This window comes from Equus quagga, chromosome 1 (assembly GCF_021613505.1).
Source record: "Equus quagga isolate Etosha38 chromosome 1, UCLA_HA_Equagga_1.0, whole genome shotgun sequence".
NCBI lineage: Eukaryota > Metazoa > Chordata > Mammalia > Perissodactyla > Equidae > Equus > Equus quagga.
Genome location: NC_060267.1, coordinates 16,606,031 through 16,746,665, shown reverse-complemented (window position 1 = coordinate 16,746,665; position 140,635 = coordinate 16,606,031). Strand labels below are relative to the sequence as shown.

At 51.7% G+C, this 140,635-nt stretch overlaps 4 protein-coding genes across 7 annotated transcripts in view; 3 read left to right on the top strand and 1 right to left on the bottom strand.

The window, feature by feature from the left end:
* The window catches only part of FIGNL2 (fidgetin like 2), a 28,453-nt gene extending 17,175 nt beyond the window's left edge, over window positions 1–11,278 (bottom strand). The window contains exon 1 of the mRNA XM_046653930.1: window positions 10,998–11,278. The gene's annotated coding sequence lies outside the window, so the exon portion shown is untranslated. The remainder of the gene's footprint in view (window positions 1–10,997) is intronic.
* Window positions 11,279–45,894: 34,616 nt separating this feature from the next.
* On the top strand, window positions 45,895–49,750 carry ANKRD33 (ankyrin repeat domain 33). Of its 3 annotated transcripts, none has more exons than XM_046654359.1 (5): window positions 45,895–46,017; window positions 46,355–46,604; window positions 46,888–46,930; window positions 47,108–47,248; window positions 48,515–49,750. In XM_046654359.1, the coding sequence occupies exons 2-5, from the start codon at window positions 46,440–46,442 to the stop codon at window positions 49,255–49,257; spliced, it is 1,092 nt and encodes a 363-aa protein (XP_046510315.1). In that variant the 5' UTR covers window positions 45,895–46,017; window positions 46,355–46,439; the 3' UTR covers window positions 49,258–49,750. The 3 variants fall into 3 exon arrangements, with proteins under 3 accessions (XP_046510315.1, XP_046510308.1, XP_046510324.1); XM_046654352.1 differs by having other exon boundaries at window positions 46,801–46,930; XM_046654368.1 differs by lacking the exon at window positions 45,895–46,017 and having other exon boundaries at window positions 46,494–46,604; window positions 46,805–46,930.
* Window positions 49,751–60,303: 10,553 nt separating this feature from the next.
* On the top strand, window positions 60,304–74,103 carry ACVRL1 (activin A receptor like type 1). The gene is made up of 10 exons (XM_046685463.1): window positions 60,304–60,688; window positions 65,092–65,159; window positions 65,730–65,981; window positions 66,164–66,372; window positions 66,618–66,717; window positions 67,071–67,217; window positions 67,500–67,775; window positions 68,441–68,638; window positions 71,233–71,363; window positions 73,079–74,103. Exons 2-10 carry the CDS (start codon window positions 65,096–65,098, stop codon window positions 73,211–73,213), a joined length of 1,512 nt encoding a protein of 503 aa, XP_046541419.1. The 5' UTR covers window positions 60,304–60,688; window positions 65,092–65,095; the 3' UTR covers window positions 73,214–74,103.
* A 25,447-nt stretch (window positions 74,104–99,550) lies between these two features.
* ACVR1B (activin A receptor type 1B) lies at window positions 99,551–133,227 on the top strand. 2 transcript variants are annotated; one of them, XM_046658101.1, is made up of 9 exons: window positions 99,551–99,728; window positions 115,998–116,237; window positions 117,035–117,283; window positions 120,164–120,394; window positions 123,300–123,467; window positions 124,456–124,612; window positions 125,766–125,890; window positions 128,511–128,641; window positions 130,163–133,227. In XM_046658101.1, exons 1-9 carry the CDS (start codon window positions 99,638–99,640, stop codon window positions 130,286–130,288), a joined length of 1,518 nt encoding a protein of 505 aa, XP_046514057.1. In that variant the 5' UTR covers window positions 99,551–99,637; the 3' UTR covers window positions 130,289–133,227. The 2 variants fall into 2 exon arrangements, with proteins under 2 accessions (XP_046514057.1, XP_046514065.1); XM_046658109.1 differs by lacking the exon at window positions 99,551–99,728 and adding an exon at window positions 100,210–100,229.
* Window positions 133,228–140,635: the final 7,408 nt, after the last annotated feature.

The following is a 140,635-nucleotide window of genomic DNA, read 5'->3' as shown; positions in this document are numbered from 1 at the left end:
CCCGGGCTTCCCCACTCTTGCAGAGGGTCTTAGGGAGCCCGGAGCTGGATCCCCGACACAGATCCCATGCTTTATCTGCAGACTCAGTCCCATCCCAATCCCCAGGAGGGGCTTCCGTCCCCAGGGCCTGGCCACCTGCCTGTACAGGCTGTGATCTGGCTGTCTTTGGGGCTGGCTGGCCCGGTGGCCATCTTCGCCCGCTCTCTGTGAATAACTGCTCTTCCCCTCGCCTGTGCTGCCCCGGGGCTGCCAGGGCTGACTTCAGCCTCCTCAAAGCTGCTAATCACTTTTCCAGCTCTGAAGCCCCCTCTCCTCCCGCCCCTTTCTTTCCAACAGCCCCTCCATGTTTTCTCTTGACCCTCCTCTTGATCCCCTCCCAGCTGGAGCTGCTGGGATGCTCTGAGCCCTTTCCCTCCACCGCCGGTCTCCCCTACCCCAGGCTACATGGGAGCGGGTACCGGCTCTCCATCCCCCAGCCGTCCCCCTGGGGACACCAGGTAGGGACAACTAGCCGAGTTATGACCCTTGCCCCTTCCCCAAAAGAACAGTTTGTCTTCACCTGCCTAAATTTTGTTTGCTTCACTTAGTTAGGCTGTCTGAAATTTCCGCAACAGAAAATCATCCTGGTTAACAAGCATCCACTTTCAAACCAAGTGTGCCTTTGGGAGGGTCCAGGCCATCAGCGCCTGCCTCTCAGTGAAGGCCAGCAAGGCTGAATGCCTCTCCCTGATGCCTGCACGAGGTGAGCTGTGCTGAGCAAGTGGAAGTTGCACCAGGAAGCAGGGGCAGCAAGCCTGGGGGGCCGGGAACTGCTTAAAGGGCAGCACAGCGCCCACCCTGCCACGGCCTCTTACCACTACTTTCTCTTTCTTCTCCCCAAAGCCCCAGTACATAGTTGTATATTCTAGTTGTAGGTCCTTCTAGTTCTTCTATGTGAGCTGCCACCACAGCATGGCTACTGACAGACCAGTGGTGTGGTTCCACGCCCGGGAACTGAACCCAGGCCGCTGAAGTGGAGCATGCTGAACTTTAACCACTAGGCCACCAGCGCTGGCTCACTCTGCTCACTACCTGAGCTAAGTTGGAGCCAGTTAGGGATGGACTTCAACTCTGGGCCCTGAGGACAGGACAGAAGGGGAGGGACAGCTCACAAGTCAGGCTGCTATCTCCCCGAGGCCACTGCCTGCTGGGCTGGGGGCCTGATCTCCTTGATCTCCTTCAGTCCCCACAGCAGGCTGCGCGGTGGGGAGTGTGGTGGCTTGTGGTGGAGTCCATTCTACAGAGGACAGGCTCCTCCCTTCTTCTCCCTTCCCTCACCTTCACTGGCTGCTTCCAAGGACCCTTGAACGCAGCCGGGATCTATTAGCAACTTGAGTGAGGCAGGTGTCTGAAGCCCAGCCTGAAAGACTGACCAAGGCTGGGGGTCTCTGAGGCCAGCCCAGCAAGCCCAGGGGTCCCTCTGCAGGTCACCGTCCCACCCCCTTCCTGTGAGTCAGCCTCTGAGAGTGGGACGAGTGTCTCGATCTCTGTTTCCTCCAGTGTGACATGGGAGGACCCAGCATCTCCCACAGGCTGCTGTGAGGGCAATGAAGGAAGGGTGGTCTTCCAAGACGCCTGGAGCAGGGCCAAGGGTGGGGCAGGGCACCAGCGCAGGCTCTGACTCGGCTCCTGAGAGGGCTCGCTAGGTGCTCCGGCCTGGGAGCGGGGGGAGCGAAGGAGGACCCACTGAGCTAGAGGGACTCCAAGGAAAAAAATACAGCTCCCAAGCTACCCACTGGGCCCCAGAGTGGGCAGCGCTGCCCTGCAGGAGTGACGTCCCCGTCCTGCCCCGACTGTCGGGTGGGTCTGCAGAGGCTGTGAGGGAACTGAGCTCACCATCACCGGAAATGCAGTCTGAGGCCCAAACCACAGCTTCCCAGAACAGCCTAGGCTGACCCCTGGCTCCTCCCACCTGTGACCTAGGGCAGCTCTCACCAGCTCCTCCTCTGCCAATCGAGGGAGGAGCCCCAGGGCCTGGCCGAGGCCCCCCTTCTGCCATTTAGAAACTGCCCAGGCAAGATCACATGCCCCGTCAGGTCCCTTGTGAGAGCCCACCGTGCCAGACCCCACTTCCTCCCGAGCCACCCTTTTCACCATCCCTGGGAACCTTACGGGGAGGGTTAGGGATGTAGAGGGGACTCTTCAGGGCTCCCTGGGTGCCCACCAAGACCTCAGACTCACACACCTGGGGAAAACACCCCCACCTTCTCTCTCCAGAGTCCACCCAGGCACCCAGGCTGGAAACCCTGGAGGCCTCGGCTCTCCAGCTCTTGCAGCCTCTGCCGTCCAGCTGGACACTGGGTCCTCTTGACACTTTCTGAAACGACCCCCAGCTCTCATGTCCGCTATGACGCCTGGCCCACATGTGGACCCACTGCCTCTCCCTCCTGATCCTTCTTCTGCCCACCTGCCAGGGTAGTCCTTCTGTCTAAAACACACACCCAAACCCTACTGACCACAGAGTGGACGCCAAACGCCTCAGCCTGCCACCAAAGGCCAATCAGTTTGTCATTCCAGCCTCAGACCCTGCCACTCTGGCCCCTTCTAGCCCCTCCAGCCATGGAGTCCATTCTCTGGGCCAGACACGGTCACACTTCCAGGCCTTGGCGCCATCTGGTCCCTCTGCCCAGAAGGCCGTCTCCCCCATTCTGCAGCCGTGGCGCTCCCATGCTATTATGTCACTTTGACTCTGATGCTGTTGCTGGCTCCCTCGGGGGTACGCCGCACAAGTGCCCTGCCCCTCGGTCCTGCCACCTAAAGGCCTTCTTTAGAGTCGGTGGCACCCGTTCCCTCCCTGCTTGGCCAGCCCTGCCCCTGGGCCTTTGCACAACAGTGCTCTGGCCAAGCAGCCCCCATCTGTTCCTTTTCCACTCTGTACTTTCCATCCCAAAGTCCCCTCCCCAGAAAACCTTCCCTGATACAATGGCAGTGGGCCTTTGGGTTTCTTTCTATAGTAAGTACTTGTTCTAATTCCTCTTTTTGAAGATTATTCACTTTTTCATTGAGGGACAAAGATTTGCAGTTGAGGGCCAGCCCCAGTGGCCTAATGGTTCAGTTCAGTGTGCTCTCATTTGGCAGTCAGGGTTCGGTTCCTGGGTGTGGACCTACACTGCTCTGTTAGTGGCCATGGTATGCTGGCAGCCCATACACTAAAAAATAGAGGAAGATTGGCACGGATGTTAGCTCAGGGTGAATCTTCCTCAGCAAAAAAAAAAAAGAAAGAAAGAAAGAAAAGATTTGCAGTTGAACCCTGTGCTTTGCCCCAGCTAGAGTCGACCCCTCCCTGAGGCGCTCAGCTTCTCACCACAGTCTGGAGACAGGAACAGCTACGCACAAGGCTTTCGGGGGCCTCAATGCCTGGGGTGTTGATGAGCATCCAGTTGGCAGTCAGTGGAGGGGGCTGTGGCTACTGCCCAGCTCAGGCACACGGCTATCCAGGGCTGGAAAAGACCCTCCCAGTGCCTGTCTCCTCGTCCCAGGACTTGGCCCTGCGTGGGTGTGAGGTGGAGGATGAGGTCAGGGCTCCTGACCATTTCTAGTCACAGCCACCTCATGCACTCGGTAAATGGGTAGCTTGTCCTCAAAAATACTTTTTAATGCATAAGATAAAAATACATGGACTGCTTTATTTGTCCATTATACCTCAATAAAGCTGGAGGGGGAAGTAAAATTTAAAGAATACATGGGATTACAAAGGGAATTAATAACATTGGGATATGGTTCTATCTATGAACTCCTCAGGGCTCATGGACCACAGCTCTCAGCCCAGAAGACTGGAGCCCCCCTCAGGCCCCACGCCCTCCCCTCAGCCAGGTTTAGGACTCAAAGTCGACCTGCATCAGTGTGGGTGGCATGTGACCTCCAAAAAGCTTAAGCTTTAAGGTCTAAGTGATCCTATGTTCCCTGGCCCCAAAAACGCCCCGTCCTTGTGCGTCCCTGTGCTTGGGGTGGTGAGAGACCCGCCCCCCCCATGGCGGGCCAGGCCTGCGCTGAGGGAAGGAAGCATGTCCAGGCAGCCCACCTGGGCTCCCCCAGTAGCTGCCCCCACCCCCAGGCAGCCCACCTGGGCTTCCCCAGTAGCTCCCCCGCCCCCTCCTGTGTCTTTCCCAGCCCTGGGGGTGGTGGGCTGAGTAACTCCAGCTATGCAGCCTGGCCGGTCTACCTGGGTGTGAGTGGGCAGGGCTGTCCTCAAGGGGGTGGCCCCCACACCTGCAGGGTCACAGGAACAGAGAGAGAAAGAGAAATTGGGGGGAGGGTGTTAGGCAAAGACAGAGCAACCACAGCAATTCCTTCTGTCTGTCTGCTCCTGTATGGCACCCCAGCACCCCGCCAAGCTCCGCTCTAAGTTCATTTAACCCTGGGAAGCAGGTACAACTGCTGGTCTCATGTTACAGAGGAGGAAACTGAGGCACAGTTAACTCATCTAAGTCACCAAGCTCTCGGAGGTGGTGCCACTCGCCTGGGCAGTCTGGGGCCAGATGCTTTTCTGCCTCTCAAGTAAGATGTTGTCCCCATTTATCAGCTAAGAAAACAGAGGTGTCAGTTGATTCCTACCATCCTCCCCTGACCCCCTTAACTGTCTTCCTTCAACCCCCACACCCCCACACACACACACACACTCGGTCGCAAACCCTGGAGCTTAGCACATTTCAAAGTGGTTCTCATGGGACCAAACAAGTCCTTGCAGGTCTGAGACCCCACCCCTGGTTACAGTCACGACCACACCTGCGGAGAGTGAAGAGAGAGGCAGGGCAGCGCGCAGCCTGCAGACAGTGCAGAAAGACTCCTGAGCACTGAATTTCTCCAAGTAGCTGAAGGACCATCGGATGGCGGACTGTGCAGCCCTGCGCAGCCCCTTGACTGTCTCTACAAGTGATGAGCTCCCATCACGGGGAGAGAAGAGGCTGTCTTTACTGGGAGGGGTACTCCCGGGTAGGCTGAAGGGGTCTTCCTGCCCCCGCCCCCTGCCCCCGGCAGTTTCCCTGGGTCATCCCCACTGCAACTCCAGCCAGCTGCCCTTCCCACCCTGCTGAGGCAGCGCCTTCGTTCCCAACAAGGGGCTCAGACCCTAAAACTCCAGCCGGAAGAGGGCTACAGTACGGAAGGTAATAACATAAAGCATGGCCATCCCACGCAGGACACAGTCCATCTGGAAAAGGAGCCCCTTCCTAGAGGAGGGAGGGTCCAGCGTCTAATGAACGCCGTGGTGGAAGGAGCACTTCTCTGAGGAGCTGGGTGGAAGGGCCATCTCCCCTGGTGGCAGGAGAGTTCCTAGGGGGGCCCCCTGCCCCAACAGAAACCGCAAGCAGACTGGGGAGAGGCGGAGCCACATGACACAGGTAGGGGAGGCCTTCCCCTAGTATAACCTGAATCCCAGTTTTCTTTCCCCACTGGCCTGGAAAGAAGAACAAACACCCCCAGACTCTGGAGCACCCAAGGGCCAAATAGGCCAGTCAGCAGCAGGGGGTTTTCCTGGTCTCTCACTCATTCCCACTGCGTTAGGGCCTCTGACACCTACGACTCAGCTTCCTCCAGGGAAACTCAGTCTCCTTGGACTCTGCCAATGATGCTGGCCCTGCTGTCAAGCAAGCAGTCTTTTCCCTGACTCTCCCCTCTCCAGCCCATCCCGTGCCCTCTCCACAGCTCTGAGCGTGCTACTCCCCGCTCCCATGCCTTCAGTGGCTCCCCACTGCACAGGGAGCACAAGGTGAGCGGTCCTGAATGTGTAGCCTGTCCCTTTGCCTCTTCACTGGTCCCCAATTGTCTTGTCAGCTCCTTGAACATGGGACCACATGCTAAAGTAACGGCTGCTGGATGCCTGGCTGCCTGGATAAAACACCAGGGCCTGGCACAGGGCCCTGCCAAGTGTACAGCGAGCGTGGTCACCCTTGACATCAGGTGCCTGTGGCAAAGCACACAATGCCAGGGCCGGGGACGTGCTCTGGTCCTTCCTGGCCACATGGGAAGCGGAGGGTTGGCATGGGAGATATGAGATGTGAACGCCCACTCGGGGCCTGATGGGTAGGTGCCCAGTGAGTGCGGAGGGTCTCAGGGGCCCAGGAAGCCCGACCCTGGCTGGTCGCCCTCTGGAGCCTGCAGTGCTGGTTGCAGGTGCTCAATACGGGTGTGTGAGAGAAAAATCCAGCCTCCTTGTCACATCTTCCCATCCTCCCCTGCTCCATCCCAGCAGCAGGCTGGGGAGCAGGTGGCCTGAGTGTGCCCAGGCGGTGAAGGGACATAGAGAAAGGTACACTTCCACCTCCCAGGTTCCTGAGGAGCCAAGCTGGCTATCCCCCTCGCCTGCCTCCTGAGCCCCCTCTCTGCCCTGACTCTACTTTGGAGAGAGTTTCAAAGATGGCTGGGCAAGCCCTGCCACGGGCCAGAACGTTCACACACGTGTCTGCTTTTTCTCCTTGCTCCCACATGGGGAGGTGGTTCTCTGAGCCCCTGGGTTCCACGTCACTGAGCAGGTCATCAGAGTAGGCATCTATGTCAGAGACAAAGGGGCACACTATTTGAAACCAGGGCTCAGTCACCTGTGGGCTCACTCACTAGTGCTTTTATTCCCATTCTGGAGATGAAGACATTGAGCCCCAACAGAGTAAGTAAGTGACGTGTCCAGGGTGATTATGCCTGACTAGTGGCAGGGTCATAGCCACGCAGGGGTTGGCACCTAGTGTGGGGGCCATGATTAGTCATCATAAAATGGGGTCAGGGCCACAGTCCCATGGAGGCTGGCCCATGGCCACTGCCTAACACTCCCATTCACTGAGAACTACTCCTGGCTTCAGTCCCCAAGATGAATTGCAAAGGTGGACACTGTCCACACCCTGGTACTAACGGAGAGGAGAACAAGGTTCCCATTGCAGGCCCGTCTCCTTGGCTGGGCCGGGCCAAGTAGGGAAATGGCAGCATCAACAGCAATTATAGCCCTGAGCACTGTCACCTGCGTTTCTGACCAGGCCCTCATAGGCCCACAGTCATTCAAGAGAGGATCTCAGGGCTCCCAGCTCCCACCTCACTTCATCCTCACAATAACGCTTACGAGGTGGGCACCGTTCCTAGTCCCCTTCCCAGATGAGATAGAGAGGATTTACTAAGTGCTCCGTAAGTGTTCACTGTGATTCATCAAGACGCTTATGGAATTGCTCAGAGAAGAGCTAGACTTTCCTGCCACTCATCCTTGTTCCCCGGGGACAAGTGGCTCCTAAAGCAAAATAACCCCTGGACACCCTCTCTCTAGGTGACACACTCAGAGAGGAGATGACCAGCCCACTCCCCGACCCAGGCAGTGTAAACCTGTCCCACTCAAGGGCTGGCCCAGCACCTCCATCTGCTACCCCTGGGCCCTTGGCTCATCCTGCCCCCGCCCCATGATCAGGCCAGGCAGACAGGGCGGGGTGTGGAGGTCAGGAGTGCTGAGCGACAGGCCCGATTCTGCCCTCAGCACTTCAGAGGGGGCTGGACTAGGGTGAGGGCTTCTTGATGTAGGGACCCCCTGGGCTTCAGGGGGTCCAAGAACCCTCCACAGCAGAATGCAAGGTCTGGGTCAATTGATGGAACCACATTTTTCTGGGGACAGCTTTCATCGGTCCCTCTAAGGGATCTGTAAATCAAAAGAAGTTATGGACCCCCAGACTGGGGGATCGTGAAGGCTCCTTCCATCTCTAGTAGTCTTGGGCTATATGCATTCAAACATAAAGGCCAACTCAGCTGCCACTCCAGGAAATTCTGGTTTCTTGCTTCTTTGACTGCAGCACAAGGCCTGGGGCCCGGTGCCGTGCAAGGTCTCTCCTGCCTTGATCTCCCTCACCAGCCCACCAGCTCCCAGAAGGGAGCAGGGCCAGCCCAGGCCTGAGATGGCAGAAGACACCAGGATGCCCCATGGTCGGCCTCGTGCGGCTCATCCCTGTCCACAGCCTCTGTCCTCTGGAAGGCAGGGGCTCAGGGTGTTGGGGACTCCCGGGCCTTGGGCCCACCTCTCCTGCTGCAGCCCTGGAACCTCACCAAGCCGTGCTCCTGCCGGGAGCCTGGTTTTCATTAAATCGGTAAAGAAGTCATTAACAGCCAGCCAAGTCAAGAAGAACCAAAGTTCTGCTGGAAGGCACAAGGAGGGTGAGGAGACCGGGGGCCGGCCCCTGCCCTCCCCGGCTGACCCATGGGGGAGGGGGAGACGGGGAGGCTGGGCTCCTAAGGGTCCAACGACAGCAGCAGTAGAGATGGGGGTGGAGAGTGGGGGCAGTCTTGGTCCAGATAATAAGCAATTGTTAATGTGATCCATATGGATCCTGACTGGCCTCTCTGTTTAACAGGATGATAATGGCAGGGAAAGAATGCCGGTCTGTGGGGAAAGGAAGGGGCAAAGTCCTCCCCAGACTTGGGGGGTGGGGGAGGGTCAGCAACAAGAAGGAGGAGACCCACCCAGGGGTCTCCACCCACCCAGGAGCGCAGAGCTATTTGCTATTTGCCCAAACGTGTCCAGATTCAGTGCTTTACAGGCTGCCCTTACGAAACCCCTTTTATTCCACCAAGAAATATCTACGGGGCACCCACAAGATGCCAAGCCCGGTGCCAGGCCCAGTGCGGGCAGGGAACTCCAGGCCCCACCACTGTCCTGCAGGAGGCAAAGCCTAGTGTGGACAGAGCCACAAAGGCTGAAGGGAGGCACAGGTGCAGAGCTGGGGGAGCACGGAGGGAGGAGGAGCCAGTGACAAGAGCTGGGGACTCTGGGGAGGCTGCATGGAGGAAGTGTGGCATCTGAGCTGGGCCTTGAGGAATGAGGAGGTTGGGGAAAGACAAGGACAATGGGGAAGGCATTTGGCTGAGGGGACACCAAGAGCAAAGGCAAAGAGGCGTGAAATTGCGTGGAGGGAGTCTGAGATCTCGCAATAAAGCTGGAGCCCAGGCAGCGAGCGGGGGATTCTTGCTCCATAAAAAGCTGCGGCCATCCCATGGATGACGACGAGGAATGCAGGAAAGGGCCCTGGGAACAACACAGCCAAGCTGCTGCCTCCCCCTGCCCCCTCCAGTCTGTGTACTGGAATTGTCCCCTCAGGGGGTCCTCAGCCCAGCCCAGCCCACCCTTACACCACAGCCAGAAAACCCCGCAGGGCCTCGGAGGCCAACCTCATCCGTGTGTTTCTCAGTCCCTTTTTCTTCTCCTGGAGACATCGGGGTCCCCCTAAGGAATGGGGGTTATCTGGGCTTCACCAGGAGCCACTCCACTGCCCCAATCCCTTTGCCCCAAGAGGACTTTGCCCCAGAAAATGCCCCAGCGAGGGCATGAAGGTCGCTCCTTACAGGGGTGGCTGCTACGGACACCAATGGAATCAAGTGGAAATAAACGAAATGGCGTTAAATGTGGGAAAGGGGGATTTACGAGGCCTGTCACCCGCTCGGGCACGGCCGGCCAGCAAGCCCCGCCCCTTTCTCGCCCACCCCAGGAAGTCCCGCTCCGCCCCCTGCCCCGCAGCCCGCGGGCGCCGGGTCCCCGCGCGGCGGCACCCAGGCGCCCGGCGCGTCCGTCCTGGGCGGGCGCAGGCTCCGCGGAGACCGGCGCGTGCTCCGGCTAGGGGTCGGGGAGCGAAGCCCAGCCCGGCCGGTCCAGGAGGCACGGGGCTTTCGGGGTGGAGTCTGGGAGGGTCTGGAGCTCCCTCCGCAAGGTCAGAGTTCTTTGGACCACGGCACCCCCGGGTCCACTCCAAAGACGCCACAAGGAAGGCTCTGGGGACCGAGAAGTCCCCCTCCCCGCGGAAGCCCAGAGTGGGTTGGAACCGGATCCCCACTGCTCGCTGCCTGGCCCAGGGCAGGAGCCCGCTCGGCCGCGGCAGCCCGTGCGGACGACAACACAAACATTCTTCCGTCCTCTATTCTCCTCCAAATTAGGTATCCATGGAGACAGGGCCAGGCAGCCTGACAGCCCCACGGCCTAATCCTGATTTAGTGACCGTCCCTTTAACAGCCCACCCACCCGTCCACCCACCCCTGCGCGCCGGGCTGCCGCTGGGCGCAGGCTCCAGGCCGCTCACACGCTCCCCGCGCAGCAACCCCCAGGCCGCCTCCCTCCGGGAGGGACTCGGGGCCTGGAGGGGCCAGGGAGGGGGGCCTGCATTTGCTGAGCACCTACTGTGTGCCGACCCTCTGCGGAGGACCCTCTACAGAGCGGGTTCCTAGCAAGGGAATTTCTGTGTAGACCAAGAGAGGGCTCTTGGAGTGGGAAGTTTAAGGGGCTCTCTCCAGAGAGCTGGGAGCTCAGAGGGTCTCCCGTGCGGCCTGTAGCCCACGGGTGAAGGTAAGTGCTGCTTCCTGCAGCCCCCTGACTCTGAGATGGGGGCTATGCTCTCCCGGGCCAAAGAGAAGAAAGGACGGGGTTGGCAGCAGGGGCGCAGGGCCCGAGGTGGCCTCAGTCTCCTGTCACTGCCCCGTCACCATGCTGGGGAATCTCCGGGCCAGGAACCCAGCCCCCACCCCCTCCCACACACACAGGGGCCGCTGGACAAAGACCTGACGGAGTGGGAGGGGCCTGCGGGCCGGCCCTCGGGCTCCGGACACAGGATCCTTCTGGGACCCGAACCCACAAATCCTGGCTCCCCAACCCCCAACCCCGCAGGCTCCCCCCAGAGCCGGCGGCTCGCTATTGCTGCAGCCTCCACACCAAAGGGGGCGGCGAAAAGGGTGCCCGTCGGCAGCGGGGAGGGGATCCCCTTCTTTGCCCGCCCCCTCCCCCCGGGAAGTGACCCTCGGCTCCCACGCACCCGCCCGGGTCTCTCGCTGGCCTTGCCCTTCGACCCCCGCCTAGTCGAGGCCCGCGCCCCGCAGCCCCCGCCCTCTCCGGCCCTCGCACTGCCCCGCGCCCGCGGACAAAGCTCCGGACACCCCGACCGAACGGTCACCACCCCCTGACCCCGGGCCGCCCGGGCGCCCCCGTGCCTGCCCTCGCCGGGCCCGCGGTCCCGTACCTCGGCATCCCGGCCGGGTCCTAGGTGAGTGTGCGCGGCCTGGGGGGGCGTCCGGCCCCGGGGCCGGGGCGCGGGCAGGGGGCGACAGGCCGGGGCTGGGGGGCAGCGGCGCTCACCATCCTGGAGCCGCTACTGCTGCGGCTGCTGCGGCCGCCGCGGCCGGGAGCGGGACTGGGCAGTGGGGGTGGCCGGACAAGGGCCGCCCCGGCTCCCCCCGCAGGCAGGACCCCCACCCCCACCCCCGCCTCCCCTTGCCCGCCCCCAGCGCCCTCCCTCGCAGGCCTTTGCTCCCCTCCCCTTTCCCTGCTCCTCCCCTCCCTGGGCGCCCCTCCCCTCCCCAACTCCCGCCCCCTCTCGGGCCCTCTCCACCCCGGCTCCCTCCCGCCTCCCCCGCCGCGCCCCGCCCCGCCCCCACTCCCCTGGGCCCGCCCGGCCCCTCCTCTCCACGCTCCGGGCCCGGCCCCGCCCTCTCCCTCCCCTAGCTCTAAAATAAATTAGCCACAGAGGGGGAAAAAAGAGCAAATGACCCTTGGTGTAGAGAGTGTCCTTGCGCCACTCTCAGGCCCGCCCCCGCCTCTCCCGGGCCGTCGGAGTGGGAAGTGGGGGTGGGGGTGGGGACCGGGCCGGCCGGTGAGGGTGGGGGCCGGGTCGCCGAGCGGGGAGGTCGGGATTGAGCGGCGGCCCCCGAGCGTGTCCGCGGGGTGTGAGCGGCTTCCTGGGTCGGAGGGCAAAGGGGACGGCAGCCGCCCGGCCCGCCCCGTCAGCTAGCCGCCCTAGACCCCTCTCCTGGGACTGACTGCCTCGGCCCCTCGGCCAAAGGCTGATGGACTCTTGCTTTCCTCCCCCGCCCCCCGGTGAACTGAGCACCTACTCGGACCGACCCCCGGGATGCGGAGGGGTGGGACACACACGGCCCAGCAAGTCCACGGCTCTGCCCTAACGCCACTCCGAGTGGGGGTGGGTGCAGGGGAGGAGGGCGAGCCCTGCTCCGCTGAGGGTGGGAATGGGGCCGGCTTCTCCGGAGGGCTTCCCCGAGAAGGCGGCATTCCCTCTGGGCCAAGCAGGATGAATCCCAGACCAGTGTCCGAAGGCGTTCAGTGATTGGTGCACTCATTCAACAGATGCAGAGTGAGCGTCTAGGCTGTGCCAAGCATTGGGCTAGGGGCTGGCGACACCTGAGAGAGTCTCAAAGGCACAGCCCTGTCCTGGTGGAGCTCCCAGTCCACGAGTAGACAGAATTCTATCAGAAGCATAGACGCAAGGCTCCAGGGGTGATCCAGGCCGGAAAGGGATCTGCAGGGCCAGCAGCCCACAGCAGAACCCGCTTTGCCCCAGGAGATTGTAGGAGATGGGGCTGACCTTGGGTTGGAGGGTCCAGACACATTTCTTCCGTCTCAAGTGGAGGAGATGTTGAGCGCTCAGAGGATCCCCAGACTGACTGTGGTCTCACCCAAGGGCAGTGCTTGAGGGTCCTGCGGTCAGAGATGTTTTTGTCCATGTGGGCGCTGCAGCCTCTTTGAATGCCAGCAGGACAAGGTTGTCCCTGTGCCCCTCCCCCCAGCCTGAGGTCAGCGCTCTGTCCTGTGGGCTTTGCAGAATTCTGAACACTCACCTTCCCTTCTCCGAGGATGCTTCCTCCAGAGCCTCTGGGGTCTCACTGGCCCCCTCTGGAGGCTCTGGGTTCTGACCTCCCAGGGCACCCCTGTAGGTGCACCTCAGGGAAAGGGAAGGGCCAGGCCCTCAGTGGCTCCCATGATTTCCCAACCCACATATGGAAGCAAGACCAGCACCCAAGCAGGTTCTGGAACTCACCAAGGTCCATCTTCTCCACTCCCAGAATCCTCTCTTCCTCTCCACTCCACAGCCCCAGGACCACATCCTGGCACAGGGGAGAGATGTGTCCAGGCCCAGAACGCTAGTGCAGCCCCCTCTTTCAGAATCAGAAAGGCAGGGGCCAGCCAGTGGCATAATGGTTAAAGCATGCTTGCTTTGGCTGCCCGAGTTCACTGGCCTGGATCCCAGGCACAGACCTACACTGCCCGTCAGCCACGCTGTGACAGTGACCCACATACAAAATAGAGGAAGATTGACACAGATGTTAGCTCAGGGTGAATCTTCTTCAAGAAAAAAAAAATAACATCATTATAAATTCATTAAAAAAATAGACTTTTTTTAAAAAAAAGAAAAACAAGGCAAGATACAGGGAGCAACAGGCACCACCTTAAGAGCTGTCCCTTGCTGAAGAGACAATCGCAGCATAGCAGTGGTAGAAGGAACTTGCTGATATTTCCTTACTTATGGGGCATCTGAGGCCCAGAGAGAAGTGACACACTTGGGGTCACACAGCAAAGCTGGATCTAGAGTCCACTGTACTCTTTCTGCTCCACCTGTCAGGCTCCCCAAATTCAGAAGCAGAGTTAAGGGAGAGGTCAATGTCCACATGAGCTGAGTGACCTCAGCCAGTAGGACTAGTCCCAGAAGGCCAAGCCTGGCATCACCAGGGCATTGTGGTTGGATGTCACTGGGGCCACACTCCACCAGGCTCCAGGGTGGGGGTGGATGACAGGAATGAGGCTGGAGGAAGGAATTCATACTGTGCTCCCCTGGAGCATGGGTCCAGGTCTTCCTCATCCCCCAGGACCCTCCAGTGCTGGTGGGAAGGATGGGTTAGGCCTCAGGAAAGCCATCCGTGTGAGCCGGTAGGCCGGGTCAGGGTCTCAGGCCCTGGCCGGACTCTGCGAGGGAAGGCTCTGCGTCTTGGAGGTGCTGAATTGGTTCTGATGGGCAAAGTAGCGTGGGTTATGTTCAGGGGTTTAGTTAGCAGGTGGGGGTGATGTTGGGCTCTTCACCCCTCTGCCCCCCATCCTGCGCCAGTGCTCAGGCAATGAAGTGTGGCTCCCCTCCCAAGCTCATTAAAGTCCTGTTAATACATCATCCAGCCTCCTGGGCTGACATACTCCATCCTGGCAAATGGCCCTTCATCCTGTCTCTCCATCTGCCCTTCTGGGGGGGGGGGGGGGGGGGGGGGTCTGTTCTCTGAAGGCTGCCTGTTGACCCCTCTCCTGGCTGTCCCCAGTCTAGGGATCTGTGCCCTGGGAGGCCCCCGCTGAGGACAGGCGGCAGGCTGGGCTTGTGATCATCCCGGGCTAGGTCAAGTGCCCAGCAATGGATTGGATAATAATGGTGGTGATGACGGCGTATTGCCATCATTCTTTCCTAGTTCTTTTCCTTGTATCACACTGAAGGTGGAGAATCCCGCCCCCCACCCTGCTCCCAGGGGAGGCAGGTGCTCTGCGTGGCTGGGTCGCTGAGTGCCGGGTGTGCATGTGGGGTGTGGGGCATGTGTATATGTGCAGGGGTGTGTGACCTGCCTGGTCCAGAGACTTGCAATAAGGTCTTTCTGAAAACATCAAGAAAATAACCTAGCTGGCCCAGGGAGAATCAGCACACAGGGTTTTGAAAGGAGAGGAGAGTTAGAGGAAAGATGTGGAAGCCAGAGGGGGTGGGAGGGAGGAGCAGGTGGGGGGAGGAGGAAGGAAAGAAAAGGGCCCAGGGAAGGATGGGGGTGGGGGGAGGAAGGGAGAAAGAAATGGAAGAGAGGAAGAGGAAAGGGCGGGGGGACCTCTCTTTGTGGTCCTCTGGATCAGCCACGCAGGAGTCATTAAGAAGCAGGAAAGGAAGGAAATGTGTCGCCACTGGGGAATTGGGGTGCGCGCCCAGAGGACACCACACCCCACCGGCTGCTACACTCTCCCCCTGCTTGCCCTGGGCTCAGGCTGCTCCCCCAACAAAGGGAAACCTTCGCTTTCTGGCTGTTTGGCCTTTAAGGCCCAGTTCCCAGTGCCTCCCCACTCCTACTGTTTGTGTGCTTACAGTCCAATCCCCACCCCACAGCCAGCCAGGGGCTCTTAAGAGCCTCCCTGAGAATTACAAAAAGGTTCCCTTCCTCTGGGCAGACACAGCTCTGCACCAGACCACACAAGACTTGGGAAGACGCGCTGTAGCTGTTTATCAGTTCCCTCCTTTCTCTCTGGGGCCCAACACTTGGGGACCCTAGTATCCACTTCCCAAATCCTTACCCCACATCTGCGTCTGCCTTTTGGTCTGTGAGCAGAAGCACACCCACTTCACCCTAATCCTGTAGCACAGCTTTTGGGCCAGGACCCCAAACTGCACTGTCATCCCCACATGTACCTTTATCATACAGCCTCACAGAACCTCTCACTAAGCACTCACACCGTTTTAATACCTCAGAGTCTCTCCCTGGATCATCAGTTCCCCTAGTCTGCCTGGGGAGCTCCTATTCATCCCTCAGAACCCAACTCAGATATGCCTTCTTCTGTAAAGCCTTCCCTAGCTATCCCCCAGCCCCTACAGAGCTGATAGCTCCTACCCCAGAGCTCTCTGAATCCTTTTATCTAGGTTTCAGGGATTCAGCACAATACCCTGCTTCCTAGAGGAACCGGTCCCTTCCTATACCCTGTCCAATGGCAGAAGACTCCACTCAGGCCTGCCTGGCTCACTCGCTCACACACGCCAGCTCCTCTGGACCCCCACTGGACTTCTCCCTTCCCTTAAGCTTACAGCCCCGGGGCAGAATGGGGAACTGGAAATCCAAGTTGCCCAGAGGTCTCCCTGCCCCCACTCTGCCCTCTCTGGGGCTGGCCTGACAGGAGATTCCCAGCACATCTGGTTGTACTTAAATCATCCAGCGCCCAACTGCCCAGGCATGTTCCCCGCTTTGCTTCCCCCCTGCCATGGCCTCTTCCCCTTCCAAAACCAGCCTCCCAGTTCTCTCCTCAGGGATGCCTTCTCTGATTGGCTCAGCCTCTGCGACTGCAGCACACCCTTGAAACTCCCCCTCTCAGGATCTGGGGTCTGGGCCGGTGTGTACCTCGCATGGTTCAGTGTGGAACCCCATCCTTTCTGAGCTTTGCTCCTGCATAGAAACCCTCCCCCAGGCAGGGAGGGGAGCTGAGCAAGGGCCTCTGCTCTGCACCCTCAGCCTCCAGAGTGGCTGCCTCCAGTTTCCGGGGTGTGCGGTGGGAGTGGCAGTATTCCTGCCTTTTTAAAGCTTTGGTTCAGATCAGACAGAGAGCTCTTCCTGCTGTCAGCCATTATCCAAAAGCCTTGCTAATATTCAAGAACAAAAGGGAGAGAAATACAGAGAATACCACAAGTACAAAAAGACGCAGGCTACAAAGAACAGATTTGTGACCTACTACAACCTGCTTCCCCAGCAGGGCCGAATTTTCCTTCCTTCCTTCATTCCTTCAATAGCATGAACTGATGCCCAAGTGGACTAAGCTCTGAAAATAGAGACTTGAATAAGATCCCAATGCTTCCTAGAGAACCCACAGTCAGCAGAGAAGAGGACAGGTGGACGAACAGATGCAAAAGGCTGTGATGGACGTGAGTGGGGAGGCAGTGGGGTGCAGTGGTTGAAGGTCAGAGACCCTGGGGTGGATCCCGGCTCCCCTACTTTCCTGCTGCAGGCTCCCATACCCCGGGGCAGGGCACTAACCTGCTGGAGCCTGCCTCCTCACCTGTAAGGGGAATGAGTGACCTGAGAGGGAGGTGGGTTCAAATAAGATGATGTGTGTGGAAGCGCTTTGTGAAATGCTGCATGAGTCGTTGCTATTATTATTAGGCTCAATCACTGCCTGTCTGACGCTCATCGCTCATTCTTCTGAAGTCTGAACAGCTGTCTTTGCCTACCTTCTGGGGGCAGGACCCACAGTGGAGAAACTTCTGTGGGGGACACCCCGCCCAGAGCAGCGGGCAGTTAGGGACCACGCACATACACGTACTTTTGTCATACAAGTTAGACACCTGTTTACAAAAATTAGAAAATATAGATAAGTACAAAACAAACAAAGAAACAAACAAAAATCAAACACCCTTAATCCCACCATGCAGAGATAACCACTGGTAAGACTTTGGAGGAGCCAGATGTTATTCTAGATGGTGGCCCAGAGAGAGAGATCTCCACACCATTTTGTAATCTGCTTTTCTCAACAGACAAATATTGTTAATATCTTTTCCTGTCTATAAATATATTTATACTACATAATTTTTATTTACAGCTTAATATTCCATCCTGTGGATATGTAAGAATTAATTTAACATTTCCTTTGTTGTCGATTTTTGTTTTTTTGAGAAATAAAAACTCGGGGCCCCGGGGCCAAGTGGTTAAGTTCGCGCACTCTACTTCGGTGGCCCAGGGTTTCGCTGGTTTGGATCCTGGGTGCAGACATGACACCACCCATCAGGCCACGCTGAGGTGGCGTCCCACATGCCACAACTGGAGGCGCCCAAAACTAAAAAATATATACAACTATGTACTGGAGGGATTTGGGGAGAAAAAGGAAAAATAAAATCTTTAAAAAAAAAAACGATGAACAGACTTGTAACATCCACCTCTGTGCATGTGTCTGATTAGGATAAATTCTGAGTAATGAGAGGCTGGGAATGCATTCCTTTAGCTTTGAGGAGCCACTAGCCCAGGCCTCCAGGCAGTGCTCGCACATCTCCTCCAGGCAGCCCTCCCAGACTGACCTTCCAAGACCCGGTGCGTCTCGCAAGGCTCAAGTCTTTCCCGGTAGCTTCATCCCATAGCGACCTGGCCTGGAAACCCTGAAAGATGCTCGTAAGGCCTGGCTGGTGAAGGCCTGAGGGGCCGGGGTGGAGAGCACAAAGCAGACTTGTCTGGGGCACGGAAGGAGGCCCCGCCCCCTCGGGGCTACTGGTCGAACATTCCTCCCAGGACAATGGCTGCCTCGGGAATCCCGAGAATGGAGGAGGCCCGCTGGCTTCCCGAAGCCACCCTCCCCTCCACCCTCCACCAAGTGGTCCCGTTCCCAAAATGGAAAGACGAGGCACTTTGCATTGGGGGCGGGGTGGGGAGGGGCAGTGCCTCTGTGCCTACTGCCACCGCCCCCTCCCTTTACCAACTCGAATCCACAGTCGGCCTGGCCACCGAGGCCCTGTGGATCTAGGCAAGTCCTGCTCCCTCTGGGGGCCCCTGCTTCCTCAACTGTAGCATCTGGGGCTTGGGTTAAGTAGTTGCTAAATTCCCACAGATCTAAAATGCCATAAGGCAGTGGCGAAGACAGGCACAGGCTTTGCAGCCAGATTGCCTGAGTTCAAATCCTGGTCTGCCCTTTACCCTGTCAACTTAACACCCTGGCCTCAGCTTCCGCATCTGTAAAGTGGGTTGATGACAGATGCCCATCCGTCCTGAGGCTGTCTGGGGAGAACGAGAATGCTCAGGAGGCAAATTGCGGATTCGTCTAAACCTATGAATTGTGATTTACACAACTCCAGTGCTGACTGGATCCCCCATCCCTGTCCTCTCCTGCGCCCAGCCTAGATTTTGGCCCCTGGACATTTGCCAACAACTGGCCACATCCCTGGGAGATGAGGGGCAACTGGTGTCCCAAAGACGATTTCCTCTTGCGTGTTTCCAGATGCCCTTGGATGAGCCATAAAGCCGTAAAGCTGTAAAACTGGAAAGGCAGTGGGGGCAAATAAAATTTAAAATATAGGAAAACTTCTGTGTCAGGTCACACGTCTTCATTTTTGTTTGGGAAATGCAAGCATTTCCAGCGCAGCCAGCAATTGCTAGGCACGTGGGCTACATAGGACTCCCAGCTCTTAATGACCCATTGGAAGATAAGGACTAACACACTTAAATAGTGAATATGGGTTTCCTACAAATATTTTTGAGCCCAACCTCCTTCCACTCTCCCTCAGACACTTGTTCTCTCCTTCTCCTTACTCACCTTCTCAGCCCTACTCCTATAACCCCCCTGAAGTAAGGCCCTTGGCTGCAAGGACCAGAACACTCTCCTCACGATGGCTTGTCCAATACGGAAATGCATGGTCATATTTCATCCAATTTAAATGCCACTGATGTTAAGAAGCACTGTTACTTTATGTACCATTAGAAAGAAAAAACACTGCCAATTAAACTGACACAAGGATTTCCATCACTTAGAATTTTTATTTTACATTTATTTTCAAAGCTCTTTTAGACTTACATGGAAATATATATATTTTAATATAAATTACTCTTGTACAGATGTAACAAGGAAAATATGAGTGAAATAAATTGGTTAAGGTTTTCTTTAAACTTTGTCACATTCAGAGTCTGATTTTAGGGAATCAGTTTTCAACTTTGAGCTGTTTATGTGTTTTTCCACACAGACTCGTTATGTGGGCCATCAGGAGCACCGCATTTCTTAAAAGACCGCTCTACTGAATTCATGACCTGTGGCTGGTAAAGACTTACCCCAAATCTTAGCAGCTTAAAGCAACAAACATGTGTTGTCTTACAGTCTCTGTGGGTCGGGAATCCGGGGGTGGTTTGGCTAGGTGACTCCAGCTCAGGGTCTCTTAGGACAGAGCACTCCAGCTGCTGTCTGGGGCTGCAGCCATGGGGGCTGGAGAACTCACTTTCAAGTTCACTGTCAGGGCTGTCGGCAGACCTCAGTTCCTAGCCCGGTACTGGCTGGATACCTCAGTTCTTCAGCATGCTAGTGGGCCTCCCCAGAGGCCACCTGATGATCATCATGAGGAGGCCACTGGCCTCCCCGACAACAAATGACCCAAGAGAGAGCAGAAGAGAGCATTCAAGACAGAAGCCGCAGTCCTTTTGTAACCTAACACTGGAAGTGGCATATCATGATTTCTGCCCTTTACTACTGCTCCCAGAGACCAACCCCGCACGATGTGGGAATGGGCCACACAGGGGGTGACTAGCAGGAGGTGAGGACTGTGGGGGGCCATACTGCAGGCTGCCTACCACATCCACTGTTACCTCTGGAGTTTCCTGCCAGGCCGCTGACATCCACTCTGGAAGTTTTGACGCCGGCAGATGATCTTGCCACACAGTCGATAAAAGTATCGACTAGTTGGACTAGTTGATAGTAAGTACTAGTCAGGACTCAGAATCCTTACATGGTTTGTGGCCTGAAAGCTCCTAGGGTTGTAGTTGTCCTGTCATGACACCAGGAAAGTCATCAAGTTTGCACAGGTGCAGGAAGGACAGCGGAGCATGAGTGCTGTGTGGCTGACAGCACATTAAGATGCTGTTGATTGCAAGAAGTATGCAGATTTCAGAAATGTTCAAACGTGTCCAAATGTGCATTTTAGAATTGATCAAACATAATATTTTACATAAGAATGAGAAATGGTGGCTCCAGAGCTGATTAATTCAGAGGCTCAACACCTTCTTTAGGGACCCAGGTTTCTTCCAAATTTGCATCTAACACCCTCAGCACATTTACTGTGCCCCAGGATGGTTCCCCTCAGGTCACAAAATGCTGATGCAGCTCCAATCATCCCATGTGGGCCTAACAAACCCTCGCAGGTGCCTCCTTTTAAGAGCAAGGACACCTTTCCCAGAGACTTCCAGAAAATTTTCCTTTTTTTCTCATTGACCAGATATTGTTACTGCCTGTAGGTTCAGCTAGTTAGGACCAGGTTCAGTTAGGACTAGGTTCAGTTGCATATGTTAGCAAAACTCAGAGGGATTTAAACAAGATTGAAGTTTCTTCTTTCTCATATAAAAGAAGTCAAGGTAGGCAGTGCTGGTGTGGTGGCTCCATAGTTTCAGTGTCATCAGGGACCCAGGCACCATCCATCGCATGTCATTTCATTCTCAAATTCACCTCGTGTTCCAAAACGGCTGCTGGAGGTCCAGCCATCAGATCCATGTTGTCGCCCAGAATGAGCAAAAGCGGAAGGGCAAAAGGTTGTTCCTCAGAAGAGTCAGCTCCCTTAAGCAACCTTCTCAGGTGTCTCCCGGAACATTCCTATTTACATCTTATTGGTCAGGACTTGGTCCCGTGGCCACACCAACCTGCAAGAAAAGCTAGAAACATTTTTTAGCTGGGCACTGGGTCACCCTAAATAAAACCTGACTCTTTATTACTAAGGAAGAAGAGAGGATAATGGATGTTGGGTGGCCACAATCAGTGTCTTCCACTGTCCTCATTCTTGAACCAATCCCTGGGCAGGGGACAGGATTACTAGGATTGTTTAGATGCACTGGGATTTGCTCCTGGGTTAGACATGGGGTTACAGTCCTTGAGAGGTGGATCTCTGAACAAAGTCTGAATTCTGTGAACAAGGAGGCAGCCGATGAAGCAGTCACCATGGGTTATTTACCAACAACCATTGTCCTCCTTTCTGGGTAAAAGAACCTTCATTTTGCTCAGGACCAGACTGAGCCCCTCCAGAGCCCTAGGGGTGAAACTCGCTTAGTCTGAGACACCTGTGGGAATTCCATTCCCTCCGCCAATGCTTGGTTGGAGAATGGAAATGTAATATGACTATGAGACATGAGGAGATGTTCCTCGGGAGACTTCTGGAAAGATTTCTCAGAAGCCAAAAGAGAAATAGCTTCTCTTGGCCTCTAAAGGTTGTTCTCTGCATGTGAGGTGTGGAACCGAAGCAGCCATCCTGTGACTTTAAGAGAAGTCAGGGCACAAGGAGGAAAACCAAGATGATAAGGATAAGTTCGCACGTTCTGCTTCTCTGCAGCCCGGGGTTCGCTGGTTCAGATCCCGGGTGTGGACATGGCACCGCTTGGCAAGACTCATGCTGTGGTAGGCATCCCATATATAAAAAAAGTAGAGGATGATGGGCATGGATGTTAGCTCAGGGCCAGTCTTCCTCAGCAAAAAGAGGAGGATTGGCAGCAGTTAGCTCAGGGCTAACCTTCCTCCAAAAAAAAAAAAAAATGGATATCAGAAAAAAAGAAAGGTTCATAGAATAGAATCCTACTTAGCAATAAAAATGAACTACTGAGCCACACAACAAAATGGGTGCATCTCAAACACACTGTCGGAAACAAAAGAGCACACCTAATTTGATTCCATTCACAGGAAGGTCTAGAACAGGCCAGGCTGATCTCCAGAGGTAGAAATCAGATCAGCGGCTCCCTGCGGCAGGGGATGACGGAGGGCTCGACCACATGTGGACACAAGGGAACTTTCTGGTATGGTATCTTCATTGGAATGGTGGCGACCAGGAAGCCACATGTCCAAACTCATCAAACTGTACTTTTAAAATCTGTGCATTCTATAACATGTAAATTATATTTTAATAAAGTTGATAAAAGAAGGAAAGAAAGAAACAAAGAAGGAAGGAAGGAACGTAGGCCCTTGATAACACAGTTGAGTCACCGAATTAACCAACAGCCCCAGCCGGGGACTTCTTGTTTGGCGACACAATAAATACCGTTCTTACTCTTTAGGCTGTTGTTAAGTGGGGTCCTCTGTAACTTGAAGCCCAAAGCATCCTGATGAATACAACCATTCTTGTCAAAAGCGGGGAGAGGCACCCGGAGCTCCGAGCACAGAGCCAGCATGGGAAACTCTGGGCTTGAGGACCAGCTGAAAAGGGAAGAGACTGCGGCTCCACATGATCCAGAGGGCTCTGCTCCCTGAGCCCCATCACAGCCGGTCCAGGACAGCTGGGGGCTTCTCCCCACCATTCCTGACCTGCTCTGCCTCCATCTGTGAAATGGTGACCCCAGCAATCAAAGCACCCACTCCCAGGCTTCTGGTGAGGGATAGTTAGGAGAAAACACAGGAGAGCTCTTAGCACAGTGCCCGGGACATGGTAAGGGCTCCAGAAGGCTCCCGTCTTACCTCACCTGGCCCTGGTGAGGATGACCTGGATCTGAACCAAGCAGGGGGAGAGGGAGAGGAGGGAACAGAATTCAGAAACGCTTAGGAAGCAGATCTCAGGACTGTAAATGATTGATGACACCAAAGACTCCGGCGTGGGTGACAACGTGGACAGGATTGCTTCTCCAGTTTTTGGCAAAGATTAGGTGCAGTATCTGTTTTTATCACCGGATAGACGCTGGTAAAGGGAGGTACGAGACATGGGAGGAGGAGCAGATTTTGAGAGTAAAAACAAGAGTGTAAGTTGAGTTGGAGGTGCCTGTGAGCAGTATGGAGCAGTGGCGGACAAGAGCAAGGGCTCTGCCACCAAATAGCTGTGCCATCTTGGGCAAGTCACCGCCTCTCTGTTCTCACCTATAAAATGGGAATTCTAAGAGTACTTCTCACATTAGTGTGCTATAAAGACTGGACGTAACAGTACACTTAAAGTGCTTCGTACAGTGTCTGGCACACAGTAGGTGCTCATTAAACAGTGGTAATAACTGTCACCAATCCTCCACACCCTGCCTCGTCCACCTAGGCAGGCAGCCTCATGCTGACTACTGCTACTACCGCATTAACCACAGCTGACATGTATGGAGCACTCAGAGCTTACACTTCACCTTCTCCTGCCTCCATCAGGATGCTCCCCTGCAGAGATCTCCTCACCTTTTCTTTTCCTTTGACCCTCTCCCTTCCTTCCTTCCAGTCTCTGCTCTCCCTCTTCCAGGAAGCCTTCCTTGATTAATGCCCCCCCTCTTCCTGGCCAGCATCTCCACAAGCCTCCCCAGCTCTATCCACTCTCCTCCACTGCCCATCCCCCAGTAGAGACTGCTCCAGCTCAGATAAGGCCTGAACCTACGGGGATGCTGGCCTGGTAAGGCAAGGATGCCCACTCTCCACCACATCCCCACCACATCCTCTGGGAGATGAGGGCTCGGAAGGGGTGGCGGCTGGTGAGGAGGAGGCCACCTGCCAGAGTGGCAGCAGACAGGCCAGCTAAATCCTTGACCTGCGATTTAAGGGGTCGGGCATAGTTCAATAGAGCACTCCAGGCTGAGTCCCAGCTCATTCACACAGGTCAGGGGGATGAGGGGCAGGGAGGGGAGGAGGGCCATCTCCTCCAAGAGCCCCTTGGCTCGATTCCCAGCCCTCTGAGGCATAATCCTGCACCCTGAAAACCCACAACCCCCATCCCCATCATTGCAGAACCTCCTCTGAGAGGGAAGGGAGAGTGGGAGAGGGGAGGGGAGGCGGAGCAGGGAGGTGGGAGAGCCAGGGAACGCATGGAATCACAGTAACCGGCACACAGTGAGGGCTCCGTGAGGCTCTTGTCTGAAGTAATCGCAGAGCCCTTTGTTAAGTCCTGAGACCCAGCAGCTTTGCCCCGAGTTCCCAGGTGGGCCCTAGTCTCTGCTCCCCTCCTCCTCCTTTGGAACGTCCCTTCAGAACCGGGATATGGGGGGCCCCTCAAACAGCGGCAGAGTACGACGGATTCCCACGTGCAACACAGAGAGACTTTCCTAACCAAAAATGCCAGCCAGGCCCCGGGAGGAGGGCCAAGCCCGGTCCCTTTCCTCCCGCTCGCTCACAGCCCTGCGCCCGCCTCCGCCTCCCTCGGTCACCCCGCACGCCACAGCCCAGCTTTGCCCACGGGGAGTGCTATGCAAATGAGATGCAAAGCAAGCCCAGGCAGCCGTCGGGATTGGCTGACGAGGGAGCCTCTGTCCGCCCAGCGCGGGCCTCCCGGCAGCTCTGGCTCCCCGCGCGGGGCCTGGTCCCGCCCATAAATCAGCGCCGTCAGCGTTAATGGCTCCTGACTAATTGCCTCGACTGGGCTCCGGGCTCGGGTCGCCCGCATTAAAATTCAATCAGGCCCAGCGCGGGGCTATTAAATATTCATTGGGCGAGCTTCCCGAAACCAGGCTGGGGGATGGGGGCGGATGGGTTGGAGGGACTACCCGAATCCCCAGCTTGAGAAGGCCCGGCTCCTTCCCAGCACTCCCTCATCGCCTGCAACTGCTGCCCCCGATTTCCATTCTGCTAGGCCTGATTTCTCTCTGGAAGTCCCTAAGCCCTCCCCAGAGACTTCTCGGAGATTGAGGTGCCCTGCAGGAGTGTTGTTATGCCAAGGGGCTGCCCGAGAACTCTGCCCTGCATCCCCTCCTTGCCTGGTCTCCTCACCCACCGATCTGGTACCCAGTGCCCACTCTGGGCCCCTATCAATGCTAGAGCCCTAGGTCCCTCCAGGAGTGGAATGGCTCCAAGGCACTGATGGCTTCCTCCTCAGCAGAGGCCAGGAGAGGCCCCCAGGTCCCTGGCCCTACTGCTTTTGCCAGGGGCTTTGTGGGCACTACACTGGCCATCGTCAGCAGGCTAGAACTAGCTGCAGGCCAGGCAGCATGGGGTCTGCACGGGAAGGCAGGAGGGGGCTCTGTGCAGTCCTCCTCTCTCCTCCCCTGCCCCCAGGAATGCAGCCTGTCCAAGATCCTGGGCCCCTGGCCTGATGCTGAGCAGGCTGCCTGGAAGTTCTTAAGGAGGGCACCCAGGGAGAGGGGGCTGGGCCTGAGGGCCTGGAGGGGGCCACTGGCAGTGCCCAGGACTTAAGCAGGAAGTGCATCCCCCACACACACATACACACTACAGTTGGCGGGTGCTGGAGAGGGTTTAGCAGGTGTGATGACAGCCACGGCCCAAAGGCTGGAGTGAGCTACTCACATAAAGACTGGGAGTTTTCCTAGGCCCTCCGTGTTGTATTGAGACATCTTGTGACACAGACCCAGTCCCTAGGCCAGGAGGTGTTTGAGTTAGGGGAAGAGAAAGCACCAGGAAATATGCCAGCAGAGACCAGTTCCCCTCCCCTTTTGTTACAGCCAATCCTCAGGAGCAAAGCACCTGCTCTTCCCCAGGGTTCTTCCCCTGCCCTTTGGACTGCTCCCTGCTCCTGGTGCCTCAGATCCTGCAAGAAATTAACCCTGTGGGGCAAGGAGGAGGCTAAGACTGCCACAGCCATGGAGCATACGTACGGCCGCTGCAGGCTGGAGGCCGAAGGCGCCAATTTCTACAAGGTCAGAAGCACCTCAGGGTTCCAGGAAGGGTGTGAAGTTCAGAGGACACTTTTGGGGAACAGTGGTAAGGACTTCTTGTTCTGCTGTTCTGAGAGCAACAAGCATTGGCCCAGCAGGAAGCTTAGAATTCTTGTCTGACAACCCCTACTCCCCCAGAGCTTAGGTGCTCTCCTAGCAGGAAAGGAGGGGAGAAGCACCCTCTCTCCAGGACCCAGGCAGGCCCCAGAGCTGGGTGTAGAGCAGAGTGTGTATGGCAGCGATTAGGAAGGGAGCCCGGGGCTGGGAGGCCTCAGACTTCAGCGGGTCAGGAGTGACCTGAGCCAAGTGTCTGATTCCAAAGCCAAACGTCACAGGCAATCCCGGATTCCAGCTCACCCCACGTGTGGTTCCCATTAGGGCTGGCTGGGGTCTTCCTGAAGGCCAGGCAGATTCCTGAGCCCCTCCCCCAACACGGCCCCTCCCTCTTAGGGCTGTTTGGAATGTCTTACCCAGTTCTTTGGGGTGGCCTGCCTGAGTGCAACCTTGGGGATTTTCAGGGACATCCCACTCCAAATAGGTCTCCCCACCCACTAGATGATGTTTTTGCAATCCCTTAAGGGGACAAAGGGATAGGAGACCTAACCCTTTAACCCCCTAGAAGGGCTAATCCCTGAAGAGCCCTCCGCTGTGCTGGGGAGGCTGCCCTCCCCTCCAGGTCAGCTGCCTTTGTTTAGGCCTCAGCCCTCTGGTCTGGACACTTGTAACTGCCCCCACCCAGCAGGCCAGTCCTCCACCCTGCCCCTGAGTGGGCGTCCTAAACCCAGGCCACTTATTCAGGTCATTTCCCTCCTTATGAAACTTCCAGTAGCTTTCCAGCTACTCAAAGCAGTGGCTGTTTGCGTCCCCAGATATGTTTGTGTTGTGTGTGATTTGGGAACTCCTACCATTTTAAAGTTTTAAAAAATAGTTGTCAACATTTGAAAACCAGGAGGCAGCACATAAAAATCAACGTTTCTAATTTTTCTTGAAAATAACTCACAACCCTAAGCTCACAGTCCGGTCTGGCAACAACTGGCTGAAGCTGCCTAACAACTGTGGCCTTCAGAGGGGATCCCCGGGGTGGACATCAGCACCACAGCCCCCACTAGTTCCTACTGTGTCCCAGGTGTGAGGCCCAGAGAAGTGAATGACCTTTTTCTCACTGGGCTGGCATGACCTTTATATCTTACTTCCTGTCAGCTTCACTCTTCCAGTCATTTACGCCCTGTCTGCCCCTCCCCGTGCAGACACTCCAGTTCGCTACAATAAGCCCAGGTCTAAAGGCCTTGCTCGGGTGTGTCACATCAGCCTCCCTTCACACCCCCACCTCCTCCTCGTCTGGGTCACCTCCTCCCCTCCAGCACTCTTGCTCCGGTGACATCAAACTTCTCCCTCTTCCCCATTGCCGACTTTCACACTCCCAAGGCTTTGCACACGCTGTTCCTTCTGCTCGGAACACCACACCTCCTCTTCTGCCGCTACAGTTTCCCCTTCAAGCCCCAACCTGGAAGCCACTGACTCTGTGGCATTGTCCTGACCCCTCCAGAGGGCAGTACCCTCAGGTTGTTGAGGGCTCCCTAGGATTCCAGAACGTCTCACACTGCATCCCCACCCTGTGGTGAGAGGCCCTCCAGGGCTGGGAGCAGGCCTGCGGGGCATCCCCTGGGCTGAGCTGTGTTGAGGAATCAGGCCATCAGGTTGGTGGTGGGGATGGTTGTGGGCAAACACAGGCTCCTTGGAGCTGGCAAGGTTGCAGGAGGGAGAGGCAGTAGGCATTCTGTGCCACAGAAGGAGGTCCTGGGTCCTAGGCGGGAAGGATGCCTGTGTCAGCCAGCGACCTTGGCATGAGGAGGTGGGGTGGGGCCTTGGTGTGTCTGGGAGCCTAATTTCACTCAGGATCACCTGTGTTTCTGCACTTCGGAGATTGTTTAGATCCCTGGGGTGGGGGTGTGTGTGTGAAGATGTGTAAGCATTTGGGCGAGTGGCTCCCTGCACCAGGGCAGTGGGGTGCTCTCCTCTGTGCCCCCAGAGCTGCCTCAGTGCTAGGATGGAGACGTAAGACAGACCACATCCTCACCTCCTGAAGCTGATGGTGCAGAAGCCCTAGGAGATGGGCCTGAGACCAGTGAGGCTGCTTCCATGCTGTCCCCTGGCCTCCTGTCCCTCACCCACCCTCCCTCTTCCCCAGCACAGTCCCTGCCTCCTCTGGGCTCCCATTTATGACAGCACCTTCCACAGAGCCCAGTCAACCCCTGTCATCACTCCCCCTGCCCCAGGGGCTCCCCAAGGCCAGGGACAGCCCTGATGTCCCTGGTCATCCCAGAACTAGCAACTCGCCCTCTGTGGAGTCACCCAAGGAAGGAGGGACTGGAGGATCCCCATGTTGCAGATGAGGAAACTGGCTCTGGGCCGTGAAGGAACATACTCAAGATCTTCACCCGTGTGTGCGCGTAGTAACCGGTGGGAATTTCAGCCCAGCCGAAGGGCACTGAGAGCCAAGTTCCGTCCCCAGCGGCCCTGCCTCCTCCCCTGGGTTCCAGGCTCCGGCCTTGGGTTCGCCCCTCCTTCCCACACACACCAGTCACATCCGTCCTGTGCAGAGATCGATGCGTCAATATCCCAAAGCAAGCGTTCACCATGGACCAGTGCGTGCGTCTGCGTGCGCGAGTGGAGGACGGACAGCCCCCAGCATCCTTCAAAGGTCTCCCCGAGAAGCAGAACGTGAACCTTGGGATTCTGTGTCTGGCAAAGCTGCGTGACTCCAAAGGGGAGCACCCACCCCCGCCAAAGAAAGGCGGGCTCGCCCGTCACCCCTGAACTGCTGGCCCGGGGGCCGGGGATGCGCGTAAGGCCGGGGCTGGCGCGCCTCGGCCCCTCCCCCAGGCTGGAGGTGGAGGAGGCGGGAGGAGGGAGCAGATGGCAGCAATTACCGCTCGGACCCTCCCCCGCCCGTAGCCCGAGGCCGGAAGATCGGCTCCGTGCCCTTTTGTGGGCGGGAGGGGCGGCGGCCTTGCAGCCCACAAACCGACGGGGGCGGGGTGCCAGCGCAGCTCCTAGAGGGGACTTCCTTCCCCAGGAACGTGGCTGGGAAATTCCCTTAGGAAAGACCAAGCCCCCTCTTCCCACTCCCGCCCCCAGCGTTGCTTCAGGCCTGGGTCCCAACAAGCCCCGCGTGCAGGTCTCAAAGCTCGGAGGATTTTCAGGTTGGGCCTGAGGTCCAGGCTGCGAAGACGGGAGCTGTATGGTTGTGCAGGTTGTGATCTAAACAGGGCCAGGCAGAGGCGGGTGAATGGGGTCTGAAATCCAAGCCTTGGGCCTTGGCGGGGGCTGACTTTTTCTGGAGGAAGGCAGGGGGCACTTTTTCTCACAAACGGCCCCAGGAGCAAGCCTGGACTGCCCCTGAGTTAGGGCTCCTGACTGTGGAGAGGTGCAGGGCAAATGGCTAGAGCTGGCCTCTGGGGGTCAGGGGCAGGTGGACCCTCATGGCCTAGGACAGAGACAGCTCTCCAGCTTCTCTTCCCTGGCCCTTCCTCTCTTCCCGAGTGCCTCTCCCATCCTTCCCCGGTGGTCCAACCGTTAGCCAATCTTGTCCTTTCTGTCTCTAAGCTGTATCTTGGACCAGCCCCTGCTCCCCAGCCCACACCCGTGTCCAGGCCCCTATTACCCCCTCCACAACTCCAAAAGCTCCTGAACCCCAGCAGTCAATGCACACAGCTGCCAGGAGGACCATTAAAAATACAAATCAGAAAAACAACCAGAGCATGTCTCTCCCTGCTAAGCAGCCTCCCGCGGCTTCCCTTGGAAGAGAGCGCCAGCTTCTTACCCTGGCGCCTGCCTACGCGGCCTCTCCTCCATCGTTCTCCCCTCTGCCCAGACGCGGCCCCCACTGGCAGCCTTTCTGTTCCTTGAACTTGACAAGCTTTTCCCCACCTCTGGCCATGGCTTTGCTGGTCCCTTTGTCCGGAATGTTCTGCCCAGATCCTTCACAGGGATGTCACCTCCTGTCAACCCTGAGCACAGTGCTAAAGCAGCCCCACACCCATCTGCCTGATCTCCTGTGTCCCTTAACCTGATCTGTGTCTTCTGCAGGGCTTACCGCTTGCTGTAATTATCTTCCCTATTCCCTTAGTCTGTGGTCTTTTCCACTTACCAGAATGCCAGCTTCGTGAGCGCGAGTGTCTTTCTCGTTCTCTGCTAGCACAGAGCTGGCACAAACCTAGGAGGTGCTCACATACTCCGCACATTTAAGGAACGCAGGAGTCCCTGGGGAACGAACTGCACACCAGTCCGTCTGGTCACCTTGAAGGGGGCTGCTCCCTGGGAGGGGCCCGCTGCAACCCCCATATTCTCCTGTGTTCACCCAAATGCCTCATATATCTGGGCAGGCCTGTGGTTTCCAATAACACTGATCTTAGCAGATTACCAACACCTACTGAGCCTTTGCTGTGTGCCAGGCATTATGCTAAGGGCTTTACATGGCTTAACTAGTTTAATCTGTACAACGAGGGAGATACTAATGTCCTCAGTTTACAAGCAGAGACACGCCAGGACACACAGGCGAATGTGTGGTCGTTCCCCAAACACACACATGCATCGTAAGCATTGAATTCTCTGATTACCATCATATAACAGAGAGGTGGGTGAGGTGAGTAAATACAGGGGCGAGGCTGGGGCGTTTAATAACTCCTGCAGGAAGGTGGAACAGAACAGAACACCAGGGAAAGGTCCGCATGTGGGGGGAGCGGAATGAGGGGCACAGGGCAGTTTGAACAAGTGAGTAGAAGAGAAAGTTTAGGCCACAGCATATGCCCACGCTCTGGGTCCCCACCGCACCCACGCAGGCGTGCCGCTGTGGTGCAGGGCAAGGGCCTGGGTCCTGGTGTTTCACCACCAATCAGAAAGGTGACCTGGGGCGACCACTACCTTCCCGGGGCCACATTAGCAAGATGCTGGGGGAGGCTCACAGAATCCCCAACTCACAGAGCCAGCGCCAGGATTAAATTCAAACTGCTCTTGACGGTGTCTCCTCAGCAGCAGAGGACTTGTGATGGAAGGGACCAGGGAGAGGGTGCAGGATGCTAGCCTGAAAAGCTGGCATTAGGGCTATGCTGTGGCCCCTCTGGAGTCACAACCCACTGCCATGTGCCTCTCCAGGGCCGGCCAGGGTCTGCCAATTGTCGTGTCCTCTGTACTTGACCTGGCACAGAGTTAATATTCAGTGGGTGTTCGTTGAGTGAATACATGTGTTTGTGGAGTGAATGCCTGAATTAGGGGATGACCAAGGGATGAGTAAGAGAGGGAGAATAAATACATGAGTGAAAGACAGAGTGAATGAAGCAGGGACTAGAGACATCCTCTGTCTCTGAGCCTTAGTTTCTTCATCTGTAAAAGACAGTGGGAAGGCTTGGCCCGCCTTTCTCCCTGGGCTCCAGCGTGGATCAGATGAGAGGCGGCAGGTCCACGGAGGCCACCGGGTTGCTATCCATGCAGAGCTGAAGTGACCGGTGCTCCCCTCCCCCACATCCTTGTCCCCCGGAATTTATAGATTCCTCATTGTCCTGCACAAAGGCCTTCTTGGGGAGGAGGCGGGGTGGGTGAGGAGACTGGGGAATTAAAAAGTCAGAGGCTGAGTAACAGCCCGCCACACCCGAGGCCCCATAAATCTGCCCTGCTTGCTCCCTGTGAGATGGACTGACTTTGCCCTCACCCCGAGTGAGTGGCTGCTGGCATTAGCTCATCCTCCTCGCAGCTCTGGAGCCTCACCAAGGTGGAGGTGAGAGGGGTGTGGAGACAAGACCCTAGAGTGGGGAGGGGTGAATCCTATTGTTTTATCCCTCTGAGGTCCGAAAGTCCTTCCTCCCATCTCGCTCCGCTCCCTTCCATGCCTCTGTCATTCTAGTCCACTGCTCTTGGTTCGGAGCCGAAAAATGAGCTTTCTGTGAGTTTTCTGCGTCCCTTGGTGAGGAGTCCTGGAGGTCTAGCTCCAGGAGAGCAGCCTCCACCCCGGCTCTGGCCTCTCCCAGAGAGGGTGGGGGCTGACAGCGGAATTGGCAGATGGTGCAGTGTTAACAGATGACGTGGAGAACAGAATTACTCAGCTGCTCTGGCCCTCCATCTTCCCCCTGGAAGGGCATGGCCTTCACACTGGAAAGAGACAATGATATCAACTGGGAGGGTTGGGGAGGAGAGGAGCTGCAGGGCACAGAGGACCGCAAACCAGCACAGGAAAGACCCGTCTCTGCCACCCACCAGCTGGGCGACCTCGAGCAGGTCCGCTAACCTCTCCGAGTCTCTGTTTCCTCATCTATAAAATGGGTCCATGAAAAACCCTGCCTGACCTCACTGGCTTTTATGAGGATAATGTGGCTTTACAACTTGTCAAGGTGTAAAAATGTCAGTGGTTACTTCTCAACTGTAACTGCCAGCCCCTTAGTTGTTTGTAAAATCATTTTTCAAACCTTTTCTTTCTTACAACAAAATAGCATAGAGTCGAAAACATCACAGAGCATCACAAAGCTTCGTAAAACTTTGCCTTTAGTTGTAAGTGTGTTCACATGTCCTGGGGCCAGAGGGAGATGTATTTACTGGAGGTGATGGTCAGAAAAGTTTGAAACATTCCAAGGAGAGGAGGATCTTTAGTGATATCTCCAGAAGGGAATGGTGGATGGATGGAAACCAACAACATGAAACGCACCAGGTGAAAGGGAAATGTAATGCACGGTGGACTGGGGAACCCCAGACTCCTGAGACCTGGCTCTGTGCATGGGTGGAGGGGCTTCCTTAGGACCGACCTGACTGCCCTCTTGGTGGGTAACAAGGCTCTCTCTGCTTTGTGAGATGCCTTGGGGCTGAATCCAGAGGATGCTGTTCCTGAATGCCCACTAGGCCATGGATGCTGCTCCCTCAGCATGGCCCTGAGCTGAGCCAGACAAAATGAGCTGGCCAGTGAGAACCTGGAACTCCTGTGCTGGACTCCTGCCCCTGCAAGTCCACTCAGAGTACAACAGGTGTGATGCAGTGGCAGTCAGGACCCCCTGCCTGAACTTCACCCATGACCCTCATCCCCACCCTCACCCCAGGGGCTGTAGTCCAGAGAGGGTGAACTGGGCAGAAAGGGCCCTAAATCAGTCCCAGACTTCCCTGGCTGGCATTGAGTTACGAGCTGGGGGTTTTGTGATGTAGATCATGGTTGGGGAGGAAGGGGCATGACCTATGGCAGGTCACACGGAACCCCCAGAAGGGGCCAGAGCTGGGGTCAGAGGCCACCTCCTCCATTCTCCACCCCACCCCACTGGGTCCCATCCGTGTCTAGTCCTTAAGCTGGGTTGCGCCATTTCCCCACTGACTGCTGGCCCCAGCTGTACCCGCCACCAGGCCTGTAGGGTTGGAGTAGGGAAGCTTGTGCTGGAAAAAGATCCCAAAGAAAGCGAGAGGATGAGATGACAGTACATTTGGTTCCCTAAAGGTGACTGGTCTGTGCTCCAAACCAGACTCAAGAATTTGCTGAGCTCTTTCTCTGCAGATTTGCCACTGTGCTCTCCCCAAACCTCTTTGTGGATTGAATTCCACAAGTCAAGACTCCTGCAGACCCCAGCCCAAAGGATCAGATGGGGGGAGATATGGCATGACAGTCAGAGGGCAAGATAGAGAGCATCAAGCTGGTGCTCCAGACATTGTATGTTATCAGGGCTTCAGAGTGAGGTGGAGACATAGAGAAACGGAAAGATCCAGACAGTGAGATGAGAAAGATCAGAGGTTGAAAAAATGGAGAAAAGGTGACGTCAGACAGACAGCAAGAAGACAGAAAGCAGTGAAGAGAGCAGGGTGAAGAGAAATTGGAGTGGCCAGAACAGAGCATCCTGGTGAACCCCTGGCAGACCCCGGCAGCTAAGCGATCAAGAGGAGAATAACCAGTGCAATTCCTTTACTGTTAATCCTTAAGGCCTCCTCACTGAGACTCCTCACAGCCCTCACTGGTGAACCTGTATCACCCAGGATGTCATCCAGTATTTTACACATGAACCAGCAACTGCCACTCCCCACTACCACAATCATCTTTATCAGCAAAGACATACACTGGGAGGGTCAAGACCCAACCTGGGGAACAGGCCAGGGGGTGGGAAGGGACCAGCACAGAGTACCCCGGAGGACCAAGACCTGGATAGGGCACCTTGGAACAGGGCATTGCTGCAGGCAGAAGGCAAAAGAAACCTCACAAACCTTCTGGGTACCTAGCCAGCTTGGCTAAAACTGATCTACAGAAATAACTCCCCTGTCCTTTGGGCCCAAAATGGGACCCCACCATCCTCCACCTGTGCACCTGCCCTGCCAAGACCCTGCCTTTGCATCCACCCCGAAACCCTCTACTATACACTCAACTCTGCGGGGTGGGGATGCTCTCCAACTCCTGCCCAGGGCTGCCACCTGCTGGCTGAGAGTGGCCTTGCAGAACAGGAGCCTTGCACAGGCTGGGAGTGGTCTGTACGGGAGCAGCGGTAGCTTCTCCAGGCTTGGGGGAAGAGGATTCGAAAAGCAAAATGTGAAATTGCCTTTTACCTAGCTAGATATCCTTGGGACCTCTCAGCACAGGTTAAAGCCTCCTCTCCCTCCACAGTCATTGCTGAATGGTGCTGCGGGACCCTCCAGGCCAGCGGAGGGTCAGGGAATTCACATTTCCTGAGCAGCCGACACTGTGCCAGATGCAGGAGATAGAGATGACCAAAGTGGGGGAGGCAGTCGAGAACGAAATTAATGATAACTCATGTGAAAAGCACAGAGCCGAAATACGTGCCTGACACAGTAGGTTTCAATGCATAGTTATTAAAGGAGTGAGAGACAGCACTGAGGAGCGATGAATTCCGTGTACAGGAGAGGTTGGGGAGGGACAGGAGGAAACGCTCAGCGGAGTCTTCCTGATTCTCTTCTGTTTTGCTTTTGTTATCAAGTAGTGATTATCTTGGTGGAAGATTCAAACATTACACAAGTTTAAAAAGCAAAATAGGAGGGTCCCCTTTCCCCTCACGCCTGTTCTCCTTCCTTAACCACTGCCAATGTTTTAATGAGCATCCTTCTTTATAATAGTCCTCAATCTTGCTGCACATTACAATTACACAGGTAGATTTAAAAACTCCTTTTGCCCAAGTTATGCCCCAGATCAATTACCTCAGGATTTCTGGGGTGGGTTCCAGGCATAGCTATTTTTAAAAAGTCCCTGGGGCCGGCCGTGGCCGAGTGGTTAAGTTCGCACGCTCCGCTTCGGTGGCACGGGGTTTTGGTGGTTCGGATCCTGGGCACGGACATGGCACTGCTCATCAAGCCACGCTGAGGCGGCGTCCCACATGTTACAACTAGAAGGACCCACAACTAAAATATACAACTATATACCGGGAGGCTTTGGGGAGAAAAAGGGAAAATTAAAATTAAAGTCCCTGAGTAATTACACTGTGCAGTCAATGTTGAGAACTACTGTTCCAGCCCTTTCTATGCATTTACAAATATGTAAGCAGGCAATCACACACATACGCACACATACCATAAATATATATTTATTACTTTGGGCTTTTTTCTCCTCAATTAACAACATGTCTTGGAGATATTTTCAGAGCAGACCATATGGATCTATCTTAATTTTTAATGGAGGCATAATCTGCATGCGTATATTTTTAAGCCCTTCCTCTAGTGAACATTTAAGTTGTTTCTAACTTTCTTTTGCTGTTATAAACAATGCTGCCAAGTATATACAGTATACCTTTGTTCACATATGCAAATACTATCTTGGGAAAGATTTCTAAAAGAATTTTTGGGTTAATGTGTATGTACATTTGTTATTTTGAAAGACACTGTCAAAATGCTTTCCAAAAATACTTCACTTTAATTTACATTCCCCCAATGGTGTAAACACTTAATATTATTACTGTGTAATTTTTGCTAAACTGATGGGCCAAAAGTAAGATTTCATTATTGTTTTAATTTGCCTTTTCCTGCTTACTTGTGAGATTAAGCATCTTTTCATATATTTATTGGCCATTTGTTTCTTCTATGAATTAATTACCACATCTTTTGCCTATTTTCCTATTAGGTTTTTTTTGAGGAAGATTAGCCCTGAGCTAACTGCTGCTAACCCTCCTCTTTTTGCTGAGGAAGACTGGCCCTGAGCTAACATCTGTGCCCTGCCCATCTTCCTCTACTTTATACGTGGGATGCCTACCAGAGCATGGTGTACCAAGCGGTGCCATGTCTGCACCCAGGATGCGAACTGGCGAACCCCAGGCCACCAAGAAGCAGAACGTGTGAACTTAACCGCTGTGCCACTGGGCTGGCCCCTAGGTTGTTTTTTAATTAATTAGCATTAGAGAAAATTCTATTTCCAATGATGTGACTGGCTGGACTGTGGACTGACCTTTCTGAGTAAAACATTAAAAATGCTCGTTAAAATACAAATGCAAATCATTTTAAAAGCAGGGAAGAGTTGGCCAGGTAGCCAGAGTTTATTAGGTTAAAATCTAAGGGAAAGTAGGAACTCAGGAAAACAACAGGGGATCTGCTTTGGTCTGAGGACATTTGTTGAATCAGGCAAACTTGAGCTTCAATGTCAACAGCCTGTATCTTTGACAGAACCAAGGTGAGGAATTTAATAGATTTCTTTAAAAAGCTATGACTCCAAAGGGTACACCCTTAATGTAAGATTGAACTTGAAATAAATCCACCCCACTGTCACCCCCAGGGGACTTTAAGGAGAGCTGCCCCAGTGCTATACTGATGGAAAGGCTCTATCCCTGAGCTGTAACCACTGGCCGATCCTTAAGCTGATCTGCAGCCCAAGTTTACTTTACCTCAAGTGACCCCAAACTCTGCAGGTCAGAAATACTTGAAAGTCGTTCATGACTGGCAGTATCTCTAAGTACCTGGCAGAAGCAAACGCATATCCTCTGAAAGAAGACCTTTTCATCCTCAGCCTCAAGGAATTTCCAACAAAATTTTCCAGGGAAAATAAATAGCTCACAGTTACAAAAGGAAAAAAACCCACTAAACACAAAAAGGAAAAAAGACTATCGGCGACATCCTTTTGCCATGTAAGGTAACATATTCACAGGTTTTGGGGATGAGGATGTGACCATCTTTTGGGAGACTATTATTCCTGCCATTGCAATGGTAGTTCGTTTCCGAATGCTGGAAATTATAGAACTTTAAAAAAATTAAATGGACAGAATTAACAGCAAATTTGATACAGCTGAAGAGAGAATTGGTAAACTGGAGAACAAGTCAAAAGAAATTATCCAGAATGCCTCATAGGGAGAAAAAAAGAGATGAAAAGTTTAAAAAGATGTTAAGAGATATGGATAACAGAGTGAGCAAGATAACCTATGTTTAACTGGAGTTCCAGAAAGAGAGAAAAGAAAGAATGAGACAGTGGCAGTATTGAAGAGAATTTTCCAGAATTGATGAAGGACAACAATTTATAGATCCAAAGCAGGATGAATAAAAATCCAAAGAAAGATAAACAATAAGAAATCCGTACCTACACAACAGAGTAAAACTTTAGAACACGAAACACAAAGAGAAGATTTTAAAGACAGCAAGAGAAAAAAACACAAGCTTTAAAGGAAATAAACTGAGCTCACAACAGCACAAAGAAAGTCAGAAACCAGTGGGGTATTTTCAGTGTATCACTGCACCCAGAAATTGCAAAATACACATTCTTTTCAAGTACACATGAGATATCTGGCAGAATTCGACCATACACTAGACCACAAAGCAAGTCTCAACTGATTTTAACTATTTAAAATTATGCTCTATGACCACAGTGCTAGAAATCAGCAACAAAAATATAATCTCCATGTATTTGGAAGTTAATAAATGTACTTCTAAATAATTCATTGGTCTAAGAGGATATAATAATAGAAAAACTAAAACAGTAATTAGTGGGAATTTAAAGTCTTAAATGCTGATATTTAAAGAGGAGAAAGGATGAAAATCAATTAGCTATTTGTATGTCTAAAAATCAGAAAAATTCTAGCAAACTAAACCAAAGAAGGGGATGGCCCCGTGGCCGAGTGGTTAAGTTCGCGTGCTCCACTGCAGGTGGCCCAGTGTTTCGTTGGTTCGACTCCTGGGTACAGACATGGCACTGCTCATCAAACCACGCTGAGGCAGCGTCCCACATGCCACAACCAGAAGGACCCACAACGAAGAATATACAACTATGTACCGGGGGACTTTGGGGAGAAAAAGGAAAAAAAATAAAATCTTTAAAAAAAATAAAAATAAAAATAAAATAAACCAAAGAAAGTAAAAGAAAATACATTTTATTTACTTATTTATTTTTAGGAAGATTAGCCCTGAGCTAACATCTGTGACCATCTTCCTGTTTTATATGTGGGACGCCTGCCACAGCATGTCTTGACAAGCAGTGTATAGGTCCATGCCCAGGATCCGAGCTGGCAACCTCTGTGCTGCCAAAGCACAGCACACGAACTTAACCGCTATGCCACCAGGCTGGCCCCCCTAAAAAATACATTATGCTAGATAAGAGTGGAGGGCCGGCCCTGTGGCCAAGTGGTTAAGTTCTTGCGCTCAGCTTCAGCGGCCCAGGGTTTCGCCAGTTCACATCCTGGGTGCGGACATGGCACCACTCATCAAGCCATGCTGTGGTGGCATCCCACATGCCACAGCTAGAAAGACCCACACTAGAATATACAACTATGTACTGGCGGGCTTTGGGGAGAAGAAGAAGAAGAAAAAGGAAAAAAAAAGAAGATTGGCAACAGATGTTAGCTCAGGTGCCAATCTTAAAAAAAAAAAAAAAGATGAGTGGAAACCAATGAACTAGAAAACAGATAAGCAACAGTGAAGCTCAAACATTCCTTGAAAAGACTGATAAAATTGTCACATTTTGGTGAGCTTGTTCAAGAAAAATAAGAGGAGGAGGCACAAATTACTGACATAAGAATAAAAATGGGGACTTACCTATATATGTCACAGATATAAAAAGGCTGTAAGAAGATATGAGCAACTGTATGCCAATATGTTTAAAAATTTATATGAAATGGATGAATTCCTAGAAAAATATAACTTACCAAAAATGACTTGAGAAAGAGAAAATAACAAATAGCCCTATTACCATTAAAGATAGTGAGTTGGTGGTCAAAAAATCTTCCCATTCATAAAACTGCAGCCCAGTTGACTTCACTAGAAAGATGTAACGAATATTAGGAATAAATATTCCTAATTCCCTCGCAAACTTTTCCAGAAAAGAGAGAATAAGAGAACACCTCAATTTATTTTGTGAGGCTTTTTTGTGAATTATTTTATGATATCAAAACTTGACAAGGATAATAAAAAGTAAAAATTATAGGTCAATCTCATTCATGAATATAGATGCAAAAATCCAAAAGCATTTATAGATAAATGATCAAAATTAGTAAGAAAGCAGCCGGCCTAGTGGTGTAGTGGTTGGGTTTGCACGGTCTGCTTTGGTGGCCTGGGGTTCGTGGGTTTGGATCCTGGGCGCAGACCTACACACCGCTCATCAAGCCATGCTGTGGTGGCATCCCACATACAAAGTAGAGGAAGATAGGCATAGATGTTAGCTCAGCAACAATCTTCCTCAAGCCAAACGAGGAAGATGGGCAACAGATGTTAGCTCAGGGCCAATCTTCCTCACCCAAAAAAACAAAACATCAGTAAGAAAGTTTACAAAGATTGTTTGAAACAAAATCAATATGCAAAAACATATATTCTATTAGAATACAATATAAAATATAAAGTAGAATATAGAAATATCTGGTTTTTATATTCCAGGAACAAGCACTTAGGAACTATTAATAAAAATTAATAAAAGGCTACTATTTACTTACTATCAAACATGTATTTAGGAATAAATCTTTCAAAATATATATAATAGTCTGTTAGTCAATCCCATATCAGTATTTGAACACACTGAAAAACGCTGACTTCTTACTCTCATTCACTGAAAATCTGCCAGGTGTCTGGGGGATTACCAACGGGGCAACTTAGTGACTCAGGTTGTTTTCATCCTGTGGCTCCACCATCTTGATGGGAGGCATCCTCCCCCATCACCAAGGCAGGAAAAGAGTTTGCTGGAGAGCCTGACACCAGCAAGAGAATGCACTGGTTCACAAGGGACACGTGTCAATTTCACTCACAACCTATTAGCCAAAATTAGCCACACAGCTCTGCCTAGTTGCAAGAGAGATGGGGAAATATAATCCTCCCGTGTGTCTGGAAGAAAACAGAAGAACTGGACAAGGGTGGGCACAATAAGCCTCGAGCACAGACTTTTCGGGAGAAAATTATAAAACAGAGAGGCATTAAAGAACATCTAAATAAACAGAAGATATACCATGTTAAGGATTCAAAGATTCAATATTATAAAGGTGTCAGTTTTCTTCAAATCGATCTACAGATTCAATGGCATCTTGATCAAATCTCAACACTTTTTTTTTAGTAGAATTTGATAATCTGGTTATCTATTGCTGCATAACAAACTACCCCCAAACTTAGTGGCTTAAAAATCATTTTATTTTGCTCACAATTTTGTGGGTTAGGAATCCAGGAAGGGGTCAGCTGGATAATCCTTTCTTAGAGCGTCTAATGTGGTTGCAGACAGGTGTTGACTACAGGACTGGAGTCATCTGAAGGCTGGCTGTCTAAGATGGCGCCCTCACATGATGCTGTTGAATCTGGCTGGAGGCTAGAAACACAGCTGGAGCTGTCAATTATAGCGTCTACAAATGGCCTGTCTATGTGACCTGGACATCTCACAGGATGGTGAGGGAGTAACCCGAGAGGGAGTCATTTGAGAGAGTGTCTGGAGAGTGAGCTTTCCAAGAGACCAAGGTGGAAGCTGAAAGGCATCTTCTGACCCAGTTTCAGAAGTCACACAGCACCGCTTCCACCATAAGTCACTAAGACCAGCCAGATTCAAGGGAAAGGCAAATAGACCACCTCTCAATAGGAGGAGTGTCAGAGAATTTATGACCATCTTCACTTTACCACAGTTGACAGATTTAAAATTCCAGTAGTTCAAAGGACCAAGAGTAGCCCAGACACTGTTAAAGGAGGAAAATAAAATGGGAATACTTGCCCTAGCAGCTATCGTGGTTTATTTTAAAGCGACAGTAATTAGGATAGTGTCCTTTTAGCCTGGGTATAGACAAATAAACCAGGTGCCTTCTCTGTGGTTTCTTCATCTTCAGTGCATGGCTTCTACCTCATGGTCCAAGATGACTGCTCTAGCACCAGACATAACTTCTGCAGCCAGCAGGAAAGATGGTGGAAGATGAGAAGTGCACACTCCTGCCTAATTAAGGATACTCCTGGAAACTGAACACACCCCCTGCACTTACTTGGAGTTAGTTCAGGCCAGAGCTTAGTCACATGGTCATACTTACTTCAAAGATGGCTGGAAAATGTACTCTCTAGCTGGGTAGCCTGTGCCCTGCTAGAACTCAAGAGGGCCTATTACATATAGCCCACAACACATGAAGAGATCCAGCACTATCAGTTATTAAGGAAATGCAAATCAAGACCATGACGAGATACCACTCTACAGCCTTCTAATTGGTAAAACTAAAAAGTCTGACCATGCAAGTGTGCAAGAAGATATAGCCCCACAGGATCTCTTTTACATTACTGGTTGGAGTATAAGTGGCACAAACAATTTGGAAAACAGTTTTGCATTATCTCCTAAAATTGTATAATTAAATGATTTTTGACTCAGCAATTCCACTCCTAGGTATATGCTCAACGAATATACACGATTGCATAGACAGTCTTGCAAGAGTGTTCACAGCAGCACAATTCATAGTAGCAGAAACTGGGGAACAACTCAAATATCCACCAATAGGGCAGGTGATAACTGTGGTATATTCACACAATGGAGTATTACAAAGCAACCAAGAGGAATGGACTACAGCAACACACGGCAATGTGAATGAATCTTAGCGATATGGTATTCAGTGATAAAAGCAGACAGCAAAAGACTACACAAGGCATTGTAATCTTTTAAATAAAATAACTCAAATTACAGAGGGAGAGAGAGAGAGGGCCCCTGACGATGGTTTGACTTACCATTTTTCAACTTAACGATGGTGCAAAAGCAATACGCATTTAGTAGAAACCATACTTCGTATTTTGAATTTTGACGTTTTCTTGGGCTGGCGATATGCAGTCTGATCCTCTCGCGTGACGCTGGGCAGCGGCAGCCGCAGCTCCTAGGCAGCCCCGTGATTACGAGGGTAAGCAACAGATACACTTACAACCATCTGCACCCCTCCAACCATTCTGTTTTTCACTTTCAGTGAGTATTCAATAAATTACATGAGCTATTCAACACTTTATTATAAAATAGGCTTTGTGTTAGATGATTTTGCCCAACCGTAAGCAAGTGTTTTGAGCACATTTAAGACAGGCTAGGCTAAGCTATGATGTTTGGTAGGTTAGGTGTATTAAATGCTTTTGTGTGTGTGTGTGTGTGTGTGTGTGGAAGATTAGCCCTGAGCTAACTACTGCCAATCCTCCTCTTTTTGCTGAGGAAGACTGGCCCTGAGCCAACATCCGTGCCCATCTTCCTCTACTTTATATGTGGAATGCCTACCACAGCATGGCTTTTGCCAAGTGGTGCCATGTCCGCACCTGGGATCCAAACCGGTGAACCCCAGGCCGCCAAGAAGTGGAACGTGCAAACTTAACCACTGCACCACCAGGCCGGCCCCTTAAATGCATTTTCAACTTTCAATATTTTCAACTTATGATGGGTTTATCAGGATGTAACCCCGTCATAAGTCAAGGAGGATTGTATATAGGTAATATATACACTTTGAAGGAATACCTAAAGATGGAATAAAGCAATCTATAAAGGAAAGCAACAAAACAATGGACATGAGATTCAGGATTCTAGCTGCCTCGGGTGGAGACAGACGGAATAAACTGGGGAAATCGTGTTAAGATGTGGTGTATTGTCAAGTTCTAGCTTTTGTTTTGGGGGGAGGTATTATAGGTTCTTATTGCTTTATTAAAAATAATTAACTAACTAATAAACTAAAAAAAAGCAGACTATACAGGGACCAAAATGAGAATATGTCATGAACTGGGGATTATGATTAATCTGATTCATATAGGTCTAAGAAAGAGAGAAAAAGAAATGCATCTATATCAACAATAAGCAAAAAAAAATATGAGACTTGAGCTACCATAGCAGGACAAACTATAAAGAATCTAGAAATCAACCTAACAGTGAATGTATAAGACCATTCTGGAGAAAAAAGTTTAACACTTTTTTTTTTGAGGAAGATTAGCCCTGAGCTAACATCTGCTGCCAATCCTCCTCTTTTTGCTGAGGAAGGCTGGCTCTGAGCTAACATCCGTGCCCATCTTCCTCTACTTTTTTTTTTTTTTTAATATGTGGGACGCCTACCACAGCATGGTTTGTCAAGCAGTGCCATGTCCATACCCAGGATCTGAACCAGAGAACCCTGGGCCGCTGAAGCGGAACAGGTGCACTTAACTGCTGCGCCACCGGGCTGGCCCTGGAAATTCTTCTTAAACAAGACCCAAAAGCACAAAGTATAAGGAGAAATTTTGATGACTTTAACCACACCAAAATTCAAGATTTCTTTCAATGAAGTTCACCACAGATAAAGCTAACAGAAAGGTTTATAACATTGCCATTTCTAAAACCTATCTGACAATGGGTTGATTATCTAGATTTTTAAGAGGAACTCCTGAAAAATCAGTAAGAAAAAGACAGCAAAGTCCAACAGAACATTGGACAAAGGCTATGAACAGGCGATTCGAAGTCAGGGAAACAAGAATGGCTATCAGGTATGCGGAGAGATGCTCACCTTGTTGATAATTAGAGAAATCCAGTGTAAAATCGTAATATCACTTTATAGTTCTGCACCATCAGATTGACAAAAATTAGAAGGCTGAATAATTACAAGTGTCGACAGGATGGAGGGAGACTTTTAAGAACTGCTGGTGGGAGTAACCCGACAGTACCTGGTCAAAGAGCATGTACGTGCCCTATGACCCAGCAGCCTCAGAGACGCTCTCTCGCAGGTCCACGACTAGCCATGAACAAGGACGTTCAGCGCAGTGTTATTTGTAGCAGCAGGAAGTTGGAGGCAACCTAGATACCTATCACCAGAAGAATAGATAAGTAAAAGGTGATGGATGCACACTATGGAATTCTACGCAGCAGGAAGAAGGGCAAAGAAAGAGGTAAAAAGGTACGCCCCACATCTTTTATCAAGAGAGCAAAGACTTTTCCAGGAGTCTCACTCATCAGACTACGGCTTTCATTTCATTGGCCAAAACTGTATCACATGGTCATACCTAACTGAAAGGTGACTGGAGACAAGCGGGGTTATAGATAGGGATTGTGTCATCTAACCAGCGATGTCTGACACACAATCTAGTAGATTTCTTCTAATTGCTGCATAGAATTCCGTATGTGCATTCACCACATTTTACTGTGATAGCTAGAGGTTCAGCATCCATCTTGTGACCATGGGGAAAAGTGGAGAGACTCCCAGAGAAGGCCCTGACGTCATCAAGTTACATCAACACCAACAGCTTCTTATCCCTGACCGTGTTATCTTGTGTGAAGAATAAACTTCTATTTGTTTAAGCCACATGTATCAGTCAGGGTTCAATTGCAGACAACAGAAATAAGTCTGGCTAGTTTAAACACAACGAGATGGCTGGTTAGTTTAAGCATACAGAGATGGAGAAGCAGGCTCTAGGTCCGGGAAGAACTCCCAGCTTTGAGAGGCACATGACCTCTGCCGTGATTGGGAAAACAACAGTCACTCCTACAGGAAGCTGATGAATCAGGAAGCTGCTCCCCAGAGCTCCCCCCGTCCCCCGCATCTGTCCTGATCTGTGACAGCAAAACGGATGTCCCGTGCTATTTAGCTCTGTTCCAAATTTATATCTTGCACAAGAACAGAGCCTAAATCACAGATTCCTAGCTCAAGGGGATCTGGGAAGTGTCATTTTAGCTTTCCAGCTTCTGCCGTTCAGAAAAAACACTAAAAGAAGCTTTGGGTTGAAGCTTGGCAGTGGGTCCAGCCCAGCAGCCAACCATGAGCTCGGCTTCTGGTTACTTACAACCAAAGGCACTCCTAGTTGATCCACGTCCTATGCACAGAAAGCAACAAGGACAGACCTGCAAAACACTGCACCGAGTGAAAAAAAACACACAGATGAGCTCTGTAACGCAGTTTACAGGTGTTAGTGAAAACATACACAAATCAACACTACCTTTTACAATGAAATGTGTATTTTCAAGGATACATAAGTGCGGAATTTACCGTAAAGAAAAAGAGAAGAACAGCTGTAGAGATCAGGGATGAAAGAGATAAATTAAATAAAGTAAAATAAAACAAGAGAGAGAGCTTGTACAGTCTGATGGTGGGAGTGATATAAACAGCAATTTGATTGGCTCAATTTTCTACACCTGAGATCCAAAACAATCCATTAAATTTAATATTAATTTAAAGACTAGCTTCAAATAATTTATTATTAATTTAATAATAAATTTAATTTATTTAAATTAAATTATTTATAATTATTAAATTATTAAATATTGATGCAATTTAAATATTTCATATTTAATTCACCACACCAAAGCTAGCCCATTGAACTTAATATGTCATCATTTCTGTACTCCTACTTAGGCAATGTTTTATGTTTTAATTTCCCCGGAATTTCAAAAAACAGGTCCAGGTAACCCATAGAGACCCACCCGCCCCGAGGGCTCTGTAGTCCCGGCCCCCAAGAAGCGAGATGCCTGCGCTGGCGCCCTCTGCCACCCCCGCCCCTCACCAAGCTCCGCTCCGCCAAAGGGGAAGGGACCTCCGGCTTTCGGGGCTGGGTCCCGAGACCTCACGATCCTCTCGTCCTCCAAGGCTCTGTTTCTGGCGCAGCGGGTCTTCCTAGAAGACGGAAGGTGGGCGCGTCTGGGGGAGAGGAGGGTCTTACTCTCAGAGCCGCCCCCGCGGGGCGGAGCCGCCGGGCAGTGCCCAGCCCGCTCTGGGCAGGATCCTGGGGCGGGACTCGGGCGGCTCCAAGAGAAGAGCCCCCGCCCTCCCGGCCCCTCATCCTTGCTAACCCGTCTTGATCCAGCTCAGCCCTGGGTGTTTGCAGTGGCTGTTTCCGTAAGTCGGGCCATCTGTTACCTGCGTTCTTCCTGGGAAGAGGCAGTCCCCGTCGGGCCGCTCTGGAGACCCGGTGAGTGTGCTCTCAGGAGGCTGGGGGATACTGTGGGCTCAGGCGGGGCCCCAGCAACAACTGCCTCCTAGGGCCCCTCCGAAGCCAGGTGAGGTCCCGTGGCCAGGAGAAGACCACCCTCTCCTTGAATCTCACTGGACCCCTTCAGTAAACCCCTTCTGCCTTCTTAGGGCTCATGCCACTCGCGTCCCTCCACCGGGCGTCCTCTCTCAAAGGCGGATGGGGCGGGACACCCAGGAAAAGGCTCTCCCTGGGGCAAGGGTTGGGCGAATTGCAGCTGTTGGGACCCCTCTCTGGGATCCAGGGAGACACTGCCCCCCTCCGTTCTGTGTTATAGATGCCAGCGGTGTGAGGAGGAGGGACTCGCCTTCTTGCCCCCAGGTGGAAAAGGAAAAGCTGCCTTTGCGAGGGGAGGGCTGGACATGTCTGAGGCGCTGTCCTGCCCCAGCAATGAGACCCCTGCCCCAGGCTGCAGACTGGGGGCCCTGTACTGGGCCTGTGTCCGCAATGACCCTGCCCAGCTCCAAGCCAGGCTGGATGATGGGGTCTCCCCAGAAGAGGCCACCCAGGTGGACGGCAACGGGAGGGTGAGCAACCCCGGATGCTTCCCAGGCCTGCTGGGGCAGCTCTGCGTCCCCACCACGCCATCCTGGTCTGACTCCCTGCGAGAGTTTCGCACTCAACACCCACTACCTGGGTCCTCAGGAAGAAGGGAGGGGGTGGGACATCTCTGGGACCTATGTGGGTTTAGAGGGCACAGGGGCTGAGCTGCCCCACCCCCAGACAGGCCTCATGGTCGCATGCTACCACGGCTTCGGGAGTGTCGTGGCCCTGCTCAGCCGCTGCCCTTTCCTCGATGTGAACCAGCAGGACAAAGAAGGAGACACAGCCCTCATGCTGGCTGCCCAAGCAGGTGTGAGGCTGTGACCCCAACTTCTGCCGGTTCCCCCCTTTCAGACAGGGCCACAGCCCGCTACTTTTTGCATGATCTCCTTGCACCCCAGGCTCTGCCATGTTGGGTGGAGGGTGGGTTTGGGGCTTCATCACCCCCTTTCCTGATGAGCCACGCTCTACCGTTGGTGCCCTGCAGGCCACGCGCCTCTGGTGAGTCTCCTGCTGAACTACTATGCGGGCCTGGACCTGGAGCGCCGGGACCAGCGGGGGCTGACTGCGCTGATGAAGGCTGCCATGCGGGACCGCTCGGAATGCGTGGCTGCCCTCCTCATGGCAGGTGCATAGGGCCTGGACTGGCATGCGTGGCCTCCAGTCCCTCCGCTAATCCTCCTCGCCAGACACTAAATCAGCTGTCATAGTTGCAGAGCGGAGAGAGGTGGCAGTGGAGGATCAATCTAGGCCAACCTCCTGGAGGAGGGGAGTGTGCTTAGGCCTCTCACAGTCAACAAAGTCCGGCTATGGATAGTTCTATTTACATGGTGAATGGCAGTCCCAGAAGAGAAAGCTCGGGAGAATAACCTAGATGAAATGAAAAACCTAAAACAAAAAAGGCTGGGATCTGGAACCAGAGTCTCGGGTTCTAGTCCTGGCTCTGCCACCAGCCGAGTGACCCTGGGCAGATGGCTTCCCTCTTTGGGCCTCATCAGTATAAGGAGGGTGGTGGCCTTCTCTGGGATGACTTCCAGCTCTGACAGGCCAGGGTTCCAGGGACACAGTGATGTGTAGTTGAGGTATGTGGAGTTGTTCCGAGGTGAAGTCCATGCTGTCCATGGAGTCGTGGGTCCTCATTGTTCCCCGAGGTGGGGCTGCCCTCTGTGGGTCCCTCTGGGTGATCCTGGCCTCCGGATTTTCCCTTCCCCATCCTATCAGACTAGGATTGGGGAGCTCCGTACCCCCTCTTTTGTCTCAGTGACTGCTCCTCCCCGCCCCCCAGGATTAGAGGGGCATAGTGATGAAGAGAAGAACCAGGAGTGGGAACCAGCAGGACCGCCCCTCCACCTCCCCAGAGTGGGCAGCTCAGGTGTCTCCCTGCCCTGGGCAACCTGCACACCACCCCTCTGCTCAGTTCCTTGGTTCAGTCTTAAACAGGAGATTGGGATGTGGGGCTGGTCCTGTCCCTGGGCTGTAGCCACTGAGGGCTCCCAGATTCCAGCTGCAAGAGGATGGGACTCTATGGTTTTTTTTGTTTTGTTTTGTTTTTGTTTTTTTTTTAAAGATTTTATTTTTTTTCCCTTTTTCTCCCCAAAGCCCCTCTGGTACATAGTTGTGTATTCTTCGTTGTGGGTCCTTCTAGTTGTGGCATGTGGGACGCTGCCTCAGCGTGGCCTGATGAGCAGTGCCATGTCTGCGCCCAGGATTCGAACCAACGAAACACTGGGCTGCCAGCTGCGGAGCCCACGGACTTAACCACTCGGCCACGGGGCCAGCCCCTCTATGGTTTTGAATCTAACCCAAATCAGTCCTGCTGCTAAAGAACCTGCCCTTCTGCAAGTCACCAATCCTGTCCCACCCCACGTCCCCCTTGTAACCTCCCCCCACCCAGGTGCTGACCTGACAGCGGTGGATCCCGTTCGAGGCAAGACGGCCCTGGAGTGGGCACTGCTGACCGACAGCTTCGACACGGTGTGCAGGATCCGGCAGCTGCTGCGCCGGCCCCAGGTGGAGCAGCTCAGCCAGCATTACCAGCCCGAGTGGCCAGCCTTGCCCGGGCTCGTGGCCCAGGCCCAGGCCCAGGCCCAGGCCCAGGCCGCCCCATCTCTCCTGGAGCGACTACAGACCACCTTGAGCCTGCCCTTTGCCCAGTCTCCTCAGGAGGGGGGTGTCCTGGACCACCTCGTGACCATCACGACCAGCCTGGCGAGTCCCTTCCTTACCACGGCCTGCCAGACCCTGTGCCCTGACCACCCACCTGCACTGGGCACCCGAAGCAAGTCTGTGCCAGAGCTGCTAGGCAGTGCCCCGCCCCCTCCCCCAGTGCCCCAGCCCCCTCAGGTGGTCCCCGGCTCCCGGGTCTTCGTCCCCTACCAGAGCCCTCAGGGCATGTTGAGCATGTGCCCTCAGTGGCTACAGCCCAGGGACAGTACCAGCCCCAGGCCCCAAGCTCCCAAGATCCTCCTCTCCAAGGCACCCTCATCTCCCTGGCAGTGCAAGCTGAAGCCCCGGCCGTCAGGGCATCGAATGCTGGCCCTTCCTCTCTGGAGATACCAAGAGCTCAGGATGGAGAGGAGGAGGCAGGAGGAGGAGGAGGAGGCCAGGTTGTCACAGAGCCAGGGGAAGATGGGCTAGGCTGGGCTGGGAGCAGGTAATAGGCCCCTTGCTGAGGCCCCTTTGCCCTCTAGAGGCCCTTCAGCCTTCCCATCCTTCTCTGTGAATAACCGCTGGACGAGGTTATTCACACGGCATTGCTCGCCACAGTAAGAGAGTAGAAACAACCTAAGTATCCATCAGTAGGGGACTGGCTAAATCAATTATGGGTGTAATTACTGTACACCCATGTGATATATTCTATATAGTGGTAAAACAAGAGTAAGAGAGCTCTTTATGTTCTGATATGAAACTATCTTCAAGATGTATTAGGTGAAAATAACCAAGGAGTGGAACAGTGTGTCTGGCATGCTACTATTTGTCAAAGTGAAATGTGCACCAAGATAAACTTGACTAATACAAATAAATAGTGGTACCAAGATTTATTTAACTACTTAATGAGTGAACCAGCAGGATGGATCAAAGGAAGAAATGAGGGCCGGCCCTGTGGCCAAGTGGTTAAGTTGGCGCGCTCCGCTTGGGTGGCCTGGGGTTTCATTGGTTCGCATCCTGGGAGCAGACATGGCACCGCTCATCAGGCCATGCTGAGGCGGCGTCTCACATAGCACAGCCAGAAGGACCTGCAACTAGAATATAGAACTATGTACTGGGGGGCTTTGGGAAGAAGAAAATAAAAAATGTTTCAACAGATGTTAGCTCAGGGCCAATCCTTAAAAGAAAAAAAAGGAAAAACCATTATTGACAGTCAGTGGAAAAAGGAATGCTGGAATAAGATTGCAAAGTTAGATACAAAAATGTTAATCCCTGCCTGGCAATAAAACTATAACTGGTTGTTGGTTTTTTTTTTACCAGACAAAAATAATTTGCTATGTATCAATCTACAGTTTAACCTCTTAACTTTATAGAGTCTGGGCCCTAATCAATAGTAACTAGTATGTCAGCAAAGTTACTTCCCCTAGATGACCCGTAGGTGGGGTTATTAGCCAGTGATCTAAAATATCTTTGAAAGGGCACAGTAATTTTTACAAGTGCCTTATTTACAGGTTTTGGATATTCTTTCTTAACACATTGTGACATAAATATATTTGCTTGTTTACTCATAATAATAAAGGCAACCACTTATAAGGTGCTTACTATATACATTAATACATTCAACACTCAAAATAATCCTATGAGGATCTTTGAGGACATGCAGCACAGAGAGGGTAAGGAATTGCACAGGGTCTCACAGCTAGAAATAGGCAGAGATCAAGAGTGAGAGCCAGCCATCCAGTTGTGGAGGCCAGACTCTTAACACTAAGCCACACAGCCTCCCTGGCACCTCCCTGGAGAGGAGCATGGAGGTCTTCTCTGGAAGATGACCGCACAGCGGGTCACGGCCGGAAGGGAAACTTCTCACTGAATATCTTTTTGGACCTTTTGAATTTTTAAAAAATAAACTTTAGTTTTTAGAACAGTTTTAGATTTACAGAAAAGTTGTGAATATGGTGCAGAGAGTTCCCATACACCCCACACCTAGTTTCCTCTATTATTAACATGAGTATAGAACATTTGTTACAATTAATGAACCCATATTAATACGTTATTATGAATAAAGTTCATGCTTTCTTCAGATTTCCTTAGTTTTTACCTAATGTCCTTTTTCTGTGCAGAGCTCCAACTAGGGTACCAAATTACATTAATCGTCACGCCTCCCTACGTTCCTGTTGACTGTGACAGCTTCTCAGATTTTCCTTGTTTCAGATGGCCTCCACAGTTCTGAGGAAACTGGTCGGGTATTTTGTAGCGTGTCCCTCATGGGATTTCTCTTTTGTTTTGCTCATGATTGGCCAGGGTTTATGGGGTTTCAGGAGGAAGACCACAGAGGTGACACGCCATTCTCCTCACGTCTTAACAAGGGTACATACGATGAACGTGACCCACCACGGTTGAGCCGACCTTGAGCACCTGGCGGAGGTCGTGTTTGTCAGGTCCCTTCACTGTAAGTGACCCTTTTCCTCCCCGTTTCTATGCTGTACTCTTTGGAAGGAAGTCATCCTATGAAGTCCACGCCGGGGGGGTACACTCCATCTCCTTGGGGGGAGTATCTATGTACATTATTTGGAATTCTGCACAGAACGTTTCAACCTTTTAGTCATAGATTACCAAATTTTGAAAAATTAAAAAATAAATCTGATCTTTGAATAGGGGATCTCACACACACACACACACACACACACACACACACACAGAGGCGGCAACGACTAATAGGGTTGACAGAGTGCCCTTTCTCTCAGAGGGTTCTGAAGGCAACTATGGTGGACTGGAGTGGGTTCAAGGTTAACTGCCATTTCCCACCTCTGCGGTCCTGAACCAGGCACTTAACTTTCTCTTGCTTCCATTTTCTCATCTGTTAAACGGGGGAAAGATTTGTCAGATAATATGGGTAAACTGTAAAGTGCTACCAAGAGTTGGGGTGCTGTGGAAGGGCCCTGGGGAATCGAGCTTGACTGAGCTGCTTCAGGGCCTCCAGGGTGGGGCTAGAGTTCCTCGCTTCCCGCCCGGCGCTGGCATCGGGCATGGCAGACAGGGAAAGAAACGACATCTGCATGTTCCAAGAAACAGCATGCGAGGCACAGCCCGCTGGTTACATGCTTTGACCCGGGAGTTGGCCTGCGACCTTGGGCAAGTTCCTTAACCTTTCTGAGCCTCAAGGCTCTCCTTCAGAGAAGGGAGGTAATGACAACGTGCGCACATAGGGCTGCCGTGAGAATTCAGTGAGACACTGCTGCTGTTCGCACTGTGCCTGGCTGTGTGAATATCATCACCATCCTATTCCATCCTCACAACCTTCCTATTTTACAGTTGAGGAAACTGGGGCTAGGAAGGTTAAGCGACTTGCCCAAAGTCACCAGCTGCAAAGTGGCCAATGACGCTTGGAGCCCAAGTCTGTGATCCTCCGAAGGCTGTGTCCTTTGCACTGCAGCTAGTGACCTCTGCCCCCAGCCCGGGTCCCCTGGTCCTCTGAACCTCTCCCTCCCACTTCCAATGGCTCGAGTTTTCCAAGGGTGCAGGGGTGACCACAGCATCTTCAGGGCCAGAGAACCAGCCTTCTGTGGCGCTCTCCCTGCCGGCTGGCGTGGGGTCGACCTGGGACGGGAGGCTCAATGGGCAGGTAACGCCTGGGCTCTGGTTCAGACAACATTTTCCAGCAGAGGGAGCCTCTCCACCTTGGAGGAGACCCCCACCTCCATCCCTGGTCTTCTCCAGGGCAGCTAGAGTCCCAGGCCTGCAGTCCAGTAATTCCTGCTCCCAGGCCGATCCATCCCCCGCTAATCCTCTAACAGCGCCTGACAGCCTTTCAGGCACCAGAGGGGAGGGATCCTAGGACGGCCGCTCTGCCTGCACTGCCCCAAGTCAACCTCTCGACCGACATCCCAGCTGCTCCCCACTCCACACAGCTCCAGAGACTTCCAAACCGAGTCCTTGTCAGCAGAGGCCAGAGAACCCAGGACAAGGCCCCTGAATGTGCAGAACACAGGCCACCGAGAAGCTGCCCTGCTACGTCGGACAGACCTGGGTCTGAATCCTGGCCCTGCCTCTTCCCATCTCTGCGACCAGGGACCTCTCCCAGCCTCGGTCTGCCCATTTGTAACATCGAATGGTGATAACATATAATCACTACTTTCCAGGGTTGTTGTGCAGCCTCAACAGTGAGAGGTGTCCGAGGCACTGAGCGGCCTGGCACACGGTCAGCGCCGGGAAACAGCAGCCTTTGTGACGGTGCCGAGCAGCAACAGGGAGGAAACTGCCAAGGGGCCAGCTCTGTGGAGGAGGCCAGCGGACGTGTCCTTGAAAGCCCACGGTCTCCCCTGTGATTCTAGGATCCTATCCTGGTGGCCCTGAAGTGAAAACACACACTTATCCCAGGCAGCCTTCTCAGACCAGCTCCTGCACAGCTCTGCACCCCCATCCCCGCGCACCCCCGGCCCGCTCCCCATCACTGCAGCACCGACGGCCGGCCGACCTGTCCCTTGTGTGTGCATGTGTCCACCCTACACCCTGGCAGACAGGGGGCTCCTACAGAAGGGACTGCCAGGTTGGCTCTCCTGACGCACACTGGATGTCAGCCAGGCTGGTGGGGACTCCTGGGGAACCCCCCTGACTCCTGCGTGGGCAGAAACCATGTCTGTCTCCCTCCATGCTGGCCGATATAGGCTCAATAAATGCGTATAGAAGAGAAGTGAGTTCAGGCTCCACCAAGGTCCAGAATGCTTAGAGGGGCCTTTATCATCTCCCTCCTCCTCTCAGGGGCTGCCCTGGTTCCTGGAGTGGCAGTGTCCTCAATTATTCCAGGGCATGCCCCAGGAAACCCCTGTCAGGTCAAGAGAAGGCAAAGGAGTACATATCTGGGGGAGGACAGAAGGACAAGTGGGGACTCATTGGTTCGTGTCCCCTTTTCCCCACACGGGGCGCCTGGACAAGAGTCCCTTCTCTCCAGCACTCATGCTTTCCACATGGTTGAAAACATCCACACGTCTTCCACCACACCCACCACCGGCCAGCCGTGTCCCTCCCCACGTTGCCGTCCATCCCCCAGTCCGCTCCTCACCCTGACCCCTCAGACCTTTCTCCTGTCAGCGCTCAGCGGGCCACATTGAGAACCCATCTGGCCAGGGTTCATGCAGACATTCAGACCTGCTCGCCTCTCTCCCTTGCCTCAGAAGGACTGTGGTTTTTCACGGTTAAGGAAGACACCACATCTGAAGCCAGGACTGGAGGGCAAGGCATGAGGTTGGATGGTCTCTGAAACTTCGAACACATGCAGGCAATGTCACGTGCAGACACACGGTCAGCCAGGGTCCTACCGGGACCCGCAGGGTCACAGGTACAGAAGTGCACACAGGTCCACTGGCCCACAAACTGCTAGTGGCAGTTTGAGAGGCCCCACACGCTAGCATGCATAAAAACACCCCACCACAGAGGGACACAAACACACAGTCTCACTGACAAAGGAAAAAACAAAGATTGGGACCCCCCCCCCTCCCTGGGGTTCCTGGCCCCTCTGCTCTGCCCCCAACACTTGGCATTCCCCCAGCCATCCAGCTCCATACTTTGCCTGTGTGACTGGGGTCAAAGTTGTGGAGTCTGTCTGACTGCTTGGAGCAGGAGGTGGGGGGCTGAGGGAGGGCCAAACCTCACTCTCAAGTCCTCCCTTTAGACCCAGCTGTCCTCCTTAACTGTGAAAAGCCATGGTCCCTCCAAGGGAAAGGAGAGAGGTGAGCAGGTGGAAACCTACACTCTGCTCTTGGGCTATTTACTCCAGACCAGCCTTGGACACCCCCGCCCCGACCCCCTACATCCGCGCCAGGGGTCCACCTTGGAGATCAAGGGGCAGAGGCCTGCGGATGAGGGGGTCCTGGAGACCAGGGCTCCCCGAGGGCTCTCAGTACCAGGCCCTCCGGTGCTGGAAAGGGCAGAGCCTGGGCACGGATGCTGGAGAGGCGGGAAAGGGGCAGGATTTATGGCATTTCCCCTCCAGCTGGAAACAAAGGCAGATTCCTGTGTCCAGCTCCAGCAATCCGGTCCCACCCACCCGAGTGGCTGGAGCCGAAGGAAATCCCACTGGCCTCTGGCCTCGCCCAGCCACTCAGCCCCTCTTTCAAACAATCCCTCTCCCAGAGGGGGCCATTACCCACTCTCAGATCCTGGGGACCCCTTCTTTGTCCAAATACCAAGCCTTCTCCATCAGGGATGGTGCTCTTGGTCCCTCAGACTCTCTCCCCAGGCAGCAAGAGTCCCTTTAGCACCACCCAAGAGCCTGCGGGCCCCCTACCCCCTTGCCGGCCAACTCTGCCCACCTTCACCCCAGCAAACGCAGGCCCTGATTTCTTTACAGTGGGCGTGAGTCTGGATGCCTCTAGGAACTGCTGTGCCATCCAAAATGCTCAGCAAGGCCCTCAAGGCGTCTCCCCCGTCCTGAGTCTCAGTTGAACGTCCCCGAGTACCAAGATGGTTCACCTCAGCTAATTGACACCGCATCCTTTATCGTAGCAAAACTGCAGCTCCAGCAAAGGGGGAAAGGGGGGCTCGTCAGCTGGTGAAAACTCAGAGACACTGTGTGATACTGACAGAACAGGAGCCAAAGGGATACAATTTAAACTTACAGAATAATAACATCACCATCACCAATTAAGAGGGAGAAAGAAGGGAGAGAATCTAAATCTAAATTCTGGAGCTTTTAAATAATGCCTGAAACTTTTTTTTTTAAACCATAGGCTATTTAAAAAAAATTTTTTTTTCAAAGTTTGGCACCTGAGCTAACAACTGTTGCCAATCTTCTTTTTTTTTTTCCCCAAGCCCCCCCCCACCCCGCCCCACCAGTACATAGATCGATATTCTAGTTGTGAGTTTGTGAGTGCCTCTGGTTGTGCTACGTAGGATGCCGCCTCAGCATGGCCTGATGAGTGGTGCCATGTCCCACGCCCAGGATGCGAACCGGTGAAACCCTGAGCTGCCAAAGTGGAGCGTGTGAACTTAACCACTTGGCCACGGGGCTGGCCCCTGCTTGAAGATTTTAAGTCTAGAGATAGCAGAAAGACAATACCGCCTGGCATCACTTACACGTGGAGTCTAAAAAAAAGTCAAACTCACAGGAGCAGAGTAGAAAAGTGGGTGCCAGGGGCCGGGGGGCGAGGGAAATATGGAGAGGTTGGTAAAGGGCACAAACTTTTAGCTATAAGATGAATAAGGTCTCAGAGTCTACGGTAAAACATGGCGGCTACAGTTGATAACACGGTATTGTATCATCGAAATTCCCTAAGAAAGTAGAACTTAAATGTTCTCACCAAAAAAACAAAGAGATAACTATGTGAGGCGATGGATGTGTTAGTTAACTAGATGGAGGGATCCTCTCACAACGTGTATGTGTATCAAACCATCACGACGTACACTTTAAATAGCTTACGATTTTATTTGTCAATTATACTCAATAAAGCTGAAAAATATGGAGGTAGCAGTATAAACGTATCATTTAGAGTTGTCGAAGTAAACGTCAGAGGAACAAACAGCCGACACTTTGAGAAGGGGCTGGCCCCAGCATGGGGGGTGCAGTCCAGTCCCCTCTCATTGTAAACTCTTCTGCAGAATCTTATTTATTGATTTTACCCCACGCTGATTCGGGATTTCTTTAATATTTTCCAGAATGGCTGTCTCATGCTTCGAAGGCCCTGTAGTAGCTATGCCTTCATCTGTATCACGACCCCTCTGGTGGCTATTAGAACAGTCACCATTTAGCACCCAGTAAGGAAAGAGACCCCTGTCCCTTGGCCAAGACTCCGCTCTCCTGGCACTCACTTTGTGCTTTTTCCTACCCCACAGCTCAGCCTCCCTTCCTTAAAACAAACCGGTCGTCTGCATGGTCTTACAGCTGCTAGAGAACTCTCACAGATACTCGCTTTTATTCTGAGAGTGTGGTAGAGAAGGCATTACCAGCCCCTCCTTACAGGTGTGGAAACTGAGGCTCACACACAGGGGCTCCGACTCCAAGCTTGGGCTGTTCCCACTCTCTCTCCTCTTCCTCCAGTGGCGGGGCCTGTTGGGTGCAGGAGAGTCACAGAGCCTCAAGGAGGCAAGAGGGGAGGGCCATCCAGAGGTCGCAGGACTGCCGGGCAGGAGGCCTTACTGAAGCAGCTCCTCCTCAGGGCCCAGGTTGCGCGCCAACCTACCCCGAGGCATTGTGTGGGCACCGTCTAATGTGGCTCCTGCCCTGACATGCCATCCCTTCCTCAAGAGGTTCCATCCTGAGATGAGTCATCCTGAGGGCTGAGGGTTGGGCAAGGAGTGGATGAACTCATCCAGGGGACATCCTGGAGGAGCCGGCGAGAAACAGGAAGGTGACTCGGTGGCTGGTTCCTCTTCTGCCAGCCTCTTCCTGAGGTGCTGGGCAGAGCTATGGCTGCCCCCAACCTCCCCAACCCTCGGTACCAGCCAAACTGCCCTTTTACCTGAGCTGTGGTGACAGGGCCAGGGACCAGATAGTTTCCTGAATCTTAGAGCCAAAGAAGATCATATAAGGCTGAGAAGGACCTTCGGGAGTATCAGGTCTGACCCTCTGAGTGTACAGAGGAGGAAACTGAGGCCCAGAAAGGTGATCTAAGCCTGGAACCCAGGCCCCATGGCCCTTGGTTGACTGTTCTCTTCGGGACACCAGGGTGCCTTCTGCCCTGAGCTGAGGGAGACCTAAAGAAGTCACTTCCTCTCCCTCTTCCTCCAGGCAAGACTCAGGCTGCATCTAGCCCACCAAGCTGAGACTCTGTGTAGAACAGATGGATAAATGAAATTCACAAGTATCTGCCCTTCTGCCCACAGTTCCTTCTCCTCGGGCACCCTGTTCTCCTGTCTTCATGGTTCTCATGTTTGAAAAAGCCCTAGGTTGTCTGATCTAAATCTCCACTCTGCAATTTGAGTGGAGCAAAGCCCAGCTCACCCTCTGCTAATTTCCCTCCCTTGCTTTTTCCTCCTCCTTATCCTGATGCAGAACCAGCTGTGCAATTCGCCAGGCCCCCGTGCAAAATGAAAATGCTGGGCCCTTTGTTCAAACATTATTGAGAATTTCAGGATGGCAACAGCAGAGCATTAAACCAAGCAGAGGCGTCTGCACAGGTTGAACACCCACAAAGCTGGCCCCGCCCTCATGTCAAGAGTAATGCTTCAACGCAATATTCATATCTGGTCCTGAAAGGGCCACTCCCCTGCCTTCATGCAGACTCTGTGTCACCTCCCTGCCCCAGCTGAGAATCTCCCTGCAGGTTCACTCCACACACCCTTCCCAGGGGCTCCAGGCCTCTGCTTCTTACGCTGCTGGGAAATCCTTCTGAATATCTAAATCTAAATCTCAGTCCTCTGGGCCTGTTTCCTCTTGTCCTGTCCTCACCGATTATGGGGAACAGCTGGTTCTTCTGAGTAATTAATTCTTGCAGACTTGGACACAGTCTGTAATTCCTTCTCCCTTTCCTCATTGGGCTCTGTCTCCACTGGGCTTTCTCCAACTGTGTCCCTCCTCTGAGGCCTTCCCAAGATTTCTGCACGTTCCCAAGATTCTCTGCGTGCTGTGGAAGGCACCAGGTTCAAGAAGCCCCAAAGAGCACGGGTCAGGGTCCAGAGGGCTCAGCACTCTGGGAACCGGGGCAGGGGGTTGGGGGGTGTGGGACGCACTACCCAGCATTGAAGAACAGCCCATCCCCTACTGGGCCCTGTCTTCCTCCTCCAAACCCTACTCTTGTATCTGTTTCATGAGCCCTTCCCAGATAAAGTCCCCCATCCCCACTGATGCTCAGCTTTTGTCCATCTCCATGTTTCTGTTCTCAGTGTGTGTCTCAGACTGAATGCTTCCCTTGGGGAAGCCCCCACTTCTGCCTCCCAGGACAGAGGTCCACTGGCTGCAGTTGGGAAAGGTTTATCAGAAGCCATAGTAGGGCCGGGGTGAGCATGGGTCTGGACGATGGACAGGCAGCCACACTGCTAGTTCTCCAGCTAATCGAGTGCCGAAGTGGCCGCTATAATCTGCAAGAGCAGATACTGTAATCCCATAGTACTTCCTATTGGCTGCAGGACACAGCTCCGTCCTGACACTGAAATTCGGGTGTGCCTCGGTTCTGGGATTCACAATGCTCACGAGTTGTGAAGCAGCTGCAGGGTGGGGGCTGGGGAGGGTTTCTGCAGAGGAAGTGAGGTCAGTCAACAATTGATGCCTGTTTGAGCCTTTACCCATTGTCTCCCCCAGCCTCTATTCCCGGCAACGGGTGGGGGTCCCTGGCCCATCTCACAGAATCCCCATATTAGAGCAAGACACTGTAGAGGTCTGCTCCTGCTCCTAATACCCTGGTCTTTCCACTCGGCTCTGAGGCCACCTCCTCCCAGCCTTGTCATTTATTAATTTAATTAAACACTTTCCGGAAGGGCCTACACTGTGTCAGGCTCAGCAGACAGCATTTTTGCTTTGAACCGAGCATGCAACATTTCCCTTCATTTTCACAGCCCTGTGAGGCTGGCTGTTTATCACACCCTTTTAGCAGATGGGGAACTGAGGCATGGAGAGGTGTCGCTTATCTAAGGCAACTAGTCTGGATTCCCAGACTCCAGGGTCTTTGTGGATAACCAGGAGGCCAGGAATAAAACCATAAAGCCGGGAGTCCTGCCTCCAGGCTGCTTACGGTGGTCATAAAGAAGGACAAGGATGTCAGAGCTCAGAGCCTGAGGAAGGGTGTCAGGAGGAAGAGTCTGTTTCTCCCTGGGGGAGAAGCCATTCTGCACCCCCCACCACAGCACCTTGTCCCAGTGGTGTCCCACAGGAGGTTCGGTCCCCAGCTCTAAGACTCCATTTGGTGGGGTGAGAGGTCTGCCTCGAAGGGGGCAGTCCAAGGCGGTTCCAAGCCTCTCCCTCCGTTCTGGTCGCCCACGGTGGGGAGAGGCGTCCTTGTCACCGAGCTGAGCTGTGCTGCGGCTGACCGATGGGGCTGAGCCGTCCTCACCATTGACCCAGAGCCGCCCCATCTGGGCCTGTTTACCCTGCGCTGAGCTGAACGCAGAGAGGCTGTGGAAGAGGGTAGGGGACAAGAGTGGGTGAAGGGGCCCGAGGGAGGAGACTGAAGGATTCGGACCGAATGGAGAGTCCCCAAGTGGAGAGACAGTCCCCGCCGGGGGTTGGGGGAGGGGGGAAGCCAAAATATTTGAGACCCTGCCAGCCCCAAACTCTGCCCTTGCTGCTCTGAGCTTCTAGGCCCAGGACCGCGGGCTGAGGGTGCCAGAAGGGCAGGTGACTTCCTTTCCCTTCCTCCTCCCCGCATGTCCATCCCTTGGTGCCCCCCCTCCCATCCCAGGGTTCCAGGTCGCCCCCTCAGCAGCTCTGAACGGGAGGGACGCCCCCAACCCTACCCCGGCCGTCAGATGGTGCCTCCTGTCCCTGCTCTGGTCCCCATGGCTCCGGCCCCGGACCCCACAGGACCCCCCGCGGCCCGAGTCCAAGGCCCGCCCCCTCGGGGAGGCGGATGTGGGAGGCTCGGGCGGGGGCGGCGATCCCAGCGCTGGGGGGTGGGGGACGGCCGCCCCCAGGGTCTGGGAGCCTCGCGGGGGAGGGTCCAGCCTCGCAGCCCCAGCGAGGGGCGAGCGGGCGGCCGTCGGCGAGCTGGGCAATAGGAAACGGTTTATTAGGAGGGAGTGGTGGAGTCGGGCCAGGCAGGAAGACGCTGGAATAAGAAACATTTTTGCTCCGGCCCCTTTCCCAGTCCCGGGAGGCCGCCGCGCCAGCCGCGCCGAGCGAGCCCCTCCCCGGCTCGGCTCCAGCCCCGCGCGGGCCGCGTCCGGACCCCGGCCCGCCGGCCAGCGCTCGTCGTGCCACCGCGGCCGCCGCCGGCACGGGAGGCGCCCCGCCCGCTGCACGCCCGCGCCCCAGCGCCCGAGCGCAGGCCCGGAGGTGAGTCGGGGTCCTCGGGCGCGGCGGGGGAGGGGGGCCGCCCGACCCTCGCCCCGAATGGGCCCTTCCTTCGGGCGGATCCCAGAGACCCCCTCAGAGTGGTCGCCGCAGCCTCTGCCCCAGCTCATCCCGAGAGCAAGCTGCCCTCGCCCTCCGTGCACATCTGCCTTTTATCCCACCCAGACTGGGAGGGGGCTGGGCTGACCCGGCTAAAGGATCAGAAAACGGTGCTCCTGGGGCCAGTCACTTAACTTCTCCGTTCTCCCGCCCTCATCCATAAAATGGGCTCATGGCCCTCCAGGCGGCTGGCCGTGACCTGGGAGGGAGGGTCCGCTTCCAGCGCTGTCGAGCTTCCCCTTGACGCCCACCTTTTCCAGACCAGCCCCTGCAGCTCAGGCTTCAGGAATCTGACCCTGAAACTCTATCCCGCAAACCTCACCTGGAACCCTGCGTGGTCAGATGATCCCCTGCCTGGCCTTCCTTCAGGATCCAGGCCAGAGGGCATCCCCGTCTCCCTCTAGGCTGGGACCCCAGGTTTTCAGTCTGCCAGGAGGCCGGTGGTGTTGAGCCCATCTCTGGGCTGGCCGCAGCCACTCTCTATTCTTCTCCAGGGATGTGCATAGTGGACAATAGCTCCCACTCTCTATGGGCAGCTTCTGGCTGAGTCAGAGTCTGTCCCCTCTGATCCCGCACTGCCCCATTTGTCCTAGTATCTGTGCTCCCATCTCATGGGGTGGTTAAAAATAGCTACCATTTATTGACTACTATGTAGACACTTAGATTTATTTTTCTCATGTAATCCTGGCGACAACCTAGCAGAAGAGGTGTTATTATGCCCATCCTACAGAAGAGGAAACAGATTCAGACTTGAATCACTTGTCCAGAGCTCCATGGATGGTGTAAATGGCGGGTTGCCCTTTTGGTCACATTTGTTAAGTGCTTACTGTGTACCACTTAGTACCCTGCTAAATGATTTTACTACATTATGCCTGTGAAATGAGTGGTATTATTATTGCCATTTTTCACAGGAGAAGCCTAAGCCTCAAAATGATTAACTAACTTGCCCCAAATCTCACCACTCTACGTGCAGAGGCAGGATTTGAACCCAGGTCTACACAGTCCAGAGCCCACGTCCCAGCTTTTGTGCTAACCTGTGCTGCCTCTGCAGTCTGTCTGAGACCGTGAAATCCAGGCTTGATGCTACATCACTCTGCTGTGACAGGCTAAGGCAGTGATGCAGATGAAAGGGCTTGGTGTATGATAAGGGGCAACCCAGATCGAGAGGCTCAGTCTGGTCCTCTCTGTTTGGGTGAGAGCTGCTGACGGGCAGAGCGGGCACCTCCAGCCCCTTCATAATCACCCCTGTGCGGAGCCACTGCTGCTGATGGGAGCAGGTTTTCTCAATCCCTCAAGTGGGCTGGGAAGAAAAAGATTGACAACCACCTTCCAAACACAGCCCCACCTAAGACTAAGCCTTCGGCAAACAGATAACTTCTGTCTTCACATCTAAACAAACCCGCATCAGGCACCTGCTGATGACGACAGCAGCAGGCACTCTGTTAATGCCTGAGAGACCTATTCTTTCTTTCTGCTCCGAGAGACTCACCTAACACCAAACGTCCGTAGGAATAAAATGAGCAAACGAAGATTTCTTGCCAGCAATTTAAGTTGATCAAGACACATGGAGTGATTATGGGCAAGAAACTTAACATCCCCGAGCCTCAGTTTCCCCATTGGGTGGTTGTGAGGATGAAATGAGATCCGTTAAAGCTCAGTAGTTAGCACATAAGTAGTGCTCAGAGGAAGTTCTCTTCTTATTGAGGGTTTCACAGTGGTAGGTTAATGTTTAAAATTAGTCTAGCATTTGTGATTTCTGGCCAACAACAGTGATGCTTCTGTCAGCAGGAGGTCTTTCACGGAGTTTTGCTTAGAAGTGAAAGGATGCCGCCAGTCCCCAGGAGTCCATCTGTGCTCGAGTCAGATCTCAGAGCGAATCTTGCAGGGTCAGCTCTGAGTTTGGACTAGACAGGACTCAGCACCCTCCTGTACTTAGCCCTACACTGGGCCCAGGTAAAAACTGGACAGTCACGATCTACTCCACTAGATCCCCAGGATTAGACCAGAAGTGAGTTCTGCAAATGCTGCCTGGCCCTCCCTGCCCTGCACTCCCAGGCTTAAGATGTCGAGAAGAAGCCCTCACCCTCGCCCCGCCCACCCTCTGCAGTCCTCCAGTACAGGGGGAGGCCCCCGGGGGGAGGAGTGAGAGCACCCCACATCCACTCATCCAGGAGGCCCTGCACAGTGAAATGAAAGCAAGGGGACCCGTCTTAGCATGGTGACATTTCTCAAAGTGGGATACCCACACAAACTGATCAGAATTACCTGGGGAACTTTTACAAAACGCATGTTTCTTGCTGGGCCCAGATAGACTGCATCCGAATCTGGAGTGGGAGAGAGACCAAAGAATGTGCATTGCTAACGAAGCACTTCAGGTGATTGATGCACGAGAAATTGGTGAGAGGGTGGCCTGGGGCCTGGCCAGAGAAGAGGAAGCATGGGTGGAGGATCCTAGAAGGAAGCCGGATTTCATCCTTATTGTTACCCACTTTTTCCTTCCTGCCGTGTACCCTCTCCTGAGCTGCTTTCTGAGCAAGCAAAGGCTGCCAAGGATGGCTTCCCGCCTGTACCCTAGTGGACAAATTCGGCTTGTCTGGGGCTCACTCCCCCTCCAGCCTCCAGTTCTCCTGCGAGTCCTCACTGTCTGCCAGGAGAGGCAAGAGACAGGAGGTCAGGCAGAGGCTGGGGACACAGCTGCAGCAGCCCAGGGCTCCGTTTCCTCCCCCAGCCCTGGGCCTCTGGGGCAGAGGAAGCCCGTGCAGGAAGGCCAGAGCTGCCACCAGCCAGAGAGGCCCATGAAGCTCCCCCAACAGCCGTCCTGCCCTCAGAGCCTCAGCATCATGCATCTTCATTTGGCACCTTCTTAGACTATGGGCCTTCTGCAGCTTATGTGGCCATATGTCCAGCCCTACCAGCCTCACCATGTGATGTCAGAAGACACTCTCCCTCGTGTTAGCTGCCCCTGCCTGGGGATTTGGTCCCCAGGCACATAGTTGGACACTCTCCACCATTTAGAAAGTTCTTCTTGCTGTCAGACCTCAGTCCTTCTTGCTGCAGCCTCAGCTCTTATCTTCTTGTTCTAAACCTTTGAGAAATGAAGAAGGGGGTGGCTTCTGAAGCACTAGTTCTGGATTGGGGACTACCATAGATCAGAATTACTTCCCTTAACTAACTCTTCACCAAACTTCTGGAACAGTTCAACCTCAGCCAGCCATGGAAGGTCAAACATTTAGTATCTAAGTGTGTTTCGCTTCCTCTCCCACATCAGTGGCCCTCCCCCCATGCTTTCTCATGACAGCAAGGAGAGAGAAGGGGGCCAGGGAATGGCTCAGAGGGCATCTTGTACTCTAGTGAGGTGGCAGAGAGATTCCTGCACAGCTGGCATGACCCAGCACTGTCAAAGCTTTGTATGGCTGTTATAATCCTGAGGGCTCAGACCTGGCTGCCCCCCTGGATTGGGAGACAGAGTAGAAGGAGCACTGGACCGGGAGTCTGGACACCGGGGTTGTACTCCTCGTACTGCCACTGAATCCTGTCTGACCTTGGACAAGTCTCCTCCTCTGTCTGAACCTTCAGCCCATCTGCTCTAAAATGAGGAGCTGGGCTTGTGACCCACAAGGTGTCCCCCAAGAATTCGGTCATGAGGGTGTTCCAGCCCCACGTGGCTCCTGCAGACCCTGTGGCTGCTCCAGCCTGCCCTGAGAATGTGCCCTGAAGTCCCCGCCGTGCGTGACTCCGGTCTGTTCTATCCGGACCTCAATCTAAACAATCTTGATTCCTGTTCCCAGCTTGGCGGGACCCTGAATGGCAGGAAGTGAAGAGAGGAGCCTGTTTATGTTCGAGGCAGCCAGGGCTGGGGGGGGCACTGGGGAAAGGGTGGGCAGGGGTGGAGGCTGGGAGGGGGTGGGCAAGAGGATAGAAGGGTGGAGGGCTGCTCAAGAGATGCCCCTGCCACCCTAGCCCCGTGCCCTCTGCGCCCTCCGGCCTGAGCTCAGCAGCAGAGGGCACGGCTGGGAGTCCCCCAAGCTCTCAGTCACTTAAACGTGGCTCCCCACCCCTCACCCCTAACAGGATGGTTTCCATGGGGAAGTGAACCAGGACTTCCCCTGCAGGCCCCGCCCCAAGGCCAGACGCAGGGAGTAGGGAGGAGGCCTCCCTGCCCCCCCCCCCAAAAACTCCCAGTGATTTCCTCTGAGTGGGAGGGACCTGTGGTCAGTGGCTGAGAACACGGAGGGGATCACATTTCACAGATCTTAGTGCATCCTCTCTCCTGCTCCTCTCTTCAGGATCATGACCTTGGACCCCCCCAGGAGAGGCCTTCTGATGCTACTGATGGCCTTGGGCCTGACCCAGAGTGAGTACTGGGGGAGCAGGTAGGGAACAGGGGCCTGGATGGAGAAAGGTCTATCTGGGCTCAGCTCAGCTCTTGCTGGGGCTGAGTTTGAGGAGCTGGGGAGAAGGGATTTAGGAGCTTGGCTGGAGCGTGGGAGACAAGCTCAGTTAGGCTAAGCTCCCAGCTGCCCCAGCCCTCTGCTGTCCTCTTGATTCAAACCTGCAGTCTGGTGCTCTGTCGGTCTCCAGGGTGGAACTACTCTCTGGAGGTGCAGAGAGTGGGGACGTTGGCAGGGAGGGCCTGAGAGGGCCCTCAGAGTTGAGGCTGGGGGCCAGGGCTGGGCCTGGAACTGGGAGGGGAGGTCCTAGGATCAGGGAGGCAACAGAGGCCTGGTTCTCATAGTCTCAGCTGCCCCTAGTTGGGGGTAAGGCTGGGGAGGGAAGGAGAGTCTGAGGATGGAACTAAGGGACCAAGGCCTCAAGGGGTTTGTTTGAGAGGTCAGAAGGGAGAGGGCTGTGGGACAGACATGGGTAATGGTTTCAGCCTGGGGAGTTGGGCCCAGAGTGGCTGAGCTTCTGGTGTATCTCCCAGGCGACCCCGTGAAGCCCTCTCGGGGCCCACTGCTGACCTGCACATGTGACAGCCCACACTGCAGCAGGCCTACCTGCCAGGGGGCCTGGTGCACGGTAGTGCTGGTGCGGGAGGAGGGCAGCCACCCCCAGGAATATCGGGGCTGCGGGAACCTGCACCAGGAGCTTTGCAGGGGGCGCCCCACCGAGTTCGTCAACCACTACTGCTGCTACAGCCCCCTCTGCAACCAGAACGTGTCCCTGGTGCTGGAGGGTATGTCCAGCTGCCCTCCAACCCCTCCCCATCTCCTCAGACCTTGCCCTCCCTGTCTTGCTCTCCTCTCATGCTCTGGCCAGGAGGGTGGGGGTGGCAGGACCCTGGAACTGATGGCAGAGTGGCAAGGTAGGGGGATCTGGCCTGGTGGAAGCTGGGCCTCAGTTTCCCCCCTCTGGCAGCCACCCCAACTCCGGAGCAGCCGCAAGTAGATGGCCAGCTGCCTCTGATCCTGGGCCCTGTGCTGGCCTTCCTGGCCCTGGTGGCCCTGGGTACCCTGGGCCTGTGGCATGTCCGGCGGAGGCAGGAGAAACAGCGGGGCCTGCACAGCGAGCTGGGCGAGTCCAGCCTCATCCTGAAGGCATCCGAGCAGGGGGACAGCATGTTGGGGGTATGGGCATGGGGGAACCTGGGACACAGGGTGGTGGGAGGTAGACAGGAGCCACAGAATCAGAGGGGATGCAGAGTGACAGGCAGCTGAGAAAGGCACAATCACAGACACTCAGAGATTCGAGTGGGCGGGGAGCTGGGCGAGGAAGGAGCATCAGAGACACAGTAGGAGGACCTAGGTTGAGGATGGAGAAAGGGGCTAGGGTGGGTGGGGGCGGCCTCTCAGCGGCCTCTCGGTACTCCTAGGACCTCTTGGACAGTGACTGTACCACGGGCAGTGGCTCGGGGCTCCCCTTCCTGGTGCAGAGGACAGTGGCACGGCAGGTTGCCCTGGTGGAGTGTGTGGGTGAGCAGTGGGTGAGCCGAGGGGATGGGGACTAAGGGCTCCCATGAGCTTGGAGGGCTGAGGGAGCTCTTGGCTTCTGGAGTGATAGGCAGGGCCAGGCCTGAGTCAGAATGGGCATTCTGCTGAGCCAGGAGTGGCTGGAGATGGGCACGGCTAGATCCTTCTGTAGGAGCCGGGGTGGAACAAGAGGCAGATGGGGATGGCCTGCCAGCTGGGTTTGGGTCTGGATTAAGTTAAACATAAGTGTCAGAGGTTCTGCAGATGGGTTCAGTGCAGCATCAACATGGAGCACTCTTCTGGGGATTACTGTGCCCAGGGCCTTGGTGTGACCCTCTCCCTCCCCTCTGGCCCAGGAAAGGGCCGCTATGGTGAGGTATGGCGGGGCCTGTGGCATGGCGAGAGTGTGGCCGTCAAGATCTTCTCCTCGAGGGATGAACAGTCCTGGTTCCGGGAGACGGAGATCTACAACACAGTGTTGCTCAGACATGACAACATCCTAGGCAAGCAGGGGGTTGCTATGCCAAGCCTGGGGCTCTCATCCCTCTGCACTCAGGGCTGGAGTTGCCAGGCCTCTGGACATTGACCTAACCCTGACCCTAATCTCTGTCTCCAGCTTCCTCTTTGACCTAAGCCAGACCAGCCTCAGCTGGTCTCAGCCCTAGCCCCAGCTTTGCCCTGACCCAGCTTCTTCCCCTGACCCTAGCCCCAGCCGGGATCCTGACCAGTCCAGCTTCCCTCATCCCTAGGCCCCTCGGCTGAGGCATCTGACCCTCTGCCCACAGGCTTTATTGCCTCAGACATGACTTCCCGCAACTCGAGCACACAGCTGTGGCTCATCACACACTACCACGAGCATGGCTCGCTCTACGACTTTCTGCAGAGGCAGACGCTGGAGCCCCAGCTGGCTCTGAGGCTAGCTGTGTCCGCGGCCTGCGGCCTGGCGCACCTGCACGTAGAGATCTTCGGCACGCAGGGCAAACCGGCCATCGCCCACCGCGACCTCAAGAGCCGCAACGTGCTGGTCAAGAGCAACCTGCAGTGCTGCATCGCCGACCTGGGTGAGCGGGGCGGGGCAGGGGTGGGGCAGGGGCGGGCCTTCCGCAGGGGGCGGGGCAGGGGCGGGGCCTCCGCAGGGGGGTGGGGGGGGGGGGGCCCCTCCGGGGGGGGGGGGGGGGGCGTGCCCTTCGCAGGGGGCGGGGCGAGGCGTCCGCAGGAGGCGGGGTCGCGCACTCTTCCTCTCCGCTTGGTTCCATCCCTGCTGGTTTGGGTGCGTGGCGACGACGACGATCCTGATTGGCTCTTTAAAACTTAGAGATGTTTGCTGTCTCATTTCACCTCCGCAAGAGCCCCACTAGTTGCCTAAACGCTCTTTTCAAGCCCAGCCTCTTTCCATCACACCACCCTGGCTCCAGGAGTTGGGTTGAAGGGGCGGGAAGCCAGGAACCTGGGGTCTTAGTCTGGCTCAACTGTCTACATTGCGCCCGCCTCACTAGGCCTTGGGGCTCTGCTCTGCGAAATGGGCATAACATGCCTGCCTTAGACAGCGGCAGTTGTTCCTGTGGCTGCTGTCTCCCAGGCCACCTCAGGGCAGTCTCCATTTGCCTGTTCCTCTGTGTCCCACCGCCTTGCTCCATCCCCACCTTGCCCCCTGGACCCCTGCCTCCCAGAGCTGCCCTGTCTGGGCTCGAGTGAGCAGCAGGAGTGACAGACCCGGTACCCACAGGCCTGGCTGTGATGCACTCCCAGGGTAGCGATTACCTGGACATCGGCAACAACCCGCGAGTGGGCACCAAGCGGTACATGGCCCCTGAGGTGCTGGATGAGCAGATCCGCACCGACTGCTTTGAGTCCTACAAGTGGACAGACATCTGGGCCTTTGGCCTGGTGCTGTGGGAGATAACCCGACGGACCACTGTCAATGGTGAGGACCCACCTTGCGCAGGATGGGCAAAGGGGAGTGGGGCAGGTGCATAGAGAGGCAGACAGGCAGGAGATGGGGGCCTCCTGCCATGGTTAGTGCCTGTGGCCTGAGGGGTTTGTGACCAGACCTCCTGGATTCCCTCCATTGTCACTCACGAGCCGGTTCAGCTGAGTGACCTATCAAGGTTCATCTGAGTCTGCCAGTCTGCGATTCTGACCGTAAAATCTTGGGTAAGTGATAATAATAGAAATGTTAATAGCAGCTAACATTTATTGAGTTTAAATGTGTGCCAGGTGCCGTGCTGCATATATGTGTCATCTTATTTAATCATCCTGTGCTGGCAGGGAGGTGGTATCGCTCAGTGGTTAAGAGCATAGGCTGGGAATCTGATGGCCTAGGTTCAGTTCCTGATTTCACCACTGACCATGGGCAGGTTACTTAACCTCGTTGTGCCTCAGTTTCCACATTTGTAAAATGAGAATGAAAATAGTTTCTAGTTGTTGAGATAATTCAAATAAAGTTTTCAGGACACTATCTGGAGCTGTTTTGGAGCTCAGGAAATGTTAGTGGCAATTCCTGTTGTAATAATGAGTGCCTGACACAGTATCATGCCCATTTTACATCTGAGGGGACTGAGGCACAGAATTACAGCCAGCTAGAGGCAGCACTGGCGTCTGAACCCAGGCAATCTGACTCTGGGGCCGGTGTTCTTTATCACTGTGCTCACTTAAACCTCTCTGGTCCTTGGTTTCCTTGTCCACGAAAATGCCTGCACTGTCTGCTTATTGCTACCTCATTATTCCTGAGGGTGCTACAGGAGACTCAGCTTAGGAGGGGCTGGGAGCAGGCAGAGGGACTTCATTCCCGCTGGCCCCGTAGAGGGGGCAGCCCTATGGCTGGTGCCCTCCCAGCCTGGGGTAGATGGATGACGGTTGGTGGTCTGGACTGGGTGGAGAGGCTTGTCGGTCTTTGTGGAAACTGTCCGTGGGGAGGGGCTGCCTGGAGTCCTGACAGGTTGGGGACAACCCTCAGGATATGACTGGAGCTCTGCTCCTTGGGGACAGGGCCACTCTCATTTCCTGAGCATCTGCCAGGAGCCAACCCTATGCCAGGCTTCATTTGCCCTCAGTGGTCATCGACTGGTGGAGGCTGAGGGGTAACCAGTCCCTCTGAGAGACTCTCGAGGGGCTCAGATTCCTGCCCCTTCGGGCGTGGACTCCCAGAGTGGGCTCTAGAAGCTGGGGTCAGGGAAAGGGGGTGCCTGGAGGGAGCCGAGCCCCCCAGGACCAGGCTGCAGGCAGGCAGGAGAGGAAGGCTGGCCTGCCCGGGGCCGAGGGAGGCTGACTGAAGCTCCTGAGGCCGAGGGAAGCTCCTCCAGCCCACACAGATTTGTGGCGCATTATAAACACTGTAATCTGGTGTCAGCCCCGGCGCTGATTAAAGGCCCATTAGACACGCTCAGGCCTCTGCGCAGCACTGATTAGGGCGCAAGTGACACTGGGCTGGCCTGGACGCTGGCCATGGGGAGAACAGCTGGACCAGGCTCGACTTGGGTTGGGCTGTGCGGCCGGGCCCCCCACCTCAGGCTGGGAAGCAGGGTGGGGCCTGGGGCGCTTTCTCCGGGGCTGCCTCTTCTGCCCAAGCTGTTTGCAGCTCCACAGGCATCGTTTTCAGAAAGCTCCTGCTAAGGACTGTGCACCTGGGACAATGTTGCGGGGCGGAGCGCCCTGCTGGCTGAGAGGGTCAGCAGAGGCCTGTGCTGTCCCTGAAGGTGGGTGGATGTTATCTGGACCAGGGTGAAAAATCCCTTTCTCTTAGGAGAGCTGTTTTTTTCCCCTTCTCTTTGTTCCACATCCTCACCCGGCAATCAGCCAGCTACCCTCCCTTAAGGTAGCTTGGAGATCAAGGGCATGGGCTTTGGTTAGACTTTCTGGGCTTAAATCCTGGCTCTGTTCTTTACTCCCTGTGTGACCTTGGACAAGTTTCTTAACCTCTCTGGCCTTAATTTCCTTGCTTATCCGGTGGAGCTAACAGTATTACCTCATAGAGCCGCTGTGAGGATTTACGCAGTACACTTAGGACATACCTGCACAGAGTCAGTGCTCAGTACACTTGAGGTATCACTGGGTGTCTGTGATAGTTGGGACCTGGGAGCAGTACCCAGGCCCAGGGCGAGAGGCAGTGGGAAAGACTGGAACAAGATCTGGCCTAGGAATCCAATTAGATGAGTTTAAACCTTGACTCTGCCATTACTAGCTGTGTAACCCTGGGCTCAACTTCCCTGAGCATCAGTTTCTTCATCTGTCAAATGCAGGTAATAATAGTACCCACCTCACGGGGTTGTTGTGAAGACTAACAGGATAATGCATGTAAAGTGTTTATAGCACAATGTCTGGCGCATGGTAAGTGAAAAATAAATGGCAGTAATTATTATTATTATTTGTGAATGTATTTACTATATTATAGTATCCCTCTCAGGAGTAGTGTAGCCAGGCACTCTTTCCTGGCCCTGGACAGAGGGTGGGCAATGCTCTCCTCTAGGTGGTATTGGGCCTTCTTGTCCTGAGTGATTGTCCCACCCCCTCTCTCCCCAGGCATCGTGGAGGACTACAGGCCACCCTTCTATGATGTGGTGCCCAATGATCCCAGCTTTGAGGACATGAAGAAGGTGGTGTGTGTTGACCAGCAGACCCCCACCATCCCCAACCGGCTGGCTGCAGACCCGGTGAGAGCTCCACTGGGCTGGGATGGATGGTACGGTGGCTCACAGCTGGGACTTCTGGCCAAGGAGCTTGTATCTGAGGCCTCTGCTTCACCTTGGATAGAGTCTGGGGGATGGATTGCAGGGACCCCCCAGATGCTCCCTCCCACGTCCCCGGCCTGTGCGCCCCCAGGGACCGTCTGGGTGTTCGGGATTTTCAGGACCCTTCACCTGGCCTGAAAGCCAGAGGCACTCTGCTGCACTTCCTGCTGTGAAAGCTCTGCTGTTTGTTTTCTCTCAGAACACTCCACGTGCTCTGACAGGGTACATCCACACGTGGATATAAACACAGGCACGCAATGCTCCTACAAACACACACTCACAGGTGCACACACACACTCTGCACACGTGCACAGATACACACGTGTGCATATACATGATCACAGATACACATGTATGCATACACACAGATACACACACTCTGCACACGTGCACAGATACGCTCACATATACACACTCAAAGATACACACGTGTGCATATGCACACCCACAGATACACACATACGCATATACGCACTCACAGATACGTGTGCGCATATGCACAGATACACATGTATGCATATACACACGCACAGATACACATGTGCACATACACACAGATACACACGCATATACATACACACAGATACACACATGCGCATGTACACATACAGATACACACATGGGCATACACAGTCATAGGTACACACATACACACTCATGGATATACGTGTCTACATATACACACTCTCACTGATACACATGTGCACATATACACACCCTCACAGGTATACATGTACACATATACACACCCTCATGGATGCACACGTGCACATATACACACACTCACAGATGCACATGTGCGCATATACACACAGTCGCAGACACACACCCATGCACATGTATACCAGAGTGTTGGCCCCTGAAGCCACGGAGCAGTCTCCTTTGCTGACCCTTATTTCCCTGTTACCTCTCACAGTGCATACATTAGGTGCTCAATGAATGTTTACTGAAAGAATGAATAAATGTACACATGTGTAACATATATGTGTACGTAGACACACGTACAGTTCTATGCAACACACAATCCACAGAAAGCCACACATGCACTCCCTCTGAGGAACAAGCTTGAGTGCTGAGGCAGAGCTGGGCTGGCTCACCCTGGGACCACTGAGCTTCCAGGCTTTTTCAGGGCAGTGTCCACCACCCATTCTTCCACTGTCTCCTGGGCCCAGCCAGGGCTGGCGGAGGGCTGGGGAACCTGCCCTCTGCACTGGGGTCTGGCTGCACATGGGGATGCGGGAGCCCCGTGGCTTGCACATCTCCCCTTTCTTGGATCTTGGTGGAGGTGGGGGTGGGGTGAGGTGTTCCCCAAGGGGGGACCTGAGTGCTCCTGAAGATCGGAGTTCTCTCTCTGCCCTGTCTGACTCTCTCCATCCTCCTTCTCACTCCACAATCTTCCTCTTCCGTTTTTTATCTTTCCCTTCTCAACCTTGCCTGGTCCTCCATTCTCCCTCTTACCGCTTCTGTCTTTGCCCTCCCCTTCCTTTCAGCACTCTCGTGTTCCTCTTCTTGTCCTTTCTGTCTTGCTTGTGTCTCCCTATTACTGGGACATCCTCCATCCTCCTGGGTCCTCCTTTCTGTCTCTGCTGACCCATGCCTTTGCTTCCTCTCCTCTGCCTCTCTCTCCTGTCTCCCAGGTCCTCTCAGGCCTGGCTCAGATGATGCGCGAGTGCTGGTACCCCAACCCCTCTGCCCGCCTCACCGCGCTTAGGATCAAGAAGACGCTACAGAAACTCAGCAACAGTCTGGAGAAAGCCAAAGTGATTCACTAGCCATGGGCACCTGACGTCTTCAGCGGGGCTGAAGGGGGGCAGTGGTGGTGGCCTGTCTGGGTAGAGGTAGTGTGACTGTGTGTGCTAGGGAGGGGAGTGCCCCTCTGTGCCTGCCTGGCTCTGGCTCGCCCCCAGCCCATCCAGCCAAAAATACAGCTGGGCTGAAACACGATCCCCCCCTGTCTGGCCTGCTCAAAGCAGCAGGCTCCCTGACGCCTGGCTCCCTCCCCACCCCCACGCCCTGGCGCACCCCTACCGCCCCCAAGACAGGATGCAAAAGAGGCCCCAGAGCCAGGGTGGCCGAACTGGGGAAGCCCAGGCCTAGAGCCTGGTCCTGCCCTTACCCCCTGCCCTCCATCAACCCCACCGCCCCGCCAAAGCTACCAGGGTAGCACAGGGCCCTGTCCGCCCTTCAGTAGACACCCTGCCCTGCCAGGCCTCAGCCTCTGGCACAAGCCTCAGACACCCAGGGACCATCAGTTTATCTCCATGGGTTTGTGTCTCAGCTCCACGACGCCATGGGACTCTCTTTCCCTGATGAGACCCCAGCTTGTTGAATGCCAGCCTCCTGGGAGAGCTGGGGCCTGACCCTGGGCCCCTCCCTGCACCCCCATCCTAGCTGACTTATTAGGGCATTAAACCCAAAGAGTTCTGCTGAGGGTGTGGCAGGGTCATAGGCCAGTGGAGAGGTGGCAGGTCAGATGGGTGAGGCCCAGGACTTGCAGAATAACTGAGAGGACACAGGCCGAGCATGGCAGGGGAAAGCCTCAGCTGGTTGTCAGGACACCCAGGTGCTGGTCCTGGGTGCTTGCTCTATGTGACAAGAAGGAAGCCTTCACTGTCCCAGGACCTTTGTGTCTTCACCTACATGGTAAAGGATTTGATCCTGATGTCCTTTGAGGTCTTTTCAGCTCTAATTTTCTTTGAAATGTCAGCCTGTGTCAGAGCTCAGCTCATCAGTCCAACTCCTTAGGCCCCAGCCCCTGGCAATTTGCCTCAAGATGTTGGGGATTTGAAAATAACTTTGTCTGAGTCCAGGAGTGTCTGAAACGCCTCCTAGTCTAATTCTACAGGCTCCAGTTCTTGCCTTGACCCCTGCCAGTGACCATCCTTGGGCTCAGACAGCCCTGGGCCTTCTGGCCGGCAAGCCAGCTGCTCACCCCCTCTGTGGCTTAGCCTTCTCTGCCAGGGCTGAGAAGGGGGCTGAGGACCGGCTTCCTGCAGGGCCTCTGAGCTCCGAAAGAACTCTGGCTGCAACCGACAAGCCTCCAGCACCAGGTTCCTGCTCCCCCCGGCCCCCCCCCCCCCCCCCCCCCCCCCCCCCCGCCCCAGGCTCACACTCTTGGCCAGGCCCCAGAGAGTCTGTATCTAGGAAGAACCTCGTGGCTCTAGGGAAACACACAGAAAGTTCGGCACTTGCAAATGTCAAGGGCATAAGTCCATGCACGGAGGAGGTTATCCTGAAGACTGGTGCATGGATGGGCAGGAGATAGAGCTGAGGTGAGGGCTGGGCACGGGGGTGGGGGGGGGGACGGGGACACGACGAGGCGGAGGCACACTCTAGGGACAATGCCAGCCCCAAGCTTTGGAAGAACCTAGCCTCACAGCCCTCAGCCCCTGGAGCAGGATGGGGAGGGACCCTCCAATCTCCAGAGGAGGTGAAGCAAACAGCGTCCTCCCCTCCTGCTGTCAATGACCCAGCACAACCCCCCAGGCTGGCTCATGGGTGTTTCTTCCACCATGGCGTGGCACTTTCCCAGGCCTGGCTCCCAGCATTGTGCAAGGCCCGGAGGAGAACCAGGAAGTGAAACTGGGTGAACACAGAAAGCTGGATGGACCTGCCGGGCTCCCAGATCATCCTGGGACAGCTTGTTTCCCAGCAGTTTCACATCTTCTGGTCACTGGAACCCACCCAGGCCAGGAATCAGTCTGCCCCCGAAGGATTTTATTTCTACAGGATTTGGGGGCAAAATGTCTCCTCTGAAGACTCCACAGCCAGAAACTGAAAGCAGCAGTTCCCCCAAGGCTGGAAAATCCCTAAGAGAACGTCTCAGGCAGGAGGTGCAGTGCAAGGGGAGAGGGGAGCCAGCGTGGGTAGGACAGCCAGCGGCCAGGGAAGCACTGGTGAGAGCAGTCTGCATACTGCTCCTGTCCGACTGCAGGAAGGTGTCCAGGTTGGAAATCACACCTCTCCTACCTGGAGATACTGTTTGTGGGGGCAATTATCACGTGCATAGCACATAGTAGGTCCTCAATAAACTGGTTGAATCCTGAGCTCCTGCTGAATATTCCTAGGCCTGTGCCTCTGCGGTGGCCTGTGGCAGAAGGAACCTGTAGGGGACAGGGTATCACGCCCCGGCTCAGCCCTTAGACAAGTCAGGTTCGCGCAGCCCCTGCTTACGCCCGCGCAGTGGCCCATGTCTCAGTTCCGACCCTGGACTGGGAGCAGTCTGCTGGCGGCGCCGGCCACATCGCCCTCTGCTGGCTGAAGGGCTGCCCCGCGGCCGCCTCTGTCCTGCCCTGCGCGGGGACCCGCGGGCCTTGCTCGAGCAATCAGGTCACCCAGCCCCTGCGCGAGTGTGCGGACGCCCCCCCGTGCTCCTGTCTGCTGGGGCTGTCCCCCGAAAGCCGCACCTAGAAAGGAGCTTTCAGTGTCTTCGCTCAGAGGTGGCTTGGACCCTCCTGCCTCCATTCCCTGTTCTCAATTCCCTTCTCGACTGGGGTCCCCACCTGGCCTGGAGTCAGTCCTCATCCCCACTTTGGAGTCCTGGGCTCAGAAAATAGCCTCGCCAATCCCGCGGGAAATCGGAGGCGGGGACATGCCGTGGGCGAGGCAGGTATTAAAAGAAACAGAGAGGAGACTTGTCTGTCTGATGCCCAACCTAGAAAAATCTGTGCCTTGGTATCAGAGGCCCTCTTAGGGAGGCACGGAAAGGGTACCCGAATCCCTTTTACCACAGAGGACCTCTCCTACTCCCTCCAACCCCCGAGTCTGCCTCATGCCTGGAGCCTCCTGCAGTCAATGCTCTCCTTCCCAGGGGACCTTTCAGACCAGCTTTGGGGAAATAAGAGCGTCTGGGCATCCGACGAAAGCAGCCTGTCCCCTCCCTCTGTGCCTGCCAGACCCTGGTCCTTACATCCCCACCCTGATGCCCACACTATGCACGGAGAATGGGTAAAATGGCAGTTGGAAAACTGCAGAAAAGGAGCTACCAGGAGCCTGGCTGGGGTCTGGGAAAGGAGAATTGGCTCCTTCGCCTCCAGAGTGAGAAGAGTCCATGGGAGGTGACCATCTCCAAGCCCCCCGTCCACAGAGAACCTACCTGCCTTTGAAAGAGAAAGACCCATCGACTTCTTTGCAGCTTTGCCCTGCTTTCCTTACCAATTTCCTTACCTGTACAGAGGGAGAGGGTCGTCTGTGTGGTAGGGACCCTCCCTGAGGGGTGATAAGTGTCTATCACATGCCCAAGTGGGTGAAGGTGGTCCCTGGAGCATGAACTTTGATGTTGAGCCCTGCCAAGGCCTTGTGGTACCCAGACCCTCCAGGGCGTTATCTCTACCCTCCCAGTCACCATTCTCCCTCAGTCCTGCCTCATATCAGCCTTCAAGGAGGGTGCCTGCTTCCTCCGTATCCTCACTGACATCAAGATCAACAGACCAAGAGATGGCCAAGTCCTCAAGCCTAAAAGACCCAGCCCTGGGGGCGGAGTGGAGGGGTGCGCGTCCTGAGTCCGGTCTCCCAGGGCGGCGACCGATGCTAACTGTGCCGTCGTCACTCTGGGTGGGCGACTCTTGGAATGAGCTGCTTCCACCAGGGCCACATTCAGTTTGCTAGAAATAGAGCCAGAGGGCTTCTTGACTTTGCATATGATTTGCATAATGTCATAGACACACAGTCTATTTTCAGGCAGTTTCCAGGTTAAAGTGTTGTCGCTGCTGCCCTGCGGGGTGTCACGTCTGGATGAGTCTCCTCTCTGTTCTTTCTCACCCACCCACTCTTACTGACCTAGATCCCCCACTGCAAGAGCAAATGGTGCGGTGGGGAGAGAGTGGGGTTGTCCAGGGAGCCTCGGGGGCAGGGCAGGAGGCACACTGGAATTTCCTTTATTATCGCCGCCACCAAGAGCAGAGTGTTGCTGCTCAAGGGCAACCGACAGGCAGAAGGCAAGGAATGGGGAGCAAGGTGGCCCCTACCCTGTTCTACACCAAGCTTTCCACCTCTCCTACCAGGAGGACAGCCAGTTCCCTACTCTTGATTCAGTCTTCTGCCAGTTTGAAGAAAGAACGTCTAGATAAACCTGTTCCTCTCAGCCACCCATAGAGCCTTCCTTGGCCCAGAATCCCTCTTGGGCATTTTATTTTCAGCACTAAGATTTGATCTTAGCATCCTGTGAAATCTGACCCTGAGTCCATCCTCTCCCGGGAGCCCCATGTGAGAGACCAGTATCCTAGTCCAATGATCAATGTTTTTAAAGCACCTGGCACATAGTAGGAGGTCAGTCAGTGCTAGAGTCCCCTCCTCCCCTTCATCTACACGTCTGTGCCAAGCACCTGATTGTCCCAGGCCTGGAAGCCCACCACAGGGACCATCCTCTAAGGGCTCGAGGCAAACACAGTAGGACCAGTCGGGGGTGATTGTTGCTAAGTTGTCTGTGACCTTGGCAGGTCACTCGGCCTCTCCTCAGCTGGAAAGGAGGGGGTTTGGTGGACTTTAGGGGCAAAAGCAATTCTCATTTTATAGTTTAAGCTGTTTGGTAACCCATCCTTGGTCACAGAGGGCCAGGGCTGGAGCCCCACCAGGGCTCCCTCCTGCAGACCCTTCGGCCTCAGGGCTGTCTGGTGTGCTGTCTTACTGTATAGACCTAAAGATTCACCAGCTGCCAAGGCAAAGAGCCTGGGAGCCTTACTGGGTCCTGGGAGTCATGAGGCCACTCGGTTAGGCTGGACAGCAGCAACGCACTACCCAGAATTCCCGGTCCCTGGCGTCGAGTCCCCCTGGACCTGCCTCGTCCCCTTAGGCAGGCGTTTCCTGTTGATAAGAAGCTCAGTCATAAACACTGATAAAGAGATGAAAAAAGGAAATTGACGGGTTTGGGCATAATGGGCATTTTGTCTGCTTTTTCTACCCTTCTTCCTTCTCCGGGCAACCCTCCCTCACTGCTTCCCAGAACTGAGAAGAAAACATGCCCCCCACCTACACTGTCGGCCCGATTTTGTAGTTTCCAGGAATTTAGCCTCACAGAGCCCTTAGAAGCAGGGCCTAGCTTGCCCTGGGGGGGCGGGGAGAAGGTGGTAGCTCAGAGGCAGGAAGCACTGGGTGCTCTGAGGTCGCCAAGCCCAGGGAAAAGGGCAGTGGCGGCAGGAAGGAAGGACAGTCAGGCATAGGTTACATCTCTGACCTTCTCTCTTCACCCTGCCCCCCAGAGGCCTGAATCCAAGTCGTGGTTAGGTGGCTGCGTAGGCTATAATTAGTGGATTTTCCGTAATTTTAGTCCCAGGCTCATTGCTGGAAAATCTCATTAATTTTGACTCTACTAATTTGGAACCTATGATCCTTCAAGACAAGAAGCTGGACTGATGTTTAGAAAAATAAACAAGTTAGCAATGCACGCCCCGCTGCCCTTCTCGGGTTTGGGTTTGTAAGCTCAGCTCCACGAAGGTGGTTTTTCTCGAGTCCTCGGCCTGCAGCGAAGATAACCTGCCATCAGGTGGGTGAGGAGGTTTCACCGGCCTCTTGGGCTTCGAGCAGGCATCACTCACGGACAGAGGGGTTTTAAAGATTTATATTCCATAATTCTTTTTCTCTCTTCCCCGGAGATGTAGTTCCTTAATAAAACAGTTAGGCAAACATAAAGGAGTGGAATAGCTGGTTCTAAATAGCCAGTGTTTAAAAGAAAACCAACCGCCGTATACAACTTTGGAGACTTTCTCCTGAATTCTTATCTGTTTCCAGGCCTGGTTACCACTGACCAGGGCCTTCTCCTGGCTTCAGGCCCTCATAGCTTTCATTGCACTTCTGACACCTGATGGAAGGAGCAGAGTAGTGAAGAGCAAAGGGTTTTATCCTACTTAAGATTCCAGTTGGATTTTTTTTTTAAGTAATTCAACAAATTGATTCTAAATTTTATTTTATTTATTTTTTTGAGGAAGATTAGCCCTGAGCTAACATCTGCTGCCAATCCTCCTCTTTTTGCTGAGGAAGCCTAGCCCTGAGCTAATATCCATGCCCATCTTCCTTTACTTTATGTGTGGGACGCCTACCACAGCATGGCTTGCCAAGCGGTGCCGTGTGCACACCCGGGATGCGAACCGATGAACCCCGGGCCGCCAAAGCAGAATATGCGCACTTAACCACTGCGCTGCTGGGCCAGCCCCTCAGGTTAATTTTTGAATAGGTTATACATTCACATAATTACAAAAAGCAAAAGCATCAAAAAGCAGACGGTGAGATGTCTCCCTCTCGTCTGCCCAAGTCCCCTGACCCCCAAAGAAACCGCTAGTCTTAGTTTCTTATGCTTCTCTCCTTTCAGAGTTTCTTTATATGTGAATTTGAATATGGATCCTTGTCCCTCCCCACCTTTTATACAAAAGTAGCAGATTATATACATTATTCTACGCCTGACTTTTTTCACTTGATAAAATATCTTGGAGAACTTTCCATATCAGCAGAAAGAGAGCTTTCACATCCTTTCTTTCTTACAACAGCATGGTATTCCACTGTTTGAATGTACCATGATCACACCCACCCCCTATTTTTAGAAGTTTTGATTCTTTCCAATTCTTGGCTATTACAAACAGTGCTGCAATGACTAAACCTGTATGTACCTTATTTTGTTTCATTCAAGTATATCTATAGGATAAATTCTAAAAAATGGAAGTCTGAGGTCAAAGGATATGTGAATTTGGCGAAGTCAGTTTTGAAGAAGTGCAAAGAGGGGAGACTTGCCCTAGCGGATAATAAGACATAAGACAAGCCATAGTGATGGAGATAGAATACCAGACAGGTGCACAGTAGACAAATGGACAGGGGAACATAACAAAGAGCTCAGAAACAGATCCACACCCACCTGAGAACTGATATGTGACAAAGATGGCAACAAAAATTAGTGAAGATGATGCCTAAAGGGTACAGTGGTTGTTTTTAGGGGGGAAGTGATGAAAACGTTCTAAATTAATTGTGATAATGGTTATACAATTCTGTGAATATACTAAAAGCCACTTTAATGGGTGAATTCTACGGTATATGAATTATATCTTAATAAAACTGCTTAAATATTGGTGAAGAAAGGCCAGGTTGTTCAGATAGCGATGGGAACATTGGATCGCTGTTTTGAGGACAAATGCAGTTGGGTCTCTATCTTACATCATCCACAAAGATGGACTCCAAATGGATGAAGGACCAAAATGCGAAAAGGAAAACCATAAGGCTAATAAAAGAAAATGTAAGAGAACATCTTTGTGACCTAGGAGTGGGAAAGACTTAAAAAATACCCTTAAAATAGAAACAGAGAAATATGTGGATATGACAATATCAGTTCACTCTTCAACTATACACCGTAAATACATTTAACATAAATAAGTTAATAAAATTAATAAATAGATTATAGACCAAAAAAAGACATTTGCAATCCCCCAAATTGTTAAGGCATTACTATCTACAATATATGAGAAACTCTTGCAAGGCAACAAGACCCAATAAAAAAATGAGTAAAAGATATGAAGAGTCAAGTCGCAAAAAAAGGAAGCGCAAATGACTAACGAGTATAGAAAAGAAGGCTCAAACTCACTAGTGGTCAGAGAAATGCACATTTAAATGACTTAACGACTAACACCCAGCAAAAAGGCAGAACTAGAAAAGTGAGTAATGCCAAGTGTTGGCAAGGACATGGGGAAATAGGAACCCTTGTGCTGTTCTTGTAGAAGGATAAACTGGTGTAGCCTTTTTAGCATTACTTAGTGAAAGTGGGAGTACCTATGCCATTTGACCTCATGATACCATTTCCGAGTCCATATCTCAGAGAAATTCTCATACAAATCCACAAGGGGATACGCATAAGGAAGTTCAACACAGTGCTGCCTGTGGTAGCAGGGAGCTAGTGCCCACCTTGGTGTCCCTCTCTGGGGGAACGGATAAGTAAAATGGTGTGGATGAATATTCCACAATACTACGTCATCCATCAGAAGCAATGAACCAGACATACATACGGCAACATGGATAGATCTTAGAAATACAGAACTGATCGATGAAAAGAGAATGAGGGTTATAGTACAATGCCTTTTATTTCAGTTTAGAATGCATAATAAAACTACCCCATGATCCAGCAATGCCACTTCTGGGTGTACATCCAAAGGAATTGAAATCAGGATCCCAAAGAGACACGTGCACTCTCATGTTCATTGCAGCTTTATTCACGATGGCCAAGCCATGGAAGCAGACTCAGTGTTCGTCAACAGAAAAACGGATAAAGAAAATGTGGTATGTACATACAAGGGAATATTATCCAGCCATTAATATTAATATTAATATTAATATTTAAAAACAAGAAATCCTGTCATTTGCAACAACATAGATAAACCTGGAAGATATTATGCTAAGTGAAATAAGCCAGATACAGAAGGATAAAAACTATATGATACCACTTATATGAGGAATCTAATCAAACTTTAGAAGCAGAGAGTAGAGTGCTGGTTACCAGGGGCAGTGGGGAGGGGGAAACGGGGAGGTAGTAGTCAAAGGGTACGAGGCTTCAGTTATACAAGAAGAAGTCCTAGAGAGCTACTGTATGCCATAGGGCCTATAGTTAACAATACTGTATTGGATTTTATGCATTGTATAAAATTGCATTGTATAAATGTATTGTATAATATATATATAATATATATAGATGCATTGTATAAAAATATGCTAAGAGGGGAGAACTTATGTCAAGTGTTCTTACCACATACACACTCACAAAATAATAATAGAATGCATCCATATTCTAAACAACACTTCATTCTTCACGAAGATGTGCATTGTTAAGGAAACAAGCAAGCTCTCTAGAGTGCATGTAGGGGAGGGGGCAAAGTGGATGGAGACTGAAAAGGGGATTGGAGAAAGAGCCAGGAAATAAAAGCTGCAGCCCAGCACAGGCCAGTGACAGTAGCATGCCACCAGGAGATTAACCTGAGGCCCACACAGCGGGAAAAGAAAACAAAACCAGTGACCCAGAGTTTGAGTCCTGACTCAGCCACTCACGAGCTTGTGACCCTGGGCATGAAACAGCACAGAACACTCAGCTTCCTCATCTTTTTTTTTTTGTAAAGATTTTATTTTTCCTTTTTCTCCCCAAAGCCCCCCGGTTCATAGTTGTATATTTCTCGTTGTGGATTCTTCCAGCTGTGGCACGTGGGATGCCACCTCAGCGTGGCCCGACAAGCAGTGCAATGTCCGCGCCCAGGATCCAAAACAGTGAAACCCCAGGCCTCCGAAACAGAAGCACGTGAACATAACCACTCGGCCAGGGGGGCGGCCCCTTCCTCACCTTGAAGCGGGGAAAATACATAAGGTGGTTGGGAGGACTTGGGATCATGCTGCACAAAGGGCTCGGCCAGAATTGTTGTTCAATAAATAATAATAATAACACCAATGATGGTTTACTATCCTCACTGGTAGTGTTCATGGCTTCAGTTCTGCAGAGCCACAGGCCGGCTTGGTGTCAATATCTCTCCCTTTGTTCCTCTCTCAAGTGGGAGGAGAGAAAGGCAGAACCCGTCCCCAGCCCCTGGCTCTCTAATGTCCCTGGCCTCCTCATCTGGGCAGCAGCTAAAGGACAGACCTGCAGGGCAAGGTGAAGGCCTATGATTGCATATATACATATGTACGTGTATACATGTGTTTATTTCAACTAACAAAAGGCTTCTCATCCTGTCCTCACTGGCTGCTCCCTTTGGATCAATACTTTAGTTAGATCTTTTGTGAAATGAAATTTATATTCACGCCCCACGGTTCCCTTAGTAACAATCTCCGGCAATCAGATCTGCTCTCTGGTGGAAATGGCCTTTGGAAACCGCCCGTGCAGCGCACGGTTGCACAATCTTACCTTTGCCAGAAACTGTTTTCTGATGTAGCCGGTATCTTTTCCAGAAAAAAAAAAAAATTAACTACATTTAAGCAGACTTAACAAGGCCTTGAAATAGATATAAAGTGGTTTTACCCCACAAGGGGAATTCTTAAAATACTAAAGTACTGTTTTTAAGCATAGTCAAGTACTTCAGAAAAACTAATTTACATTCCAAACAATTTCTATGCTAATTACAAATGATTCTTTCCCAACCACTAGGTAATATTTTGTGTTACTGTATGTACCTGAAACGGATAAAATTACTTCTCTTTCTTTCTCTTTTTTTTTTAACCAATATTCACTCATTCAGACTGGCCTTTCCACAATTCTTCCAGATTTCCACTTTTATTGTATTTCCGGTATGAATTTGAGAATTTGATCCTATGGTATTGAGGTGAAAACATAAAAACAGATTTATCACAGTTGCGTGATAAATGGGAGGGTTGTGACTCTCAGATCTCAACTGATTTTGTCTTTTACTGCAAAAAAAAATGGAAGCCCCTGGATGCTGTCAACTGCTGACACCAGACCTGGCTGACACGGGCTGGCCTGCAGCCACGTCTCGCCCTCCTCGGGTCTCCGTTTCAGCTTCCTTGCTCTTCATGACCCTTCACTCTTCTGGATGAGTCCTCACCTTGACCTTCTCTCTCCCGTCCTTCCCACCAGGGTGTAAACTTGCTGCAAACACAAAACTCTCAACCCCACGCCTCCCACCACCCCAATCTCTCTCCCCTCTCCTCATGGTCACATCTATTGGAGAAGTCTCTGCTTCCTCACCTCCCACTCCTCAGCCCACCACCTTCTGGCTCTACGGTGGAAACTGATGTCTTGGAGGTTACCACTGGCCTCCTCGTTGCTAAATCCAATGGACCCTTATCAGTCCTTCCTTATTTAACTGGGCAACATTTGACTGCTGACCAGTCCTCCCTCTTGGCTTTCCTGCCACAGCTGCTGGTCTCCCTCCTGCCTCTTCTCAGACTTCTTTGCAGGCTTCTCTTTGCCTCTCCCGTAAATGCTGGTGTTCCTGGCGTTCCATCCCAAGGCCTCCTCTCCATCTACACATGCCTCCTGGGGGAATTCATCACACCTCGGCTTTAATGCTCGCTGAGGACATTCAGATCTGTGTCTCCAGCCCACACGTCCCTCCTGAGCTCCAGACCTCAAGCCCCAGCTGCTTCTGGACGGCTCCTTGGATGTCTCCCAGGCATCTCAGATTCATCATGTCCAAGACAGAACTCAGTATCTGTCACACCCAGACCGGCTCCGTCTCTGATGTTCAGAGAATGGTATTGCTAGCCAAGCAAACTCATGAGTTTTGTTCATGACTCCTTCTCTCTATCGCCCAACCCCCTTAAATCAATCAATCACACGCAAAGTCTTGTCCATTCCACCTCCCAGTTATTTCTCCAACTCCATCCACCTCTCTCCATCCCTCCTCTGGTCCCAGCTACCAGCAGCTCTCACGTCGGTTAGTGAAGTCTCCTCCTGCATCCATCGAGCCTCTCCGGTTCATCCTTCACACTGAAGCTGGAGAAGTTCCTCTAAAATGCAAATTGATGTTCCATAATGCTCTTCATGGAATGTCACTGCCCTCAGGTTAAATTGTAAACTGCTTGTTTTAACAGGTCCTTATTGCTTGATCTGACTCAGCCCACAACTCTGGCCACATCTCTCTCCATGGCTCTCCTCCCTTTTTATGCTCCAGCCACACTAGACTTCTTCCTTTCAGCTCCTTAGACCTGCAGTTTCTTTTTGCCTCCAGGCCTTTGTACATACTGTCCCCTCTGTCTAGGACACTCTTGGTCTGACTAACTTGCATTTATCAGTAAATGTGTGTGGTGGTGTGATGGAATGGACTCCGGAGGGAGGCAGACCTGGGTTTGAATTCCAGCTCTGTTGGTTTTGTACCGTATGTATGACCTTAATACTGTCAACTAATCTCTCTGAGCCTCGGTGTCCTCATCTGCTGAAAGAGGAATAATAATACCTGCTATATCTGACATAGATTGATTTTTCCTTTCAACTACCTGATCCACCTTCTCCTGTCCACTCTCACATACTTTTTCTGGGAATTGCCTCTCTCTCCCCTATTTGTATAAGAACAGCGGTGGTTCCTAGCAGCCATGTTCACACAGCATGGTGAAGCACTCTCCCTCCAGATGATTGGGCCAGATGTTCGCACCTGGCCTACGTTGAACCATCAGTCCCTACCTCCTGAATGAGGAGCTGGGACCCAGAGGGAGTCACACTGGAGTCTTTCCTGTGCGGCTGGACTGAGCGTAGACCCAACGGCTGTCAGGAGCCATATGTTCCTGTGTGGTTGGAAGCAGAGAAAGTGATTGGCAACAAAGAGGATGGAAGTGGATGTACAGATGAAGCAAAGGCCCAAAGAGGAAGAGAACATGGAAATAGAGAGTCTTTCTCTGATGTGCGTTTGACATCCTGGTCACCGTGACTGACTGAGACCAGCTGCACTGAGCCTGGGAGAAACCCCCGCATCCTTAAACTAAAAAAGGAAAAAAAAATTTTTTTCTTAAATAGCTAGACTAGATTTCTGTTAGTTGGCACCAACAAAGTCCTAAGTAATTTACCTGTCTTAGAGAGTTCTTGTGAAAGTTAGAAATGAGATATGTACACATATGGTAAGTATTCAATATGTAATAACAATAATATTATTACTAATATATTCAAGGGATGAATGAGGTGAGGACTACGAAGGGATGTCAGAACTCTCTGCCCCCATTTCTCTAGAATAGTTTCAGAAATAGCGCCCAGTGCTTAGCACTATATCATCCCATGAGTATTTTTTGTTAATTGAAAAGGCAAAGTATCATATTTTGGTAATTTTGAAAGAAAGGAAAAAAATTACACATAATCTTGCCCTACCACATTGAAGCAAATATATTCATTTTTGAAAGCATACATACTTTACATACTTATAACCATGAAGCACATTCCATTTTGTGCCCGGTATTTTTCACTTAAGATATCATAAACATTTTGATATTTCTGCACAGACTTCATAATCATTTTAATGATCGCATAATATTTAATGTGGTATATTATGTAATTTATTAAGCCATTCTGTGTGTGTGTGTATATATATATATATTCTGGGATTTTTTTATTATAAATCATGCTGCAATGTATATGTTTGTGGATAAGCTATTTTAAATTAGCTTATGTTGATTGTTTTAATTACAAAAGTAATATATAGTCATCTTTGATGATAGAGATAATCAAGAGGAAAATATTTGTAATTTCACCATCCAGAGATAACTCTTGTAAACATTTTGCTAAATATCCTTCTAACTCTTTTATATGCATAATTTAAAATAAATATTATACTACACATATTTTATAACCTGCTTTTCCCCATTTTAACTATATATCATACACATCTTTTTGTATCATTAAATACTGTTCTACAACCTTTTGTATAGATGTACCTTACATGAGCAACTCTCTATTTTTGAATATTCATTTGTTACCATATTTTACTCTTTCAGCTGAACCTGTGATGGCGTTCCTGAGTCTGATCTTTATGCGTGTGTCCGATTACAGTATATTTTTGGGATGAATTCCTACAACTGGGGTTGTAGAGTTAAGAAGTATGTGGATATGCTCAGGATAATGTCTGGGAGTGGAATTATGAGGTCCAAGTTTAGAATTTTTTTTTTTTTTTTAAAGATTGGCACCTGCGCTAACATCTGTTGCCAATCTTTTTTTTTCCCTTCTTCTTCTTCTCCCCAAAGCCCCCTGGGTACACAGTTGTATATTCTAGCTGTGAATGCCTCTGGTTGTGCTATGTAGGACTCTGCCTCAGCGTGGCCTGATGAGCGGTGCCGTGTCTGCGTCCAGAATCCCAACCAGCAAAACCCTGGGTCACTGAAGCGGAGCACGTGAACTTGGCCACGGGCTGGCCCCCGAGTTTAGAAATTCCTTAAGGCTCTTGATCTGTTGCTCTTTTCCTCTTAAAAAAAGGCTGCCTTAATTTTCGAGGGTGGAATTTTAGTAGGGGAGGAGAGGAGAATGCTTTTTTGTGCTCTCAGAATCACCTCCCAGAGGAGACACAGATGGTGTGCACTGGGTTATGGGGATCAGCTTTTGCCCTCTTCCCTCCCTCCCTGTCCTGCACCCCCCCAGGGCAAGCTGCCCTGTGGTCCCAGGCATTTCAGGGTAATGGCAAAGACCAAAAGACTTGGGTTCCACCTGCTGGTTCCAGATTTTACTGGCTAAATGACTCAGGCAGGTCACTTAGGTGTTCTGAAGCCTCAGCTTCCAGATTTGTTAGGTGAGAGCAATTATCCTTACTCTGGAGTTGTGCAGTTTGTCTCAAAGGTGAAGAGGAGTAATCAATCACTTATGAATCCCTATTCGAAGCCGTGCATTTGGTCAGCCCCACAGGGAAGCAACAGTGTTCAGTTCCAGGCTCTGTTTCTGACAGGATGATGAGGACATGGTGGCAGAGCGCTGAATCATGGAAGTCACCCACCTGGCCAGTGGTGGGGCAAGAGGGGAGTGAGCGCCATACACTCCTCCCTCCGGCCCCCCACCGTCTGGATGGAGCCTGGGGGCACGAATGGCGGCCAGCCCACTGTCGTAGCAGCTGCAAAAGCAGCGGTGGGATTCTTTAGCTTTAATCCACAATCCCTTCCCCCGCCCAGACACAGGCGGGTCCCTGTAGGTTCCCATGACAACAGCACGCCTGAGAAGGACCAGCTTGGGGAAAAACCAGATTTCACTGTAAGAAAAACTGGCCAGAAGCCACGGGCAGGGCAAGCTGGGACACGGGCTGTGGTGGGGCTGGGTCCTGAGACAAAGACCACAGAGGGGTGAGCACAGGCTCTGGGCTAGGTGAACTGTAGGACAACACCTGACATGTTTTGAGCACGTCCACGGCCAGACGCCAACAAACGTGCTGTATACGTATTGATTTGTTTGATCCTCATGACAAACCTATGAGCTAGGACCATTACTATCCCTCTTTTACAGGCAAGGAGACCAGTGTGGTGGGGTTAAATGCCAGCAGTCTGATTTCAGTGCCTGCAATATGGACCCCTAGAAAGTCCTAACTCTCCTTTCTACAGGCTTGGGCAACTGATAAAGGACAGTTTCATTCTATCCTCACCAAAATTTTGCAAGATAAAAATTATTATTCCCATATTACAGATGAGGAACCCAAAGGTCAGAAAGATTAAGTGATGGGCCACGAATCACACAGCTAGTAATAACAGAGCTGGGGTTTAAATTCAGATCTGTCTGAACCCAAAGCCCACGGTCTTTCGTCTACTAAGGTGCCTGGAGATAGATCTGGGTGTTCATATCTTCACATGGGTACATTTGCCCATCAGCTTAGAGGGGCAGCTCATGATTGCTTAGTATAGTGGTAGGCGGCGGGGGGCATGTTTCTGTGCCTTTAGCACCCTACCAACCCTCTCCCAACCCACACACACATGCGCACACACATATGCACGCATGCACATGCACGCACACACGCCCTGGCCTGCTGACGCGGTCCTCCTCCCAGCCAGGAATGGGCCCGCCTACTCACAACAGGCTTCCCAGGCAGGCGAGCCTGCCCACACCTGCTTGCCTCACCTGGGAGAGGCTGCTAGAAGGCACATCTCCCCACCCCAACTCGTTGTGTGAGGCCAGCCTGGGGCTTCACAAGGGAGGGAGAGACTTCGGAGGTCTGTGAGGCCGCTGGGACTTTTGGTTTTTTTTTTTTTTCCCTAAACAGAGTCAGGAGCCTAAACTTCAGAGCTTGGTGCCTAGGCTGCTCTAGGTTAGAGAAGATTCTGTGGTCCCTAAAGAACGCTGTCCCTATTGTTCTTCCAGCGTCCATTTTTTGACTTAATATATTTAATTACCTGTCCCCTGATTTGATTATTCTCTGGATGGTGGCCTTTGGTTTTTGAAAGTCCTACAATCCCTGCGGTAAATGCAGTGGCCTCTGTCTAACTATCTGTCATTCTGTTGCATCTCTGACAGACTGTTCCATCTTTTCAACCGGGAGCTTACCTCTAAGGTCTTGAAGTAAAATCGTGACATTTGCATAAGATCAGTCATTGCACAGATATTGATCCTGTGCCTTCCCTCTAAAGGCAGGGTAGACATGGGAATCTAAAGACACATTTAGACCCGCCCTTTCCCATCTCCACAGAGTCAAGGGAGGCAAGTCCTGCCAAGTCGCCTCTCAGATGCTGAGCTAGATAAGGGCTAGGGACCTGGAGGCCAGTCCTGAAGCAGAAAGCTTCCACCCGCTTGTCCACTGAACGCAGAGTTAGCCTGACCTTCAGCCTGACCATCTGCCTCCATCTAGTTCCCCTCCAAAGCACCCAAAGTCCATCCTTGGGGAAACTTAGAAACCATCCTAAGAGGCCAGGACACTCCAGCTTTCTCCAGCAGCTGACAGGTCCTGCCATGCCCGGGCATAAACCCTATTTCTGTCCCGTGCCAATCTGCCGAGGATCAGGTAGGTTTAGCACACTACAGCCAGTTCCCAGTTTCTCAGTTGTGTAGAAACTAGCCATGAAGCCTTTCTTTTTTTTTTTTCTGCTTTCTCTCTCCAACCCCACCCCCACCCCCGCCCCGGTACACAGTTGTATATCTTAGTTGCACGTCCTTCTAGTTGTGGGATGTGGGACGCCGCCTCAACGTGGCCTGACGAGCAGTGCCATGTCTGCGCCCAGGATCCGAACCCTGGGCCGTCGCAGCGGAGCGCGCAACCCCCTGAAGCCTTTCTTTAGGGGACCCAGATGTCCATCCACAGGACAGCATGGACTCCAGAGCAGAGTGGGCAAGGGGGAGAGAGGCTGCAGGCTCAGGCAGAAGGACAGCGGGAAAGCAAGGAAGTGCAGGCTGGTGGGAAAGAGGGCAGAGCGGGGGACCATGGCCAAAATATGTCCATATCATGCATATTTTTTCCTTTTGTGGGGATGGCAGGGTAGGGCATGCTGGTGGTTTTGAGTACTGAGCACCTGTGCCTGCTGCCCACCCTGCCACGGCCCCCACGAGCCTGGCCCAGGCACACAGGGGGCATTTAGTAAGTGCACACTAGAGCTGGCGGTTATGTTGATGAGATGATGGCACAGCACTCAGTCTGCAAAGTCCAGACTTCTGTCTCTCCCACCCCCTGGGAATTTCATAAATAAATCCCTGGACCTGTTCCAAGAAGAATTTCAAGGCTTCTCTGCGTGTGTGTGTGTTTCCAGAAACACAACAATTTTACATGCTGCCTGGTGTGCAAACTCCTAAGCAACTCATGGAGAGGATGAGGCTGGGCAAAGAGAAGGTGGAGGTCCCAGGCTAGACGGGCCAGGAAACCAGGAGGTAACAGCACAGGTTCAAACGGAGGCCCTGCCGTTGGCTCCTGTGCAGCTGGCTTCACCAACCTGGCTCCCAGACGCAGACGCCCAGCCGCCCCGGGCTCAGGTTGCTCAGCCGCCCCTCCCCCACCCTTTGGCTTTGGCAGTATCCTCCACCAGGTTTTTGCAAAGTGCTGGGGTCTTAAAATAGCATAAAGGCACTCACACACTCAGACTATAGTGTCAATTCCCGTACCACAGAATGATCAAAAAGGAGGGAGAGTAGAGGGTAGAGGGAGAACTCCAGGACACCTTCTGGAGCAGAGAGCAGGGTGAATGGTGAGGCCAGGCAGGAGGCAGGGGTGGGCACTTGGGGTGAGGAAGGGGATGGAGGAACTGGGAGGAGAAAACAAGATAGAGCCTGTGTCTGGGTGTGTGTGACAAGGTGACAGGGCTAGTAGTCACATCTAGGGTATGTGTGTGTGTGTGTCTCTGGCATCATGAAACCAGAGGCTGTGTTGGTGTGACCCATTTGGTGAGGGGAATCTGAATATCCCTCCTGGGCTGTGAACCCCTGTAGGGCAAGAACGAAGAACTTCCTCTTAATCATTCCCAGGGCCTGGTCTGGTGCCTGGCTCATAGACACTCTAATAATGTTCCCAGGATAAATGAATGATGGATGGATGCGTGGATTTGCTAGAACAGAAAATGACAGCAACAAAGACGGTCCAACTTCAGATGGCAAAATTAGAAATGGGCCCCCCAAAGTTATAAGTTTGATCAATCAGTAAGAATTTACTGCACGTCAGGAAGGAAACGGAAGTTGTAAGGTTTATGATCTCTCTGGGGAAGGAGAGAGGAACACACCCTGGAGGGAGGAGGGCTTCCTGGAGGAGTCAGGCCCTGAGCTTGTTCTGAAGCATGGGTAGAATTTCTTGAGCTGGTATTCTAGCCAGGGCTCCTAGGCTACAAGGATCAACACACTCAAACCAGTGGAGGTGAAAAGAGGATTTCCTGGAAAGATACATGGGAATCTCAGAGAAACCGGTAGTGGAAAACACGACCAGCTCTCATGGGATCTGATAAGACACTAGGCTGGGTGTGTGTTGAGGACAACTTGACTGTTCGAGTGGGTGAGGCTGGAGGGCGTGTGTGCACACGCACACACCCACAGGCTCACCTCCATAATCTCTCTCTCTCCTTCTCCCTGCCTCTGCTCCACTCTCCTCTCCTGGCTTTCTGTTGCCACATGGCCCAGGGTGGCTTCCAGGTACTCCTCTGTAGCTCCTGCCACCATCGAATTAACTGTTTCTACACTTCCTTAGTTCAAACGCTCATGAGAGAGAAGCTGAATTGCTCAACCAGTCTATTTATTGCTTTTCCTTGGTTCAGATGCCCAACCTGGTGCAATCATCTGTGACCAGAGGGCAGACCGTGTACTCACCTAGGAGAAGGGGGCGTAGGCAGGTGAAAGGGATAGAACTCTTGTAATCCAGATGGAAAAGAGGGAGCAGGGGCTGCCCAGGCAGGGCAAAGACTATGAGTGAGGACTTGGTGGGTGTGTGAGGGTGTGTGTATGTGTGTTTGTGTGTGAAAGGGGGAGGGATTGAGAGAGAGAAAGGAGCCAGGACAAGAGAGGAGCTGGAAGGACTAGGATCAGCTGGGTGATCTTGGGCAAGTTATTCCATCTCTTTATGCTTCAATTCCTTATCTCTACAATGGGGTGAATAGTGGTACCTCTCTCATGGGGTTCTTGTCAAGATTAATTAAGTAATCCACATAAAGCTCTTAGGAGGCTAAATGGTCAGTCTCTGAACGCTATTTTTAAGAGTAGGGGAAGTAAGTCTGGATGGACATTAAGTTTTCATCATGTAGAGGTCTTGACTGCCAGTTTTGGTTCAGTCCTGGACAAGTCACTTATCTTCTCTAGACCTCAGTTTCTCCATCTTTAAAACAATGGGTTCAGACGAAATAATTTCTAAAATCCCCTCCAGATTTAGAATGCCGTGCAGGTGGCCTTGTGTTACGGGCAATAGGGAGCCTGTATGTTCTCAACAAGGCAGACAACCAAATGAAGGGGGCTGTCTCAGAACATGGCCATGCCATGGTGTGCCTGGTGACAGCAGGGAGGGTGGCCAGGAGGTAGGGAGTTTGCAGCACTAGCAGAACCAGAGATGTGTGCTATGAGGCCTCACTGAGGGCATGAAGAAGAGGTGGGCCAGTTAGGCAAAAGCTCAGAGGTCCATAACAAAAGGTGAATGACCAGGAGAGCCATCCTACTTGGCCACTAGGCATGACGGGATAGAACGTGAGGTATGAATCATCAGGGCTGAGGGTACCAGGCCTGTTTACCAAGCAGGCATTGAGGTGGAACGAGGTCAGCGTGAGGGTTAAAGAAACAAAATCTAAGATCATGCAATGGCCTTTGGAGCAGAAAGTGAGCAAGAAAAGCCTGGGAGGGAGGGGTTTTCTTCAAGAACACCATAGCTCAGCACCATTCCATGGGACCAGTGAGCACAGACTGCATGTTGCTGACAGCGTCAGGTCTCTGACATTGACTGCGGCCTTTGGGTTTCTCAAGCCCATACCAGTCCCTCTTACCAGGCTCCCATCCCCAGCCACCAACCACAGCACATTCAAGTTTCTTCCATTGCTTAAGCTGTCTTCCCTCCGCTTGCCTCAACTCCCCGGCCCGTCTGTTCTCCAGCCAGCCTCTATAGCTGCACCCCCCCCCCCCAACACTTCAGCCTCCAAAACATCCCCTCATCTGCTCCCACTCTGGGATGCTGAGCATTTCCAGAGAAAACTGTACCATCAGAGGCTTGTTATGACCTCAACTTTATGTTCTGCAACTGGGCCCCAGTGCCACTCTGGCAATCCTTTTCTGCTTTTCTGTATCCCTGGACACCACTCCCATCTCCACAGTGGCTTTTACAAATTCTCACCACTCTCTTCAGGCACATCCACCATCATATGTCATCCTGCCTCCTGATCATATTGTGCCAAAACAGAGGGCCATGCCTGCACCTTGACTGAGAACCCCAGGGGGCCCCTCTCTCACCTATAAACTTTCTGTGTTCATCTCCTTCCTCCAGCCTCCTAGAAGGTAATATTTCCCTTCAGGCCAAGGCTACTTCCTGTGCCTCTGGATCTTGATCCTGTGCTCCCCATCCACCCTGGGTTCTGGCTCCATCACTTACTCCTTCTTCTTCCTGTATCTTTGAACTCCTCTTAGCTCCTTTATTGCAGTCTAAAGGTGCCATCTCTCTCTTCTTATTAATGCAACAAAACACAGCAAACACTTCTGTGACCTTGTGTATCCTTCTGGAAATCCCCTTTCCTCTCTTTCTCTTGTCCAGTCTTGTCCATATTTTTTAATTGAATTATTTAGCCCATTCACATTTATTGTAATTACAGATATATTTGAATTCACTTTCACCATCTTATTTTATGCTTTCTATTTATCTCACCTTAATATCATCCTTTTTCTTTCCTTTCTTGCCTTCTTTTGGATTATTTTTTTCTCATTCTAGTTCCTTCCATCTCTTAACTTGAAAGTTTTATAGTTATTTCTCTTCTATTAGCGAATATCTGACAATTAATAAAGTACACACGAATTCATATGTAACTTATACATTTTTTATTTAGCCCTCACTTTTGAAAGACATTTTCTATCAGTATGCAATTCTAAGTTGATGTTATTTTTCTCTCAGTCCTATTTAACTGTTTTTGGATTTTTGATGCATAGATTATATTTCTTGGAATTTTGTCTGTGAGAATTCTTTGTAACCTGAGTTGAAGGTGGGTTCCTCTAGAGATGATTTGCTCATTTTTATTCTAGGTATTACCAGGAGGTACTACCAGCCTGGGACTACTTGAATCTAAATTTTTTAGACCACCCAGGTAGGGTGAATTTGGAATGAAATTAAATCATGCAGGCCAGCTTGTGGCTATGAATTCTCAGGGAGGCTTTTCCCCCATTCTCACTCTGAGCAGAGGTTCAAGTCAGGCAATTTTCCTTGCAATCTCCTGGAGGAGTGAATTATTTCTAGTTCATCCTTCGACTGAGTGTATTATTATGCTTTGTAAAACACAGCTTTTTGCAGAGTGTTGCTTATTAGACTCCCCACCTTGGGCAGGCCTGGGCTTTGTCTCCTGTTCTCTGTATCCTGCTCACCTTTGAAAAACAAAGTTCAAGTTCACCTAGTATGCAAATACTCTCAAGGTGGAAACCAGCTTTGGTGTTCTGCTTTCCTCTCTCTGTTCCTTAGTTTTTAACTCGAGCATTCTTCACTTACTTGTTAGTTTACTGAGCTTTTTGAGTTGTTTCTTCAGCAGAAAGTTTGTTCAGGGAAACTGGTCCATCATTCTAAAGAAAATCCAAGTCTCTCCCTCCCATCACAGCCATCTTTTAAAGAATGGATGACACTCAGCCTTTCTAAGCCTTCACCTTCCATTCCTTTGTAGCTCCCTGAAATCAGGCCTCCACCCTATCTTCTACTGAACCTGCTCAGGTAAAGCTCACCTGATGGGCTTCAAGTTATCAAATCCTGGGCACTCATTTTACTTGACCTTTCTCAATATTAGACACTACTGATCTCTTGAAACACTCTCCCACCTTGGTTTCCATAATTCTGTTCTTTCCAGGTTCTTTTCCCATTTCTTTGACTGTTCCTTTTCTGTCTTCTCTTTCCTGTCTGTGTTGCTTGTACTTCCAGAATTCTCTCAGTCCCTTGAGCTGTTTGAACAACTGTGATACACTGCTGACTTCCAAATCCATATCTTTGTGGCTCCACATACCTATAGGAGGCCCTTCAAACTCAGTATGCCCAACAGGGAGCTCATTATCTTTCTCCCAAACCTGCTCTTGCTAATCTGCTGAATGGAGCCACCAAGCAGCCAGACACCTAAGTTAGATTATCCTGGAATCATATGGGGCCATCCCCCTTTCCTCCTCACTTCCCACATCCAATCAGTCTTACAGTTTCTACCTACTTAAAATCTCTTCAATCTATTTCTTTTTCCCATCTCTATTGCTGCTGCCTAGGGTCAGGTCCTCCTCCTATCTTATCTAGGCTACTGGAATTGCCTCCTCTTTATTTCCTTACCACTTGTCTTGCCTTCCTCCAACCATCTTCACAAACCTCAAGTTCATTTGGTTCAGCAAAGTGGTCTTTCTGAAACACAAATATGGTTTTTAGCCCTTGCTTAGAACCCTTCCAAGAATTCTGCAGACAAGGACAGTTCCAAGTGTCCTTCTGTGTCTGTTTATCTCTCCAACACTACCTTTCTGCTCCACCACCGGGCTCCTTCACCCACCACCCTCTGGGTGTGCTGCCATGCTGCTCAGGGCTCCCCTAACTGCCAGGCAATTTTACCTTGGTATTTTGCTCATACTGCTCCCTCCGGCAGGAACAATCTCCTGCCTTCTCCTGCTCCATACAAGCTTGCTTATCTAGGGAACACTCTTTCATATTCCAATAGTCAGTTGTAGCACAACCTCTTCATGAAACCTTTCCCACCTCCTCAGCTTGTCCTTGCAGAGTTGAATCATCCACGCCCTCCTAAGTGCCCCCACTGACTCTTTACAGGTGTGTGCTATAGAATACATACAACACATTGTGGCTTTTTTTTTCTTATGCTCATCTCTATTAGATTGTAAATTCCATGAGGGCAAGGACCATGACCTATCTATGGTTTATATGTCATGCCTGGTATACGGTAGGTGCTCAGTAAGTGCTTGTAGAATGGATGAATGAAGATGAGCTATTGTCCTCTTGGGATTAGTGACCCTGCTGCTTGCCAAGGCAAACTGTGCTGAATCCCCCAGGAGGTGGAGTGTCTTGGTGCATTGTGACCAAGATGGCAGCTGTAACACCAGACGGTCTAGTCAGTGGAGCCTGGGGACTAAGAGCAGGGCAGACAAGTAGTTCATAGATTGTGATGTGGGTCCAGGCCCAAGATGAAGAAGGATTTCAGAAATGGACACTTTGCTGAGGCCTTCAGCGAGGGTAGGAGAGCCAGGCTGTGGGAGGGAGCCCGTGTAGATTGGGTGGTCTGTTTCCATGCAGCTCAGGCAAGGCAGATGCGTCATCTAGGAAAGGTCTGACTTGAGGAGATGCCCCAAATGCTCAGAAATAGGGTGTAAGAGATATTACTACCCCTGCCCCCAACCCCATCAAGTCTAATTTCCCACCTTCAGCTGGCTCTTGAAGACCAGTCCCTGGGAAAGCATGAGATGCTGCGATGATGAAGCAGCACAGGACTGGTAGGCTGTGGCTTCTACACTTAATTATACACGAGCTTGGGCAAGTGACTTACCTTCCCTAGGTCTCAGCTGCCTCACCCGTAAATTGTGCACATCCTGACACGCCTCAGCCACTTCACAGGATTGTAGTAAAGGTCAAATCATCACCATCATCATAGCTATTCTTCTTATATTACTTCCTATGTGTCAGAGACTATGTGAAATGCTTTACATACCACGTCTTCATCCATCCTCACAAGATCTCTATGAGATAGCACTACCATCAGCTCCATTTTACAGATGAGTGAATAGAGGTTTAGGGAGGTAACAGATCTTGCCCAAAGGCAAATGCTATCAAGTGAGCTGATGGAGCTGGCATTTGGTCTGTGGACCCATTCTGGTTTCCCAGGCTATACTCAGGTATGTGGCTGATCTTGCATTCTAGGAGTTAAGTAACCACAGGTCTCCTCGGGGACTCCTGGTCTTATAGCCACAGTGGCAGCACTTAGCAAGGTTTAGGGAAGGACACTCCCTCACCCTTGGCCTCAGAGACGTATTCCTGAGGGATCAGCTTTCCCTTCCCAACCAGAGGGGTAGGTGAAGGCACTGTGTTGAATAGTCTTCCCCCAAATTCATGTTCACTGGATGGAAGCTGTGAATGTGATCTTGTTTAGAAATAGGATCTTCACATATGTAAATAAGCTAAAATCCCTTGAACTCATACTGTATTAGGGTGGACCCTAATCCAATGACTGGTGTCTTTGTTAGAAGAGAGAAATTTGGACACAAGGATACAGACACAGAGGGAGGACGGCCATGCGAAGACAGAGGCAGAGATTGAAATTATGCTTCCGCGAGCCAAGGAACACCACGGACTCTGGGAACCACCAGAAGAAGCTGGAAGGGACAAGGAAGGATTCTTCCCTAGAGCCTTCGGAGACAGCATGGGCGTGCTGACACCCTGGTTTCAGATTTCTAGCCTCCAGGACTGTGAGAGAATAAATTTCTGTTATTTTAAGCCACCAGTTCATGGTACTTCGTTCTGGCAGCCCTGGGAAACCAACACTGTAACCTAGTGCTGTGTTTTCCACAGCTGGGAGCCCCAAGGGTGAGTGGAGCAGAGTTTAGGAGACCAGTTAGATGGAGTGGGGGAGGGGGAGCTCAGTTGGGGGGGGATGAGGGAGATCAGTATAAAAATAAGGTGTTTACTCATCCAGCTCCACTGACCAACTTGTAGACAGTGCCTCTGCACTACTTTTCACGTGTGTGTTTGTGTGTGAGTTGTGTCTGGGGAATGTGTCTGCAGCCCTGTTTTTTCTGGATGTGAGGATGGGCGTTCTTCGGGTTGGTGACAACTTATAAGGTGAGGATTCCTTTTGAGAATCTCCCCCTGGTTTGGTCATTCGCTCCACCCCTAGATCTCAGATGATGAAACTGGGCTTAGAGAGATTAAAAACTTGCCCAAGTTTTCATGCCAGTTAGTTAGAAAAGGAGAATTCAGACACAGAACTCTGGATCCAAAGACCTGCCCTTTTCATGATCTCTAGCTCTTTCTCAAACTAAAGATAGTGAACTCTTTCCAAAAAGATACAGGTAATTCAGTTTACCTTTTATAAGTATTTTTTTTTCTAAATTTGAAATTAATACCTATTTGTAAAATATTTAGAAAATATTGAAATGTTTAAAGAAAAATTAAAAAATTAATCTGGCTATAACTACTGATCATATTGGGTCATTTCCTTTCAGTCTTTTTTCCTTCCAAACAGATACATATAATCAACAAAATTAAAATACTGTAAATAGTTTCGTATTTTGCTTTTTCATCTAACACCATGTCATGAACATTTTCTCATGTCCTTAGTTTTTATAAACATAATTTTTAATTACTAAATAACGCTCCATCATATGGATAGGTCATATTTTGTCTTCCATTATTGCCTACTTAAGTTTCAGCTTTTTACAATGATCAGTATGCAACAGTTAACATTTTTCAGAAATATTTGTCCTCATCTCTATTATTTCTTGAAGACAGGGGATAATTCTGGGTCAACGGGTATGAATATTTTAAGGCATTTGATACATATGCCAAATTGTTTACCAAAAGGGTTCCACCTACCAGGAGAAGGAGAGTGCCTCACACAGCACCCTCGCCAAGACTGAGTACTATCATTAAAAGCCTCGGTGTGCTCTGAAAAGGGGCATCCCACGATTCCATCACACGGGTTGCTGTGCGTCCAGAGGATTGCAGGGGGCCACACAGGGCTCTCCACACCGAGACCGGTTAGGCGACGGTGCCCATGACCCCGGTGGGACGTGATGCGGGCTTGAGGCTAGGCAGTAGGGATGAAGGGAACGGGAACACGCACGGGACTCATAGAACATTCGATGCCGGGGAGAGCGGGTCGGCACAGATAGGATAACTATGCGCTGTGTGGGGTGCAGGAGAGGGCGGAGGCTGCGTGTCCGGCCCGGCCTCCTGCGCGCCGCGCTCGGCACCCACCCGCGAGGTTGGCCGCGGCGCGAACCCCTCCCATCCCTTTAACAGGGACACTCCCCTTTAAGGCGGGCGCCTGCGCGCACCCGGCCCCGCCCTTCGGGGGCGCGCGCGGCGGTCGCGGCGCCGGCTCCGCCGGGAGCGCACGTGCCGGCGCCGGGCGGAGGAGAGGGAGGCGGGAGCGGGGCCGCGGGAGGAGGGGAGGCGCCGGGGGCGCGCGCGCGCGCTGGGCGCTGCTGGGCTGCGGCGGCGGCGGCGGCGGCGGTTACTATGGCGGAGTCGGCCGGAGCCTCCTCCTTCTTCCCCCTTGTTGTCCTCCTGCTCGCCGGCAGCAGCGGGGCCGGGCCCCGGGGTATCCAGGGTGAGTCCCGGGGCGGGGGGCGGGGGCCGGGATGGAGAGGGCCGGGCGAGGGCGAGGCCTCGCGCCGCGGCCCCTGGCGACAGCGCGCCCCCTCCCCACGCGCACAATATGGCCGGGCGGGGGGCGCGGAGGAGTCGGGGTGACCCCTGGTCGGCTTCCCCTGACCCCCGAGGCGCGGCCGCCCAGCCAGGACCCAGCTCACGCCGGGCCCCGGGGCACCCGAGCCCCCTTCCAAGAGGAGCTGGATTCGGGGAGCTCTCGGGGGTCGCGATCCCAGCACCCCCATGTTCCATAGAGGGAGTGCGGGCTTCCTTCCCCAAGATTTGCAGATCATGTTTGTGCCCCTCAGCTTGTCCAGGGGCGGGGGTCTTCATTCCCTCCCTCCAGATGCTCCCGGGGGGCGCCTTTTCTCCCGCCAAGACTGTGGGGCTCGGGCGATGGAGCCTTTGCTTCCCCGAGGTATCCTGATGTTGAGAGGCCTTGCGCACCTCAGATGATAGGGTAAGGGGTCTCTAACCTTTCCTTCGGGTCCTACACTTGGGGTGTCTTTTCCCCTCCCTCTCCTTCCTCCCTAATGCTCTGGGAGACGGAGTCTCATTTCCCCTTCGCTCAGTCCCTTAAGTTCAGTGGGGCAAACCCCCCACCTCCAATACACACGCCCTGTGGAAGCTGTGTGGAGGAAGTGAGACGGAACAGGCCCCTAAAGCTTTTTGGAGCTTGGCTCTGGAATCTCTCTAACCCTAGGAAACCTGGTTCCAGAACGTTTAATCTGCATCTAGGTGTATTTGCTTTCCGCCTCGCCTCTCCCACCCCACCCCAGGGGGCCCATTCAGTTAATCACTTTGTGGATGCCTTTTCAGGTGAAATCCTAGAACCTGCCTCCAACCCCCAAGATTATTTAAAGATCCCACCACTGGACCGTCTCCTGGCCCTTGGTCAGTACTTAACTTACCTTCCCACACAACCCCTCTGCCCAGCCCTTCCCCCCACGCACTCCTCCACTCTCACTCACCCCTTACCTCCCAACCCCCACGGCGTTCTGCTCCCTGATACCACCCCCACCCTGCCCACTGTAGAGGTGGGTAACCTTCTGTGGGACACTCAGCTGGGTGTGTTGTTTATGAGGCTTTGGGGGCTGAGAAGAGCAGATGAAACCCTAAAATATTTAATTTAAGAGATTCGCCTCAGATGTGTTTTGGCATTGGGGTAGCAGATGAAGGTTATATTTGGCAGTTAGATTGAAGTGATTATTGACCCACAGATGGATCTGGGAGAGACGATCAGGATTGTGTTCGCTCCTGAGGTACAAAGCCTGCTGCTTTGACTTCTCAGCAGCCCCTAACCTTCCAGCCATGGGAGCTCAAGTGCGTGTTCCGTGGCTCTCCTCGCCACTAAAAATAATGATTCTCAGGTGGATTCAGGCTTCTTTAATAAAGCAGACAATCAAGAAAAGACATCATCGCACTTTGGAGTCTCAAAAACAAGTTCATTATCTCCAGCTTTGATGTTCCCTCCCAGTGGTGCAGCCTGTGCAGTGGGGTCTTTGTTTACTGGCTAATGCTTCTGTTGAGCACCTCGTGCGTGTTCCTGGCTCTGCTGCTCCGTGGCGTGGGTAATGTGCTGCAGGGTCTGATGAAGACGATGCAAGTGTGTGAACACAGCCTGACGTTTGTGGTGAGAGAATGGCTTTCATGAATAATGTTTGCTGGGCCTCATTATGGGCTATGTTATTGAAATGTGTAACATAGTGTTATTTCTCTAGTGAGGTAGTAAATAAGGAGACTCAGCCTTCAAGTTTGTCATTTTATATGCATATGAATAAATCTTTAAGTTCCTTCCATAGGAATTTTTGTCCTGTCCCTAATATATCCGAGATCTTTAACAGCCATTTTCCTGTTGATTTGGTGGCGTGTTTGTGGGGTTTTTCGTGTTGTTGAGAGCCTAGTTAAGAATGTTTAATTGATAATCCAACTGGTTCTGAATGGGGCAGAGTTCATTTTTTTGTAACCTTCCTGAAATGGATGTTTGTTGGGGTGAGGATGGGTGGGCATAATAGGGAGTTGGTTTCTTTTTTTGGTAAATTGGAAATTAGGTTGTGTGTCCAGCAAACATTCTCGAAGGCCTTTAAACTTCTTGGCCAGACACTACAGTTTTTTCCGGGACACGTCTAGTTGCCAATAGTGCATGCTACAGAGACCACTGTTGCAAAAGGGTGAAAGTAAAACGTCAGTTCTGGGAAAATAGAGGCTGTGGGATACCAAGAAGTTGATTGCTTTCCTCCCCAGCACTTCCTCAGTTGGGCTCCGCTAGGTGGGCTGGAGGAGTGGCCGAGCCTGGCAGCCCTGAGCCTGGTCCTTGGACGTGACATGAGGGCAGCAAGCATAGGTGTTTGTATTAATTAGCGAACTAACAGCAACTTAGCAAAGGGTCAGTAATAAGGAAAATGAGTTCCAGGTTATAAACAGCATCCGTTTGGTTGGTATACCATGTTTTAAGGCCTAGCTTTGGAATTTTCACATTGTTGTTTAAAAATGTATAATTGAACCAGTTAGCAGGAGAACGTGACATTCACTTAAGACAAAAGCGACGAGGGAGACATTTGAGCTTATGATAGGAACATTTTGAATTTTTATGAACAGACTAAAAGTCTAATTTCTGGCTGAGACTTGTAATTTTGTTGAGTGGATGTGGATTTGAAGTTCAGTGCACGTGAACTCTTGTAGAGAAGAATTGTCTCTGGTTAGTTTTGTTAAAAGAGCTCCTGGAACAGATGTGATTAAAACATAATCAAATGGCTACTGTGGTTAAAGGTTAGAGCCAGAGGGAGGGAGGAGCCTGGTGTTCGGCCCCAGAACTTCGCTCCCTGACAGGTTGTCCTTGAACAAGTCACTTAAGCTTCCTGCGACTACCTCAGTTTTCCCTCTGTAGACTAAGGAAATAGTGTGTGTTGCTCTTATTGGGACCTTTGTGAGACTGACTTACTGATAGCCAGTTGGCCGGGAGGTATTTTTAGACACAGTTTCTGACTTCAGTGAACAAGCACTGTTGGGTTACTTTTTATCTTATGGGGCAGAATCACACACCCTTGGGATTGCTGGAAGCAGCACATGTCGGTGTGGTTAATTTCTCCTTTGTGCACTCTGGTGGACCCGTTTCAGATTTCCTCGAGTTGATTTGTGTCTTCTGACAGGCCCGCATGCCGTGGACCGGGCAGCATACCTGTGCTGATCAGAGCCAGTCCGGAGGGAGTGACCTGCTTTGGGCTTTATTGGTTTGGCAACGTTTTAATTCTTACGCAACTCTGGGTATGTTTATGACACTATGTAAATGTTACATAAGAACATGGAGGCTGAGAGTGGCCGGAATGGCGACTGTGCACACAGGAAGGTTAGACTGAGGACTTCATCCGAAAGGACCTTGGGCGTCTGCTGTCAGGGCAGGAGGAGGTTGCGCTCCACCTTCCTCTAAAAGCCTTTTCAGATGATTGTGTCTTTCAGGTGGACTGCTGTGTTATAAATAGGTTTATTCTCCACCGGTGAGCTAATTGTAACCTTGCCACCAAAATGTGAATCAGGAAACGGGGAGACAGGAGACGCGCTGCTGCCTCCAGCACGTCCTGTTGAATTCGCTTGTTGCGTTTTGAAACAGGAGTTGAATGGCAGGAGTCTGTTCTCGCAGTAACCCAGGGGCATAGGGTGTTGAGATGGAACGCAACTCTCAGTTCATGGTGCTTTAGATCTTCTTTATTTTTGAAGGTTAAATTAGAATACCAAAGTGACTCTTTTGTTTTACTTTTGAAATCCTTATTGTTTACTGTTCAGTTTTTGCTCGGAGCAGCAGTGAACATTAATTCTGGAATCCCGCCTCTTTGTCTCAGATTCTTGTGTTATTTGTCTAGTACAGTAGGAGTTGACGTAAAGGCATCTTATCTCATTCTCCTCTCTGTACTTATAAAAAGAAAATCCTAGAGTCCTCTTTCTCGTCAATCCCCCTGACGCTGGAAGTGCTACAGGCATGCGGAGCCCATCATCCTGCCTGGCCTGGGGCTCCTCAGACGCGGTCCCCTGCGATGTCACTTCATTTCCCCCAGGGCCAGGTTCCAGCGCCTGCTCTTGCTGTGTACCCTCCTCAGTTCTCAGTCTCACGTGTGGTCCGACCTGCGCTTGGGCTTCAGGACGCACCATCTCTGCTCCTGTCTCTTCTCCCTGCCTGCGGGCTTCTCCATCATGCACAGATGGAACCCGGAGCCAAAATACCGTTTCAGAGTGTTTCTTTCTTTCCCTGACTCTGTAGAGTTGCCAAACTGTAGTTTAGCTGTGAAGTTTCCGTCCCAGGCCGTCTTACCTGCTCCCTCCGTTTCAAAGATGGGGGCGCTTCAGGCATCTCTGCTGGTCTTTTCGGGTTTTCTTCTCTCTCCGCTTAGTCCTAAGCCTGCATTTGTCTTGCTAAATAATTAGAATTTAACATAATGAAAGTAACTGCCTTTCAGTTTAAAGTGTTGGTCATTCCTAATTTATACAATTACATAGGGGACGTTTCTTTGTTCAGTCGCATCTACCTGGAGTGGTTCTTGGCATGGAGAAATGACAGAGAACAAGATGGGCAAAAATCCCTAAGTCTGTAACTGTCGTGGAATTTACAACTAAACTGGCTTAGACTGAAAATAAATAAGTCACCACAGTTTTCAGTCATGAGCGCTGTGAAGAAGATAAAACAGGATGATGTGCTGGAGTGCGCTGGGACCTGCCATTTCACGTCTCTCTCAGCGTCATTGTTTTATCTGTAAAATGGGGTTAATTCAGTGAAGTCTCGGTGCTCGTGGTAGTTAAGCTCTATAAATTCGACTCTAACTCTGAATTACTGGATACTGAACCATTGCTCCTAGGGGAAACACAGGGGTAGGTTCCTGTGAGCCTCTGGTGACATTTTCATCAACCAGTCAGTATATAACCTTGTTTTGTGTGTGTTTCTGCTTAAAGACACTACTTAATAGACAGTCGTGTGCCGTGTAACAACGTTTTGGTCAATGACAGACCACATATACAACGATGGTCCCATAAGATCGGTACCATATAGCCTAGGTGTGTAGTGGGCTGTCGCATCCAGGTTTGTGTGAGTACACTCTATGGTGTTTGCACAAAGATGAAATCACCTAACGACACATTTCTCAGGACATATCTCCGTCGTTAAGCAATGCGTGGCTGTAGATTGTTGGTTCGTTACATTGAACTCAGGGCTAGCAGCACTATAATGCGTGCTTATCCCGAACAAAGCTTATCTAATATACGGGTTTTCTCTATAAGGCGCCTTGCTGTCTTCTTGAGCTTAGGAGCACTAGACAGCATTTACTCTTGGGGGCCATTTTAAATAGTGAAATCACCACCAAAAACCACGAAAAGGCAAAAAGCATGGCTGTGAATATTCCGTGAACAGGATGCGTATTTACCGTGCGAGGGCTCAATCGGGAAGGCAGAGTGTTGCCTTGTTCAGCCTCGGCTAGAACTGTGTGCACGGACGACTCAAATTTCTCACCACTGTGCACGTGTACGCGAAGGACTGAAAGCACTGAGAGTATTGATTTTGGGGTTACAAATAAATTGTACCAAGTAGGCAGATTCACATATGAAATCCATGAATAATGAGGATCCACTGTGTTTCATTAAAGCCATACAAATAATTGTAATGGAGAGAAAATTATGTGGAATTCCAAGGATTCTTAAATGGTTTCTGTAAACCACGATTTTAATATACAGTTAGAAGTCCCGTTTCCAGCCTGTAAATAAACTAAACAGATATCTGTATATTGGGTACTACTGTTGTGATCTAAAGATTCCTTTAACACATACATATGGAGCACCTACCATATGCCAGGCACTGTTGCAGGTGCTAGAGATACAACAGTAAACAAAAGGAGACAGGAATGCCTTCCTTCTTGGAGCTTATCTTCTGGCAGTTGAGAGCTATAATAAGAAAATAAAATATAAGGTGATTTTACCTACCACAGTGTCCCGTCCCCTCCCCCCCCCCTTCCTGGCCTTTGGTATACACATATATTCTCCCAGTTGTTAAATCAAACACTAACCTGGGTACTACTGTGAAGGGATTTGGTAGATGTAATTAAGGTCCCAAATCAGTTGACCTTCAGGTCGGGGAGACTTGTGGTAGACCTGACCTAACCAAGACAGCCATTTGAAAGCAGAGGATTTTCTCAGCTGGTTGCAGAAGAGGAAGTCAGAGATGCTCTAGCTGGTTTGGAAGAAAGTAAACATCCGTGTGTGAATTGCCCGTGGGGGCCACGTGGCCAGGAACTGTGGGCCAACGCTAGGAGCTGAGAGTGGTCTCTGGCTGTCAGCAAGGAGAGAAATGGGGGCCTCAGTCCTTCATCCACAAGGCAGTGGAGATTGCCAACTACCAGTGAGCTTGAAAGCGGTCCCAGCCCTAGATGAGAAAGCAGCCGTGGCCAACACCAGTCATGCTGTGCCTGGACTTCTGACCTGCAGAAACTGAGAGATAGTAAATAGGTGGTGTGTTTTGAAATGTGTGTGTGTGGTGAGTCAGAGGGTGACGTGAGGAGAAGGAAGTAGGAGAAATATCCCAAGATAGGCTTGTGAGTACTTGAGACCTGGTCCCCAGCATGTCGGTGGACCTCGAACTGAACAGAAATCCTTTGATCACATGTGGCTTCCCTCTACTGCCGGTTACCTTTTCCTAGATACTCGTTGAGTGTTTGGAGGAGAGAGAAGATTATGGGTGTTTTGAACATAAGGTTTTTAGGTGGTTGGGATGTTTGAGTTGAGGTATGTGGGTATTGAAGCGTATTTTTTTTTGGTAAGTATTTGTGGTGAACTTGCCTTGCCCCAAGTCTTTGTATTGTCTTGGTGTGCGTTTGTATGTTACTTTCTGTACTTGTAGTAGCTAAGATTGAATCGAATGCAGTTAGTGTTCATTTCTAGTATCCAGGACCAAGCTGAATGTTGAGAGGGATACTGAGGAAAGAATCTCTCCTTGCCCTTTAGAAGTTTACACACAGATTGACTTTTCTTCTGCTGGTTGGAGCAACCACAGAACTACGAAAAACTCCCACCCCTTCTCATTCACTGGGATGACAGTAGTAATAAAAGCATCTGATTTAGTGGATGTTTACTATATACTTAAGTGTTATGCTGAGCACTTGCATTACATCATTTACTCTATACAGCTATTCTCTGAGGCACTCCTATCCCCATTTTACATGGGAGAAAACTGGGGGGTAGAGAGGTTAAGCAGTGGGCCTGAGGTCTGTCTGACTTCAAGGCATGTGCTCTGTCTAAATACTGCACTCTATATTATGATGACTCTCACAGTGATTTTCTAACCGGGCTGCCTCCCGTCTCCCGCTTGTGCTCTCTCCTACTGCTGGGTTAACTTTGGAAAACGCACCTTCTGCATCTGGTGGTTCCACTTTTATGTGGCCTCCAGGATCAATTCCAGACTCCTTAGCCTGGCATCTCAATCAGTCTCATCTGGCCCTAGTCTCCCTTACTGCCCTTGTCTCTGGCTGGAACCTTGGTATTGTTGTGGCATCTGTCCGTTTTCTGTGGACCTAATATGCCTTGCGCTTTTCATGGCTTTGGCTTTCTCTACCTAGCCAAATCCAGCATCCTTCAGTGTGGGACCTTCTTTGTCCTCCAGCCTTCCCCAGTCAGTAATTCCATCCTCTCTCCTTTTCTCTCTGGTCCACACTGGTAGTATAGAGGTTCACACAGATTTATAGTTGTCTGCTCCCCGCCCCCTCACCCTCTACCCCTAGAAAGTGGTGCTAGGAGCTGGCTTATTCTTTATATGGCTTTGTCCTGTCACAGAGCCTTGCGTATCTTAAGTACTTAATAAATTTGTTTAATTGAATCCATTCATTTCTTTTCCGTCCTCTCAGCAAAATCAAGGTAAATAATTCCAGTTCTGTCCTGCTGTAATTTTATTATCTCCTGTATCTACAGTTTTTATCCCAGTCACTCAAAAGTGCCACAAACAATTGTGAGTTACTTAGAACATAATAATCTCTCTTCCTACCTCACCTCTTTCATCTCTGTTTATTCTACCACCTACCCATTTTAGTCCAGCCAAATGGACTTGATCTCAACCTCATTAGTTTTATTCTCAGCCCTGGCTGCTTTTTTTTCCTCCTTCATTGTCCCAGTTGCCTGAAACAACCATTCCTCTCCCTCTTCTACTCAAAACTGTGACATACAGCATCTCCTCTCTACTCATCCATAGCATAGTAAATAGGTCAGGAGGCAGATACGGAATACCACTGGTAAATAGCCTCCCTGCCCTCATGAGGCAGGAATATGTCTGTCTAAGTACAACAAAGAAAGAAAACAGAATAGTTTTACGTTTTCATTATAATTGCAAGTAAAGGAGAAATACCAAATCACTGGTAGGTGTTCTGAATATGACGGCAGAGTCTGTCCACTTAGATCCTGGGAACGTGGGACATGCTCCATCGTAATGGTGCCGCTCATTCCAGTTTTAGCCGACATTCTCCTGGGCATCAGGTGGACCCTTGCTGGATGTTCGGGTATTCAGTCAGCCATAAATTAAGTTGCAATGACAGGTCTCCTTAGCATAAACATCAAACGTCTCTTTGGAGGGAGAACAAAGCTCTTATTCTCTAGACCTGAGGCTTAAGGGTGAGCTTGTTTAAACAGCTCTCTAGGTTGGGTTTGTCTCCAAGCGGAATGTCAGAAAGGCAGTTTGTAGAATAGGTAGCGTGTGGAGCTGGCTTCCCAAACACCTTTCTCTTATGCAAACCCCATTCCGAGACCTTTTCCCAGATTGGAATTAAATACCAGGCTTATCAAGTGTCTTATTGTTAGACCTGTGGGTTTTTTCCCCTCATACAAATAGCTTCCTTTATTAAGTCAGTTATATTTTTTTCATACATGCTTTTTACCAGTGCAGTTTTTGGTTGTTTTAGGTACCACCAACTACACGTGTAAAATTTGACTTTATTATGGCTCTTGGGTACTTGAGAGTTTTTGTTTTGATGTATTTTTAAAATTTAATTTTGGGGCCGGCCGGGCGACGTAGTGGTTAAGTTCACGCACTCTGCTTCAGCGGCACCGGGTTCACAGGTTCGGATCCCAGGCGCGGACCTACATACTGCTTGTCAAGCTGTGCTGTGGTGGTGTCCCACATATAAAGGAGAGGAGGATTGGCACAGACGTTAGCTCAGGGCTAATCTTCCTCACCAAAAAAATTAAAAAATAAATAAAAATCTAATTTTGATGATTATAAAAAGTGAAAATGTAATTTGGGTTTTTTTTATCGGTAGCATCTGATTGCTTTACTCTAATGCTGCAGGATTTCCCACTTAGGTTAGTTGGAACTTTGGCTGCTGGTCCAGTGTCAGTTCCTAGTTGTTGCCCTCCCACCTCACCCCCTACACCCCTCCTCAGGAGAACCAAACCTTACCTCGCTTGTGACAGTATAGTGCCACACACCTCCATTTTTTTTTTAACCTGATTCAGGATTTTCGTAAACATTTTGGCAGTTGTCTAGATCAGTAGTTAGTGAACGACATTTTTCTTTGTGTTTTTAAAGCAGTGGAACCCTTTTAAAAATGAAAAGTGTAGAAACATGTATAAAATGGATAAACGCTGAGCCACTCTAGCAGAGCCCCCTTTGCTCTCAAATTGTGAGGCTGAGATTTATCTAACGAGGCTTATTCCGCACACTGCTGTTTGCCAGGCACCGTGCTGAGCACCTGCATGGACCTGGTGTGGAGGGGGACACTGCTCCCCTCCCCGCACTGTTCACAGGTTCCTGGACATCTTGGGCAGCCCAGGGATTCAGGAAGGACACGGTCTGAAGAACGTTGTACCTCTAGGTTTTTTTCCTGTGCGTGTGTTAGGTTTTTTGGGTTTTGTCATTGAGATTATGTTATACATATTGTTTTACAAAGACTTATGGTATTTTTTAAATTGTGGTAAAACACATGTAACAAAATTTGTCATTTTTAACCATTTACAGTGTACAATTCAGTGGCATTGAGTACCTTCATAACGTTGTGTGAACCATCAGCCCTGTCTAGTTCCACAACTTTTTCTTTACCCCAAAGGAAACCCGTAACCTATCAAACAGTCACTCCCCGTCCTCCCCCCGCCACAGCCCCTGACAACCTCTAATACGCTTTCCAGATGTTTAGTATAAATGGAATCATACAACATGTGGTTTCTTTCACTTAACATAATGTTTTCAAAGTTCATCCATATTGTAGTATATATCAGTAGTTTATGCATTTGTATGGCTGAATAATACTCCATCCTGTGAATATACTACGTTTTGTTTATCTGTTCATTATTTGATGGACATTTAGGTCGTGTCCACCTCTTGACTCTTGTGAGTAGTGCTTTTGTAAACATTGGTGTACATATTTTTGTTTGAACACTCGTTTTGAATCTTTTGGATACGTACCTAGGGGTGGAATTGCTGCATTATATGGTAATTCAGTGTTCAACTTATCAAGGAACCATCAAACTGTGGTCCGCAGTGGCTGCACCATTTTACAATCCTACCAGCAATGTGTGAGCGTTCCGGTTTCTCTAAGTCTTCACCTACACTTGTCACTTGTTATTTTCATATGTGACTCTGAAGTGGTATCTCATTGTAGTTTTGATTTGCATTTAAATTTCAAGTTCATTTGCATTTGTTGGACATCTTTCCACATGCGTGTGGGCCATTTGTGTATCCTCTTTGGAGAAATGTCTGTTCCAGTCCTTTGCCTATTTTTTAGTTGTTTTTTATTGTCATTGAGTTGTAAGAGTTCTTTACATATTCTGGATATTAGACCATTATTAGATATGTGATTTGCAAATATTTTTTCCCATTCTGTAGGTTGTCTTTTCACTCTCTTGATGTTTTCCTTCGATGCACAAAAGTTTTAAATTTTGATGAAGGCCAGTTTATCTGTTTTTCTTTGTTGCTTGTGCTTTTGGTGTGATACTTAAGAGACCACTGCCAAATCCCAGGTCACTAAGATTTACCTCTGTTTTGTTTTTAAAAGTTTTAGCTCTTATATTTAGGTCTTTGATCCATTTTGAGTTAATTTTTGTATATGGTGTAAAGTAAGGGTCCAACTTCTTTCTTTTGCATGTGGATATCCAGTTGTCCAGCACCATTTGTTGAAGACTAGTCTTTCCCCCTGAATGTACTAGACACTCTTGTCAAAAATCAGTTGATTACAGATCTATAGGTTTGTTTGTATAGGTCTGTTTCTGGACTCTCAATTCTATTCCTTGATTTATATGTCTATACTCATGCCAGTACTACACTATTTTGATAACTGTGGCTTTGTAGTAAGTTTTGAGATCAGGAAGTGTGAGTTCTCTAACTTCGTTCCTTTTTTGTTTTTTCTCAGATCATTTTGGCCATTCAGGATCACAGAGTTGTATAGAGTCGTGGTCTTTGTTCTATCCTAAGGAAGCTGTAGGGGGTTTGGATAAGGTCTGGGGAAGAAGAATTAAAATAATCATGGGTTGTAATAGGCCCTTGTCAGTTTGGCCTGTCTGATGGATGCTGTCATCTGGAGGGCTGAGGGCTGAGAGGCAGTTTATGATCAAGTTGTAAGGTCATGAAGGGCAAGGGTGGTGCAGGCTGGCTTGGGCACTAGCCTCGGACACCGTAGGACTAGAAGGGGGCCCAGGGAAGTCTGGAGGAGACAGTGTGGTGTACATCAACAGGCCAGTGCTCCACGAGATGATCTTATTATCCCTGAGGGGCAATTCATAGAAGCTGAAAATCAGGAATACTGTAGACATAAACCATTTTATGTATATATTTTTTTTAAAGATTTGCCTTGAGCTAACATCTGTTACCAGTCTTTTTTTTTTCTTGTTCTTCTCCCCAAAGCCCCCCAGTACATAGTTGTATATTCTAGTTGCAGGTCCTTATGGTTGTGCTGTTTGGGACGCTGCCTCAGTATGGCCTGACGAGTGGTGCCATGTCTGCACCCTGGATCCGAACCAGCGAAACCCTGGGCTGCCAAAGCAGGGTATGCAAACTTAACCACTCAGCCACGGGGCTGGCCCACCTTAAGCCATTTTAGAACTCTTGTGGGCCTCTGCCTTCCAGGACAGGCGGCATGCCTCCTGCCTTCTGAGGCTGGTGCCACTGCCCTGTGCTCTCCCACACCCTGTCTCTGGGATGTGGTCTGAGGCAGGAGACTGGGCTGAGTGGCCTTAAGGTTAGCCCTGTATGGTGGTCCTTGGGAATTCTCAGGGAGCCGGGTCTCATTGAGTGTCCACCCAGTGTGTGCAGTGGGTCAGAGAGCAGACCCAACCCGCTCCAGTGCCCCTCTGCAGTGAGGTCATCTTTGCCGAGACCTGGCCGTGTTAGTGCCCCCATAACATGCAGCTGGACACTCTGCCCAGGTCGGGGCTTGTCAGCCTTCCTCAGAACACAGCCTCTCTCATAAATCAAATTTGTGTTTACATCCTACTACAGACCACGTGCTAATCGTGTTTTGGTACCATGTTCAAATCCTGCCAAAGTGGTTTTGTCTTTGGTTCAGGTTTGACTGACTTGTTAATAACAAAAGCTGGGCTGGCAGGAATTTCGTCCTGACCACTTGTGTGTGTGTGTGAGAGAGGAAGATTGTCACTGAGCTAACATCTGTGCTAGTCTTCCTCTATTTTATGTGGGATGCTGATGCAGTGTGGCTTGAGGAGTGGTGCTAGGTCTGCTCCAGGATCCGAACCCATGAACCTCGGGCTGCTGAAGTGGAGTGCAGGGACTTACCCACTGCACCACTGGGCTTGCCCCTTGTCCTGACCACTGTTTAACCAGCTTGTGTGTAGAGTGATTTGGTTGGTCCTCTGTGATTGGTTTTCCTGATTATGCTGTTTCTCCCGCGTAACTCTTTGGTTGTGGAGTCTGGAGAGTTTTCGGTGTGTCTTGTTTATAGCCGCATGTGGACCGATTCACCTGGTGAGTCAGTGTGAAACAGATCACACGAATGGCTGCTATCATTAGCCCAGATTTAGCTTTCAAATCAAAATTAGGTTTGTGATGTAGTCTTAAGAGTAAATTTACAGTAAATTGAGATTTTTTTGTAATCATCATTTATTTAGTTTCAATGAAAAATGAATATTAACAGAAAACTAGCCCTGATGTCTGTGTTTAAAATGCAGAAAAAGGTATATAAAATTTAAAGCAGAACTTCCCAGTGTTGGATCAGTGATCTAAACAATGTGAATTTAAAAGCAAGCTCGGTTCAGTTTTCAGCTGGAGGATTTTAGAGGTCATCTAGTCCGGTCTCTTCTTGCTGGTTAATCAGGAGATAAACGAGGTCCGGTGGGTTGCGTGACTTGCCCAAAGCCACACGGCCACTTACCGGCAGAGCAGAGTCCCCCACAGCACCTCCTTGCTGTGGTCTTGCCGTAACTTGCCACTTCCTAATTAGTAGTTAAAGAGACACAGTTCATGCGTGCGTGTTTGTTTGCGTTTTACGTTGAGAGGAGGGATTAAAATGTATCAAGCACCAGTTTGCTGAGCACTATTTAAATATATTATTTCATGTAATTCTTACGTAGTCCTCTGAAGTAATTGTTAACAGCCCCACTTTGCAGATTGGGACACCGGGTGCAGGGAGGTCACTGACTTGCTCAAGGTCGTCTGATTAGTGGGAGAGCTGACATTTGAGGCTTGGGTCTTTCGGGCCTGTCCCTGCCGTGACAGCCCACTGTGACTCTAGTGATAGTAAGGGAACCTCCTCTGGGGCGTGGGCAGTGGTAAGGGTTATCTTAAAATGGATCTTCTTCAGACTCCTCACTCGCTCTGTGAACTGCAGAGATGTGCACAGATAAGTGCTTTCTCAGAGTCCCCACAGCACTAGGCGGATGTTTGGCTTGTCCTCTTACCATCTCTGTAAGCGAAATGGTATTTTCTGGTTGACCCGCTGAGGCTCAGAGAGATCCAGGGACTTGCCCAGTCTCTTATCACAAACCCGCATGGCCCTGCTCCCAGTTCCGCTCTTCGTCCCGTCTAGCAGATTTCACCACTTTTGTTCTTTCCTGTCTTACACCAAGATTGTTTAAGTACTTCCCAAAAATAATGAGCCACGTGTGGGTGTGTTCGTTCTCCAGAATGAATCACTGTGAAAGAGGCCGTGAACCAACGAAAGGAGAATCAGTATCTGGAGCCAGAGGTTCTGGCTCTCCTGTCTGCTAGTTGACCGACTCTGAAGTGAGCTTTTTTTCGAAAGGCGGCTGCGGGTCTGGCCTGCGTGTCCCACTGTGCTCAGAATAGCCCTCTTGGAGTTGTTCGTTTTCCCGTCTTGCTTCCCAAAATAGACCCGTTGCTGTTCTCTTTGCTGGACACCACAGCACATGTATGGAGAGGGGTGCAGTCCACGGGGAACCCCTTTGTGCCTGAATGTCCCCATGGACACCAAGGGGCGTGGGCATTAGTTTTCTTGGATTAACAGTCAGGACTCCAGTGTGAGTAAAAGAGGTTTGGATCCAGTGTGCTGAGATTCAGAAGTAAATTTAAGTTAGCCAGAAGAGTGAGAGAGGAGCAAATCAAGGTATTTGGGAGGAAAAATGAGGAGGTTCCTTAGTCTTTCTTGTGTCTAAAAGGGTTGGAATCGAAATTTAGGACGAATCTGCTTTTAAAATTCCCTTTATGGCTTGGATCCTAGTCCGCAGGGCACCTGGTTAAATGCCCTGCCTCGAAAGTGTAACTGCCTGACCCTCCGGCAGGAGCTACGCGTTTTGGAAGTCTCCCGGGAGAAAGGGGTCTGGTCAAACACGGGGAGAAAACGCGACTGGCGAGAGCACAGCTCCACACTGTCCGTTACCTGCCAGCGCCGTCTCTCCTTTGTTGCTTGGGTGGGAATGGCCGGGGATTGTGACATTTATAGAGAGCCTGAGGAAGGAGGGGTTGGACACTGAGATATTTAGAATCTCTCTTTGGGTTTGAAAAGCCAAGAGATGCCTTCCAGTGTATTGGAGGGAGAGACCAAGATAGACCGTTGACAGCCTGGAGGGTGAGTTGCGACAGGCTGGTTTGTCATGGGGCTGGTCATCGACATCTCTTCTCCAGGGGCCCCAGTCTGAGCATATTCCCACTGGGTATCCAGATCACATTCACTTAGTGTCCAGTCTGAGGCTCGGGTGGGCCCTGTCACCTCTGCCCCTGATCGGCGAATGCTTCTTTCAGCACTGTGGGTCCCAACTGAAGTCTCGTCATGGCCACAGCCATACTCCTGCCCATCCGAAGAGGTCAGGGCTAGGTTAGGCCTGTGGGAGACAGTGTTGGGGAGGACCAACTGCTGCTGTCTGCGCTATTCTTGTTAGACGGATAAATAAAGGATTTCAGATTCCAGGGCTGCCGAACTGGCTTTCCGAGGCGCCAAATTCGTTTACGGTAATTTCCTGTCAACAGCGCACACTTATGTGTAATACACGCCTAGCAAAACTCAGTCCCAGAGACCATTGCACACACAACCTATTTGAAAAATAGATATATATATATATATGTTATATTTTTAAAGTGATCTCCAGGGCCCTTCAGAGTGGGTTGAATTTATGGAGCACTTTTTATGCATTAGCTCGTCTAATCCTCTCAATAACCGTAGGAGGGGGCGCTAATATCATCCTCTTTGCGGGGGTATGCTTTGAGAGGGGCACCAGCCGTGGATGATGTTGGACTAGTCAGGGGAAGCGTTTCAAAGGAAGTGACGTTTAAGCTGAATTTTAAAGGATTTATAAGAATTAGCCAGGAAAAAAGCATTGCAGCAGAAGAATGTGTGAGAGCCGGCATACTGCATTCAGGAAACCGTGGGCGGGCCTAGTGCCTGCGGAGATGGGGCCGATGATGGCTCCGAGGAACCCTAGGTGGTTTGGATGGGGGCGGGGAGGCGGTGTCCTATATTCTCCAAAGGGAAGGTGCCTTCCTTTCATCCTCAGGCATCTAAATTTAAAGGAAAACTTCTTTCCCAGCCACAGAATAATTTATAATAAGTCTAAGGCTAAGTTCAAAAGCTAGTTTCTCTATTTCTCATAGGCGTGATAGAGAGCACTTAGAGGAAGATGGGGGGTGGCAAGGCTTGTTTGTGAGCTGAATAAACAGGTAAAAATGTGCCCAATTGACGATATCCTCTTCAGTTGTCTATAAAAGCACCTTGCTTTGGAGCGTCAAGTATGCTAAGGGATTATATTGTAAGTCTGGAAAAGGACCTGGGGTCAGTTCTCACCATTGACGTTATTGTGCATTCCACCTTCCCTGCAGCTCTGCTGTGTGCGTGCACCAGCTGCCTACAGGCCAACTACACGTGTGAAACAGATGGGGCCTGCATGGTCTCCATTTTCAACCTGGATGGGATGGAGCACCACGTGCGCACCTGCATCCCCAAAGTGGAGCTGGTCCCCGCCGGGAAGCCCTTCTACTGCCTGAGCTCCGAAGACCTGCGTAACACCCACTGCTGCTACACTGACTTCTGCAACAGGATCGACCTGAGGGTGCCCAGTGGTGAGTGACACCCTTGTCGGACTATTGGCTCCTCTTGGAGGTAGGGCACCCACGTCATTTGTCCTTCTCTGCTCTTCCTCATTCCCTTGGTTTGATGATAGGTAAACAGTTCCCCAAGGTGACAAGGGATGGGGTTCCTCCCAAGTCAGATGTGTAGATTAGAGGATAGGGAGACAGATCATCAGGTTGGTCCCAGAGGTGAAAGCTGCGTTTTGGATGGTGACTGAGCAGCCATAGGCAGCTGGTGAGGAGTGGAGGAGCCAGGCAGTAGTCCGCACGGGAGGGTATGGGACTGATCCCAAAGGAGACAGCCCCAGAGCCGTGTGAAGGCAGCTGCTGGGGTGAGGGTGACAGCAAAATGGGAAGAGGGGCTAGAATAAGAGGAGGACAGTGATGGAGACTGAGAAGTATTAGATGCCACCCCTTTGCATGTCTGCTGTTTAGATGACGTTCCTGGGGAGGTCAGAGTAGAAGGAGAGAGATGGGCAGAGCTTAAAGGAGCTGTTGTAAGTGGAAGAGTAGACCCTGGCATGTGTCTGGGGGCGCTGAGGAGGGAATGGTCCCATGAAATGCTGTGAAATTACAAAGTGGGTTGTGGCTTGACTGTTGCAAAGGACACCTTAACTAGAGAGGTTTGAATTTGAGAGCTTCCAGGCAGACCAGAAAGATCCAGGGCACCGTGAACCCACGGAGAGGGAAGGGCATCGGCACTTGGAGCAGGGTTGGGGGTAAACAAACCCACAGCTTTCCCTTGTTTTACTCTTTGTTCTTTCCCTCTCCTCTCTCACTCGACCCAGGTCACCTCAAGGAGCCTGAGCACCCTTCCATGTGGGGCCCCGTGGAGCTGGTAGGCATTATTGCCGGCCCGGTGTTCCTCCTGTTTCTCATCATCATCATTGTTTTCCTTGTCATTAACTATCATCAGCGCGTCTATCACAACCGCCAGAGACTGGACATGGAAGATCCCTCATGTGAGATGTGTCTCTCCAAGGACAAGACGCTCCAGGATCTCGTCTACGATCTCTCCACGTCAGGGTCTGGCTCAGGTACCGAGTTCCTCAGGCGGCGTGTCTGCTGTGGGCCTTCATCCCTGCTGTGGGCCTTCATCCCTGCTTCTGCGTTTACAGAGGAGGCCTGGCCTTGCACTTGTTTCTACCAGCTCTGAGTCATTTGGTTTCATAATTCCCCTTCTTTTGGAGTCTGATATGCAATAAGATAAGATAATGGGTTCACAGAAAATCTTTCATTCCCCAGATTCCAAAGGTCAAGTGTGAATCTCTCCATTCCAGAAACCCTGCCACTCTTCGAGTCTTGTACCTGTACATCTATTAAAATTCACCTGGTTCCACCTGAGCAGTGGAGTGCTCAATGTAAGGGCCCCTTTTGAGAAACAGGAGAGCGTCGGCTTCCTATGAGGCGGTGACAGCTAATCATTGATCTCCGAGCAGCCCCAAGGGGAGTTTAAGGACGTTGAGTAAAGCTGAGAGCTGGTGCTTGGTGAATCATTGACTGGTACCAGTTGCCCAGGGGTTTTTTGGTGGGGGTTAAAATAAAGGCAGCTCTGGCTTCCAGCATGGCGTCAGCACCATTTCCTGCACTGCCTGTTGATAACCAAGTCTTTCTTAGATGAGGGAACCGAACCCAACAGTGGACCTTGATGTGAGACCAGCATTTAGGATAAAAGGAATTGGGTTGTTCAGGTCTCAGGGTATAGCTCAGCTAGCTGTTAAATGTGAACGTGACTTCAGAAGAGTCTTTTTATGAAGATAAACAATTACTTTAGTGATGGTGATATTCTGTTCTTGTAAAAAAATCACCCGCAAAGGTCACTGTTGCCATTCTAGCTAAAACATACAGAATCATATTTGTGGCATTTTCATGCATGTTATGTATGTTTCCTTGCCATGTGACAAGACTATTCTCTAGGGGAATTATGCCATCAGTCATGGCCAGACGTTCCTCCTTGCACACACGGAGTACTTTGAGCTGTGACATCTCCTGAATTTCAGTGGTTTTGCCTTTATTAAGCTCTGCAGTAGAGAGTGCCAAAGTGATGGATATATTTAAAAGCTGCATATTTTTAGGAAGACAGAAAATATATGGCTTGTTCTTTGCTGAAAGAGGTAGGGCAGTGGTTAGAACTGCGTGACTGACTCTATGACTTGATTTGCTGCTAGAGGAGGGTAGCTCAGGTTTTCTGGAGTCTTTTTTTAAGATCAGGACTAGCTGAGGCTAGGGAAGGTCCATGCGGTTACTTAGTCATCTAGAGTAACATCATTAATACCTGTTTCTCTCTGGATGGTTTAGTCCACTTTTAATTCAGAATGTCAGGAGCTTCCAAGGTGTTGGAGTTTTAATACTGTGGATTTGAAGTAATAAGTCCTTGCTGCTTATGTGACTTTTGAGCCACACCGACAAATCTCTGTGGACCATCCTCTGAGGGATGCGAGTAAACAAAGAGGAGGAAGGGGCTGAGCCAGGGTCGGCTGGGAGAGACGGGGATTTCTGGCAGGGGTCTCACAAGGGAGGACAGGTTTAAAGGGGTCTCGAAGACTTGAATTGGAAGTTTTTAGGGAGGTAAGAGGGCAGGGAACATTCCAGGCCAAGGAAAACCCATGAAAGTTCAGCGTGTGTCTGGGGAAATGGCAGCTGGCGAGCGGCCCCAGAGCAGGAGCGGCTGGCTGGCCCAGGCAGAGAGCACAGTGGGTGCCATGCTATACCCCCTGAGGGGCGAGGCAGCTACTGAAAGTCTTCGTGTGGGAAAACAGCTTCATATTTTCTTGTGGAAGGAATTCTGGCCGTGGTGTGGAGGATGAATTCATTCATTTACCAGCCTCCTGTTAGGGAGGCCGGCGAGGCGGGGCCGTGTGTGGGTGTGCAGGGCAGGAGCAGGGTGAGGGAGGCGGAAAGGCCGGTTGGAGGTCTTACGAAGGGCCAGAACTGGGACAGGCACAGAGTGGGTGGCGAGGAGGGTCTACTTTGGGAAATGTTTTGGTGGTTCTGTACTGTCGCAGTTAAAAGCATAAACTCTGGAGTCAGACAGTCCTAGGTTTTAATCCCTGCTTTGCCACTTACTGCTGGTCTCAGTTCGAATGAGTTGCTTAACCTCCCCTATGAGCCTGAGATCTCTCATCTGTAGTTGGGGTAACAACAGTATCTGCCTGATGGGTGTCTGCACGGTGAATGGGAGCTCACGTCCACACAACGGTGGAGGGATTAGGAGCATGTTTGTTTGATTGGCCAGGGAGAGGGGGTGCGAGTTCAGAGTCGCTCATGATGGAGAGGTGGTTGGATAGATCGGAGACTGTGAATGGGTCACACGAGGCAATAAATGGGTGCTATAAAGACAGTAGAAGCCGTCCTAGAATAAGCGTGGGTGGTCCCCGTCTACATCGGGAGCTCCACCCCCAGCAGGACTTGATCTCTGGAAAGGGGTGGGGGCCTTGTGTGCTCGGACCACTGTCTGGCTTCCATGGGCCGCACAGCACTGCCCTCTCGTGGCCGATGAGCAGAGCAGCCAGAAGGCGGCTCCCAGCGCTCAAGCTCCCACTTTGTCTTCTCTGCCCTCTTTCCTCCTCCATCAGCATAAAGCAGGTGTGGGTGGATTGGCCTGCAGGAAGCTGGCTGCAGAGTTGGTAAATCTGGTCAGGCATTTATATTCAATCTGTCATCCGTCCCAGCTTAGAGGAGAAATCGCTTAGATCAGGAACAGCTAATGGTACGCATTTCCCTTTCTGCGTTCACTGGCCTGGTTGCTGGCTGCCTGGATTACCTGGACGTGCTACAGGCGGCCGCAGCTCTCCATGGTCCTGGACCCGTGTAGAATGAGGCCGGTGGGGAGGGCTGTGCCAGCGTATCAGTGAGAGTGAGAGGTGCAACGTTTAGCAGGTGTACTGCATCAGCTCTCCTCTTTCTTCCACCCACAGGGTTGCCCCTTTTTGTCCAGCGCACAGTGGCCCGAACCATCGTCTTACAGGAGATCATTGGCAAGGGCCGGTTCGGAGAAGTGTGGCGCGGCCGCTGGAGGGGTGGTGACGTGGCTGTGAAGATCTTCTCTTCTCGTGAAGAGCGGTCTTGGTTCCGGGAAGCCGAGATATACCAGACGGTCATGCTGCGCCACGAAAACATCCTTGGCTTCATCGCTGCCGACAACAAAGGTAAAGGGCTCGGTTTGGATCCAGGGGATCCCAAAGCCCACAGTAGCCCAGAGGGAGGGGCGACTGGGGATGCGGGACAGCTGTGGGACAGCCAGCTCTGTTTGCCTTCAGAGTTGTCGCCCGTAGAGAGTCTGAATGAGGTGACAGTCTTCAAACGTGTCTTCTGCGCAAAGCTTGTGTAGAAACCCAGGTTCTCAAGCAAGCCAGCGGTTATTGAGCAGATAAACGAGATAAAGGCCTCTCCCTACCTGCCCGCTTTCCTTCCCCGACGCTCTCGAGCCCGCCTCAGGGTAGTCCCTGCAGGGCCTCCAGTAAGTTTTCCTTGAAAACAACTGGAATGAGGAATTATGGCCTCAGCCCCTGCCTGGAAGGGATGGCCCCAGAAGAGCGTGTCGTCCACGTTCTGTGACGCGCCAGCAGCAAACCCAGCTCTGCCTGGAGCAGCAGCCGAGCGACAGCCTGCCTCCCCCGACGTGCTGCCCGACCTGCTGCCTCATGGCCTTGGGCTCAGCCTTTGGCCTGCTGGTTCCGGAAGCCCCTTATTTCCTCCTCTTCTCCCTCTAGTGTTGCTTTAGTTTGTGAATCTCTCTTGTGTGCCCAGCATGTCCTCTTTCCTGAGGACCTCCCTGACTAGCAAAGAGACGAGTAAATTAACGATTGATTGTGGGAAGTAACCAAACAACCACCTGTTCTAGTGAGCACAAATTGGGGGTGCAATGGGGGTCCGAGAGGTCACACCTGAGCTTGAGGCAGAGGTGGCAGGAGTTGGTCAGGAAGAAAAACTAGTGAGAGGGGCACTCTAGATTCATGTACAAAGGTGAGGTGTGTTGGGCCAGCCCAGTGGTGTGGTGGGTTAAGTTTGTGCGGTCCGCTTCAGCGGCCCAGAGTTCACAGGTTCGGATCCCGGCACAGACCTAGCACCACTCATTAGGCTGTGCTGTCGCAGTGACCCACATAAAATAGAGAAAGACTGGCACAGATGTTAGCTTAGGGTCAATCTTCCTCACACACACACACACACACACACACAAAAGAGGTGTGTTTGGGAACCTGCCAGTAACTTGGCATGGCTGTGTGACAGCAGGACGGGTCAGAGGGGTAGTGGGGGCCAGATTGTGAAGGGCTTTTCTTTTTTTTTTCTTTTGGTGAGGAAGATTGGTGCTGAGCTAACATCTGTTGCTAATCTACCTCTTTTTTGCTTGAAGAAGATTGTCCCTGAGCTAACATCTGTGCCAGTCTTCCTCTATTTTGTATGTAGGACACTGCCACAGCATGGCTTGATGAGTAGTGCATAGGTCCATGCCTGGGATGTGAACCCGCAAACCCCGAGCCACTGAAGTGGAGCACGTGAACTTAATCACTATACCACGAGGCTGGCCCCGAAGGGATTTTTTGAGAGGACTGTGTTCTATTGTGAGATAGTGGGTAGTAAGGGAAATTTCATTCATTAATTCAGTAGCATTTATTGACTGCTGTGGCTCAGGACTTCTGCCAGCTGCTTGGATTATCACACGTGAGATCATGACATAGGCTCTGCCCTCACCGCTCTCAGGAAGAGGGGACAACAGGCACATGGCAGGTGGTGCACGCAAGTCAGGAGGACGACGAGCTGATGGGTTTACGTTTCAGAAGCGTCTTTGGCAGCCACGACACACTTTGCTCCTGGGGCAGTGATTTCTAGAAGTGAAGGTCTGCACAGCCTACAGAGGGTGCTAAATATTTTTCCTTCCTACAAAACAGCAGACTGCTCGTTCCTCATGTGGCTGGGGGGGTTGGAGTGGCCTCAGCTGCCCCCAAGCTGAAGAGTCTTGGACTCGTACACAAGGGAAGAAAGGGAAGAGTGAATATTCTAAAGGATCAGGAGATGCCTTCCCTTGTGGCTTGTTGCCCGGGTCCTCAAGATCTCGCCTGGCGGGCGTGGGAGAGGGGTGTCGGGTGGACCTTGTTCACAGCAGAGAAGACAACGTTGGTACTTTTCCAGGAGCTGCTCCCTTTATTGATTCTGGCCACTTGTGTGAGTAGGAAGCTGGCTGTCAGAACTCACATTAGGGCCGCAGGAGGAGAAAATCGTCCTGGCTTTTTTAACATGATACATTTATTATAGTGTCCTGGAACCAGCACCAGCCTGGAATTTGGGAGATCCCAATGCAATTTCCAGCCTTCCTGGTAACAGCAGCATAGCCTAATTAGTTTACCAGGTTTTGGTTTCTCCCCCCCCAGCTACCCCCACCCCCCCCCCCCCCCCCCCCGCCCTGGTATTTGAAAGTGCGGGCTCTCCACCTTTCCCTGGCTCTTCTGAGCATGAGACGACCTCTTTGGAATCCTTGGAAGTGTGCTCTTTGTGCCTTGAAAAGCGTTTTTTGGCCTGGAATGCAGTACTGTGTGCAGGAGCTCCTTCCTGCTCTGCAGAGCTCATAGCCTGGTCAGGGTGAGGGGCTGAGAGGAAACGGCACGAGAAGGTGCTGGGGGGCAGAGGAGGACCTGGGCAGTGGTGGAGTCTCGTCGTGGTCGCTAACGAGTAGATGAGCAGGTCTCGTCAGGATCAAAGCAGTGTAGCCACGATGTTACCTGTTTCCCTGAGCATGAGCTGCCCCTCCTCCTGGGTGCCTCAGTTTCCAGTTGGTGTCGTAATGGAGCACTGTTCAGAATTCTGCAGCCTTGCAGGAAATCCTGCAGGAAACAAGGGAGCAGGTGTAAGAAAGGATGCTGCTCCTCTGTCCTTCCTGGAACCTGAATCTGGTGGACAGCTGTCAGTGAAACGGGCACAGAGGAAGCCTCGGGGTGGAGGCGAGGAGTGGGTGTCAGGAGCCTGGCTGGGGTTGGTGCTGTGCACACTCCTCGTTCCCGCCTTGGCCGCTGTGCTGGCGGGGACGCCTTCCCCAGAGCTCTGTGTGGTCCTCTGCAGATAATGGCACCTGGACACAGCTGTGGCTCGTCTCGGACTATCATGAGCACGGCTCCCTGTTCGATTATCTCAACCGGTACACCGTGACGATTGAGGGCATGATTAAGCTGGCCTTGTCTGCTGCCAGTGGGCTGGCGCACCTGCACATGGAGATCGTGGGTACCCAAGGTGAGTGGACCCAGCTGAGGGCCCGGGAAGGTGGGTAGCCCTGAAGCCTGTGCCATCCTGATTCAGCTCCCAGAACTCCTTTCTATGGAGAAGGCTGGAGCTGGACCTTGGGAACTGTGGTCTCAGCCTTACTTGAGTGTGAACAAGAGGTGTCTCGGGGTTCTTTTCACCTGTCTTCAGAGCCCCCCGGGACTCCATGACGTAAGTGTTCAGTTGTCGTTCGATGGCCTGCATAGTTGTTGGCTGGTGAGCCAGTGTCTATTGAGTGAGGTCTCAGAAACCTGCAGCGCATGTGGGAAGGAATGGGACTAAGACGGTTAACCAGACTAACGAGCAGGGGCTTCACTTTTGTCACTTCACACTCATTGTTGGGGACAGCTGGCTCAAAGACTGCTGGGTGGATGAAAACACTGGGCCTGACCCCTCGCAAAAGGTTTCCTGGAGGAGCAACGCCTCGAGCGACCTTGTTGGTTGAGGGCAGCATCAGCCCTTTGAGGCCCTGCATCTTGTTGGGGTGGCGGCTGGGCTCCCTGAATCCTGGTCGGCCAGGGCAGCAGCTCTTGCTGACCGGGACAGACAGCCAGCATTCGAGTGTGGTCCTGTTGCCAGCCTCTGTGCTGATGTTAGCAGTCTCCTGGGAACCTCGCCAGCGCGGCAGCTTTTCTGGACTGGAGCACACTCGTTCAGGGAAGGGCAGTCGTGCTGGTATTGGTAGTAATATTAGCTAATACACATGCCCTGCTAAGCTCTTTACTCACCTCCGTGAGTGCATTTAATCCTCACAACATTGCCCTGAAGTAAGTACTGGTCTTAGTCTTATTTAATGGATGAGAAGACAGAGGTGCAGGTGGGTTAAGTCGCTTCTCCAGGGTTATGGGTTAGTGGGAGGCAAAACCAGGACTCGAACCCACCCAGTCTGGCTGCACGGTCCATGCTTTTACCATTTATACTATCTTTCTGTAAAGATCCCTGTTTCTTTCCCTGCCAGGGAAGCCTGGAATTGCTCATCGAGACTTGAAGTCAAAGAACATCCTGGTGAAGAAAAACGGCATGTGCGCCATCGCAGACCTGGGCCTGGCTGTCCGTCATGACGCGGTCACCGACACCATTGACATTGCCCCAAACCAGAGGGTGGGAACCAAACGGTAGGAAGGCCTCTGCCCTTGCCCTGCGCTTGTAGTGAGCTGCCCGCACGTGCCCTGTCCCATCTGCTCAGGAGCAGGGCCTGTAGGGAAAGGAGGTGTGGTCCTCACTCTGAGACAGCAGGAGGTGGAGTTGAGCGCCCACTCCCCACACGGGACTGTGCGGCTTGCACTGAACAGACACAGGTGCCAAGAGCACAGCCCCGTAGGACTGCATACGCGTAGATGGTGGTGGTATTTGGCAGGGGAGGCAGCAGAGAAAGAGAATCTGGAGCAAGATTCGGAAGGGGGGTGGACAGCAGGCCGGCTGGGGGACGAGGGAAAATGGCACTGCCTGCAGGGGTGGCTTATGCAGAGACCGCTGAGGAGGCAGGGAGCGTGGTTTGCCAAGCCAGAGCAGATGTAGGTGAGGGTGCAGACTGGGGCACTCTTAAGGGTTATGGGCCTGCCCCCCACTTCACCCCGAGGTGAAGTAAGGAGTTGTGATTGTGGACTGACTTCAGCAGCTGGAGACAGAACTGTCTAGATAGCACAGAGGAGGAGGTCTGTTGATCTGCTGAATCTCAGGGAGTGCACTCCTGTGCTGCTGCTTTTCCCTTCCTTTTCACCTGAGTGATTGCACCCCAGGCCCTGGGGGAGGCCTGAGGGGACCCCTGGTTTGCCTTTGTGTGGGGGAGCAGCTCGAGTGGTACTGACTAACTGAGGGGCCTTTGATGACTCTGGAATTAGTGTTCGTGTATCTGCAGTCAGGTCAGATAACAAAGGACGCTCGAAATTCACCTCAGCCCATCACTGTGGGTGCATTCGATAAAGTCCAAGACCCCAGTAGCAACCAGATAGCGTGCGCTGTTACTGCCCTGCCACCCACAGCACAAATACTTCTGCCAAGAAATCAAAACACGCTGGAAATAACTCTCGATGGTTTAAAAATAGAGGTACAAATAGGAATAGTCTAGTGTCAGCAGACCTGTGCTGAAGCATTAGTAGATTCAAGTCCAGAACATGTGGGAGTCTGCAGTGAAGAGAGTGGAGCGTCCCTTCCCCAAGGGGCTTTCTCGGGGTGGTGCTGTCCTACATGCAGAGCCCCTGAACCAGCACTTGGAGTGAGAGGCGTTGCCGTCATCTGTGAGTGATAGAGTTTCCTTTGCTGCTGCAGATACATGGCCCCTGAAGTGCTCGACGAAACCATCAACACGAAGCACTTCGACTCCTTCAAGTGTGCGGATATCTACGCCCTCGGGCTCGTCTATTGGGAGATTGCACGAAGATGCAATTCTGGAGGTACCTTCCTTTTATACCTTCTCTTTCTCCTGCCTCCCAGTCCAGAATGCTGATCACCGAGGATGCTGGTGTTTTTACTGCCTCCTTTCTTTTTACAGCCTGTCGGATGCCTGGTGCCCGGGCCCGCATCGCACTCAGGGTTCTCATGAAAGATGACGAACCTTGGAGGCAGCCGCGCTAAGGCTTGTTGAATAGTGTTGTACGTTGTGGTAACCATTGTGGAGGCTCATTTGGCTTTTTTTTTTTTAAACGCATTCTCTTTATCGGTGCACAGAGGGTGGGAAGGCCCTGGTGGGACAGCACAGAACTAGTGCAGGGGTCTCACATGCACGGGAAGCGGTATGTCCTAACACACCAGCTCTCAGGCCGTGTTCCTGGGCAGCCCTGGGGTTTCATTGACAAAACAATGGTGGTAACGTCTCAGTTTGCTGGAGGAAGCTTGTTAATGCATAGAATTTTCTCAAAATGAGTTTTTCTCTTATAATTTTTTCTTAAATCTTTGACATTTACAACTGTGCGTATGTGTCGGAATCTAGTAAAAGATAGTATCAGATTTAGCAGAAAACATTTTTTATCGTCAGCTTAGTACATCAGTATTTTACCATGACTGCCGAGTATTCTGCCACGCGATCCAGGTCAGGAACCGCTAGCAGCCTGCGCTCAGCTGCTGATCTCTGATGGCGGACGCTCCAGGTCAGGGAGTGGTTGACTTAGAAAGAACTGGTGGGTCCCCCTGCAGAGCCCTTTTGTGCATCACTGCCTTTTTCCATCTGTGTGTTTAGTGAGATCCAGATTATGGCGGAAGCACCCAGGTATTCATCACAAAGTTCTGCATCTTAAACTTTGATCGTTTTGTACAGATAAAACAAGTGAAGAAAACTCTGGCCACACAAGTCTTAAACTGTGAATAAGTTAATTTTTTCTTTCTCCGACTGTCCAGAAATTGGGGCTAAGTATGTAACAATAATATATATATATATTTTTTTTTAAAGATTTTATTTTTTCCTTTTTCTCCCCAAAGCCCCTCCTGTACCTTGTTATATATTCTTCGTTGTGGGTGCTTCTAGTTGTGGCATGTGGGACGCTGCCTCAGCGTGGTTTGATGAGCAGTGCCATGTCCACGCCCAGGATTCGAACCAACGAAACACTGGGCCGCCTGCAGCGGAGCGCGCGAACTTAACCACTCGGCCACGGGGCCAGCCCCTGTAACAATAATATTGATGTTTATTCACCACTTGCTATGTATAAACTCACTTAATCTTTACTACAAGCCTGTGATGTGGGTACTATTATTGTCACTGTTTTGCAGATGAAGAAAAGGAGTCACAGAGAGGTGAGGTGATTTGTCCCGAGTCACAGGGCTGATAACCTAGGGTTCGAACTCCGACAGGCTGAGGCCGGGGCAGAAGTTCCTAACTCCCCTTAGATAGTTACCAAATCAGCCTCTGTTTAAAATCTGTCCCTTAGCTCAGTACAGCAGGACTTTTCCTGGGAAAAAAGCAGGAGAAAGTTACATTGGATTTTTTTTTTTTGTTATCTTTTTATCATGAAAAATATTTGTTTGTATCTCTAAAAGTTAAGGACTTCAAAAAATATGATACTATTACCACACTTTAAAAAATGAACATTAATTAATATCCTTTAACATCAGTCAGTGTTGAGATTTCCCCAATTGTCTCCTGATTTTTTTTTAAACAGTTTGTTCAAATCTGGGTTCAAGTATTGTCCATCACTGCAGTTGATTGATACGCCTCTTAAATCTTTATAACCCACAGGCTCCATCTCTACTTTTTTTTCTTCTGCAGTTTCTTTTTTGGGGAATCCAGATCGTTTGTTCTGTAAACTTTTTTTGTCTAGATTTTGCTGATTGCCTCTTCCTGAAGTTCACATGTTCTTCTGTTCCTGTGAATTTCCTATGATAGTTACATCTTGTAACTATAATCGTGTATACATAGTTTTTGGGTTTTTTTCCCCAAAATCCTCCTGCTATAAGGCACATAACGCCGGTTCTCTCTCTTTTTGTGATGTGAACGGCCATCGAAGATCATTGTCCAAATTCTAATTCATTAGACGTTGGAAAATGCCAATATTGTGCTTCTGTCAATCGTCATGTATTAGCTAGAAGAGAAACTTCTCCTAATTGTCTATTTGGTTACCAAGATGTATAGTTTGAATAGGAAAGGCAGAGAAAATTCTTAACTCTTTCCATCTCTTTATCAATTGTTCCAAATAATGAGATTGTTCCCTATCATCCTACAAATGTGACTGAGGGGCTTTTTTTTTTGGTTCTTCAGTATCATGAACTGGTAGATTTAAAACATTTGTTTCTGTTGAGTTATCTCATCTTTGGCCACTTGGGAGTTTTTCGAGTTGATAGCTTTTGACATGACCTCACTAATCTCTGATAGCTTCCTTGCTTTTTGGTATGAGAAAGATGTTCCTGGCTAATCTGGTGTGTGTCTTGTCCACACCTAGAACAGGCTAAGCTCTGCAGGGAGCCCTAGCTCCTCTTAGTGGGACGTGGTGTTCCCAGGTCACAGTGTGGGCGGTGGTGGTGGCGTTTGAGTAACCTCTTCCTCCTGTTGCTAACTCAGTGGATGTTTCTTTCCTTTTCTCTCAGGAGTCCACGAAGAATATCAGCTGCCATATTACGACTTAGTGCCCTCTGACCCTTCCATTGAGGAAATGCGAAAGGTCGTATGTGACCAGAAGCTCCGTCCCAACATCCCCAACTGGTGGCAGAGTTACGAGGTAGGAGCCTCCTCCGCCTCCTGCGACTTTCCCACCTGCCTGACTTCTCGCCTTAGGAAAGGGCTTCCTGACAGTGGGGCCGACCCCAGGGGTACCCTCTGCACGTGTCAGCTCTTATATGCTACTATGTGCTGTTATTACCAGTCCCTGAGGGGCCACCATCCCTTGTCCTGGGTGCTGTAGGGTCCCCTTTGGAGCTGACAGCCTAGTAAGAGAAAAAGGCTCGGTCCCCAAGACACAGGTAAGAGAGGTGGTCACCAAGAGACAGAAGAAAAGCCGAGCGGGAGCTGTTCGACCTGTCTGACTAGAGAGTGGCTCTGGAGCTGCAGGATGAGCTAAGCTCCTGAAGTAGGCATCTGTGAGGCTGTAGAAGAGTGAGGGGCGGGCCCCACGAGAAGACGTGTCTGTGAGGGAGGGGGCCTTTCTAAACTCGGAAGAGGCAAGGAGGGCGTGGAGAATTTGAATTTGGGAGAGATGCAGATGAAGTGGGGAAAGGACAGCATTCGGTGGAAGTGATTGAAATGAGGACAAATGTGTGATACAGACTCGTAATAGGCCTGGAGTCTGGGTCCTCGAGCCATGAGGGCAGCTGCGTGTGCTGGGCTGCGGGCCCTGGGCTCCTCCCCGGCTCCACTTTTGTGGAGTGACCACCAGAGGGCGGTGCAGCCCTTCCGAACAAGCTGAGTGTGTCAGCCTGAGTGGTGCGCCCGCGTGTCATAGAGCAGCCTTTTCCCCAGGTTCCTTGGAGCTGTGAGGTTGGCTTTACCTCAGGATGAAGGTGAGGCTGAAAGAACTGGGCTTTCTGCCCCCGCCCCACGGCCTTTTCCCTCAGTGCTGTTTTTCTGCTCGGACTGCTCTTGGAAAGTGAGTTCCACTGTTAGAAGGAATTTTGGAACCCACTGGCTAGGACACAGGAGCTTTGTAGCCCCCAATAGCCGGTAGCAGTCCTTGGTGACCTTCCACATCCACCCCCTGGCCTGACCATCCAGGCGGTGGCGTTGTAGCTCTGCCTCTGATGAGCTTGCTTTTCGGGGCTCCTTTTGTGCTGCCTCACCCCCCCCCCCCAACCCCACCCCGCACCTCTGCCTGCGGGCCATGGGATTTCAGCCGTGTGTGTGCACATGCCCGGGCGTGTCCTCTTGGGCCTGCTTCGTGTGCTACTTCTTAAAAGAAATAACTGGTAAACAATCATAAAAATAGATTCTCAAACTCAACAGGAAGGATTTTCAGATCACAGGCTGTTTGCAGTTCCTTCTTTCAAGGTCACCCAGCTGACGGGCAGTAGCCGACGGTACTTGCAGAGGTCTGCCCTCTCCAGGCTGCGGCTTTCTCCTTTGCCCGCACAGCCTGTCCCTGAAGGAGGGGAGAGCCAGGGGCGCGGGAAGCCTGCAGAGCATGTCCCTGGGGTCACAGGGGTGGGGAGATTCTGACAGATGGCACCAAGAAGCGAGGAGGAGCCGAGGAGTCAGGAAGGCCTTCACGGGGCAGGGTCGGATTGATGCCCTGGGTTTCTGTGTGCAGGCTTTACGGGTGATGGGGAAGATGATGCGAGAGTGTTGGTACGCCAACGGTGCAGCCCGCCTGACCGCTCTGCGCATCAAGAAGACCCTCTCACAGCTCAGCGTGCAGGAAGATGTGAAGATCTAACCTGCTCCCCTCGCATACACGCAACCCTGGGCAGCGAGAACGACACACAGCTGCCATGTTGAGCGTACGATGGAGGCCTACCTCTCGTTTCTGCCCAGCCCTCTGTGGCCAGGAGCGCTGGCCCGCAAGAGGGACAGAGCCCGGGAGACTCGCTCACTCCCATGTTGGGTTTGAGACACAGACATCTTTTTTATTTACCTCCTAATGGCATGGAGACTCTGAGAGGGGATGGTGTGGAGAACTCGATGCCACGACTTGAACTGGTCGTAGTGGGAAGTCCCGCAAAACCTGGTGCATCTGGCCTGTAGCCAGGAGTGGTGACGGGTGGCCGGGAGGCCCCAGGGGAAGCTGAGTGTTGCCAGTGCTGAGCAGCACCGAGCGTGTTCCTCTGGGGACCGAGCCCAGCACACCGAGGTGGCCCAGAGGAACCGGAAGTACAGCCTTACTCACAGGTAGCCCTGGGCCGCGTGCTGCCCTCCCTCACACGGATGTCTGGAGGGACTGCCAGTGGAGACGGACTCTTCCACCTGTCTGTCCAGCCGTGTGTGCATGTGCTGAGGTGCGTCCCTGTTGTGCCTGGTCCGTGCCATGCCCTTACACGTGTGTGTGTGTGTCTGTGTGTGTAGGTGCGTACTACCTGCTTGAGCTTTCTGTGCATGTGCAGGTCAGGAGTGTGGTTGTCAAGCCGTCTCTGCGTGCTGGTGCCTCTGTTCAGTAACGAGCAGCGTCTGGTTTCCCTGGGGCCCCTCCCCGCCCCGGAACCCCCAGGCCACTGTGGAAGTCCCTTCCCAGGAGCCTGCTCTGCCTGCCCCTGTTGACACAGCTCTCCTTCTCCATTTCAGACCATGGAACCAAAGCTGGCCCAGTTGTCCATGGCAGGCCAGGCTTTGGGGTCCACATGTGAGGGAGGGAGGTGGGACGGGCAGGGAAAGAATCTTGGGGGAAGTCTTGGGTGTTGTGGTCAGTAGCAACCATGGGAAGTGAGCCAGCCCAAGGGCATCGTCTTCAACAGCATCAAGGAAGGGCCAAGGAATTTGAAGCCCAGATCTGGGAACTCAGATTGGAATGTCACATCTGTCTTTCATATCCCAGATTCTGGAAACAGCAGTGTATATTTTTGGTGGTGGTGGGTTTAGGGTGGGGAAGGGAAAGGGGGGCAGGAGTGGGAGGGAGTAGGGTGGGGGGAGGCGTCTGCATGGGTCTTTTCCTGGATTATCTGGTCATGGTGGAGGGAAGATGTGAGACTTGCGTCCACTGCAGGGGCCCTGCTAAAGGCACAGCCCGAGCTGAACCTGTTACTTAACCTGAGCGTGGTGTTTAACGACGTCAAGAAGCGCGGCGGGTGGCAGTTTGGTCAGTGTACCTTAGGTATATGATAACTTTGAAGCCATAACTTTTAACTGGAGTGGTTTGGTTTTTTGTGTTCTTTTTGGTTTTTGTTGTTTTTTTTTTTTTAAATTTTATTGGGAGGGTCTGGATTTTAACTTTTTTTAATGTTAAGTTTTTATAAAAGGAGAACCATCTCTGTGTGATGATTACCTTTCAATCTATTCGTTTTTAAAGAAATCCCGATAAAAACAACCACAAAAAAACGCTCCAATCAAATGCACGTAGCTCAGTCACACTGGAAGCATCTGTCCCTGAGCCTGCCCCTCGGCGGTGACATCTCTCTCTGCCCTGGGGTCTGCCTCCACCCGCTCCTCGAGTGGTTCTGCCCTCATCCTAGCCTTCTGTGCGTTGCGCAGCGGGTTGCACCTTCTCCTCCAGGCTTTTATTCAGCGAATGTTTGCTGAGTGCCTGTTGGGTGCCAGGCACGGTGCAGCCGCTGGAAGACGTGTGGGAGCAGGACAGCCGTGGGTCCCGCTCCTGGACCCCTGAAGAAGGAGCTGATCTGAGGTGGGGGGGTGCCTGCTTTGAGACCCCAAGTTTTCTTAGTCGGTTCCGAGAGCCTTTTGCGCCTGGAGTGATTGCTCTTATAGAAGCCCACCGAGGAGCGGGGACACCCGCCCCCCTCCACCAAAGAAACCGTGGGCAGTGAGACCCCAATCCTGGCATTCATTCTGAGCCCCCTTCCTGCCCCCAGGGAGGCACAGTCTGTCTGCAGCCTCAGAGCACCCCCACCCCCAGCCCAGCAAGCCTCTGCCAAAGGTTGAGGAGGGCAGCACTCTCCCTGCTCTCACCGTCTCCCCGTGCTGCCTCGCTATTTATTTTCCTGGTGAATTGCTTCTGTCCTTGCATTAGAGGACATCGTCCCCTAATCCTTTGGGCCAATTTACTGGCTACTGACTAATTTCCCTTGAACACCAATTGTGTCATTGGGGGACCTTCTTTCCCCACCCCTGCTGACGCCTCTCCTATCCGCCCTGCAGCAGAACCTGGTGGGTTTAGGTGATAATGGAATTTAGACTCCTGCCCCAGTCACAACCAGCCTCTGGGATCTGCCAACACTCCTGGACCAGGGAGTCCCAAGCCACTGGCCCACTCCCCAGGTGGCCCTTCTGTCCTCCCCACACACGCAGTCTAGCTCCTCCACCTCTGGGGAAGACTGAGCAGTTTTTTGGGAAGCTCCCGCCCCCACCCCTGCCACTCTTAACATCAAAAGTTAGGAGTTAGAGAGTTGGGGAGAAACTTAAGCCTAAAGCCGTGGTTTTTGGCCCCTTGAGGCCAACCCTGATCCATAGGGCTACCTGCTCCTCTGGATTCACAGACCAAGTCCAAGCCCGTTCTTAACGTCGCCATCAAGGCCCCCGAACGGCATTCTCGGTACTTCTGTTTGTTTTGTACATTTTATTAGAAAGGACTGTAAAATAGCCACTTAGACACTTTACCTCTTCAGTATGCAAATGTAAATAAGTTGTAATATAGGAAATTTTTTGTTTTAATATAAGAATGAGCCTGTCCAATTTCTGCTGTACATTATTAAAGTTTTATTCACAGAGCTTTTCTGGTGCCATGTGTTGTACGTATGTGGCCTGACTGCCCGGCGTTTGTCAGCGGTTGGGAATGGGCGATGTTCTGAGGTCGCGTTCCCGCCCTCCCCGGCCGGCCACTGGTGGTAGCGCAGTTGCAGCAGACCTTGTCCGAGCAGGAGCTGTGCGCTGAATGTCGCGGGCCTTCCTGAGGCCGATCCTCGCTGTTCCCGGAGGGACGGCCTGCATGTGAGAGTAAGCAGAAGACAGACGACACCTTGTCTCGGGCTTTGTCTATATTCGTCTTTTACCTTTTCCCTCTTTATACAAAAGAGAGTCTTGATCCTGGTTAGTCACAAACTGCCTAGTCTCGAAGGCAGCCTGACTCCCTTCAGTTTTTTCTTTACCCCTTGTAGGTTGAGTCTAAATGAATTTGGGGATGCTTGCTTCAGTGGGAGTCTTCAGAGGTTACTCTGGTATTTTCAGCATGTGGGTGGCTGTGAGTGTCTCTCTGTCTCCAGGCCGAGGGAACCCAAGAGAGCAAGTCCTAGAATCAGAGAATCTCAAGTTTAGGTGGCACTAGAGGTCTGGTCCACCACCCACCAGGTGCCTGACTCCCCCGCAGCATCCCTGCCAGGTGGCTGTGGGCCACATGCTGTAACCTCAGGACCACAACTTCCACCTGCCAGCCATCTGCGCCATAGAAAGCTCTTCCTTACGTAGAACTGGGCAGCCTGCATGTGACTTCTATCCACAGGCGGTTCCAAGCTGCTCCCCTCTCTTCCATATAAGCTCCCTTAAAATACTTGAAGGCAGCGGTCATGTTATCATGAAGTTGGCAAAGGTTAGAGTTTCTTCAGTTAATATTAGGAAATACTTATTGAAAACTTACTGTGTGTTAAGGAATGCACCAAAATTTGCATTATGTATACAGTCGTGTGCCGCATAATGACATTTCAGTCAGCAGCAGACAGCATGTACAACAGCGGGCCCATAACATTAGTACTACACAGCTTGAGTGTGCGGTAGGCTCCGCCATCTAGGTTTGTGTAAGTGCCCTCTGTGATTTCGCACAGCTACGAAGTCGCCTAACGACGCATCTCTCCGAACGTATCCCCGTCGTTAAGCAACACATGACTGTGTCAACTGCTTTAATCTTTAGAACAACATATGAGGTGCGCATTGTTGTCCTCTCTTTATGGATTAGGAAACTGAGGGTTAGAGAAGTCAAATAAATTGCCCACGTAGCTCATGGGGGTAGAAAAGGCCTTGAGTCCAGAATGTCTGACCACAGGCTGCAGCCCCTTAGCCTCTCACCCTCCTGCCTCCATGGTTCCATGTTCTTCCCCCCAGGCCGGCTGCTCTCCGCTGAACCTGGCTAGAACCTGGGGCCAGAAAGGGCACCTGACATCCTATCCAGGCATCATCTGACAGCACAGACCAGAACAAGAGTCCCAGACTGTGATTGACACCTGCAGGTCACCTCCCAGGACTGCATTAATTGGCTTGGGTTGAGTAAAATCCAGCCACCTCTTCCTTCCTCCATCCTGTGTAGGAGCAGTTGGTATTTTGAACTAACGTGCAGGACCCTATGTGTCTACCCCGTTAAATTCTACCATAGAACCTGCTCATTGCTCCAGCCTGTCAATATTCTAAAGATTGGCACGTGAGCTAACAACCGTTGCCAAATTTTTTTTTTATTCTCCCCAAAGCCCCCCAGTACACAGTTGTAGATTCTAGTTGTGAGTGCCTCTGGTTGTGCTATATGGGACGCCGCCTCAGCGTGACCTGACGAGCAGTGCCATGTCTGTGCCCAGGATCTGAACCAGTGAAACCCCGGGCTGCCAAAGAAGACCGCGTGAACTTAACCACTCGACCATGGGGCCAGCTCCCTGTCAATGTTTTAAAATGCTAATTGTCACTCAGAATTTTCCATTGTTTTCCCATCTGAGACTGTTAGGCTGGGGAAAATCAAGTAACACTTCTGGAAATTGGCTTTAAGTTTGGCACATATCCCAATAACCGGGTTCAGCTGCTAATTAAATTGTCCTTGTGCCTGGCCATAATTCTTTCATGGACAAAGATAACAGCAGAACCCAGAGTACCTCGCTCAAGTGGCAAGGTATTATTGGGGCTGCCGCGTCGCTGATCTACCCGTCTGTGGGAAAGAAAGGTAAAGTGGTTTGTAGCAAATTTCAACCCAGTTTAAAAGCCATCCAGTGAATGTCCTCTTGCCAGGCATGGACCTAAAAATTCACTAGGCTATGGATTGCAGTAACTCTTGAAAATCACTACCTCTTCATGTTCTCTTGAAGGTTAGTAACAACGTTTCACATTTGTAAGACCCATGACACAGGAGACCCGAATTCATCTGAATGGCGTATCACTTGGGCTTTTGTTTCACACCTCTTCAATTTCTGTCTCCCAGGCCATGTCTTCTAAACTTTACAGTCTGGAGAACATGCTTGCTAAATACAAAACAAAATTTGGAGTAGAGTCATAGAGTTCAAGAGAGACTCGGGAACATGTGAGGGATGCATAATGAAGGTTGGGGGCGGGAGAAGGCTTTGGATCAAGCCAGGAATGGTGTATTAGGGTTCTCCAGAGAAACAGAATTAATTGGATGGATGGATGGATGATAGATGGATGGACAGATGGATAATTTTAAGGAATTGACTCAACAACTGTGGGAGCTGGCAAGTCTGCCATCGGCAGGGCAGGCTGACACGCTGGAGACCCAGGGAAGAATTGGTGTTGCAGTCTGGACTCTGAAGGCAGCCTGGAGACAGAATTCCTTCCTCCTCAGGGGACCTCAGTCGTTGAAGGCCTTCAACTGGTTGGATGAAGCCCATCCACATAGAGGGTAGTCTGCTTTACTCAAAGTCTGCTGATTTAAATGTTCATCACATCAAAAACATACCTTCACGGCAACATCTAGGCTAGTGTTTGATCAGACAACTGGCACCATACCCTGAAAGTTGTTGGGCATCCCATGGTCAGACAGAGTGGGATTTAAGGAATGTGGCAGATAGCCCTGGGTCCCTCTGGGAATGCTCCTTGGGAGCAAAGGCTGGGGGCCAATTGGGTAGGAAGGTTTCAGGAACAGTGGATAGACTGGGCTCTCTTTGATAAGCATCTGTTGAGTGACCACAGTGTGTGAAGCAGTAGGCAGAATGCAGGGAAAATCTGGTCTCTGCCCTTCAGGATGGAGAGAGGACCTGTACAGAGAACAGTGAAGGAGATTTTGACAAGTCCCATTACAGGGCAATACACGACGTGCGGTGGGAGCACAGATGACGTGTCCCTGCCCTCCAGGGGCTCCCTGCCTGGTGGAATGGACCAGTGAATAGATAACTACCAGAGTGAGGTAAGTGCTATGACACAGAATGCCCTGGGAACACAGGACAGACAGGAGATTGAGGTCGAGAGAGGTGACATGTCACCTACTTTGGAGTACACATTGGCCTACTGACCCGGGGGGGGGGAGTTGGTCAAAAACAGTGTGCCGCCCACCATTTGAGAACCACAGATGTCCAGTATGGCTAGAGCAAGGGAGCCGGGTGCACAGAGGGTCTGTTGGAACTGTCATGCTGAGAAGTCAAGGCTTCTGGGGGCCACCAATGCTATCACTTCCCTTGGGACAGCTACCTCAGACTGTGCTAATCAGTAATTTTCCCCTTCAGTCTGGACTTGATCTCCAAGTTTTCCTCAACAGCATGCTTCCGTGGAGTTAGTTGTCCCAGAAGTTAAAACCTCGGTGTCATTCCTGATGTGGGGAACAGGCCATTAAAGGGTTTTAGGCGGGGGAGTGATGCGACCCTGTTTGAGTCTGGGGGAGATCACAGTACTGACTTTCGGAGGCAGTGGTGGTGGTAGAGGGACAGCTGGAGGAAAGGGGGACGGGGCATGATCAGGTGCAAACAGTGAGGGAAAGAGGGCATCTGACTTCAGTGTGGAGCAAACGGGAGAATCTTAGCCTGGTGCACAGTGCTGTCCCCTGGGAGGAAGAACTGGGGATGAGCCATCAGAGCAGCTGTATTTGCCGGGAGGGAGGAGACCTGGGCAGAGCTGTCATGTTCTGTCCTAGCTAGCTGTACCTGTTCTAAATGAGGTGGGTAAAATAATACACATGCTATGTCCTAGGAATGGCACGTGGCTGCCCTAAGGAAAGCTGGAGAGTTACCCTGCCTGCCTTCTGCCAGTCTAACCTGTTCAAGTCGGAGATACCTTGCCATCCCCACCCAAGAGGCAAGATGGTCCCTGGCCTCTGGGCGGGACTAGACCCAGAGGCCACCATATCCAACACAAGTAAACTCTCACATCCACCTTGGCCCTACTCCCAGACCCCCTAGAATTGGGTCTCCGGGCTGTCTGGATCCCCCCTGCTGCCAGGCCCCCCTGGGCCCCAGTACCACACACAGACACTGTCCCGTGGAAACTGTTGGTAATAGGAACCATTAAGAAAAACAGCCACTCCCTGCCCAGTCAGCTGCCCACCGGCTGTCCATGCCTCCCTCAGTGTCATGCAGCTGGGGCCCAGCCCCTCATTCCTGACCAGAGAGCCAGCTGAGTCCCTGGCACTCTCCCTCCCACCTCCCCAGCTTAGAACCAGTGGCAGTACCCAGAGAGAAGCCCCAGCGAACTGTTCACCCCTTCCAGGGCTGGGCTGAAATGATGCTGCTAGAGCTCTGACATGGCGTCAGACTCCAGAGGGGCTTGAGCTTCTGGCGTTCTTCCCCGAAGTGCCCCGACTTTCTGATGGCAGCCTAGGGCTTAAGCAGGTCAGTGGGGGCAAGATTCAGTTCTTCCCATGTACTCCGTGGAGGATTGTTGACTGTCAAATATCTGGGCAAGGGCTTGTCCCAAGGAGAAGGGGTCTTTCTTATCTACATGAGCCAAGCCCCTGCTGTCTGTGCCCCCACCACAGACCAAGCCCTATCCCCCAGCTGGGAGCCAGGGCAGCCGGAGCAAAAGGAAGCCAAAGCCGGGGAGCTGGGGAGTGAGGTACAGATTGATGGCAGATGCCTGAGGAGCCAGAGCCATGGGGCTTTTGCACAGAGGCTTCCTTGAGGGAGGAGAACAGAAGGGGGCGGAGTCCCAGTATGAGGGTGCGGGAGGCGTGCAGCATGCCCCTCCCCCCCCATCTTTAAGGGACTGCCCAGGATAGAATGAGAACAGATGCTAGACAAGAGACGGGCTTAGGAGGAAGTCTTGGAGGGGTGGAAAAGGCAAAGCTTTCAGGGCCTCGTGCACTATCCGGCGGTGACACTTACTGCCCTGAGGAGGCCTGCCAGCTCTCTGCCCTCTCCCTGATGGATTGCACCTGCAGCAGAGTAGCGCTGGCTGAGATCAAAGACAACTTCCTAACCAGGACAGGTGTGAGATTCCAGAACTCGGTGACCAAAGTGGACCATCTCAGTAGAACACAGACCCCTGGGTGGGAGAGGAGTTGTGGGGTATCTGTAAACCCGGCCGGGGTTCCAGGTGGAGTCTGCCACCAGGGAGACATCCCTTCAAAGTCTGGCTTGAAGATTTTCCACCGAGAGACTCCTGGCCACCAGAGGGCATCACCACCCCATCGTGTGGCATCCTGGGCTCCCCATCACCTCGCTGGAGAAACTGGGGAGGCTGGGAGGAGGAAGCAGGCATGAATCTCTGAGCTCTCAGAGCAGCTACCAGCAGCTGAATTAATAAGTCCCTGGAGTCAGCATCTAGTGGGATCTAATGGGTTCAAGCCCCTTTTGCCACCATCTTTCCTTCCCTGGCCTCAGTTTGCCTCTTCCGTTAGATGAGGGCTTGGACCACATGGTATCGTTTCCAGACCACAAGACCCTTTCTGGCTTTGAAATCCCAGGATTTGAAGAAATCATGTGACGAACTGACAGACATTGCACCTCCTGGGCCCACTCTTCCTCTGGGATTCTCTAGGGCTCTCTGCCTGGCTTTACGACTTGACTTCTCCAGTGGTGTTCTCTCACCTGGATGCGGGGACGCAGACTCCTCTGCACAGTGAGGGGAATCACGGCCTCCATGTCAGCCTGAAGGAGGAATGTCCCCAGAGGGCCATCAGACACAGGTGCTGTGACACCCGTGCGGTCGGCTTCTCCAGGTCTCAGGCAAAGGTGCCTCTTAGGAAACCCTCTGGGATAGGTGGGGCGGTGGTCCTTCCCAGAAGAGGCTTTACAAACAAGCTGCCCTCTTGTGGGTCCCTTCAGGGATAAGCACCAGAGTGCAGAGAATAGAAACCATTGCCTCTCCTACCTCTGCTCGCCTCCCCACCCCCACCCCCACCACAGATGCCGTCTGTCAGGAGCAGGCAGCAGACGGTCCAGGGGTCCATCTGTGCTAATGCTTCACAATAGAGTCCCATGTTTCCCCACCGACACCCCCTCGGCCCCTCAGCTGATGGCCACTTCATGGTGCCAAGGGGGGGAGGTGGGAGGAAGGCACTAAGAGGGTTGCTCTTGGCTCCCGCAGTCCCCAATCCACCCCTGCCCCCCACCCAACAAGCATCCTGCCATCTGGACTTGTGTAATCACTGAGGGGTGGAGAAGCACCCCTCCCACCCACACCTCCTGTAGGGGCTGGGGCCTGGGGCCTGGGGGTGGGGAGAAGACAGACAGAGGAGGCGAGGAGACTGAGACAGACAGGTGAACTGAGATGGACAGGAGACATCCTGGCCTCGCCAGCCCCTCTGGAGCCCTCATGCCTTCCGTCTAATACAGCACATGTCCCACTCTCTACCAGACCAAGAGCCTGTGTAACCCCTGAGCCTAGCCAGGACCTGGCACGGTGCAGAGCTTAAATGTAGGAAGAATGAAGGACTGAAGAAGACGGCATCACATAGCCGTTAGACTGCAAGCTCTGGAACCAGGCTGACTGGGTTTGACTCTCAGCTCTGCCACTGAGTGGCCTAGAACAAGTTACTTAACCTCTCTGGGCTTCAGTTTCCTCATCTGTAAGGGATGATAATGGTACCTATTTCATAGTGTTGTTATGAGGACCAAATTAGTTAATACATGTATGTAAAAGCACATGCAGAACAGTGTGTACGGCACATGGCAAATGCTCCATAAATGTCAGCTCTAAAGGCATAAGACAGATGTGGGAAGACGGGAGGAGGAGGGGACAGATGGAACTGTGCCTCCCCAGCCTCTGTTTCGTGGTCGATGTCAGGACATGGACCCCCAGCCAGTGGTGCTGACGTCCTGTGGTGGCTAGCCACTCTCTAGACGCCAGACCTGGCCTTCCACTTCCTCTTCTCACTTCTTATTCGGGTACCACTGACGATAGAGACTTCAGCTGGGCCATCCCCACCTCTCCCGTGGCCTGGCAGCCACCGAAACTTAGCCTGTGGGATGGTCCTGAAAATAGGGCCAGAGAATGGCTGAGCACCACCCCCCAACCCTGAGCACCTGCTCAACTTAGTCACATCCCA

What these genes read in the sequence shown, in the direction of transcription:
- ANKRD33 (XM_046654352.1), top strand. Translation starts at nt 46,440, where the DNA reads ATGTCTGAGGCGCTGTCCTGCCCCAGCAATGAGACCCCTGCCCCAGGC. An exon ending in AGGTGGACGGCAACGGGAGG is followed by an intron (nt 46,605 to 46,800) that starts GTGAGCAACCCC and finishes CCCCACCCCCAG; the next exon opens with ACAGGCCTCATGGTCGCATG. An exon ending in GGCTGCCCTCCTCATGGCAG is followed by an intron (nt 47,249 to 48,514) that starts GTGCATAGGGCC and finishes CCCCCCACCCAG; the next exon opens with GTGCTGACCTGACAGCGGTG.
- ACVRL1 (XM_046685463.1), top strand. Translation starts at nt 65,096, where the DNA reads ATGACCTTGGACCCCCCCAGGAGAGGCCTTCTGATGCTACTGATGGCC. An exon ending in GGCCTTGGGCCTGACCCAGA is followed by an intron (nt 65,160 to 65,729) that starts GTGAGTACTGGG and finishes TGTATCTCCCAG; the next exon opens with GCGACCCCGTGAAGCCCTCT. An exon ending in GTGCTGCATCGCCGACCTGG is followed by an intron (nt 67,776 to 68,440) that starts GTGAGCGGGGCG and finishes CGGTACCCACAG; the next exon opens with GCCTGGCTGTGATGCACTCC.
- ACVR1B (XM_046658101.1), top strand. Translation starts at nt 99,638, where the DNA reads ATGGCGGAGTCGGCCGGAGCCTCCTCCTTCTTCCCCCTTGTTGTCCTC. An exon ending in GGAGATCGTGGGTACCCAAG is followed by an intron (nt 123,468 to 124,455) that starts GTGAGTGGACCC and finishes TTTCCCTGCCAG; the next exon opens with GGAAGCCTGGAATTGCTCAT. An exon ending in CAGAGGGTGGGAACCAAACG is followed by an intron (nt 124,613 to 125,765) that starts GTAGGAAGGCCT and finishes TTGCTGCTGCAG; the next exon opens with ATACATGGCCCCTGAAGTGC.